Consider the following 130,552-nt stretch of genomic DNA (forward strand, 5'->3'; position numbering starts at 1 on the left):
ACGAATGCGTAAAGGAACCAAAGGGGTCACGCCGGCACCAGTGAGCGGAGGAACGCGGAACGAGTTCATCTACGCCTGAGGGAATGAATGAAGTGAACAAATGAATGAGTGCAGGCGCGCGTGAGTGAGTGAGGGGCGTGAATAAAGGAAGGAGTCAATGCGTGTGCGTGTGAGAGGGAAAAATGGATTCAGGTGAAAATCAGTCCGCCTGAGCCTTTGCATTCCTGTTCCCTCTGGGTCTGCAGCGCCCCAGAGCTGGAGATAAGGGCTATCAGTGCCTCCTTGGTGACGGTGGATTTACATCAGGCCACCAACACCCAGAGCCAACAGGTGACTGGTCTGGGAGGCCCTTGGGCCCACCAGCCATTCCTGGGGAACTGCGTCCGTGGGCGGGGAGGCCCTCACTGGACTTCAGGGTGTAGCAGAGGGCGGGGGGCCGTGGCGGCCAGCCGGGAACGGTTTTCCGGAGAAGTCCAGGCTGTGTCACGGACCGTCCTGCTGTTCACATGTTGGCCAGGAGTTCGAGGCAACCACCCAGACCTGGACAGACCGAGGTCTGCAGGTCAGGTGTTGGTCCAGGCCCCCCTCCAGCTCGGGGGGACCCGGGGAAAAACTCAGATGAGATGCAGCGCCCATGTCGTCGAATGGGGGGGGAGAGGGACCGGGGCGGTGGGTGCCCCGGGGTGCTGCCCTGGAGGGCCGGCCGTCTGGGACACTCCCCTGGGGTGGACAGAAGAAAGCGGCAGGGTCAGGTGGGCTGCAGAAGGAAGGGGGGACAGCCCGAGAGGGATCGGGGAACCCCTCAGGGAAGAGGCAGAAAAAAACAGCAGTCATTTCAGAGACTCTTTGATCTCCGAGTTGTCACTGTCCTGCCTGCTCCAGTGTCCAGGGGACAACCAGCAGAGGAGCCTGACATTCCTGCTGAACGGGACACGAGACCGGGGCTTCCCACTCTGCTGGTGTGCCGGGGTCCCCGGGGGAAGGACAGGAGAGGAGTGTCCTCCCCACGAAAACCAGCCACTTCAAGACCATCCGAGCAAACACCACCCACATAATTTCAAAAGACCAGCGAGATCTTTGTATTATTGAGAAGATGAATTTGAAAGTGAAGAAGAAGGAGAAGATAGATAGATAGATAGATAGATAGATAGATAGATAGATAATGATGGGTAGAGAGCTGATAGGGAATGGGTGAATGGACGGAGGAAGGGTTGCATAAACAGATCGATGATGGATGCATGAATGGCCAGACCAATACGGAGAAAGAGAGAGAAATGGAGAGGACAAAACCCCCTCCCGCTGGGTCAGCATCTCCCAGTCTCACGCCCTGGAGGTCTCTCTGATGCTGGGTGTCTCGGGCCCCGGAGGGTGTGGAGCAGCCTCCCTGGCCCCCACCCACCAGATGCCAGGAGCGAGACCTCTCTCCCAGTTGCAACAACCTTAAATGTCTCCAGACACGGCCCGGTGGCCTCTGGGGACACAATCACGCTACATTGGGAAACCGTCCTGTAGCAAGAGAGAGCCTGGGTAGGAGCCAGCTGGGGCTGCACGCAGGAGAGGCGGGAGGGGAGAAGTGGGAGCAGTCCACCTTCCACTGCAGACAGCGGCTCCTGCAAGGTCTGTCTCAGACGACTGCATGGAACCGTCAAAGGGGACATCCAGAGAACACCATCAGGGCTGCCTGCTCATGGTGGCTGCTGGCCAGATGGGCAGAGGGCCGCCTCCCGCCTCCTGCCTCCCTCCAGCCAGCTCCCTCTGCACCACTTGGCAGACACATCTCCTTCTCCAAGCTGAGCAGCAAGCAGCAGCCTCTGGGCTCTTCATGCCGGTCACATCTCACCAGGAGCAGAAGTCAGGTCACGGCGGGCACATCCTGGGGGCTCGCCTCTCAGAAGAGCTGAAGTCTTTGCCATGACACTTGGCTGTGTCAGCAGTGTCTCTGGTCTCCACCTGCGAATGGAAGGATGGATGGATGTTGGACAGAAGCATGAACAGATGGATAGATGGATGGGTGGGTGGATGGATGGGTGGATGGGCGGATGGATGGATAAATGGATGGATGGGTGGGTGGATGGATGGATGGAAAGATGAACACATGGACAGACAGATGAATAGATCGATGGACGGGTAGATGGATAGATGATTCACAGACACATGGGTAGATGGATAGGCAAGCGGACAGACAGTCCCTCATGTGAAGACAGAGTTTGTCGCCCTCAGCAGTGCTGATATTTGCCGCTGGGTGACTGTGTGGAACGGTTCCGAGGTCTCCAGCAGCCAGGTGCCGGGAGCACCCCTCCCCCACGTGTTGACAGGGGGGTCTCCGAACCACAGACGTCGGCTGAGGAAAAAAGTGCTTTCTGAGCCCGGAGAGGATGGTACGGTGAGCGGCCGCACTCTGGGCTGGGGACAAATGGCCTGTCCTCGCTGGCTGGGGAGGAACATGTCCGCTGAAACGCCCTGCTGAGACCCAGGCAGCCACGCAGCCTGTGGCATCCGCGGCAGAACCAGCCCCCTGCGGTTTCCCGGTAACCAGAAGCTCTCAGGACATCTGGGTTTCCAGGGAACCCCAACATTCTCTCCAGAGAACAGGCCATGACACCAGGCGGCTTATGGGGTTGAAGAAGGGAAGCTGTGTCCCTTGTCCCCCACCCATGTCCTCGCCTCCCACACACCCCAGCTGCTCTGGCCGGCCGGTCACCCCAAGCTGCGTGGGGCTCTGAGCCCTCCCCCACCTCCTGTTTTCCGAGGGAGCCCAGGGTCAGCTATGAAGTGGGTCCATCCTGTTCCCCTCAGACATCCTGACAAAGGCACCTGTCCGTCCCCCACCCCCCGAAATGCGGAAACCAGGCCTGGGGGCTGGCACCGTGGGTCATCCACTCTCCCTGGCGCAGACTCACGCTGGAGAAGCCCTGTTTGGATGGCGGACATTTGGGCAAGGCGAGCAGGGGGCGGCGGACCTGGGACACAAGAGACAGTGGGAAGCAGACAGCAGCCAGCGCGGACGGTTGGTGAACGCAGCACAACGTGTAAGCAGGCGGTTCCGGGGGGGCGACCAGAGACCTCTGTCCCCCCAACACAAGAATCACAGACACACAGGGTCTCCTTCACCCCCCAGCCGCCCCACCTGCCCACTCCAAACCCGTGCTCAGAAAGGAGAGCATAAGGCAGTTCACCACAGGGCACCCCTGGACGAAGGGTGGGCCCATTTATACACGGAGCAAGCGTCCTGCTGGGGGCGTTGCGAGGTTCTTCAGTGTCCTGGTGTCCAGGAGGCATGGACAAAGGCCGCCTGGTGAACTCCACCAGGCATGTGGTAAGCAGAGGGCACCGCTTCTCTGGGTTCCGGACAAACTGCCAAGTGAGTCCTCTTCGTCCTACAGGTCCATTCAGAGCTAGTGGGTTCACAGGCCAGAAATGATACTGTTGGATAAGACCTGTCTGGGGACGCATCTCAGACCCGAATCCACAAATGAGACCTCAGCTAATTTGGTTGTATACGGTAAATTTCGGGGACAAACGCCCTGTGAATTAACTCGAAAGACAAGCAGAGGAGGAGACAAAAGGTGTCTGATAAATGGTTACCCATACATGTGGGCTTGATTGACCATTTAGAGTCGTATTGGAGACATCCATAAAAATGAACCTCATGACATTATCTAAACCGCTATATTCGTGAGCAACTTGATTACGAGAATAAGCAAAGGGTTTCTAGCACATGCTATCAGTTCCCATTCGGCCTCCGTGTTTCTCCTGCGCATTTCTGACAGGCGTACGATTTCCCCCCAGGATTCATGGGTTCTCACCTGATCAATTTTCGCCTGGGGCTCTACAGTCCCTTGTATATTCATGAGGAGTGAGAGCTCACTCAGCTGGTGACTTGTGGAAGGGACTCTGTAGTTTTAAAAGAAGACATCCAAGGGGAAATAATCCCAATCTGGCCTCTGGAGATTGGGAGGTGGGCTGTGATGGCTGGAGCAACAGCAGCCATTATTTTACCATGAGTGATCTATGCCCTGGGAAGAGCAAGGTCACAGGACGCTGAGGACCCACCCACTGGAAGACACTTGTGAGCCCTTAAATGACCTCACCCCAGACACCCCAATCTCTAGTAGGTCTCCTTTGTGTAAATACACAGGCTGTCTTCAGTGTTCAAATCCCACCTCAATCCAGGACACCAGACATGCAGTTCTGTTGTAAGGTATCTCTACATGCTTATTAGCTTTGTTTTCTTGTTACCGTAAATTATGTTATAAAAGGAACCTCAGTGATTTCCCTGTGGAAACTGTGAGCACAGCACTAAACCATCATAACTGACCATTTTCATTCCATGTCTCCACCGTGATTGTTTTGAGTGATTGAGAGACACAGACTTATAATAACAATTGTTGCCTTTTGGGGTTTTTGTCATGTTTATTGAGCTTATTGGGGTGACGCTGGTTAATATCATCACATGGGTTTCATCAGTACAATTGTATAATACGCTCCCGTATATTGTATTATGTGTTCACCACCCCAAGTCTAGTCTCCTTCCATCACCATTTTTACCCCCTTTTACCATCGTCTGCCTCAGTGATTGGTTTTCAGTTATTTTTCAAACACCTCTTGCTTCCAACTCTCTCTTTGGAGACCGAGCCCCCAGACCCACACTGGAAGCCCCCACATTTGGGACTTTTAGGGGTGTTCTGTGTGTCTCGCTCACTGCCAGGAGCTCATCACTGGTTCTCGTATTCACGGCCAAGTCTACAAGTCCTGTGAACACTCATCTTGATGGAACCCAGCTGCACCGATCGACCCAAATCTCCCCTGTTCCCCTCCCCGATGTAGCTCTCAAATACAAGCCAATAGGAGTTTTTTATGCAGAAGGACGTAAGGTTTCCGACTGCAGCCCAAAGAAAAAAGGTGTAGAACAAGCAAAGCCGACGTGGCGGCTTCAGCACCGCTGCCCCCAGCCCGTGAGAAAGACTAGAAACTGCACAAAAAGCCTCAGCACCTGAGCACCGCTATGCACATCCCACAGTGTCCAACAGGGACTGCATCCACCCGGTGTCCCAGGACCACGCACCCTGCGACTCGGAGAATCAGAGGCGGTTTTCCCACAAATGAGTTTGCACTTGAGAATCGCCCCCCTGCAACTCACGCTCTCTGCAGGTGATAAAGAAATGCTGGGTCCTGGGCAGCGGGCTTCTGCCCTACACGCTGTGGGTCCCTCCTGCCCGCCTCACCTGAGGGGCAAAGCGCCCAGGGTGTCTGGCTTTCCCGAGGGACACAGCACCGGTCGAATTCCTACCATCGCCTGTCGGAAACCCCCGTTCTCCCAAAAACCCGTCACAACCCTGCCCAAGACCCTGAGCCATTTTGCAGACACCGCGTTTCACGGCCAAGCCCCCAGGCACGAACATGAGGCGTGTTTCTGCAGCAGGAGGAGGTAGTGTGAAGAGCTCAGTGCAAACAGGAACAGCTCTGTGTCCAAGACGGGGGCGGGGGGGGGGGCGCGTTGGCTCCACCCGGTCCAGCAGTCGGGTTTATTGGGGAAGCAGCCCAGGACAGCCAGCGAGAGGGGGCGCTGGTTTCTCAGCAGCTCATCCTTGCGCAGCAGGAGAGGAGTCAAGTTCAAGGAAGCCAAGGACGAAGGAGACTTTCCACAGGAGAGGGGGGCGCGGGTCCCGTCTAGACGGAGGTTTCCCCAGGGCACGTCCAGGTCCTCAGACGTTCTCCGGTGCTGCGGGGCAAGACGGCGACAGACATTTCTCAGCTGGGACAGGAAAGCTCTCTCCCTTGTCCCCCATTTGCTCTTCGTGAAGGGTCGGTGAACACCCTAGATACATCGCATAACTCTACGCCCTTCGTTCAAGCGAATTATATGCGCAAATTGCCATCGTTTCTATTTTATTTCCTTCCCGGTTTTAGGAAAACTGTATGTGAACAGGTGTCAGACCTGCACGGCGAAGTTTGAATTATTACGGTCACTAGTACTATTGTTATTTTGGTATCGCACTCAATACTCTTTTTCCCTCCGTGACGGAGTTTGTTGCTATGCCATTCACATAATGTGTCTGAGGCGAATAGCTCCCTCCCTTCACCCCATTCCAGCCCTGTCCTCAGGGGGCCCCCCGAGCTCTGGGACATAGCCATCCAATCGAACGTGCAGAGCTCTGCCCTGCCGAGGCAGCTGCTGAGAAAGCCAGGCCTTTTCACTCAATTCTGTTTTCCCCTGCCTCGCCCTTTGGAGGTTGGGCATCATGGAGACCCAGGCTGGCCCTGCGGGGATGGGTCACTACCTCCCATCCACCAGCAGGGGGAAGCGACACACCGGTTTTAGGGTTTTGAAATTGCACAAATTGTAAGGGGGGAAAAAAAACGAGGCCATCAGGATAGGTTTCTGCTGGTAGCGTCCCCCAACAAGCCCCAGACAGCTTCACCCATGGGTGGTCTCAGAACCAAACATTCAGAGACCTCAAGTTCAACGCTGAGCTGTTCATTGTGCAATAGAACTTCCTTCACCCTGTGCCCCTCTCTTAGAGGGGCACCTCCAGAGCCCTCGGTGACCAGCAGCTGGCTATCCAGGGGCGCTTCTCCAAACCAGGGAGCCTGGACCACTCCTGGCTGGTGTGACTCATTGGACTGAGTCCTGCAAACCAAAGGGTCACAGGTTCGATTCCCAGGCAGGGCACATGCCTGGGTTGTGGGCCAGGTGTCCAGTAGGGGGCGCATGAGAGGCAACCACACATTCCTGTTTGTCTCCTCTTTCTCCCTTTCCTTCTGTCTAATAAATATATATATATAAATCTTTTTTTAAAAAAAAGGATTGAGCATTTTCTGTGAGAACACACACATTGGTTTCTCTCACCCAATTGCTCTGGGTTCGTGACTAGAAAGTTCCGACTAGAAATCCCTTCACGAGGCAAGAGCTGCTGAGCTAGAAATAACGGCGCTCGCTAAAGACGCCAGAGAGTATATTTATCAGGCTTGAAAAACGGGGTGGGGGCGGGGGGAGAAATGGGAGTGGACCTTACCGTTGGTTCGGAAGCAATTTCTCCTCCGGTTGCGCTGGAAGTAGGTGGCCGCGGCGCCCACCAGCGTGACCACCACCACGGAGACGATGGGAGACACAATTTTCGCCACCATGTTGCCTGCAGGGGTCAAGAGCGGCACCGCGCAGTGAGAAAAGGCGGCCGCGGAAACGCCGTTCGTTTTAAATCCCTGCGCATCCCAGCTTTTCTCACACCCACGGAAGAAAAAGAGCCATTCAGAGCAGGGAACTTCACCAGGGGACTCTTCTTCGCCACCCGTGGAGCTAATAATTATGGGGTACCCACTGAGGACCCCCAAGACTGCACGCGCAAGGCGTCCTTACTATGTCTCTTAAAAACGTGTTTGACCGGACTTGTACGTTTGGGGACGTCGGATGTTAACTCGCCAAAGAGCAAAATTTCACCCAAAGGGGAGCAGGCCACTCGGCACCCCCCAAAGCCCTGCTGGGGCTCTGGACTGCAGACCGCTAGGCCTGGAAATCTCATTTCATGCAAGGCTCCGGACTCCTGCACAGAGAGCCGAGGTGGGGGGTGCCTTGGAGACACAGGCAGAAGCCCCCCACGTGGCCATCTCCGTTCCCCTCGTTTGAAAATAATACTATAAACAAAGCCCCTTTGCAAAGAAGCCGGAGCCACCAGCCACAAGGAGCTGCCTCACACGTCGAATGCCTCCAACCTGTGGGTGTTGAAACAGGACAAAGTGACCTGTGCACGGGGCCGAAAGCCTCCCTGTGTCCAACAGAGCTGTGTGCCAAGGGGACAGGAAAGCCAGTGACCACTGGACAGATGAGCCCAGGACTGAGCATGAAACTCACTGTGGAGAGGCAGCGTCACGATGCCATGTCAGCTGCGCCCACGGCCACGCCTCCCTGCTGTGGGTGTCCCTGTCCCCTCCCCTCTCTCATAGGTGCCACCCCTGTGTCTGCTCCTCCTGGGGACCCTGCGTGGGCTCCTGCCTGAGTCAGCGCTTCCTCAGTAGCTGTTATTGATCTCAATAAACGTGGCCACCTCTCACTTACAAAGGCCCTTTAATGTTAGGGGAACAGCCTCTAAAGTAACCACACTCGTGGCACCTCTGACTGGGTCAAGCCCCTGGTGTGTCGTAGGTGACAGATGAATGGCCACTGCAGGATCGAGGCTCCCAGGCTGCCTGGAGCCCAGGGACCTGTCCCTCAATCGATAACCACACCACAGCCACCTCTGGTGGCTCGGTCTCCCCCTCCCTGCGTCCGCACCCTCTGCAACATGATCTGGTACCACTGCCCAACCGAGAGGTGGCAGCCAGGCCTCGTGCACGCAATGGGGACTTCGGCCAGCATAACACAGACATGTAGCTGTGTTGCCTCAAAGTGCAGACACGCTTCCCTCAGCCCTCCTCAAGAACGAGCATGACCTGGTCCGTCGGAGGGACGGATTTTAGCCCAACACCCCGAGTCCTGTAATCCTGCCCCTAACAAATGGTTGTATTTTAAGCCACTACATTTTTGGGACCTTTTGTTACACAGCGGAGCTCACTGATACATGTTTTGGGATTTGTTGTTACACAGCAGAGCTCACTGATACATGTTTTGGGACCTTTTGTTACATACCAGAGCTCACCAATACACATTTTGGGATTATTTTTTTGTTGTTGTACATCAGAACTCACCGATACATGTTTTCCTGTCCGCTGTTCCATACAGAACAACCACGTGAGCACGAATCACCAAATAACCCTAAAAGCTGACCTCTCCTCTCCATCTCTGCTGCCCATCACCTAGCTCACCAGCACCTCCCATCTGGGAACCGCATGACTCTTGTCATCGGTCTCCCTGACACTTAGCCCTGTGTGGTCCATGCTTCCCAGGGGGGAGCCAGCTGTATCCCATCAGCACGCTGGCCATTCTCCAGGTCCGTGTGCCCATCACACTCCACACCCTGGCCACAGACACTCCTGGTGTGCCAGGAGGGGAGCCAGCCTGGCCTCGCTCACCATGGTCCCTAACATCTTCCTGTGCTGTCCTGTCATGGCCGCCGCTGACTCATCCATTAGACCGAAGCTTCAATATAGTTTTTGCCAAGAGTTCTTACCCCCACCCACCCCAACGAGGCACAGGACTGGCCCTCCGTGCTGCTACAGGCCTGGACACATCTCATCCGACCACGGGTCCGACCTGGATTTCTCTCTTAGGCACTGGGCTCCCCCCTTCTACCTTAAGGACCTTTCTAAGAACACCAAGTACCCAACCAAGAAGGATCCAGAGACTCCATGCCCATCTCGACTTCCAGTTGCAAATTCACTTTGGTCCCTTTTCCCCTTTATGAGGGACATGTCACCGCCGCCACCTCTGTGGACAGACAGCTTTCTCCTCATCTTCCAAGGAAATGTCTCGTGGCTCAGGGCCTGGGACCCATCTCCTAGCTGCCCGTGACAGACATCACCTGTGTCCTCAGTGCCTTCGTCTTGGACCTTCAGGGGGGCTGGCTGAGCACTTGGAGGGGACCACAAGGCAGAATGACCACAGCTCCCCAAGAAAGCCCATCTCTGCTCTCACAGTGACAGGGCACCTTGCACCGTGACCACTAATCTCTATCTTTGCCTCTCTGAGCTCCACACGCGTGACCCCACGCTGAAGATTTTGCACAGGAGTTTCCTGACAAAGAAAGCCACCCGGCGCTTATGAGCGTCCCCGGGTTGGGACAGAGACGCACGCCCACACTGGCCCTTCACCCATGGGTGGGCGACGCTGGGTGCTTATGAAACATCGGGGGGGGGGGCACCGATGTATTACCTTGAGGGTTGCCATAGGTATTGTAGCTGTCACCACCTGCAACGGGAAAAGCACAGGGTCACGCGTGCATTCGGCAGCCGTGCACGGGGGCCCCGCGCGGCCGGCACCAAGCAGAGGCTGGGGGCTGCCGCGGTGAGCAAGCAGGCAAGAGTGAACGCTCTCACAGGGCTGCCTGTTCCCCGGGAAAGGTGACATGCAGCAGGGACGCAGAACACAGGTGCTCCATGTCACGGTGACAACAAGGGGCAGAGACGACAGCTCTCGGTCCAGGGGTCAGGGGTGTGTGCACATGAGCACAGATGTCCAACATACACAAGCACATGCCCACATGCCCACATGAGCACATGCTCGAAGACACACGTGGATGTGTTTGGCACAAACACACATGCATGACCCCATGTGCTGCACCCGTGAACATATATGCATCCCCATGCATGTGCGTGGACGTGCAAAAGCCACGTGCATGTGTGTTGTGCACAATACATATGTGTGCAAATCTATGCTCACACACCTGTACACAACACACAAGCTCACGTGTGAGCATGCAGCCCAAGCATGTTGTTTATGTCCCTTCAAGAAACTACGGCCTCATCCCATGCAAACCATCTTGGCCAGCGGTGGGGACAGGCGGGGACACCGATGGCAGAGCCGGGCGGTGGGTTAGGCGGCAGGCAGGACACCCGGCGCGAGCAAGCTTCCCACCAGGGCCCAGGCGGGTGTTAGCGCCGCAGAGGCAGCAGCTCCCCGGCACCGCGCAGAAGAGAGACCTCCGTTACCATAGTTATATCCGCCCGAGTTGGGTCGAGAGCGCCCACCTCCTGCAGGGAGACAGAGGCGGCGTGAAGAGGAAGACAATGCCCAGGAAGGCTGCCCGCCAGCCGGCCAGCAAGGCAGCCCCAGGAGAAAGCCAGAAGCCCTGAGGCCAGACGCCCGGAAAGGCCACCCCAACTTGGAAGGGAAAGGACCGTCCCGCCGGTGGGCTGGCCTCTGAGCAGACAGAGGCAGCCTGAGATGGACCCCAAATGAGAGTGCATCCTCAAGACCACGGCCAGGTCCCCCGTGAGGGGGTCGTGACTGAGTTGTCTGCCCACTGGCTGGGGGATCAGTTAGAAGAAAAGCCTCGCAGGGTGGTTGGGGCGAGGCCAGGGCGGAAACACTTTCTGAGTCGCCGCCACAGCCGGTCACAACAAAGACAGGGCGTCACACTTTTCCTCGTGCCTGGAGACTGACATGGCAGGCAGGCCTTGAGGATTCTGACAACAGGCACCATGCTCATTTCACTGGTCTTCAACTGGGATTGTCTGTCTGGTGATTTGGAAATGTCACCGGGAATTTAATGTGCTGTCCATTGGAAGTGCCCGCCGGGTGCTCTGGGGCTGAGCCGTGCCCATCTCCAAAACTGGTAGGCTGGGGCCGTAACCCCAGAAACTCAGAAGATGTGTGAATTTGCAGATGGGTCTCTCCAGAGCTAATGATGGTAAAATGGGGTCCCTAGGGTGGCCCCGACCCCACAGGACTGGGGTCCTTGTAAGAAGAGGAGATGGGGACTCAGACACACCCAGAGGGACGCCCGTGTGAGGACGCAGCGGGAAGATGACGGTCCACACACCCAGGAGAGAGGCCTCAGGAGGGGCCAGCCCTGGCCACCCCTGGGTCTCAGCCTCCAGCCTCCAAGACGGGGAGGGACAGATGTCTGTTCTTCAAGCTGCCCCAGGTGGGCAGCCTGACGTCACCAAGAGAGTTCCTGGTAGAGAAACCGGGCCATTAAAAGCCAACTCCTCAGAAAAGGAGAGAGACATTGTCTGACCTCACCAGGCAGGACAGACTCAGGACACGCCCTCCCGGGCTGCACAGCCCTGACCCCTCCAGTGCCCTGCAGGAGGACAGAACCCAGCCAACGGTCGGGCCACCTGCTGGGAACAGTCGGGTGACTCAGTGCGCTGGGTGCTAACCAGACCAGTGACTCCCAGCTGCACGCAGCTCAGGCCCCCAAAACAGCCCCCGGGACTGCAGGATCACCGGATGAGCACACCTTGGGCCCCGCAGTAGGTGGCCCCCCAAAAAAACCTCACTGTGTCATGAGAGACCAGACTCGTTTTCTGGAAAAACACTCAGAAATGGAGGACTGTGGGCCCCCCGCGGGGGGAGCCATTTCTCTCCAGTCTATGAATGTGATCAAAGAACGCGGGCATAGAGCTGATCTAATCAAAGACCCAGGAACACGAAGGTGCTGTACCTGAGCGGAGGCGGACCCTTCAGAGAGCGCACACCTGGAGTTAAACGCGGGTATCGCTCAGCTCAACCGTGACCTTTCCTCCACCTGGTAGCGGCAGAATCTTGAGCTCGGGGCCACCTCGATGGTGGCAAATGTCGAGCCCGTCAAGTGTATATTATTTGGGCATCACCCTTGCGTTTCTTTTGTAAAATCTCACCATGATTTCCAATAAAGACTAATGTGACCCAAATCCAAAACGTGCTTGCATGGGTTGTAAAATCTTTATAGGAATATGGGCGTGCACCCGAAACAGTTCCTCGATAACTTTAAGATGTTAAAAATGCTTGACAAATGGAAAACAGCAAGTAATAATAATAATAATAGCCCTGACTGGTGCGGCTCAGTGGATTGAGTGCCAGGCTGTGAACCACAGGGTTGCCAGTTCCATTCCCAGTCAGGGCATATGCCTGAGAGGTGGGCCAGGTCCCCAGTAGGGGGCGCATGAGAGGCAGCCACACATGGATGTTTCCCTCTCTTCCTCCCTCCCTTCCTCTCTAAAAATAAATAAAAATTTAAAAAACATATAAAATATCTACCTAAAAAATAATAATACTTTAAAATTCATCGATAGATTGATAGGTGGGTGAAGGGTGTCAAAAGGTACACACTTGGAATTATAAAAGAAATAAGACCCAGGGTGTAATGTACAGAGTGGTAACTATAGTTCATTCCATATTATATTATATTAAGTATATATTATGTTAATATTATATTAGCTATCATGATATTATATTATATGTTATCATAATTCTTCATTATGCATTTCAAAGTTGGTAAAAGAATAGATCATAAGAGTTCTCACCACACATGAAAGGTTGTAACTACATGAGGTGTTGGATATTAACTGGACTTATTGTGCTGATCATTTTGCACTCTACACAAATATCGAATCATGGTGTCCTACAGTTGAAACTAAAGAATGTGTATGTCCATTCTGTAGGTGTAGGAAGGTCAGCCGTGACGTTTTCCTTTCCCAGCTGTGGCCTTTCGCGGCCATTCTTGCCCTGGGGAACCAAGAGCGTCGGGCGCACTGCGCGCTCCCACCCCAAGCCGTGCGCACAGGCGCACAAGCCCTGGTCCACCGCTTCAGTGCCCGGCGCCCTCGGACCTGGGCGTCTTCCCCCGCCCTATGGTGTCCCTTCGTGCGTTGGAGCACAGGAGCTGCCTCACATGGAACCCTCCGGGTCCTGCCTGCCCTCTCTCCATGCTTCTCCACCTGGACACGGGAGTGTGGGCGGCCCGAGCTCAGGCGCAGGAGGAGCAGCGAGCGGGTCAGAGTCCCCGCAGAGAAGGCTGAGAAGACGCGCCCAGCAGGGACAGACCCAGATGGAAGGTGGGGACCCCAGCTGGGAGCCCTGCATATCCTCCCCCATGCCCCGTCTTGCGCCCTGCACCCCGCGCGCCCCACCCGGGCCTCCGCGCCGAGCGCACCGTGTGATCCGTAGCCATCGTGACCCGGGCGGTAGCCGCCTCCGCCGCCGCCTCCGTAGCCATCGTGACCCCCGGAGGGGTAGTAGCCACCGCCTCCGCCTCCGCCACCTCCTGTAGAGAGAAGGTGGTGTGGGGGGCGATTTCAGCAGGTGTCCTCAGTGATGGGTGGGAATGAAGGCACCCCCAAGAGTCACCACAGAGGGGCCGGGAGCACCGGTATTGGGGGACTTTCCAAGGGGGTTGTGTGTATACATAATATGCATACTAATGTAAAAGGATATATATTCATATAAAGACGTGTGTAATGACAGATACATACAGTAATATTTGCACAGATCAATATATGTACATGGATATACATCAAGGAGAATGACTATATATGAATACACAGGGTCCCACAGAAATAACACTTGCCTGAGTGTGTTTGGTAGGGTAAGAATAGGCGTGTAATAATTTACAGTTTCAATTCGAACATGTCACCTACAGTGTCATAGGGGGTGTTTGGGGGTGATATTGTCATGTTCCAGAATGACATGCCTATGATTTTGTCAGAAAAGATTTCATAATAAAAAAGGGCATTATTTGCACCAGACCCTGTGAATTATTATGCATGCATGCAAGCCGCATGTTCCACGCGATGACACTCATCGCATGTGTTCACATGTATGTAACTTGTATGTGTGTGGTTACTCATGCTATTGTGCATGTTTATAATGTGTGCACACATGCATATAAAACAAAGATGTGTGTGCTCATACCTATGTGGCCCAGATACATGTGTGTACGTGCATGTGTGTGCATAAAGCATGTTCTTACGTGCTTGCCCACATACTTATATCAGGGCTTCATAAGGGTACACCCACATAGGTAGAGATGTGGAGAGAGTAGATCCCAAATGCTCACCACACAGAAACCATCGGTCACTCTGTGAGGTGACAGAGGTGTCCGTGGAGCCTACAGGGTGCCACGCAGCACCCCAACCGCGCCCCGGGCCCCGGTCACCCGGAGAAGCTGCACAAACCTGCGGGCGGCCTGGGCCTGGGCCTGGGCGGGTAGCGGCCGTCGTCCCCGTCACCGAAGGAACCTGAGGGAAGAAAGACACCGCCATTGTCAAAACTCCCTGCAGACTGCACCCCCAGGACCCAGGTTCGTGGGAGGGTCATGCGGGCGGGTGATGGGGCCCTGTGGGGGCCTGTTCCTGAGCCCCACACTGAGGGTGGGAGCTTGGTTCCTGGAGATGAACGGGGTTCTGACCGAGGCCTGCAGGACGGGGCGGCGGTGGCCCGTGGAGCAGGTGGCTATGGCACCCACACACATCCACCCTCACCCTACATAATGACTGCGACTTGTCCATGGTTATGGAGGTTCCCACTTGTGGGGGTTCGCCAGCATTTCATGAGAAATACAGCAGGGGCTCGGGCCGCGGGACCCCCCCCAAGGGCGTGTGCAGGGAGAGAAGCAAAACTCAACAGAACACCTGTTGGGTGGACAGAGTGGGCATTGTGCTCAGTGGAATTATAAGTCAGACAGAGGAACACAAGCACCATACGATCTCAAGTGCACGGGGAATCCCAATAACAAAATGAATGAGCAAACAGAGCAAAAGCAGACTCCGAGACAGAGAGAACAGACCGAGGGGCTGCTGGATCGGAGAGGGGCTGGGGTTGGGGGGTGAGTGAGAAGCGGGGGGGGATTGAGAAGCCCAGTGGGCAGTGACAGAGGAGTCACAGGACGGAGAGGATAAGCCAGGCCGGAGACCCGGTAAGATTGCCATAACTCTGTGTGGTGCCAAACCAAAGGGTCACCAGTTCGATTCCCAGTCAGGGCACATGGCTGGGTTGCGGGCCAGGTCCCCAGTAGGGGGCGCCAGAGAGGCAACCACACATGGATGTTTCTCTCCCTCTCTTCCTCCCTCCCCTCCCTTCTCCAAAAATAAATAAATGAACTTTTTTTTTTAAAATTTGCCTTCCTTAATAAGAACACGAAGCATCTTTGGAGCTCGGTGCATTTTTTCAGTCAGTTAACGCCAAAGAAAATAAGATGTGTTTGCTGCTGGTATACCGCCAGGTCTGGTGGGGAGCAGGTGGGACCCCTAACAGAAGCACACTTAGGTATTATTTCAAAGCAATGGGCTTTTCACCGTCTCAGAGAGAACCCAAGATGGCATGTTGTGTCCAACACATGTGCCCCAGTAATTGCCCCCTCTTACCTCCACCCTCGGGATAGCCAGGCTGTGGGCGAGGCGGTGGTGGCTTGGGTCTTGGGTAGATATCTGTTGGAAAACAGCACAGTGACTTTAGGGGAGTAATGACATAGTCCAGCAACGAACAATATGAGGAGGCCCTTCCCTGCCAAAACCAGAATTATTTTCTGGACGGCGGGCCCCTTGTAGTCCAGGCTCCCCCCACTGGGTGAGTGTCCTAGGGGCCCATCTGTGTCTGTGCGCCAGCTGGTGTTGCGGTGAGAGGCTGGGTTTGGCTACAGTAGATTTTTTTTTTTTTTTTTGGTGAAGATTCTCTCAACGCATTTGCCCATTTCATGATGGCGCGTTTATGAGTTCACCTGCTCACACCGCGCTGAGTGGTCAGCAGTTTCTGACCAAAGGTGAGTCTTTACCTGCACGGAGCCTGCCTCGTCTTTCTGCATCTATGATAACCTACCAGACAAATATATCTTTGCAACAACAAAACAAATTCTCTCTCTCTTCCTGGACCCCCTCAAATCAGAGGCACCGCACCAGGGGGAGACCCCAAATTTCCCACTGTTCCTTGTTCTCGTGTTCACTGTTCATGGTTTCTCATCTGACTTTCTCTGTCATCCCAGAGATGTCCTCGTTTTCCTTTCTCCCGCCTCCGTAATCGATCACCGAGGGATTTCACCGAACCCACCTTTGTATCCTGTACGGATGCCAATCTGTAAAATTAGGTGCCGATTTCCCAAGCATTTTCTCCATCCCTTGAGATTTTGAGCCCAAGTGACACGCAACCCCTTGGGGACGGACCCCTCGCAAGGCCAGAGGAACTTCCGTCCATCCAAACGCCCCCACCAGCTTGCAGGGAGGTTCACAAAGGCGCACACTGCTCCGCCCAGGGGATTTTTTGCTATTTACAGTTGGTGAATTGCTGTAAAAATCACTGACAGCCTGGCCTATGTCCCTCTGCCCTTTTTTATTTTATTTTTCTTCTAAAGAATCTACCAAGTGTCTGCCAAGTGTTTGCAACAAGCCCGAAGCTGGGGACCAGGGCACTAAAGCACACGACGCAGGGCAGGGCTCATTGAAGAAAAAGCCACATTTCCAAGGGCTCAGACAAGCTACAAAAAGGGTGAACTGTCTAGTGAGAAATCCATCCCAATAACACCAGTGTCCTCTGAATGCACCGCGCTCCCCAGCACCTGAGGGAAATAAAATAATCGGCGTCGATTCGACCTCCTGGTTCCCTTTTGGTGAAGAGAGAGGACCCGCCCCCGGGAGATCCAGGACGGACTTGGTTTCGGAAGTGGCCCCAGGAGAACCCCTACGGAGGTCCAGGCCAGGTCCACGGAGCCCCGTGCCGAAAGGACTCTGAACGCTGAGCATCCTTACTTCCACTGTCCGGGTTTCCGGGCTGCGGGGGGTACGGGGGTTTCGGCTTGGGATAGATGTCTGCAAGGGAGAAGATATTGCGTTTGTTACAAGACAAGACAGATCCCCGGTCGCCAGAAGCAGTCTGTAGAACCAGGACGTGCTGGTGGCCATAGATGTTATGTTCTGTTTGCCTTTGCCGGTCACGGGTGATACATTACCATCGACCAGCTGGAAATCACGCAGCTCCTGGCATGCGAGGCTCAACCCTGAACCTTCAGGAAAAAGCACAACCGCACATACATCCAAAACTCTATTTTTTTAGAATCTAATTGTCATGGCAAGATATCGGAGCGGCTGCCTTCCATGAAGGTAACTCGGAACTCCAAAACGAAATACAAGAAAAAGACGCCTGGAATTCGTGCATTGGCATCCTAATGCCACCTGGCCCGGTAATAACACCGAATACTCTGCTTTTAACCGTATTCCCCACCTGTGAACTCACTGACTTCTTACTCCTTCTGGCAGGGCCAGCTTCAATGAATAAGGCAAAACGTCCAACTTAAAAAAACAGAACCAGATGAAACACTCAGCTGAGAAGAAGTTGTATTTCCTTCTGTTTGCAATGACAGTTTTATTTCCAACATACTCACACCTGCCCCCCGGCCCCTGGTCTTCCCCAGAGAAGGGAGCTGAAAAGGCACCGTGTTATCAACAGTCGGCTTGTTTTGGGATCTCACGCAAGCAAACCTGCGTTTCCCTATGTTTCTCCCCAAAGACAATCCCCCTCTGGCGCGCCTTTGTCTTACCAGAAGGTTTTAAGGTTTCTTTTCACCTGCGGGCATTTAATCACAGGCAAGCGTTCGCCTCCGAGTATTTCGTGAGGCTGAGTCTGGGTCATGTGCTTCCCACCAGAATGGCGAGCGGCCAGCCCTTGTTGGGGACATGGACTAGCCAGCTTCTTGGCATTTGTGGTGTCTCAGACGGACAAAGACTTAACACCATCCAACGCCCCTGTCCACTCCCTCTGAGCTGATGGACGGCTACGTTTGTCCCCTCTGTGGCTGTTTGAATGTCCGTAGCTGCATCGGACATCTCAATATCTGTTACAGCAATTAAACTCCATGTGTATATGTTTATGTTTCCAACATTTCTTGGCTCTCCTTCGTCTTGTATAGGGCGTGAGAAGCACTTACGTTCTATGAAAAGACTTTTTAAAAACATTTCTGTTAGAGCCCTGGCTACTGAGGCTCAGTGGATTGAACGCCAGCCTGAGAAGCAAAGGGTCGCCAGTTCAATTCCCAGTCAGGGCACACACCTGGGTTGCAGGGCAGGTCCCCACTAGGGGGCGCACAAGAGGCAACCAAACATTTGTGTTTCTCTCCCACTCTTTCTCCCTCCCTTCCCCTCTCTCTACAAATGAATGAATTAAATCTATCTTTTAAATTTCTTTTGGGAAATGCATTGGATTGGCAGCTCTGAGGTGAGTTAATACCTCTATAATGTTGATTCTCTCCACCCTCGGGCGAGGTCGATGTCTATTTAGTCAAGTGTTCTCAAAAGTGTTGCATAAATTTTATACATTTTTCCATCCTGGTCCCATGTCCTTTGTGTAGGTGTTTTTATAGGCCTTTCAGACTTTGTGGCTATTGCCCATGCGATCTTTTTTAGATGCGATCTCTTTTACAGTTACATTTCAAACAGGCTTCTCCAGCTGCGCCCAAATGTGGCCGATGTTTGCATAGCCGACTTACGGGAAGCAACATTGTTGAACTCTGTTCCTAGTCCTGCCCCTGTGTTTGTAGCTCTTCTCCAGGATGAACACGAGTTAATAACAGCAATACTAAAACCAATAATAACAAAAACAACAGGAGTGCTTGAGTCAAACCACACCCACCACCTCAGACACACTCCATGCAAAACTATAGGAGGCACTGTCTGAAAAAAAAAATCAGTAATAAGATGGTATTCTTAAGACAGCCCCCAAGGCAGGCAGCATTACATTTATTTGTCTTCAATTCCTCTTCTCAAAGTTTAAAAGTAGCACTGGGAAGGACCCAGCAGTCCCATTTCTGCTTGTTTATGGGAAAGAAACAAAGTCACCCATTTGAAAAGCTATACCCACCCGTGTGTCCATTCATTGCTGCGTTATTTGCAAAAGCCAGGATGTGGAAGCAAACCAATTGCCCGTCAGGAGACAAGTGCATAAAGAAATTAGAGCTTGGAGACCATGCATTTGACAATCGTGCCCCTGAAACCTGTATAATTATGTGAATCAGTGTCCCCCCGCCCCCTCAAAAAAATTCCATGAAAAGAGTGACCATGGCCATAAAATAAATAGATTTTTAAAAGAAGCTGTGGTACATCTGTGCAATGGTGTACTACACAGCCGTATCACCTGTGACTCCTCACCAGAGTGGCAGCTGCTATTTCTTTCACAAAAGCGCATGAGGAGTGTAGGTTTATTCCGTGCAAAGTCAGGGGCCCAGAGAGACAGGACCCCTATTGAAAGTTTCCTGGCAGGAAATGCCAATTCTGGATGTTTTATAGAAACGGAAGCCTATGGGACTGGTCCTTCTGTGTCTGGCTTATAGCCATCTGCATAAGGTTCTCACGGTCCATCCACATTGTAGCCTGGGCCCGAGGTTTGCACCTTTTTCAGGGCTGCGTAATATTCCACTGTGTGATTGTGTTCATCTCTTTACTCACTGATGGGGAGCTAGGTTGTCCCTATTTGGGGGCTATGGTACATAATGCCGCTACGGACTCATCCTCAGACATTTTGGTCAGAGTCCCTGCTTCATACCTGGAGGTGAAATTGCTGCTACCCAGAGTAACTCTGGGTGGAAACGGTTAAAGAACTCCTAACCTGTTTTGTGCGGTGGCTGCCCTATTCCGCATTCCCGCCAGCCATCCAGACAGGTTCCGGTTTGTTTACCTGCTTCCCTTGCAAGAATGCAGAGACGTCTCTCACCAGCACTGTTCACAGGCCAGTCCCCCCGTGACTAGGGCGTGCTTCTCACACCTCGTGGCCGGCCATCAATTACACCCCCGGGCACACAGCACACCGCACCTCTGCCAACATCCTCACGCAGCCCTTCCAACACACCCACTCGAGGGCGGGGTCTCTGGTCCACCCAGCCAGTCATCTCTCACCTGAGTATGGCTTCTTTGTGGGCTCTGGAAATAGAGAGAGAGAACACACTCCATGACCATCAGGACGGACACACGGCTCGCGTGTAATAAACGAACAAGGGAAGGTGCTCCGAGTGTAGGGAACTGAACAGAAACTTCACAGGGGAAAAAAGACCAAAGAAGACACCCCCCCAAACCAGGCACGCCTGTCTTAGCCGCAGCCGCCAGGGGGTGAGAGCTGCAAGGGGGAGTCCCCTCTGTGTGTTAGAAACTATGTTTTAGCAAAGCCCAGCAGCAGGCGAGGGGGTGGGACTTCAAACACATGCAGGAGAATTCGCTCAGCCAAGAGGATGGGGGGCAGGAGGGTGGCGCCCTAGGACCACAAGCAGGAGCAAGGGGTGGTAGATCTGGCCACAGAGGTGGAAAAGGCAAAAATAAAACAGGAATCCAGCTTCCCAGCTTCCAGAAGGACACTTCTCCTCTCACTTTGTTTTGTGCAAACGTTTATTCACTCAACAAACACTGGCCCCTGGACGTCAGTCACTGAGACCCCCAGAGTCTTGGAAGGCACTGGGGGGGCTTCGTGCTCAGTGCTGGTGGGTGTGCACACCACGTGGACAGTGCTCGGGCTGCAGCGCATGGCCCCCTGGCTGCGGGAGCCCGGCTGCGCCGTGCGGTGCATAAACGGGAACAGCCAGAAAAACAGGTTTGGGCAAGTCGCTCAAAGGAACCAGACACCAGGGCTGAAGTCTCTGTAAGCAGACGGAACTGCGTGCTTGGAATCCTTCTGTGCACGCGGCATCCTGTGTTCAAAGTCCATCCGCGTCGCAGCCTGAGTCAGAGCCTCGCTCCTGTTCCTGGCTGCGTAATATTCCATGGTGTGGATTCTGTGTATCTGTCTATCAGCTCAGGGAGACTCGTGTTGTTTCCACCTGTGGCTACAGCGCATGAGGCTGCAAACGTGCCTCTCACAGCTTTTGTTTGAGTCCCTTCGGTGGTACGGCTCTGAGCCCATGTCCTCACCCTTGTTCTTCTCTGTCCATCTGATCACTCCCTGCTGGCCACACAGCCTGAACTTCACGGGACATCACTGAACTGCTCTCTTTCCTCAAACCTTCCCCACTCCGCAACCCAGGCTGCATCACCCGGCCCCTCTGGGCTCCAGGAGTCTCAACATCACGGTGCCTGTTGACATTTGTCTGTTGTCTTGATTCTAACCCCAGGCCTCTGGGGCTTGCCAGTAAAGGCCTTGCTCGGTGAGCAGGGAAAATCGGGGTGGTGGTGGGAAGGTTCACGTGTTTCCGCCCTCATCGTGTTTCAGCCGGGGGTCTGGTCGGTCGCCACCCCCCTCTTTCATTTCCCGCAACTGTTTATAGGGGCCGAGTGACCGCGGGAGGCCCCCGAGGCCAGAAGCAGGCAAGCAGGTCTCTTTTTGTTTCGTTTTTAAAGAAAACCGCGTTCCTGCCTGCTTGTGAGTCCACCCTTTCCTCGGGTCAAACACGTCCACCGGCAAGCTGGACGCTGGTCAGGGCCACGGAGGCAGCCAAGGCGTCGTTTTAAATTCCAGGCTTAGTTTTCCAGTTGGGTAAAGAGGAGCTGTGAGAGGGGATGTATGTAACTGCCTTGAACTTGTGCAAAATCTAGGGAGGGGAGAGCAGATGACGGGGGTGCAGAAGTGATGGAGACAACAAAGCAACGTTTCAACGCTCCGCGGACGCCGGTTCTGATTCAGGACAGGTCCTGGCCCTCGGTGGACAGTCCGCAAGGACAGAGGCGCCTCGCTCGGACGACCCCGGTGAAGCCGCTTTGGCCGAGAGCCTGAGGGGGTTGTCCGAAGCAGCCTCCAGAAGAGAAGGGAGCTGGTGGGCATTCTCGGGGTGATTGGCTGAGACTCGTACCAGACTTTTCTCACCCACCAAACAGGAGCATGGTAAATTCGCATCGTTTAAAAGACTAAATAGCTGAAATGAAATGTCGCTTGAAGAACAGACAAGAAAGCCCTCTGGGAGGAAGGAGGGGGAGGCCGGTTTGGTGCATCGGTCAGGGGCTGGATGCACAGGGTGTCGGGCAGCAAGGCCCAAGCCGCAGAGTTTCAGAGAAGCGGAGGCACCAGCGGGAGACCGGAGCACGGCCGGGCGAAGCAGCGGAGTCCAGCCCCAAAGAGGCATCGGCAGGACCTGGCCATTGATCTCGATCTCGTGGGAACTGCGGGGGCATCGCTGCCTGGGGATTCCAAAGCCCCCACCCGACCTCACAGAGGGGCTGGGGTTACACCCACGTACCAGCGTTGTCGTCGAGAGCATCGGCCAAGTCGAAGTCGCCTTGCCCTGTGGGGAACACGCAGGGTGTCAGTCACACAGGGAGGAGGGTGGCCAGGCTCCCTACTTCCTTCCTCAGGAGCCACAGACCCCCTCTCCTCGGAGCACAGCTCAGCCCCACTGAGAGTTCAGCAGGTGCACAAAGTCCCCTGACCCTCCAGGTCCCAGGCCTTGTGCAGACCTATGCGGTATCTTTCCCAACAGGCTGGGGCCCCCCTCACAGAAATATAATTCCATCACTGTCTTTTTTGTTAAATTTTGTTTGGTTAAGCATTTACTTCTAGAGAGAGGGGAAGGGAGGGAGAAAGAGAGGGAAAGAAAGATCAATGTGTGCTAGCCTCTTGAGCGCCCCCTCCTGGACACCTGGCCTGCAACCCAGGCATGTGCCGTGACTGGGAATCAAACCGGCGACCCTTAGCTTCTCAGGCCGGCACTCAATCCACTGAGCCACACCAGCCAGGGCTGTATGACTGCTTAAAACAGAGGAGAAACGTGGTCTCAGCTGCCCTGTTGCGGGAAGACATGTGCGAAGCTATGGATGAAACACAGCCAGCCAGCCACGCGGATGCTTTGGGCCAGCAAAGCTGGAAGTCTTCCTGCAGGAGGCAACAATGTCAGCTGTTGTAAAGGTGCTGCTGAAGCCACCAGGAGAGTCTCTGGCCCCATGTTTAGCTCACGGGAAATGGGGTACAGCCGGCTGGGACTACAGGCAGGGATGTCTTCCTTTATGGCTAAGACAGGACGGAGTTGGACCCGAGGCTCACGCCCCAGGCCCTCCTCCCAGTGAGCGAGGGCTCCCAAATTCGGCTTACGCGTGTGGCTTTTCGACTGGCAGAAAATGACCCCAGAGAGGCACAAAAGCACGCGCCGACTTCCTAACTGGCCCGAGTCTGAGAAGTCCGGAGGGTCCACAGTCGGGTGGGAAATGAGGGGGCACCCGTGATAGGTTTGGGGTAGCTTTTCGGGCGAAATGTTCTGGAATCGGGTGGCGCTGGTGGTTGCCAACATTGTGAATTGATCTTAAAATCATGAGCGCGGTGACCTTCGTGCGTGTGGATTTGAATCTCAATCGAAAATATGTGTATTTTTCACTGATGTTTTTAAAGACAGAAGAAGGGGGTGGAGAGAGAGAGAGAGTGAGAGAAACATCGATTTGTCATTCCACTTGATTGCTCCATCGATTGGTTGCTTCTCTCTGCACCCTGACCGGGGATCGAACCCACCACCTTGGCTTTTAAGGACGATGCTCCAGCCGAGTGAGATAACCAGCCGGGGCTTCCCTGTGTACATTTGTCGCCAGTCGAGGGTCTCAGACCACACAGGCCCCTTTTCCTGCCACCCGCCTCCCCCATCCCACAGGCCCCCCGAGGTACAGAACCCAGGTCTGAGAGTCTTGGAGACCCCGACCGGTCGGAATCCCTCTTTGGCCGACAACCTTTTCAAACGCGGCTTTGCCGGGATGCAGCCTGCAGGTCACCGGTCCACGCTTGGCCAGGGAACAGGTCCGCGGCTTCGAGCCCCGGCACCGTGCTGCGTGACCGCCACGTCTCTGGGTTCCCGAGTACCCTCCTCGCCCCAGAAGGAGCCCCGTCCTCACGAACCATCAGCCCAGCCCCTCCCCCGGCCCCTGACCACCACCGACCCCCCTCTGTGTCCCCGCGAATTCGCCTGCTAGGAACGTTTCACACACACGGAATCACACACCATGTGACCTCGTGGGTCTGGCATCTGTCACCAAGCATCATGGCTTCTCCGACCTGTGTGACATTGTAGACGGTGTCCCCTAAGGAATCCTCCAAGCACACAGGGCAGGGCTTCTGCCTGCCCGCCGGACGCTGGTGTTGCTGCAATGGCTCGCCCGCCCCAGCCTGGGACTCTGCATTTCCCGGAGCACCAGGGAGGCATCAGAATTCGCCCCTGGACAACCTTAGTCGCACCCAAAGCCTGGAAGGAGGGGCGCGGGGGCTCCTGGAAGCTCCCTGCCTTGTGTACGCCCTGGGGAAGCTCTGCTGGGCCCACCCTGGGGTCCACTCAGCTTCTGCCCCTGCCCCAGCTGGGGTGCCGCGTGCGACGGCTCTGGGGTCCCCGCTGAGTGTCCTCTGAGCCCTGAGTGGGCGCAGCCCCAGACACGAGCCCTCTGAGTGAGGTCTGGGCCCCGGCATCAGAGGGCAGGGAAAACCGAGGCCAGTACGTCCCACCGGCAGGGCTGGGAGGCCGGCTGACACAATGACAGCCCAGTCCCAGAGGGCCTTCTGTCCCTCTGGGGGTCCCCGCAGACGCCCCTCTGCCCTGTGGTATCTGATCTGCTGCAGGGAACCACCCGGCTGCTCCAGGACAGAAGACTGTGTGTGCCTGGGACCCCTGCCTTCAGGGGCAGCCCCGGGGCGTGGCTGACCCTCCGTCTGCCCGTCCAGCTCCAAGGGGCCAATCCCTGGGCGAGGCCCCCAGCCAGCCCAGCCCGACTGACAGCATTCTCATCGCTCCCCACCGCCTTCTGCGGGCTTCCAAAGCGGCTCGGCCGGCCGGGCCGGTGATGGACGGACGCCGAACCATCCTCTGCAGCCCATGGGCCCGCCACACCCTGGCTCCCAGGGCGGCCAGCGCCTTTCGGGCCTCGGCCCCTCTCCAAAGTGCCCTTTGCTGCACGGTCGGAGGTACCAGTGCGTTGCAGCAAAGGGACGTTTGGAGAGGGAGGTCCGTGCCTCTGTGGGGGGTCCTGGGACCCCTAACCACACAGCCTGCGGGTACACACAGCCCTCCCTATGTCTCCATCTCAGTTGCCTGCGTGGACTTGGAGGAGCTTGGGATGCCTCCGGGCGGGGCAGGGGGGCAGGGAACAGGGCGAAGGAGGACCCCGGAGGGAGCTGCGCCTGGCGTGTGGGAGCGCTCCCGTGCACTGAGGCCTGTGTGAGCATGACTCACGCGTGTGGGGCGGGTGGCGGTTCCACCTACCTCATTGCGTAAGCCAGGCCACTGCAGCCGGCATGAAGCTGACCCGTGGGGTTCTGCCGGCCGGCAGGTCAAGGGTTTGCCAGATCCCGCCAGTGACAGGGTGGGGGCGGGGGTCCCCGGCCTCAGTCACAGGGGCACTGACTCAGAAACTCTCATTCATTACGCAGATTTTCCACTCAGGGCATGAGACTGGACATGGAACATAACATCTGCTTCTCATTTTTTTTCTGGTTTTTGTTTGTACTTTTTTGCTGACTCGCTCCACGGTGAATCCAAGGCACATGGGCCTCGGCTCTGGAAGCAGCCTCGGGTGCGGGGATGACAGAACATTTTTACCGCAGAAAGAAGCTGGGGTGATTTCTCACCAGCAGTTATTTAGGATATGATACCAGTACAGCCTTTCTTGGCCAGGAGACACATTCGAACTCCCTCGTAACTAACTGGCTGGCTGCTTGCATGCAAAACAACACCGGCTATCACCCTAAAAACATCCGAGTGGATGTTCCTGTCTAGAAAGGGCATCTCCCAGCAGCCCGGGAGGGGGCCTTGTGCTAAATATTCTAGAGGCTTGTGGCTCCTTTGCAGTTACAGAAAGGCCCAAGGGTTATTGCAGAGAACAGCTCCAGGGTGATCGCATCTGTTAAAGAAACCAACCAACCAACCGGAAACCATGGTGGTCTTTCAATTGGGACAGGCTGCGGGTGAGGCTTGCAGGGGGCGCGGCTGTGGGGAGGAGGTTGGGGGGACACACCGGACCCTCTCGGTCCCGGCAGCAACGCTGGTCGTGGGGGGTTTTGAGAGAAAACTGTCTGTCATGATGAGAACTCGGACGAATTCTCTCGTTTGCTTGACTTGTGTTCACACCCCTCCGTGAGCAGACTCGGGATGTTACAAAGCTCAGCACAGCGCTGTTCTTCCAATAATAATAAAATGATCATAATAATAAGCATTCAAGACGGAGGTCTGTCTGAAACAGGGACACACAGGCCCGACCAACCAGCAGAAGCTCCCTCCCAGCTCCCGGGACGCCCTGAAGGAGTGGCTCCGGGTCTGAAGGGGGCAGACGGCCCCCTGGGCCACCTCTGAGGAAGGAGAGAGAGAAAACACAAACTCCGTTACCAGTCCGAGGCCTGGCACCGGTGCCCACCGCCCACGGCAGAATTCACGCCCCGCCGGCCTGCAGTCCCGTGCCCCGGGCTCACCACACTCCTGGGCACACGGACAGGCTCTCCCGGTTTGCCGTTGCTTCCATGACACCTGTCTTCTCTGACAACTGTCTTGTGGTTTTCTTTCTTCCCCCGTCCCCCAGAGTTCAACCTTTTTTTTTTTATTGAACAGGTTACAAAAGAGATTTCCACAGTTCCCCGTCCTCGTCCTTAAAGAGGCTTTTAGTTCTTTGCCCCAAAAAGGCGGCTGCATTGAAACGCAACCTTCGGGCTCAGGCGCCAAGGACGCATATGCCCCGTGGGCTGAAATCACCGTGACTTGACTGTGTCCGCAGAACACACCAGGGCTCCCCCGGAAACACATCGCGACTGTTTGGACCCAAATCTTCAGATTCCCTTTTGAGTCCGACCCCATCATTCCAAGAAAAAAATAAAATAAAATAAATGCCCAGCACGCATTCAGAGCAGCTTCTTGCCGGCACGGCATGACTCACAGCACCGAGAAAATCAGGCCTCTATCTGCCTAGGTGCACGGTCCCCGGGGTCGGAGAATGTGAGCGGGAGGCCAGCGGCGGACCCGGTGCCCGGCCGCTACTGCGGCCCCACTAAATCCCCCCACCCCACACAGAACGGAGCAGCCCTGGGACTAAATCCCCTCCGGCCCGGACTCCCCTGTGAGATTCCCTGCACCAGGCGTGTGTTCACAACCAGGGCTGCCCCCCACTGCCCAGCCCCCCGGGGGTTCATTCTTCCTTCTCACCCTCAGCAACCCCCTCCCGGTAGGTGGGCAGCTCCCCAGAAGGCCGACCAAGTCGTCCCAGGTCCTTGGGGGTCACGACGGCCTTGTCGGGACATTTCACATCTAAACCCTCTGCACCAGCAGGCCCTCCAGGAAGATAAAGATCCGCTCACAGAGGACTGAGAAGCGGTCACTCTTCCTAAAAGGCAGGACATCTCTCGTGAAAGGGAGACAGGAGAGAATTGCCGCTGAGTGTCCCCGTGAAATGCCACCTCCCTAAAGGGCCTGGGCCCAGGGGTCCCTCGGTCCTGGAAGCTGGAGGCCGAGACCCAGGGGTGGGCCGGGCTGGCTCCCCCGGAGGCCTCTCTCCTGGGCGTGTGGACGGCCATCCTCCCCCTGTGTCCTCCTCACACGGGCGCCCCTCTGGGTGTGTCTGTGTCCCCATCTCCTCTTCTTACAAGGACCCTAGTCCTGTGGGGTCAGGGCCACCGTAGTGACCTCATTTTACCTTCACCGCCTCCTTATAAGCCTTATCTCCACACACAGCCCCAACCCGAAGTCCTTGGGGTTAAGATATCAGCCTATGAGTGTGGGTGGCGGCTTAACCCATGACAGAATTCAAGAGGCGGTCACCCGAGCCCCCAAGGAAGAGTGTTAGACACCCAGGTGGAGTGGGGGGGCAGCGTTGCGGCACCCCGGGGGGCTGGGAGGAGAAGGGGGAGCCGTTTGGAGACAGGCTGCCTCCACAACAGGGTCCCATCCGCCTCAGGGCTTCTCAGCCTTGGCGCCTCTCCAAGGCTCAACCACCCACCTGACCTGCCAATCGTGCCGGCAGGCGGCCGCCTGCAGATTCCGGCTGAGCAGGTCCGGGTGAGGCCTCCCGCCTGTCTTCCCAGCTCCCAGGGTGTGGGCGCGGGTGCTCTGGGCCCCCACTGTGGAAGCACATGGTGGGAACCGGAATACTATCCCGCTGACCGAGCCACCCAGGGTGCAGGAGGCCCTCATACCCCAAAGAACCAGAGCGTGGCGGGGAAGACCCCCAGACTGCTTCTCCCCCCCGGGGGGAGGGGAGGCAGCCTTGAGTGCACCCCGGGGACCTGCCTGGATGGGGCCCACCGATGTTCGGTCAGTGCTGCTCGGGTTCCTTCGGAGCACCCCGACACATAACCCCCGGACACACGGGCAGAGGGGACTCCCACTCCCGGCCGAGACTGTGAGTAGCTCTCAAGTGTGGGGCTTGACCAGGGAAGCACCTTCGCTCTCTTGCAAAAAAAACCCCGTGCAGGTAGGACTTGGGTGGACAGCATGAGGAAGCACAGTGAGAAGGTAGAAAAATCCAGCCTGGGTGGTTGGCTCAGCCGGTTGGAGCACTGTCCTGTGAACCAAAAGGCTGCAGGTTGGATTCCCGGTCAGGGCGCATAGAGGAAGCAGCTAATGGATGTTTCTCTCTCACATTGCTATTTATCTCCCTCCCTTCTTTTGTCTCAAATCTATAAACATTTAAAAAGGGGGGAACACAGCAACTTGGGAGACCTGGCCTGGCAGGACCCTCAGGTTTTTTTCCACGGTGAATGCGTGTGAAGTACCCGCCAAGTCTGCCCAGCTTTACGGTGAAGGCGTGGCCACCTTAAGGAATCCCTGTTTGATGTGTCATAAAGCACGAGACCCACTTTGCATTCTGGGGGCGCCCCTGCCCGTGGGGCACGGGAAGCCCACGGGTGTCGTGGCAACACAGGCTGCGAGGTTGCAACTCAGGCACGTGCCCGTCTCGGGTTGGGTGTCCAGATGCCCCGCTCTGGGCGCGTCCCAAAGCTGCCTCTCACTTCTGCTTCTGTAAATTCAGGGATTAGCCTTTGCCCACAGAGACGTGCCTGCGAGGGGGGTCTGTGCCCCGGCCGGTCACACCCCTTCTTGCCCCCTCTCTCTCTAAACAACCGAGTCCTTACCCCTCAACACAGGGAACACGGGATAAACAGGAAATGGCCCAATCCCTCGGGCGTCTGCAGGCCGTGTTTCAATTCCTAAGCAGCCACACTCTCCCAAGCTTCCCCGGACGCCTTTCCCGGTATTAAAATCATAAAAGAACAGCAAGAAAAGGAAGCTCAGGGAAGGGCTGTTCAAATCCTACGCAACTCCTTGAGCTCCTAAACTCGCTCGCCACCGTCCCCAGCCCTCTGGCATCCTGTGAGACACTCGGCCTGCTCATGGGTGTGGCGTTCGGGGGGGTAAACAACTCAGAAGATTCCAATTTACAACCAGCAGCCGCAACACTGGTAAACACCTTCAGCGTGGGAGCAGACCGACTTTCAATCCAACCCTGTCTCCACCAGCCGTGTGCTGCAAAACCAAGCTGTGTTCCGACTGCATTTTTTTCTTTTTGCCTCACAGTAAACCATCAGCGCTGAGGTGTTCAAATCAGCCCAGCGAGACTCAGAAACCCCAACATATACTCCTGAAGGGGTCTCGCAGGAAGCCCCCCCTTTGCAAAGACGAGGCACACACCCTCCTCTAAAGCAGAAAACAGGCGTTTGCTTCCAAAAGCCCCGGGGACATCAGCCTACACCCTGCATTTTTTCCACTTTCAGTTTCTGCCGCCGCTTGCAGCTGTGGTCCCGGTCCCCTGCCAGCTGCCACTCTCGGGTCCCCTTTGGAATGTCCTCAGCCACTTAAAGCCCTTCCTCTTGCTCCTTTATGAGAAGTTTTTAAAGCGACCGGCAGGCACCCACACCCACACATCTCTCTGGGCACGACGTGTCTCTTACCTTGGGCGTGGGCCAGCACGCACAGGGCGGTGACCCAGAAGAGTCCCCACCGGGTTTCCATGGCTTGCCTCTGGGGGAAGGACCCCGAGGTGCCCCCGCCGCCGCCAAGGGACTTGTGAAGTCACAGCCCCCGGCCGCCGCCGCAGGCCGGTGCCGCTGACTTCTGCTTGCCCAGTGAGGAAGGAAGAGACGGAGAATTTCCTCAAACGGAAGGATGAAGATGAAGCCGGCTAGAATCCCGAGGCCAGCATCACAGGGGCTCGGCTCTCACTCAGAAGCCAAAGCCCGGACCAGGGCCCCGCGGGACGAGAGGGAGCAAGCATGCGCCACCTCTCTCGTGGGGCCTCCCCGGGCGGCGATGGCCCACCCTCGGGGTGATGCAGACACAGGCGGTTCCCCACGCTTCCAGGGGCCCGCCCTCCGGTTGGCTCGGCTGTCTGTGGGCGTGCAAGAGGGCGTGTTGCCACCGGGAGCTCCTTGTGCACCAGCCACGAGCCTTCCCAGCATCCTGCCTGGCGGTGACACCCATGCCTCTCCTGGGTCCTCGCAAGAACACCACCCAGGCCAAGCGTGCCTCTCGCCTTCCGGAAAGGACAAGACGCTGACCCTTCGGAACGTGGTCACCCTGTTCCCGGGGCCCATCCCCTCGGGGATCTGGGGAGATGCCCGCACCCAGCTCCACTTTCAACCCAAGGGCTGCCGGAATCTGGACTCCAGCCTTCAGCCTGGCTGTGCCGGTGCAGGTGGGTCACCCGGAGTCGGCTCTCGAAATGCATTGCTACTGGGTGAAAAGGGCAGCACGGTGGCCGAGAAAGGGACGAAGGGATGAAGCCACCAGCCTAGGGACACCTGGAGCCCCCAAAGCTGGTGCAGAGAGAGAGTGGAGATGACCAAGGGGTTCCAGCTTCGTGCCGGGAAGACTGGGGCCACTCAGACGGGGAGCGTGAAGGCCAGAGTGCGGTCCGGCACTTGGCACCAGAGCCCGGTCCAGCGACTTACGGGGACACCTGTTTCCCGATTTCAGGACCATTGTCCACATTGAAAACACCCCAGTTCCTTTAGTCAGTAACTGTGTGGCGAATACTGATTTCCATGAGGAGCGAAGGTTGCAGGTGCTATGAAGCTCGCTCCCAGGGGCCCGTGGCCCCAGGGAGCGCCACTGTGCTGTTTGGGGTGGCTGTGTCCACTCTACAAAGGTATGGCGCAGTCCTAACCCCCAGAACCGCAGAATCGGACGTTATTTGCAAATAGGCATTGACTGAAAGATCTGGGAGGAGGTCGTCCGGGGTCAGGGTGGCCCTGCATCCAGTGACAGTGTCCTGAGAAGGGACAGAAGAGGAGACGCAGACTCGGAGGAGAAGCCACGTGGAGACGGAGGCAGAGACCGGAGGGACACGGCCACCAGCCCAGAGACGCCTGGAGTCCCCAGGAGCTGGAAGAGGCGGGAAGGCCCCTCCCTGCAGCCTGTGGAGGGAGCACGGCCCTGGGACCCCTGGGGTCTCCAGGACGGGGACAGGATATTACGCACATTTGTGGTCTGAAACTACCTGCTTTGTGGCGATCCGTTACTATGGCAGCGAGAGCCTAACAGAGCTCTTTTTTAACATTATTATTTTGAAACGACGATAACAAAAAAACCCACAATGACATCAAGAGACCAAACACATTTCTCTTCTATCCCAGAAGTAAGTGTCCCCCCCCCCCGCGGCCCCCACAATGCCAAGACACAAATGCTGCGGCGTGTTCATCAGTGCGATTGCACAGAATTACACGCACACGAACTATTATAAGGTGTTTTTTTCCCCTGCGAACAAGAGCACCGTAAGGACAAAGCCATGTATTTTGACACAGGCCGGAGCCGGACTGAGCTCCTTTCCGAAGCATCTGCGCCTTCTCCCCAACGCGCTGGTCTGAGTGAAGATCATAGTCCGTGTCTTTCCCCGGGATTGGGTCCCCCGACCCGGCGTGTCCCCACAGAGCCGGAGGACGACCAGGAACAGAAGGGGGAGCCCTGAGCACTGTGCCAAGAGACCAATACTGTCCTCTCCGTACCTCCTGACCACGCCAACCACTCGCTGCGGGGAAGGTGACCTGAGCGGTGATTGGAAGTCAAGACCTGGTCTAGCCCGCGCAACACAGCCACGGCTCCACCGGACTTTGCAAAATTCTTTGCTTTGTGGTTTCATCCAGGCTTCGTGCCACGAAAAAAAGGCGAAAGCACTGAGCATGCGTGATCGACATACGTACACTTCATGTATGTAGCAGGCACATCACCAACGTCTTCCTTTGTCACTCTCCCGGGAGAAGCCACCCAGCCCAGGGACTGAATCCGCATTTCTTTCTTTCCTTACGTATCTGATTGATCTTGGGCCTAAATTGACCCAAATACGCTCATCAATTCACCTCTCCAAAGTCCCCACCTCAAAGCCGCGGGGAAGAACAGAGAGCCAGCCTTTGCCAAAGGCTTTGAAGCCCTCTGAGAAAGGGGGTCAGTGCCCAGGAAAACAGGAAAAATAACTCTCAGTTTGGAAAGAGTTTCTCACTCCCCAGAAAAGCCGGGTGGAGGCCAAAGAGAGCCGAAAGCAGAAGTGACTCACCAGGGCTTGTGAGTCTTTTGGCACCTTGAACGGCTGCTATACCGTATTTCTCCCTGTATAATGAACCTCTTCCTGGAGTTATTCATATTCATGAAACGTACAATTATTTCTCTGCCCATCACACACAGGATTATTATACCTTGGGTATGTCATCATTATACCCATGTGCAAGGCTCGTCCTTACTTTTTCCTTCAAAAATTTGGGCAAAAGGGGGCGCGTTATTCACGGCAAAATATGGCACGAAGCACTTTGTACCAGCAGGGAGAATGTGGGTTATTCAGAGAGAGGTTTGGGAATAATGGGATCATCCCACACAGGGTGCGGTGCAGAGAACTGTACACACAGAGGAATCCCTTCTTCACTGCCTCTGCAAATATGAATGCCTAGGGCATCAAATATCTTCATGGAAAAAAATAATAAAATTGTGAGAAATACGAGTTTTTAAAAAATGTCAGTTTGTTTATTTTGTTTTTTTAGATTCCACCTATAAGTGAGATGATATGGCATTTGCTTTCTCTGGCTCATTTTCCCTGAGCATAACGCCCTCTAGGGGCAGCCCTGCCGTTGCAGATGGGAAGGTTTTATTCTTTTTTATGGCTGAGTAATATTCCTTTGTATGTGTGTCTATATATTTATACACTCACACTGCTTTTTATTCACTTGTGTGTGTATATATAAATATATAATTTCATACTACATATGCATCCATATGTTATATCATAATAATCAATAAATATATAATTTCATGCTATATAATTATTGGCAGATCATTTATCTATTAGTTTAATGCAATAGTATTTATATATACACACACATCCTCCACAGCTTTTTTTATGCAATTCTCTATGGTGTATACTCAAAACTCATACCCGATAATTTGGAATGTAAACTGTCATCAAAAAGTGAAATTAAATAATACAGAGGAAAGGAAAATGTCTCCATGTTTCAAATAGAATTATATTCCGAAAGGGCACATGACAAACTACAATGTATACCCAATGCTCATGTTCCATAAAGAAACATATTTTTATGTAAAATAATAATGTCAGGATGACTGATGATTTTTCTCAGTGTGACAGTTAACTAATTTCCCGACATAAAGATACTAAAAACCAGATTGGGGAAAATACCCGTTCAAAACCCCAAAGGCTAAGGAAAAAGCGAAAAAGCATATTCACTCCCTAGTTCACAGTCTCGTGGCACTACCCTTCATATGTAAAGAGTTCCGACACATCAATAACAAAAGGACCAATGACACAGATACAAATGGGCAAAGGGCCTATTCAGAGAACTTCCCTGGAAAAAGAACGGCCAATGGATTCTGTGTCTCACTCCCGACCAGACAAATGCCATGTAAAATAATCCATCTGACACTGTGCGTCAACAAACAGATGAGCAACGGTCAGAAAATTTGCCAACCTCTGAGGACACAGATCTGCATATCATTGGGGCTACTAAGAATTGCCATAACCCTTACGGGGCACGACTGTGAGGTGCGGATAAAAACAAAACACCCACACACCCTTTTGCTTAACAAACACAGAGGGAGGCATTTCTGGGGCGCAGGCATTTACTAGCAAAGGTCTGAATGCATTTGTAGCATTTCCTTGGTAGTAAAAACTTGACCACAGTTCACAGGGGGTTGGCTACGGACATTGTGACCCAGACTTGTAACAAAACTTGTACTATGCGACTCTCACTCGTTCATGCTCAAATACATATTTTACCCTGATTTCAGAACTTACTGCTCTGTGATTTCCTTGTGGACAGCACCAAGGGGTGAAACAAAGCATACATTTTTTTTTTTTTGCCAAACTATTTAATGATGCAATGAACCACTTAATTAGAAATGCAATTTTCCAGAAAATCCATGTTTGATAAAGTCATGGGTGTTTTTCCATAATGTGAAATTACAATGACTCAAGAACAATGTACATACACGCTCCATAAAAAGTAAGCCTGGCTGACATGTTTATTAAATGTACAGATTTATTTATGAGTCATAATTCCACATACCGTAATTTGCCATGTGTAATGCACACCCACATTTTGGGCCCAAACTTTCAGGGGGGAAAAATAGCACATTCGTTTCAACCTTCTAATTCCATTTTTTATTGATTTATATTTACAAGCAAAACCAATGATCCTATCTGGGGTATTTTTTTGCACATGGATCTTGTTATTGCTTTTTGGAGTTACACTTTAAACACATAAACGTAAATAAAGGATTAAAAACATTTACGTAGGTATGGAACTGGTACCACCCATGTCTAATTTGCATCCTTATTTTCCCCTCGAAAATTTGGGCAAGAACAGTGTGTATTATATATGGCAAAATAGGAGTACTGTTAAAAAAATAGCCACCCTTCCACTATTACCTTCTGTCCAAGAGACACGCATGGCCACAGCATATCATTAATATCCTTACAAAAGTCAATGTTATTCAGAGCAACAAAAATACACATTTTTAAGTATCATTTACAAAGCCCATCGGTGCGCACAGTGGGACCGCGAAGGCCATCAGTGGCCGATCGGGAAGGAAGGCGCATGTTCTTCGCCGCCTTTATAACACAAGCGGTTCCCGAAACTTAGCGAAGGGTCTTGGGCTCATCAGCTAAACTCAGCACTTGGTGACCAGTCGGCCCTGCCTCTTGCTGACTGAGAGAACATACATGTGATTCACATGTTACCCCCCCCGGCACCCAGAAGAAGGTCACGTCCCCTGACTGCACACACACCTGAACCCAGGGCACCCAGCAGGTACCTGCCTGGCTGTGGCAGATCCGCAGGGGGTCTCGATCATTTTTTTACCCTTCTTTTTATAGAGGCAGAAAAGCGACTAAAATCCCCAATGAGCCGGATGTCAGTCTTGAGAAGGAAAGTCTTGGAGGTTTTGGAGCAGGAAGGGAAGCGGAATCTGAGGGAAAAATCGGGGGTTGGGGGGGGCGCAGGGCTTCCTCAGTAGGAGGGCGGATGCCTCGGGAGCCCACCCCACAAGCTCCTGGGGGCAGATTCTACAAGTCCCCATGTGGGGAAGTTCCAGGCGCAAAGGTGGCCCAGCCTTTTCCCCAGATCCGGCTGCGGACAGTGGCCACCCACCACATGCAAAAACACCAAACCTTCGAACAGGGGCCGAGGTGCGTGAGGCTCGGCTTTGAGGACAAGCAGTGGCCTTGAGGGTTCAGGGAGATATTCCAATTGTTCGGTGGACAAAAACACGCCAAGGACGTCCACACCTTTTAGAATGTCGGGGCTCCTGTACTTCAGGGGGTGAACAGGAGACAGCAGGCAAAGTCCTCTCCACGCAGTTATACAAAGAGCGCGCCCACGCCAGGCCTGGCGGGGCGTGCATGGCCGTACACCGGGAAATTTTTCCTGCCGTGGAAACGTCATCGTTTACAGCGAGGAAGAAGCACGTGCTTTTGCTTCACCCCACAGCGTCGGGAATTGGACAAAGGGATCTCTCTGGCACCAAGCGGTTTTGCCCCTAACTTAGAATGAGTTCTCTGGCGCCAAAGCAACTCAGAACATTTCGTAAAGATGGTGCCACCACTTCACATACTGCTGGCCTTTGCCCACCTGGGAGAAGGGGCGTATCTCAGTGCCAGGAAGCACCTGCTTGCGGGGGAATACCTGAATGCAGGGGATACCTTTTGAATATCTAATAGAGGAGTATCTGGTGGAGTACCTGAGGCGAGACAGGACGCAAAATACCTGAATGCAGGGGAGTACCTGGATGCAGGGAGTACCTCAGTGCAAGAAGGTATCGGAGTGCAGAGGGAATATCTGAATGCAGAGGAGTATCTGTGTGGAGTACCTGCAGGCAGGGGGAGCATCTCAATGCAGGGGAGACTCTCAATGCCGGGGACTATCTCGATGCCAGGGAGTATCTGCATGCAGAGGGATATGTGAAGGCGGAGTAGTATGTGCATGTAGGGGAGTATCTGAGAACAGGGCAAAGAGAAAACCCCTGCAATTCTGAGCAAGGAGTTGGGCCGATCCTTTGTCTTACCGCCCCAGCTGTAACTCGCCGTGGGACCCGGCCCACTCAGTCCCGGAGCCTCGCTGCAGAGTCACCCCACGGCAAAAGCATTTCAGGAAAAAGTACATGGTTTCTCACGCCCTTTTATTCGCCTGCTGTAAGAAGTATCCCAAGACACGGAATTTCGAGGAAGCGCTCGGAAGGGTCCTCCCACGGTGGGAAAAGGCCTGAGCGGAGGAAGTTTCCGATGTGCCCGGCATGCGTCCATGGCTCGGGGTTTCTGGAACCGGAATGACGGGGACTTTGCCAGGGACAGTCTGCCGCATCCCGTGGGGACCCTGGAGGGCCCTGGACACGGCGCAGGAAACGTTCCGCTGGATGCTGGACTCCTGGTTGGTCACCGGCATCTACGCCGGACGGCGACAGGCAAATCACTTCTGAGGATTTAACCTGAGGATCCAAGGTGGGCAGGGGCAGGGGGGAGGCGAGGCCGGCGCAGGGGGGGCCACCTAGGCGGGGCTGGGGGCAGGGGGGCTGGTGCAGGAGACCCCTCCCCGCTGCACTGTGGAGGTGCCGCATTGAAGTCCCCCCGTCCTGCTGTGACCGCCAAGCTGTGTGCGCTGGTCACCTTCTACTTCTCCACAATCGTCTGTTGAACTGTCGAGGACAAAGAGACAAGAAAGGACAATGTCACCTAGCATTCCAATCCCCCCCGCCCTGCCCGTGCGTATCTGCTCCTTCCAACTTTGAGACGTTGGTGAAGGCTTTATCCTTTCCATGCAAGATAAAGGGGCTCAGAGACGCTCAAGACGGCACAATCAGTTCTCCCGGGCTAGCAACAAGTATCAATCAACTCTGTAGCTGGACACCGGCGTGATACAATTGTAGCCAGAAACCATAAACACTTCGGGAGAAGGAGGAAGGAAGAGAGAGAAGACGTGTGGAAATGGAGAGTTCTCTCAGACAGCAGAAAGCCCTACAACCTCCCCAATTCAGACTAAATAACTGTCTGGTGAGGGTCCTTGGGGGGTTTTGCTTCTCTTTCTTTGGTTATTTTACAGTGATTTGCAGCTGCACTTCTCTGAGACCTCTCTTGCATTTTCCCCGGTTAGAAATAGCACTAAAAGTAAACACAAACTTCCTGCAAGTGTCTATTTTTTAGAAGTCAAAACACTTTAAAATTTCATTCGACACAATTGTCATTTATCAAGCATCTTCTAGTTGCACGCATACTTTCTTTCTCTTTGCCATTTTCAAAAGGGGTCCCAATCTCAAAAACATCTGCCTTTTGCCCCGAGAGGTTCCCATAATTTTATCAATTTCCTCTTGACCCTACTCGGCCCCTGGAGAGAGAACATTTCGTCCAAGCGCCCCTGGGAAAATGATCACACGGGGATTTGAAATGGTCTGCAGACTGAAAGCCCAGGGAAGTTTCAACGTCACCTCCGGAACATGTCCCCTCAGAAGGAAGGAGACAGAGAAAAGGGCGCAGTCTGTGTCACACAGGGGATTAGAAAGGGGACAAGACGGCAGGAAAGGCACCATGACGCCCTGGGCCAGCGGAGGGCCGGCCCCCCCTTCTCACCGAGCGGTTCCATGTTGGTAGTTCGACTGGTCTGCATGTTGATGTCCCCTTGGTCGGCTGCAAAGGAGAACACAACAGCCCCGGGGTGAATAGTCAGAGAAGACCCCAATACCGACACCAACCTCAGGCTGAGTGGGCCTCCCCCCCTCCCCCAACCCCAGCGGGAGGCCAGGGCTCAGGGGGACTGCCTGCCCACTCCTGACTTTTTTTTTAAAAGGGCACAGTCCTTTATTTCCACAATGATCAGGACAACGTATTTTGTTGATACTAAAAGTATCTCTGTACTATGAGACGGTGCATATGTATCCCACAGAATTAGGGAAAGAGGAAAAGTTACAGAGAAGAAAAGGCCACTGACCGTAACATTCGGACACAGATCCTTGTAGTTTCTTTTCTAGGCATGTGTTTATTTTTTTTTACAAAGAAAAATAGACACGCTGCATTTTGTACCCTGCTTCCTTAACCTGATGTTTCTAATAGTTGCGTATTATTCTATGATAGGGAACTGTCATCATTTGTGAACACATTGCTTTCCTTCATTTTGGGCGTTTGGATGGGTCCTAACAGCTTGTCGTAGGAATATTGGCAACATGAAGATCTTTACAAATAAAGCTTTTGTGAGAACGAATGTTTCCCTAAGGGACCTTTCTGAAATGGGGATTGTTGCCTAGAAGGCCGGGAGCCTTTGTTTGTTTTTACTCTTTACTAGGAAACATTGTCAACACAGACGCAGAAAGAATGTTTAAAGCAACTGCTATTTCAACCGCCTAGATTTTGTGGTTTGTTCCATTTTTGCCACATTGTCTTCATGTATTTTTAAAATCGTTTTTTAAAAGGCTTAAACATCAGAGCTGTATTACAGTGTCCCACACATAACAAAACAAATCCCAACTCCTTAATATCGTGTTTGACTGCCATCTACTTTTTTTTTATTTGCAAAATTTTGCAAACACACAGCAACACATCCACGACCTGCCCCCAGCATGGTCCCCAAGGTGCGTGGCCTCAGGCAACCAAGGGACAGCACGCCAGACCTGCAAGAACGAGACGTACGCATTTCTTTTCTGCCCAGGAAGAGGCAAGCCGGCACTTTTCCCATGGGAAAAGGGACCCGGACAAGGGCATCGGGGCCATGAGACCCTGTGACCTGTGCACAAATCCGTAACCTCAGGACAGCGGCGTCATCGGCTCTGAGAACACCTTACTTGCCCACAGACACGTAACTTTCCATCCAAGTCCCAGAAAAACTCGTCACGGTGTGTAGGAAATGATTCTCGGACACAGAGCCAACCACCAGTGACCCCCATCCCAGAGAGCCAACGTCTGCCGTTCAAATAAGAAGGAAACAGACCCAAAACAGAGGGACACCGGGGGCCACAGGGGTCATGGTGTCGGCCAGCTCATTGCCAGCACCAGCCACGTTTGAGAGCACGCTCTGGATCTGACATCGTTCGTGTTTAAAATCTGTTTATTGAACTCACTGGGGTAACGGGCGTTAATGGGATTACAGCAATTTCAGGGGTATACTTCTACAATACGGCATCTGTATATTGGACTGTGTGTTCCCCTCCCGAGGCCGAGTCTGCTTCCATCACCATTTATCCCCCTTCCCCCGCTCTGCCTCCCCCCACCCCCTCCCTCTGGTCATCGCCACACTGTTGTCTGTGTCTACGAGTTTATCGCTATTTTTTTGCTTCATCTTTTTCACCTGGCCCCGTAACCCCCTCCCCTCTGAATGTATGCATTCCCCCTCCATATGTATGAATCTGTGTTTTATTTCTCACTTGATTTTACTCCTTACAGAAGGGACATCACACGGCACTTGTCTTTCTGTGACTGGCTTATGCCACTGAACATAATGCTCTCCAGGTGTATCCCGGGCAAAGGGTAGGATTCCTTTCATTTTTTTAGGGCTGCGTAGTATTCCACTGTGCAAAGGTCCCACTGCTTCTTCATCCACTCATCTACGGATGGGCTTTAATTGCACAGCACGCCACGGGTGTCCACCAAACTAAAATGTGAGTGACTAAACAGCCCAGAGATTCTAACGGGACGGTCAAGGGCCACCTCAAATCTGGACACATTTGAGAGAACAAAAGAAAAGGCCCATGTGATCTATGCAGCAAGAGCAAAAGCCATTGTGGGTGAATGTTATTTGTAGCGCGTGGAACCACTGCTCCCTGCGCTGCCTCTGAGTAAACACTAGGGGGCAGGATGGCGGAAGGACTCGGGCGCCACCAGCCCCGCCACTGGGTGGAGGCAACTTCTGAAGGAGGGTGTTTAGGGGCCGCACCCTGTTGATAAAGGAGCTGGAGGCTTCCCGAGGTCTCCACCCTCCAGGAAGCCAGAGATAAACCTTTGTCCCTAGACTCAGCCCCTTTCAGGGATGAAGCCACCAGGGGGCACCCCTGACTAGGGTCACAATGAGTCTCCAGCACCAGGGACATTGAGCAAGACCCCCAGACTCTGAGCTGCGGGGACGACATTCAGTGGAGCTCGTGTGACCATTCTGGAAGGGAGGCGGCACCGGGCAGAAGCTTTGTGCTTGGAACATGAGACCCCCCAGACGCCAAGCCCCAAAGAGGAGAGCAGATGGCAGGGGACCCACCCTCCACCACACCCGCTGTGGCCCTCAGAACTGCAAGGGCCAAACACACGAGTGAAAAGAAGCCCAAGCCATTCTTGTGCTTCTGCAGGGACTGTGGGTGGGGGTGGTGGGTGGCGGTCACGGCAACAGCAGCCAGCATGGGGACGACACCTCTCTAATTTATGAGCATGCCCACCACGTGTGGGGACCTGGGGACCACGGACCAGCATGGCTCCACCTTCAGGCGACATGTCAGACTGACTCCTTGGGGACCCACAGAGAGTCGATACTGTGCTGAGTGGGGCACAGGCTTCACGTCACCGGAACCGGGAGACCACGCACGCATCTTGCAAACATCAGGAAGGCTGTCAGGGTTACGCAGGGGACTGCTGGAGGTGACCAGACCCACGCGGGAGCCCACGGGGTCCACATGGTAGGGTTCTGACCCGAACGCCCCATCAACAACCCCCACCCTAACCCCAAAACCTCAACCCCAAGTCACCAGCAAGGCTCGCTGGACCCTCACCCCAGAGGCAAACAAGAAAGGTCATTTTGACGCCCGGGAAGCAGAGAGCGGAGAGTGAAGAAGGAACAAATACTCAGGGATGCTTACGGGGGCACACACGGACGCAGAAATTCTGTGAGGCCAGCAATAGTCTGCCTTAAAAATGACAAACCTGTGACACTGTCAGGGTGACCCCTAAACCTGTGGACGTCCCCTCCCCCACCATGGAGACACCCCGACATCCTGGACAAGCTGATTACAGAGAGAGGGTCAGGGACTGCTTGGCGGGAACGGAGGGGTAAATACACCCTGGGAGAAGTCTACAGGCTGGGAATCCGAGCGTCCGAATCGCATCTGTGGTGTGAGAGGTCAGACCCAGGGACCCCGGTCACCATGCAGGGAGCATGGTGGCTGTCCGCTGCCCTCTGGCCAAATGCACTGCCAAAGACGCCCGTGGCGACGAACTCGGTTTGTGCGTGGACGTCATGGACCGCACTTCTTTCTGTGGGGTTTCACCGGAAAAGGGAACACGGCCACAGATCTTCACTTCCTCAAGTGACCAGCGCAAGAATACAAGATGCTTCCGTGTACGACAAAGGGGCAAAGCGAGGGACACCCCGGGACGGCAGGGAGTGTGGGAGCAGGTGACCGCCGAGACATTCGCTAGCGGGGAGGGGAGGAGGCTCGGAGCGCTTTGGCTGTGCATCTCAGGAGACAGACACCCTGATCAGACAGGACGGGGTCTGGAGGCCCTTCCGGGGGGTGCTACTCCACCCTACATCTTCGGTTCATCTGAAAGGGAAGGTTGGGGAAGAGAGAAAAGAGTAGTAAACTTTCTGAGAGGTTGGCAATGCCCCAGAGCGCAGGCACGAGGTGTTAGAAGGGCAAAGGAGTGTTACAAACATGGGGGTTAGGGTTGGGCTTAGGGTTGGGGCTTGGCTCAGAGGTAAAGCGAGAGGGGGCTGAAGACCGAACAGCTACAGGACGTAGAATCGGAGTGGAGACCAAAATTAAGGAGCAGGAAGGAGAGGGAGGAAGGAGGAGAGGATTTGATGGAAGCATTGGAGGGATGATGCATGGATGGATAGATGGATGGAAAAATTGGTAGATGGATGGATGGTTAGATGGGTGGATGGATAGATGGATGGATGGGTGGGTGGATGGGTGGGTGGGTGGGTGGGTGGATGGGTGGATGGTAGATGGTGGATGGATGGATGGATGATGGATGGATGGATGGATGAAAAAATTGGTAGATGGATAGATGGATGGATGGGTGGGTGGATTGGTGGATGGATGGATGGATACATGGATGGATGGGTAGATGGATGGATAGATGGATACATGGATGGATGGGTAGATGGATGGATGGATGGATACATGGATGGATGGGTAGACGGATGGATGATAGATGAATGGATGGATGGATGGATGGATGGACAAATGGATGGTAGATGGATGAGTGATGAATGGATAAATGAGAGATCAATGGATATATGGATGGATGTATAAATACATGGATGAATGGACAGATGGATGGTAGATGGATGGATGATGATGGATGGATATAAGGAAACAGGAATTGAAGAATGGATGAATAAGACTGATGTGAAGATGGGAGGGAAGGAAGGAAGGAAGGAAGGAAGGAAGGAAGGAAGGAAGGAAGGAAGGAAGGAAGGAAGGAAGGAAGGAAGAGAGGCTAGTCGCTCATTTCACCAAAGCCTCAAGAGACCACTACCAAGCAGATGCTGGACGAAGCTGGTGGACGTGTCCCGAGCAGCAAGAACCAGCCGCAGACACAGGGCACAGCATCACTCCCACGCAGTGACAGCAGCCAAGCGCTGGGCTCTGTCAGTGAATGTCAGGAGCCCGGTCAGCAGGCGCTGGGCCCAGCTCCTTGAAGCCAACATGCCAAGCCACAAAGACACACAGCAACCACGCGCCCGAATCTGAGACAGCGTCAGCAGCGCCCCGTGGAAACCAGATCAGAGTTTTAGGTCTGTGATTTCGAGCCTTTATGAATCAGGAACAGATCTACCAACTTTCGCTGGCTGGAGATACACATAGGTTTTCGTACTTGAGCTTAACCCCTGTGACCGAAAGGCTCCCAAGCAGACTTTGGCCAAGATGGACAGGATTTGATCAACATGTCTCCATGCTGATGTAGGAAGCTCTGCTCCCACCCACATGCCCAAGACTCATCTTGACGCAAACTCAGCAGACACTATGGACCTCAACACAGCGACCAGGTCCTGGAAAATTGTTCTCTGTATAAAGTAACGGTCTCCCCAAAGCCCTGGCTTGTTCAAGGACCAGGGCTTGCAGTACCAACATCCTCCATAGGGAATCTCCAAGGTCATGATCACCCAGGGGTGTGTTCTCCAAATGGCCAGCACAGAATTAAAACCCACAAAGCAGTCTTACACACAGCCGACAAATCCTACGATTGTCCCATGCCTGGCACCTTGATTCCACATTTTAATTCTCTCTCTGTCCATAAAACCACGTCCCTGATAATAAATACTAAATTGGTTGTATAAGTTGAGTGTAAAAGTCTAAATGTCTACTCAGGAAATCAAGAGACATAGTCACTCTTCCATATTGGGTGGGGGGTGTCTAGGAGAAGAGCACCTAATTTTGTTTGTGTGAACGGCGCACATTCTGTGGCTGAAGGCAAGAGCGGTCATGACTGAAACCACAAGGCCCAGCCAACTTCTCTCCCTCCCCTTTGCCTCTTGTTTTCTGCATCTTTACTCCAGCTCCAGCTCATGAGTCTCACACAAACTGCAAAGAAGTAAGTACTGAAGTTGCCCCCCGATGTCCATCTAGCCTCGGAAGAACAAAAGACTATCGAGAACATTTTCTGGGGAAATAAATTTAGCCCACTTTCTGAGTGCCCTAAGGGGACTCCTAAACGGCCCTGAGCCAATTCTTCAGAAAAGACGCTTTCGTTTTTGCAAAATTACAAGGGCAACTATTTCTCCCCGAGGAGCTGTCTGTTTTCAAGACCATCCACCCCGCCAAAACAATGGACAAAATGCTTCCATCGAACCCAATACCAGGGATGAGATGGGTGGGACAGACGACAGCGGGTTTTCCCAACGTCCGAATCCCATTTCCACACAGTGGAATATGCCAGGTAACAGAAATGCTTCGTAACCCCAGGATCTACCTGGGTTTCAGCTGAAGATTTCGGAAATTCTTGCCACGCCTGCTTCCCTGGTGAGCCCGCCTGACCCTCTGCTGGCTGGACAGCATGCTCTGAGGTGAGCATCACCAGAGAGGAAGGAGTATGCAATTGATAAAGAAACAGGCCCTGGCTGGTGTGGCTCAGTGGATTGAGTGCCAGCCTGCGGATCAAAGGGTCGCAGGTTCAATTCCCAGTCAGGGCGCATGCCTGAGTTGAGGGCCAGGTCCCCAGTAGGGGGCGTGTAAGAGGCAACCAATACATGGATGTTTCTCTCCCTCCCTTCCCCTCTCTGCGAAATAAATCCATAAATAAAGCCTTCAGAAAAGAAAAATAAACACAAGTTCACTTCCACTGAACTACTATTCCTTTCACCTCCCTGCTGTTTCCAGAAGTTGCAAGAGCAAGAGGTATTTTCTTTTGTTTTCCCCCCTCTCAGTTATAATCGTTAAGCCTTTTAAAAAAAAATTTAATCCAAGGACAAGCTTCGTGATGTTTAGAGAGAGGGGAAGGAAGGGAGAGAGAGAGAGAGATGGAGAGAAATATTGATGTGAGAGAGATGGACTGATCAGTGGCCTCTCACAGGTGCCCCACCTGGGGACCAAACCCACAACCCAGGCATGTGTCCTGACCGGGAATCAAACCCGTCACCTTTCGGGTTGACGCTCCAACCAACTGAGCCACACCAACCGGAGCTAAAATTGTTGGTGTTTATTAGGAATCTCATGGATTCAGTAGGATCGATGATTGCCATTAAGTCAACCAACCGTGAGTCCTTGGGCACCCCAGAGAGAAGGTACCCAGTCATAGGTAGAAAATAGAAGGCAATCAAAGACCCTTCTGTGCCAGAAAGGGGATATCAAACCAGCAGCTGCCTTTATGTCTCTGAGTTCAAAAGCTGGGTAGAATTCGAATTTCAGGCTCTACATACAGTGTGTGGACATAAACTTCTACTCTGATGGGAGAAAAAGAGTGGACTTTGTCTGTATAATCCAGCTTTGTGTGCTTCAGCGTGCGGTGGAAATGTGGTGGAAATTCTCCTCCAGGTTCATGACATCAACGGCTGGACATGAACAAGGAATTAGGTCACAGGAAGCATGAGAAGTTCGGACACCAGCAGGCCCCTTCCACAGAGGAGAAGGCTTGAGCCCATGAGACCCCCTCCCCAAAACCACATCACAGCCCACCCCCTGTGAGTCCTGCAAAAAAACAAGCAAAAACCTAGAAAGAGACGTCAGGACACACCTGAATGTCAGCTGTGTTTGGAACAGAACTTTCAGGCACAGGGACCAACCTGAAGTAATGCAGGTTTGCGCAGAAGGCATGAACACACCCAATCCTGCCCCTCACCCTTGCTCACCTTACATCCCACCTGAGGCCCTTCCCAGGACCTGCTGGTACCGGGTTCTTAGCAGAAAGGGAGCCACTCAGTCCATTAGGTCCGGAAGAAATATGGTACCCCCTTGGGGATGACAGCGACGTTAACTAAAGATGACTGCATCCTAAGAGCTAACAGTTCTCTGATAGTCGCTCGGTGCCGAGACACCTGCCAAGACGTTCACGTGCAATCTCACTGACCCCCCCAGGGAAATTCTCTGGAGAAAGGACTGTCACCTGTCCCTCTCCAGATGGAAAACCAAGCTCTGGGTTGGTTAGTCACATGTACACGTTGACACCCCTCAACACAGTGCATGCTGGGATCAGACACCACCTGGTTCCCGTATTCTACCAAGGTGACGAGTCATCAGCCACCTTCCTCACATGCAGTCTCGGGTGAGGACCGCGTCTGAGTGTTTTGCTTTGTTTTAGAGAAAGAACGGCTTTCATGGTAGCAGCAGGCAAGACGAGAGGAAGCAGGCATGGCAGTCTTACCGTTTTCTTTGAAGCACAACTTCTTTTTCTGGTAGGCAATAAAGCTGGAAATGGCCCCGGCCACGGCCACCACCACAGCCCCTATGATGCCAGGGACCACGCCCTGGGGTTCGCCTGAGGGAAGAACGCAGGACACTGTTATGGGAGCACAGTCACAAAAGGACGGTGAGGGGGGTTCAAGCTGGCCGTTCGGGCCATTTTTAAACACCCAAAGCCAACCTGTCAGAAACCAGGTGTACCTACCTTCTCCCTCCCCATCATGCCTCTGGTTTCCTTCGCCACCGCCTCCGCCACCACCTCCGCCACCGCCCCCGCCTGGTCAAGAGAAGGACAAACTAGTTGACCAATGACATCCCACAGATTTTTGGTGAAGAACTCACCCCAAGGAGCAGGTCCTGTGACCTTGAGGTGTGAAGGGACCTTAACAGAAGAGGGCGTGGCAGGGACGGGACATTGAATAGCAGGGAGTCGCTTTCCATCGTCAGGAGGCTGTCCCTGCTCTGTTGAGGGTATCACCTGTCTCACTCACTTTTCCCAAAGAGAATAAAAATTCACTCAGACCATCCTTGCATGGTGGGCTTGAGGACAGCCACTGTCTAGTGAGTCCTGAAGGTCTCTCAGGAATTCTGTCCCCTTATAGTGGGCCCAGGGACAATCCAGGCCAAGGTCCAAGACCCCACCTGAGTCCCTGCCCCTTGTGATTGTGGGGGTGGAAATTCAAGACATATTTCTGAGGACTCCCAGGATGCAGAAAATACATTCAGGTAATTGTCTATAAATATAGCAAATGCATATAAGCACATTCTAATAATTATAAACAGATGATGTCATTCCTTACTGGTTGGTTGATAACTCTGTATACTGTTTGAACCCTATTATGACCTAAGATTTCAAGGACAGAAGCAGAAAATAACTTTTCTAACTGCAGTGGGGGTGATGAGGGTACTTGGGGAAGGTGACATCACTCTGTGTCTGGTGCCATGATTTCAACATTCGTTGGCGACATGAGAGAACCCATGAGAAACCTGAGCTAGTTACAGAAGACACCAGTGAGTGACTGGGTCACGCCTGGGAAGTTCCCACTGAGCTCCATCCCGCTGAAGGAGGAAAGGCCCCCTGACCATCAACAGAACAGCCAGGCACCAGCTTCTACCAGGAAGGATGTAGGGTCTACACCTGTGATACGTTCAGAAAGACAGGACCCAGGGTTCAGCCTTCCGACCCTTAGTAACTCTGCAGAACAGCTGAGCCACAGGTGATGAGCGAAAATACAGAAGAAGAAACTAACTCTACCTCCACCGGACGTGAAGTCGACCAGGTCAGAATCGGATAACCCACCTAGGAGAGAAAAACAGGGTCACTGGTCAGACGGGAATGGCTGGCGGGGTCTCGATGTCTTGGGCTGAAGGGGACACACCAAGAAAACCCACCAAAGGGGCCCCACCAGGGTACAGCGTCACGGAAGCTGTCTTTCAAAGATGCAATGACAACTGTATTCCATCTCGGTGGTGAAATTCCTAAAACCAGTCTTGGCCAAAACTCTGCTCAGAAACCAGAAAAAGAACACCCGAAGAAGTGAAAAGTGGGTCCTCATGTTTTTTGATGGCTATAAACTGAGCAGTCGGAAAGGGCTTGATCTCAAGCAGGTCCATTGCCGTTGTGGCTGGCGGTTTTCACGCTCTCCATCCTGGGTTCTTCCCAGGTCTTCACTCTGGACTCCGATGGGAGACTCACTGGCCAAAAAGTCCCTATGGTGTTTATCCATTAAATAAAAGATGCATTTTCCATGTTCTCCAATAACTTGACTGACTTGGATGTTTTGAGTAGATCGGCTTCTCCCGCGTGGCACAATGTTGGTTGTTTGCAACGACTGTCTCGATTGAATCCCTGTGAACCTCACCTGACCTACCCGACTGTGGAGTACCGTCCAGCGAGAAATCGTCCACACGAAACCTCACAAATCGCTTCTGACACGTTTCATCCATCACAGCACCTTCTGCATGCACTACACAAACCTTTTTTTTTTTGCATTTCAGTTTTTACCTTTCTTGAAATAATAAACCCTAACACGCCAAAAATGTTGCGTGTCTTCTTCCATCTTCAGCATTCGAATGGCTGCCCCCAAATTCACCGGTTTTTACGGTCTTTTTTAAATGCACCCTGATGTGACAGCTGTCACAATACAACCTAACAAAGTGGTTTCGAATGAAGTCGAAGACAACTAAGCCCGACTAGAGCCAATGGAAGCCAACTAGAGCTTCCTAGAGTCAAACGAAAAAAAAAAAAAAACGAAGGAAGTTTTTGGTCAGCCCAGTATTTCTGACAACAACCTGGTAGCAACATGAGGCACCAAGCAATGTTGCTGAATAGCCTCTTTGGAGCCCCTAAGCATCAGGGTGTGAGACATGCAAGGAAGGGACCCCCCAGCCCAGCCAGGCCACCCCAGACGAGGTGACCCCACTAGAGCCAAACTCATCTCAGCCGCGCCCAGCACAGACTGATGAAACACCACAACTTTTAAAAATCTTCAAGCCTCTGCATGTAGGAATGATTTCTTAGCCCGCGATACCTAGGAGACACCCACCAAATGTAATGCATCGGCTTCACAAAATCTATCGTGACGCACCGGAGTTTAACTCGTGAATTCAAACGTATACATTCTACAAGAACATCCTTCCGCATATAAGTCATCGCATTCGTGGGTTCAAACAAAAAAATAACCCTCTTTGCTGACCACACGCACGTGCTAACACATAGTATTATTATTACTCCTTTTTAGGAAGTAAAAGGGAATAGGAATGGAAAGACACTTCTGTAAATGAGTATCGGTCTTTCCAAACATATTTCTTTAGATATGAGCGAAAGTCAGGCGTAACAAATGTCTGCCGTTCCAGATGGGAAACTTGTCTTGGGCTTTCTAGCCAAGGCACAATTGCACAAACACACAAGTAAGTTGTAGAAAGAAAAGGGAAACATTTTACCTAAGTCATTGGGCAGTGTGAAAGTGTTAGAAAAACTAAGAAACGAGAGAGAAAGTATTCAAAGGGAAAAGGCTGTTCGTCATTAAGTATCTAGTTTAAAAAATCTGCAAGGCAGAAATCAACAGAAAAACAGTGCACATAACGCTTATTCACAGAAATAAATTAAAAACTGGGAGAAAGTGTGGCTCCGTTGGTTGGGCGTCGTCCAGCAAACCCAAAGGTCGCCGGTTCAATTCTCAGTCAGGGCACGTGCCTGGGTTGTGGGCCAGGCCCGTGGCTGGGGGTGTGTGAGAGGCAGCCGAGATACATGTGTCTCACACTGATGTTTCTCTCCCTCTTTTTCTCCTTCCCTTCCTCTCTTTCTAAAAATGAATAAATAAAATCTAAAAAAAAAAGCCCCTACAGGAGGAGTTCACACATACTGACCTCAACGGCTAGACTTCTCGAATCTTTTTTAACAAAAAAAGTTTTAATTGCATGACGATGGCTTAAATTTGCTTTTGTAACTCACAATTCCAAAATCTCAGAAGAAACAAAATAGAACATTTTCAAATTTGGAGATTAGTTATAATAGCATAGAGCTGCCATTAAAAAGTTACATGATGAAAACTATGAAAGGGTATGGAAAAATGTTTCTAGATTATTATTAATGAGCAAAAACTATTTTATGGCCCAGAATAAATAAAAGATGAACATTTTTACTTAATTTGTTTTATCTAATTCACAAGTAAAATACTGAGGAGAATAACCATCCCAACGTTAACAGTGGTAGCTGAACAGTGTTTGTTTTTTCTGTGTTAAAAATGTTAACAAATATATAAAGAAAAAAAAACTCGAAACCAGAAACTTGGATAGGCATTCCACTCAAAAAACTGGTGCTAGCCCAGTTACTCAGAGTATATAGTGATGTGCCAAAAAAGGCAAAAAGGATGAAAAAATCCAGCCGACATTTTTTCTTGTATCGATTCTGTATATTTAAAATGTTGCTGGAAATTTACACAGTGGAATTCTACTCGGTCATAAAAAAAAAAAAAGAAGAAAATTTTACCCTTTGGAACACTATGGATGGATCTGGAGAGCATCGTGTTGAGAGAATAAGCCAATGAGAGAAAGACAAATACCGTCTGATTTTACTCATACATGGAGTCTGTTGAGCAAACTGAAATAACAAGCAAAACAGAGACAGACTCACAGACGGAGAGCAGATGACAGCTAGTGGGGAGAGGGGGAGCTGGGAGTGGAGGGACTGAGCAAGAAGGAAAAAGGACTCACGGACATGGACAACAGGCTGGTGATTGCTGGGGGAAGGGGTGTAGGAGAGAACTGAATGGTAATGGGAAAAAATAATGAAGATTAAACGGAAAAAAAACACACCAACCTTGCATGCTGTTCTCTAAAGTGCCCATAAAAGCTTGGAAGCAAAACAGCTGCCCCATAAAAATCACATGCAAACCCAAAATATCTTTCTCAAGCCTGCTTTCACTATGGGGGGAAAACTGGAATTCCCCTGCACAGAACAACCACGGTCAGCCTGCTTATCCCAGTGATGGGGCAGTGATGTCCAGTGATGTGCAGTGATCACTAGTGATGGGGACAAGGCTGTACCCTAGCAACCACCCAGGGCACCGGTGGAGAGATCTGGGGGTCTTACCAGAAGTTCCAGGGTGGTTGGGGTTTGGATTCGGTTTTGGTTTCGGTGGATCGGGAGGCACGGGGTCATCTGTCGGTAAAAGAGAAGAATTGCAGTCATGAGCAGTTTTCGGCAAAGACAACAAAGCATCATCCATTTGCTCGCAGACAGTCTACTCAGCGCGCCCTCAGCCCGCCCCTTGCTGATTTCCTTCCATCGTCTTCCAGCGACAGTAGTTCCATTCACGTGAATCCAATAGAAGCTATGTGCAGCTGTTGGGACCAGCTGCTCTATTTGTGGGTCCCCAGTGCCAAATGAAGATGCTGGGTCCCCAGGCCATGCCATCAGTATCAATAATTTCAATATGGCAGCAACAAGAGGGTGCAGCCATGGATGGGGTCCCGTTGGAGGGAAGGCCAGTCAGCTTGCCTTGTATTTCCACAAACACAGAGTTTCCAAAGTAAAAGTGAGCACAAAGGTAAACTCCATAGCAAATAGCACCACGCTCATTCCCTAGGTTTTCCTGGTTTAAAAAAAAACAACAAAACCCTCTATGTATCCTTGTAAAATGATGAAGCTCTTTGAACTCACACCCCTTTGGTGATAATAAGCAAGTCAGCCATGAAGCAGAGTGATGAAAGTTACTCACTGTGTCCTCCCCCAGCGACCGCATCTTCTAAACTGAAGTCATCCCCTAAAGAAGGGACGGTAGTCGTTAATACCCAAGTTGTGGGGCAAAAAGCAAAGACAAAGGCATCTTTTAGAGAATGGCGTCCCCATCTCCCTTCTTCCTACTGGTCCGACTACCTCTCTGAGCAGGATGGCAATGGGGAACCCATTTTCCTCAACCAATTTCCACGTGGTTCAGCTCTCAGATGAAGAGTACACGATACAACAAAAACAGAAGTAATTTATCCATCACCAGCACCCCACGGACCGAGGTGGATTTCCAACGCCACCTCCAGAACACTCCGTCTGGTTCATTTCCCATTCTCCGGCCATTCCCCCACAGACGGCCAGCAACTTCTGCAAGGAGGTGGGTTCGCCAAGACACAGGGACAGAAATGGGTGGCCAGATTTGTGTGACAAGCTCCCTCAACAATGGTGGTCCTGACCCAGGTACCCTTGATGAATCGGCATGATGATTCTGGAGAGTTCCCCAGGGCGCCTTCTCGGTTTTAAGACCTGTTTTCCAATTCCAGTTCTTGTCTAGACACACATGTCCACCCCACACAACACACTGGACGACTGTGAAGCACGAGGTGGATGTTACGTGTTGCCTACCGCTCACAGTGGTGCAAATTCACTTATTCAACCGCAATTTATCCTGCAAGGTGTATGAAGCGTCCCAACGCCTGGGTGTGAACAAAGACCTGTGCCAACCCTTCACTCAAGAGATAACCTTCTACAAGCAAGCCCCCTAATTAAGCAGATATATTATTCCTGAAAATAAAAACTCAGAAGAGTCGTACAACTTGAGGCATCGATTTTACTCCGAGTGGCTAACCACCACCGAATTAGAGCGTTGACCAACTTCAGTATTTGTCCCTAATTTCTGCATTGTATTTGAAAGCATCAGTGAGCATGAAGGCATAGACGCTGAAGTCCTGGCAGCTGCGGTGTGAATTTTCTCATGGGGTCTACAGGAGTCTCAGCCCCTAAAATTATTTCTCCCAAGAGCCAGACACCTAGAAACACTTAATGTTCCAATGACCCAAGACTACCTCACTGAAGAGCACCCATTCTCTCCTCCAGAAATCATTGGGCATCATAAACAATTCAAATCTTAACCAGACCATACACAGAGCCCCCAAATTCTGAGTAGTTCCTGTTTGTCCATGGGTCATCCAGTTCTTGGGGAAATCAGGGTTCAAGACAATGACCTGCCCACTCTCTTGGCTCACAAAGAACATCGGCTTCTTACCCGAAGCGGGTTTTTTGGGGGGTGGTGTGGGCTTCTTCTCAGTGTCTGAAAAAAAAAAAAAAAGACATTTCTGTAAGTAAAACTTGTAGCTCAGAAACAAAGTCAACTCCCTAGAATGCCCCATTAAAAAAAAAAGAGTCAATCATGTTTTTTTTTTTAATTTTTCCCCAACATTTACCTTTTATTAAGTCAATAAATAAGAATGAGAAATCCAAAACATTGAAACTGGAGATCAGGAAGGAGACTTAAGACCCTGTACACATGCCTCATCATCTCCTTTATCGTTCCCGATAACGCCTTTGCCCACACAAATACGCCGTGGAAAATGGCAACTGCTTCCTCTTTTAAAAAATACTATCGGGACAATTCATCCCCCAATTTCAAATGCCCGAAGACACTCTTCCGAGGACTTCACAAAAGCAAGGCAACCTGGGCTGAAAAAATGAAAACATCGGGGGACTTTGTAAGGTTTTAAAAAATGTTTTATGTATTGATTTGCAAGAGAGAGAGAGACAGAGAGACTTTGCTTTGTGGTAGCTGTTACTGATGCGTCACTGGTTGGTTCCTGCATGCGACCTGACTGGGGAATCGAACCCACAACCTTGGTGTATCGGGACGATGCTCTAACAGCTGAATGATGAAGCTAGGGCTAGACTGGTGCACGCTAACCCACAGAATTTTAAGGGACATCATTTTTGTTACTGCGATTCTTCACACCAAATTAAAATGCGCTTGAAAATAAAATTCCCGGAGAGAGGCTGAGCATGCTTTCAGCACGGTGTGTCCTGACAGGAAGTCCTAGCTCCTCAGGGCCCCTCCCCAGTCTGGTCCCCTGGGAAACAAAGGACAGCAAGCTGTGGTCACCGGGACCATGAAGTGTGCCACCGCTTGTCTTCCAGAAGCGTGACTTCCCCAGGAGTGAGAGTCTCCTACGGCTGCTTGGCAAGTGCCTGCCTTGCTGAGTTTGGGTCCAGCCTTTTGCCTTGGGCCACAGGGGGGTGGCCGATGACTATCGATTCGATCGAGGGATGACAAAGATTACGGTCCATGAACACAGGTCCTTAGGAACTCCCTGCCCTCCTTAAGGAGAATGAGCTGCGGGCACAGAGGTGCAGACATCCAGGGGCAGAAGGACGCAGGGGTGGGACGCGTGCCCAAGACAGCACCCCCTGCTCTGTGCACATCGTGTCCCCGGGCTCTTGCCACCACCGTCCCATATCACTCGCAGCCCTGGCTGGTGTGGCTCAGCAGATGGAGTGCCCGCCTGTGAACCAAAGGGTCGCCGGATCGATTCCCAGTCAGGGCACATGCCTGGGCCGCAGGCCAGGTCCCCAGTAGGGGGCGCAGGAGAGACGGCCACACATGGATATTTGTTCCCCTCTCTTTCTCCCTCCCTTCTCCCCTCTCTAAAAATAAATAAATAAAATCTTTAAAAAAAAATCACTCACCGTCCAGGGCATCCAATAAGTTGAAATCGTCTAAGAGAAAAAGAGTCCGGTTAGAATTCAGGGAAATCTGAGGAAACTGGGAAATTAAGAAAATGATACACAGAAAGGGGCTGGGCAGGGCACTGCCTGGGGCGTTTGGGGGCTCTGGAAGACACACCAATGTGCTGTGATCTGTCTCCTTCCTCTGCACACTCACTTCCACGCCCACAACCAATAGGCCCCTTTGTACTGAAAACAACCAACAAGGGTAGAATTTAGCAGAAAAGGAAAAGGGCAGAACGCGGTCATTTTGCCTGTGCCTGGTTCTATCACGAAGGCTGTGCCTTTGAAATGGCGGGGGAGGGTTGCCAAGCCCTGGACACCGAGAGTCTGTGGGCACGCTGTCCCACAGACAGGCACCCACGCATCCGGAATTCGGAGGAAGGGGTGGAGTGTCCAGCTCTGGGTGTCCAGCAAGGGGAGGACACCTTGACGTCCAATCGTCCTCGAACGTGTCAAGCCGGCAACCCACCCCCTTGAGGTCCCAGGCGGCCAGGCAGATCGGGGACCTGCCTGTGACACCACAAGCCGGGGGTCCCTCGGTGGAAGCCCAGGTGCCCCTGGTCTCCAGCCCGCCCCCCACAGCTGTCCGAGCCATGCACACAGACAGTGAGTCACCCCGGGCGAGGCCCCTGGCCCCGGGGTGCGGGGCTGAGTCACCCTGGCGAAGCACACAGGGGAACCCAGATGAGTCCCCGAGACCCTGGTATTTGGGCTTCCTGGTGGGGGCGGGGGTGGCACCCTGTCACCAGGGACGAAGCTACAGTGGGACTCCCCCAAATTCCATCACGAGGGCGGGCTACTTCAGCGGTGCAGGGAAACCCTCGCAACGGGGACTTCTCAAAATGGTACAACTTGTCTACACAGCAGGTCTGAGTAAATGCAGACAGAGCACAAATCCTGGCAGCAAAAACAGAATGGAAATAAAATACCTATAAAGTACCACAGTGTATAACTCACACACAGGGGATGGATAAGGAATAGAGAGAAACACACAGAACTAAAATTGAAATAAATTAAAGAAATACCACTAGGACAGATAAGAATAGAGCTCCAATAATAAATTATAAAAATTAAAAATTCTGACACACAGAACTAAAATTGAAATAAATTAAAGAAATACCACTAGGACAGATAAGAATAGAGCTCCAATAATAAATTATAAAAATTAAAAATTCTGCCATTTACATATAGAATGTGTGTGTATAAATTACATAAATCTATAATGGAAATAAATTAGAATAGAAATAAAACCTATGCACAATCATCAATTACAGTGATTACCAAGTGTATAACTTGTTTATATATAAGATGTATGTGTAAATATAAAACCAATATATAAATATGTAAAAGTTATATGTAAAAATAAACAGATAAAAGTATAATGGTAGAAGCAAAATATGAACATTTATAACAATAAATGATATGTAATTGTAAATTACGCAATTTAGAACGTATCCACAGAACTTGTAAATCCTATAAATAAATGTCTAAATTAAAACAAATTAATTTGAGAGATAAACTTAGAACAGAAATAAATGTCCATGTACAATAATAAGTCGTAGATAGGACAAGTGATATACCTTGCAAACAGAACGTATTCATTATACAAGAAACAGAGGTAAAGATAAACTAGAGACGATTTGCAGAAATAAAATCAGACGAGCAGGAGAACTCAGGCGGCCGGAGTGTGCCTCCGCCTTTCAGGTTCCCTCTTGAAGAGCAAGAAAAGCGTGATACAGACATAATAACAGCTCGCGGAGGCCACGGTGCATTTTCCCACGGCCGGCTACGTTCCTGAAACTTTCTGGATGAGACAGTTGAACCCCACGGCGCTGCCATCAGGGTGGGGGAGAAGGGAACTTCACCTGACTCCCACGCCCTACCCTGGTGTCCAGGCCACGGCCCCCACCACGCCCTGCACCATGCAGGGCAGCCACACCTACTCCCAGCTTCTGCAGCCCCGCCCCCCACCCCCATCTCTCCGAGCCTCACTAAGAACTTCGGTGGCACAACAGCCCACAAAGCCACCAGGACAAGAGGCAGGGGCCAAGCATGCATCCCACGCCTGTGTCTGCTCACCCCAGGCCAAGGTTTTCCGGAACAAAGGCGAACCCCTGAAATCCCGGCATCCAGGTGTGCGCAGGGCGGGTGAAGCAGGGTAGCCTGCGTATAGAAAATTCTAGTACCAAGCGCAGGCTGTGAGCACAGAGGACGGGTACAGATGGAGCTTGAAGTCCTCAAGGGAGCAGGGAAGCAAGGTGCAGAGATCAGGGCCGCTGGCTAAATTTTAGTTTCTTTTATTTTAAACCCTTTAAAACACCCTGCTTTTTCCGGACAGCTTCTGACAGGTGTTTTTCTAGGTCCACACACGTGATACCATATTCTGGCTCAGTCTCACGGTCTCACACGCGGGTCTGGGAAGCCGGGCACCAAGATGAATTCGTGCCGGGAATGAATGTCCTAGCAGAAAAAAACGCAGTCGACAGCTGGATCAAGTTCAAGCTCACAATGCATTAAAGGCCGAGAGTGTCCTGAATGGCTGATCCCACAGGGACTGGCGGCCCCGTGCGGAGGCGTGTGTGTGGCCACAATAACCAGACTGGCCATCCCCGGGCGTCCAGAACATTCCCTGCTGGCCCAGCATGAAAAAGAATGAACCCCAGGGACACAGCGAGTTTTCAATGCGACTCTGTGTTTTTCCGCTGTGAAGCCCCACGCAGTGGCAGACCTAGCCTGGGTCTAAGGTGACTGCAGGTGAAGGGGGCCAGCCAGTTCCCTCCTCATGGAGGCGTGAGCACCAGGGTGCACGCAGGGTCGGGCAGGGGCCTGCAGGTCAGTCTACGACAGACTTGATGTTAAGAGGCCAACTTGCCCACTCGTCCTGGGGAAGCTGCCCCCGCTGGTCTGGGGAGCCGTCCTCAGGGACGCACTTCGAGGTTCCCAGGGAGGCAGGGACCACCCAGGACCCTGCTGAGTCCAGGCTCTGCTGCTCGGAACTGAATCCTCACAGTGCCTGTGGTGTCCGATAGATGTCACCGTGCGGCGATAGGCAATTTATCATTGTCCCCAGCATCTTGGGAATGAGTGGTGAGGCCGTCGGAGTCACAGCGTTTGGGCATCTCCACCTTTCCTGAGTCTTCGCTTGCATCCTCCACTTGGTCATACATGTCAAACCATTCCTCTCATGCCAGAAAAACTCTTACTGATGCCTCAAAGCCCTGAGAAAATGACCCGTCCTGCGGGAAACCTCTGTCATTCCTCACGGACGCAGGGGAGCCTGGATAAGTACGTGGATGGATGGGTATGTGGAAGAATGTGGAGGGAGGGAGGGAGGGAGGGAGGGAGGAAGGGGTGGAGGATGGATACATGGAGGGGTAGATGCATGGATGGATGTGTGAGTGGGCGGGTCGACGGACTGACAGCTGCGTGGATGGACTGATGGGTAGATGGGTGGCGATCCCACCATCTACCACCCATAAGAAGCTGCAGAGGCCTCGGTGATGGTTCTTAGATACGTTCGCTACCAGGACTGAGAAAGTTCTCTTGGGCACCAAGCTGAACTTCCCTAAACGTGGGACACTGTCTTCCCCCACCAAACCATATTCCTGGCAGAGGGAGGGTACTATGCTCTGTCCCCAAAGCTGGGTGTCCAGAAGCCACCGAAGGCTCACTGAGCAGGTCTGCACTTGGGACCATCACTTGGGCATCAGAAGAGAGAGAGAGAGAGCAGGATGGAGGGCGTCACAGCAATGCACAGGGCACAAAGCAGCATCTCCTCTGGGTGCTGGCGAGTTGGTCTACTGCACCTGGTTTCCCTGGAAACCTGTCTATTTCTTCTGATGCATTACAAAAAATTATTATTGCCCTGGCTGGTGTAGCTCAGTGGATTGAGCACAGGCCTGTGAAGCAAAGGGTCACTGGTTCGACTCCCAGTCAGGGCACACGCCTGGGTTGCGGGCCACGCCCCCAGTAGGGGGCGCATGAGAGACAACCACACATGGATGTTTCTCTCCCTCTCATTCTCCTTCCCATCCCCTCTCTCTAAAAATAAATAAATAAAATATTATAAAAAATGATCCAGCATTCTGAGAGGGAGTCTCCAGGACCCCTGAAAGTGCCGCCAAGACCCAGGGAAGGAAGAAGATTTGCCGGCTTAACGTCGCGAGAGGGGGAGCAGCGAAAAAAAGGAGCAAGGGCTGAGAAAGGTTCAGGAGATGATGCCAGTGGTATCTGCTAACAGACTGGATGTAACACCAAGGAGCTGGCAACACTGACTGGCGACTCTTCAGTTTGAGAGTCTTGGCAAAGGGCTGTGCCATGAAAAACAGGGATGAAGGAGGAGCTGCAGGAGAGGGAGAAAATAATCAGAAGCTCCAGGTGTGAGGGACTAGGAGACAGCATCGGCGCAACCGGCTGGACCGAATCTATCAGCGGTTACCTAAGCCTACCATGCAGACAGATTTGGGGTGGGACCTCACAGGAGCTCTGTCTAGGGAAGCAAAATACAGGGTACAGTCTGCACCCCAGCACAGGCTATGTTTCCCTGTGTTCTTCCCATCTCCTAATCTCTTCCCCAGCTCCAGCCGGCTCCTTCTCTCCCTGGAATGCAGAACACGGCCTGCATTGCCCAGTGATACGCTCATAGTGAGCTATGATGAGGTCTAAGGGGTTGTGGTCTCGGGGCACTGAGGGGATGCACACCCACAGCAGGAAACCACCTGAGAGGGGCAGCTGCTGCCACTTCTCCGGACAGATGGGTGATTGATAGATTCTAGGTAGAGAGCAAGAGAGAGAGAGGAAGAAAAAGCAATGGATAAAAGATACCTGGATGGATGGATGAGTAGATGGATGGGTGGATGGATGGATGGATGGATGGATGGATGGATGGGTGGGTGGATGGATGGGTGGATAGATGGATGATGGATGGATGGATGGATGGATGGATGGATGGATGGATGGGTGGATGGATGGATGGATGATGGATGGGTGGATTAGTGAATGGATGGATGGATGATGGTGGATGGGTGGATGGATGGTGGATGGGTGGGTGATGGATGGATGGATGGTGGGTGGATGGATGGATGGATGGTGGATGGATGGATGGATGGATGGATGGATGTATGGATGGATGGGTGGATGGATGGATGGATGGTGGATGGATGGATAGATGGATGGGTGGATGGATGGTGGGTGGATGGATGGATGGATGGTGGATGGATGGATAGATGGATGGATGGTGGATGGATGGATGGATGGATGGAGGGGTAGATGGATGGATGGATGGCTGGGTGGATAGGTGAATGAGTATATAGATGGATAAAGAGCTCCATCTGTATATCTCTATGTTCTATCTAGCCTCTACCATTTAGCTATCATCTACCACGTATATCTATCCATCCATCCACCTATAATCTATAATATCTATCCCTCCATCCATCCATCCACACATCTCTCCAACTACGCATCCATCCATCCATCCATCCATCCATCCACACATACATATATACATCATCTATGACATTATATACATCATCTATGACATCCGTCCATCCATCTGTCCGCCATCTATCATGCCCAGTGTGTGCCACCTCCCTCCAGCCATGCCGTGGTCCTTAAGGAACTTCCTCAGCAGGGAGGGACCCCCTCTTCGTCACCCAGGCACCAGCCACCCATCCCCACAAGGCCCCTGTCCCTAGTGTCCTTGCCCTCACTGAGACCCAGCCCAACCTCCCCTTCCCTATCTGCATGCACCGCTCTGTGCCACCCCCGACCGGCGCTGTCCCCCATCCCTTCATGGGGGGGAAGCTCATGTTCTGCTGTGTATTCAGCAAACACACCACTTTCATTCACGTCTTGGACTGAACCCACGCCCCTCTGGACGGGAAGAAGCAGAAGGGGACCGTGGCCACCCTCTGGCTTCTTGCCATATTTAGAAAATCGGCATGCCTGCGAGAGCACCTGCCCCCCCAGACAACAGGAGCGATTTACACTTCGTGCACGGGTAACTCGGGCACGTTGCGGTCCCATGGAAACGCTCGCCTTTTCTGGTCTGCACCTCTCTCTGATCCGACACCACAGGGCAGCCCCCGGCCAGCCCTGGGGTCCCCGAGCGACACTGAAGAACCTCCAACTCTGACTGCATTGTGTTGGGCAGCTCCAGCCCTTCAGAGAGACAGCCCTTCAACAAATGAAAACAAAGACTGTTTTTTTTTTCAAAAGCACCCTTGGCGCGATTGCTCTGCTCTTTGACAAGTTGCCACGCAACTGCAATGTGAAGGTGGTTCCCCGAAACTGAGGGGGTTCTACCCAAAACAGCAAGACACGGCCTCAGGTTATGTTTCCTGTCAGGGTTCAGGGGCGCCCAGAGGAAGTGGGAATCCAGCCCCACCGATGCTGGCTGGGCAGGGGTGCGTGAAACACGCTGGCTGACGTCCCCCGCCCCCCCCCCCGTGTTTACTTTTCTTCCTTCACGCTGCTGACCCCACACCACACCGATGGCCCCGCAGTGGGCCTCACCTTGCTGTCTGAGAATCCCTGGTGGGAGGGCTTGTCTCTGCCTCTGGGGTGAGGAAAGAGGAAGTCTCTAGCTTCCTGTTTAGGACATTTTTTTAAAAAAAAAATAGAATGACTAGCAAGAGAACACATGAGGGAAGGCGGCAAGTATGAGTCATTCTAAGAGAGAGCTGAAACACACCCAAGTGTTACGCTCCCAAATCTGGTCAAGAGAAAAAAAAAAGCAGACAGAGAGTAAGAACAGGAATTTCAAGAAGGGGCAGCCCAGGGCAGGACTATCTGCAGAAGTGAGAGATAATCAGGTAACTACAAGGAGGAATTTGATTAGTTAGCGCCTTTTCCGACAACAGGTGGGCAGAGAGCAAGAGAACCGCCCGGCAGCTGGTCGACCGGTAGTCTGTCTGCCGGACAACGAGACCACGTGCAGAACCAGTGTTGTGGCGGCACCAACCGGGCCCATGACGCAGGCATCTTGGGCAGCCTGGTGATTTTTCCAAAAGGAGCAAATGAAAACAAAATATTCTCAGAAAGGTGTGTGTGTGTGTTAGAGGCATCTCAGGACAGCTTAAGGGCAAAATGCCGGTTGATACTACGAGTCCCTGTGGAAAATCAAGAAAACGTGTGGTCTTGCATCCTGGTTCCTTCCAGAATTTCTTTCTCTGCATGTACTTCTCGCAATGGCGGCAGGCGCCTCTGTGACAATGCACAGCACTGCCTTGCACCCTTCGTCTTTCTAAAAGCCAGCAAGGAAGAGGTCTCGCTGTTCCTTGGCGATCTTGCTGGCCTGGGATGTACCTGGTAGCCTGTTGCTCCTTCTTGGAGGCTTAGGAAGTCCCCATGTCTGCAGGAAATATTTTCCAAAGCATTCTGTCCCCATCACAAAAAAAAAGTTTTGGGAGGTTCCTCTGTGTGCACACACACACTCCGTGATTCACCCCAGGGTTTGGCAAGGGGCGCTGGTCACAGGACAGTGCGTCTATGGAACTGCTGGAGACAGTCCCCCAGTGTGAGGACGGAAGGGGACCTTCTCGGGGACGCGGCATTGCACGGGGCGCTCCTCAACTCTCTGGGCGCCCAAGCCGGTCCTCGAACCAGGTGACCCTGTTCCCTAAACCACACCGTTGTGAGGGGAGGTGTGAGTGCCCAGGAAGTCTCCCGTGGAGGGAGAAGGACACCTACGTCGCCTTCCACGCAACCGGCCACGACCTCTGTGCTGTCTTCTCTCCTCAGTGACTGTCTGCCACCTGCGCCCGGGGCCAATGCTCCCTTGGGAGCTCCCCCCAAAAAGTGCTCCCTTTTCAACAAAGTAGTTTAATCTCCTGAGAGACAAACAGAGTGTCTGGAAGCATCAGAAACACAGGATGCGGGCAGGGGGTCAGGGAAGAGCCATTAAACTGTATCAGGGCCCAGCAAGCGGGTGGGACCATGGCCGGCTTTTCTCTGGGAGGAAGGCAGAAGCAAGCACCCTCGGGGGCGAGGCCAGGGTCCGGGGAATGCAAGCCCCCACGGAAGCCTATTCTTGTTGGGTGGGGACGGCGGGGAACCCCCCAGACTGGCCTTGGGACATCGGCTCAGGTGGGCGTTGCAGCTTCCAAACAGGGGGCACACAGAGCTGACTTTGGGATGGAGGGTGTGTGCGGACTCGAGTCACAGCCCCGATGAACAGCGGGCGACAGCCTGTGGCACAAACACCAGAGTCCCTCGCCCTGGGCCCTGGAGGGTGCTGAGCGGAATCCCTGGCCTCCACCCGGCAGATACCAGGGCCACACCCTTCCCAGTCATGACAACCAAAAATGTCTCCACCTGGGGTTGAAGGCACCTCTTTGCCCTTCTGTGCTCTGTCTTGTCCCTCCCCACAGGGACGTCGAGGCCACCTGGGAACTCAGGGCCCTGGGGCCCAAGGACTCTGAAATCAGACCAATGTCACTAGCCCTACAATCGAGATCCGTCCTTGGCCTCACAGGACTTTAACCGCCAGAGCGGACACCGAGGCACCAGCGTATTTCTGTGACAAACTGTGTCTCCAGTGCACCAGCCACAAAAGAGACTTTGCTGATAAAACCCATGCGCACCTTCAGGACAGCCTGTTCCTACCCCCATCCCCAGGATGGGACTTCTGAAGGAGGTCAGTGGCTACTAAACCTCCAATTTCTCTGCATTTTGGGGTCCCAGGCTGGCCAGGCTGGCTCGTGTCCCCCCCTCATCGGAAATCAGGGAATTCTTGGCTCACGGTGCTGGGGGTTGGGTTTGGTTTTGTTTTTGTTTTGTTTTTTCTTTCCCCTAAACACTTTCAAAATGACTTACTTGGGGGCTGCCCTGACCCGACGCCACCACAGACTGACCACAACACCACAGCCACAGAGCCGGTCACTGTCGCCACGGAGACCACTTCACCCCCACCTTGGGGCTTGTCCCATTCTCCTGTCTGGATATTTGTCCCTGGCCCCCCCTCCATAGATGGCCCATGCTGGGGTTACCAGAACATCCCCCCCTCACCCATTTCCCTGGAGGCCGCACACAGTAGGTGCTCAGGAAAAAACACAAAATCTCTCAGGAAACGATAAACAAGTGGCAGAAACTGGATCAGTGAGAAAGTTGGGGAGGTAGGAGCTGGTATAGTTTGATCAAATGCAACATGCAAGGGAAAAAAAACTTATAAAGAAACGGAGGACAAGCAGGGATATTCCAGAAGGCACCAGAGAGGCAGGAGGGAGTCTCTGCCCACACCGCCCCCCACCCCCACCCTCCATGGCCCCATAGATCAGGGTAGCTTGCTCCCAAGTCGAGGCAGGCCTCCTCCGTCTTCTCGGTCCCATTTCTGGTTCCAAATACACATGCGGCGCCCACCAGACCGGCCTAGAAACTCCACTGCCCGCCTCCCCGGCCGCCTGGCAGTGTGGCCGCACTGGCCAGCACAATAACGCAGCGTTCGGGACAAAATACGCAGCGCGCGCCGGGGGCGGACCGCAGCCGGACCTTGCGTTCCGCGGGGGCGGGGGAGGGGCGGGCTAGCCCTCCTCTCCCGTGTTTTCAAGGCAGAAACCAAAGCCCACGCCAGGAAGCGGCCGGGCGAACCGCGTGGGATCGTGGGGCCGGGCTCCCGAGAAGTTCCCTGCTCTGGAAACTTTTTTTCTGAACCATCTCGCGTGGCACCCTATCCGCTGAGAACACGTTTCTTGTCTTCGCACGGCCTGTCCTCTCGCGCTGCCGTCCCCGAGGCCTGGACACTTGGCCGGCGTTTGGGCTCCTCCAACGCCCAGAGCTGGTCTAACGCTTCCCTTCCCTCCCCTCCCCCCTGGGTGTCTGGCTCCCCGGCAGCGTCCAAATTTAGGCCCGGGACACAGGGCGTGGCTCGGAGCTCCCACCGCGCCCCAGAACAAAGGAGTGCGCTCGGGAGCCCAGCCCGGGTGGGGGCGCACAGGCGGGTCCCGGAACAAACTTTGCCCCTCGGGTGGGGGAGGCCAATGTCACCGGTCCTTCCAGACCCCGGCGACTTTTCACAGGTGGTGGTGAAAAACAAAAACAACCAAAGCTGACGTTTCCCCTCTGGACTGAGCCCAAAATGGTCCGGGGGAAAAAAGTTGCAGGAATCAGCGCTGGCTGCCTCCCCTGGGGCGTTGGCCACCCGTGAGCAGCACGCACCACACACCCCGCCCCGCGGGGAGACTCCAGGTGGGCCCGGGGCAGCCCGCCCCTGCGCCCCCTCCCACACCGGGGCCCCGCGCCCTGCCCCCGCCGCACGCTCACCCTGGGGAGACACCGGAGCGCTCAGCAGTCCCAGCAGCAGCAGCAGCACGAGGACAGCCCGGCGCGCCATGGTGCGCCCGGTGCGGTGCAGGCAGGATCCCTGAAGTGGCGCTGGCGGACGGAGGCTGCACTGCAACCCCCTCCCCCACACACTCCCACCCCGGGGCGGAGCCCGCGCCGGACGAGGGGGAAAAGGGGGCGCGGCGCTATCACCCCGCCCCAACCCGAGCTCGCCCCGCCTGTGACCACCCGGCCCTGCTGCCCAGAAGCAGCCCGGGGTGGAGCGCGCGGAGCTGACGGCGGACGGCCCGGCCCCCACTGGGGGGCCTAGGCCCGGGAAAAGAGCCCCGTTCCCACTGGGGAGAGGATGGGGATGCCCCCACCCGCCCGTGACGGGACCCCAGGGCCGCACGGAAGGCAACAAATAAACCCCACTTCTTCCTCCGTTTACTGCGGATGCCACGGCGCGGTGCCTCTAAGGAGCCCAGTGAAACCCCCTCCCTTGTGTGGAGACTGTGGGGACCCTCCTTGTCTCCACAACCCCTTCCAGGTCGTCACAGGACCACCCCCAAGAGAGATTCCTTAGGAAAATAAAGCGGGGGCGCCCTGCTCCCCGAAGTCCAGGCTGGACTCACGGAGGCCACAGCAGCGGTGGGGGCTTTGGGGCGGCAGGGCCGGTCGGTGGTCTATTCCTCCGCCTGACCCAGGGCTGCCATTCCAGGGGCCTGCAGTTCCCGAAAACCTCCCCAGGCCAGGTCAGGGGTGGGGCGGGGAGAGCCAAGACAAGGGTCCCCTGTCCCCTCCGAGGCGGCCAGCCCCCTTCTCCGGGGTCTCTGGAGACATTCAGAGGCCCCGGGCTGCCCTTTCCCAGTGCCAGGCTTACAGTGTATTTCTTTAACGAAGACGTTAGCTTCAAATTCTTTCCGCCTGGCCTCCAGGGCCTGGGTAAAGGATTCCTGAGTCACAGTGCGGCAGGCGACCGAGGGCTCGTGAGCGCCGCTGTCCGCTCCTCCCGGGGTGAGTCCAGGCCCCGGCTCCTTCCTGGCCATGCCCCAGGACCCTGTCTGCTGCCGCCGGCTCTGCACGCCAGGCCCGGGCGGTGGGGGGACCGGGTGGGGGGATCACAGACGGCCATGCGCCAGGGCCCACCGTGCGTCTGGGTGATTGCTCACCTCACACTCTGACAACTCTTTGCAGCCGGGCTGCGGTTTCCTTCACCAACAGAATCCCAAGGACAGACAGGCTATATTTCCTTTCCAGGGAGAAAGAAACCTAACAAAACACGCAGCCTTTAAAGTGTGACTTCTTGTCATAAGCCTGGGTTGACCCCCTGTCTCATGTTCAGGTGCCCTGAACCTTCTTTACATTTTTTTCTCTAACCCTCCACCATGGACACTTGAAAGAGTGTCAATTAGTTCTTTCCATTCCCTCCCCCCGCCACACACACACACACACACACACACACAGTCTTGGGGCCAATGGAGGGCGGATCTCAGAGCTCTTATGGTAGAAAAAGAGGGGGTGTTGGAGCTGCGGCAGCCTTTTTGGCACCTTGAGGTCAGTCGGCCTCAGAATGAAGCCTGGATGATTAAAACACAAGAAAACATGTGCTTCCTGCACAAACGCAGAGATTCTTTCCTGGGAAATGTCCAGTTCACTCCTACCATCTTCAAAGGAAATTCCTACCTGCAGGAATCCCAGACCTCTTCACCGTGGTGGAAGCCCGTCTCTCTTTTCACCCTTGTAATATTCCAGGAAGTTCTGGAGTCTGGGTGCATCTTATCACTGAGGGGCTGGGTCACCAGCCGTGATAAATACGCCCGGTCCTCCTCTGAATGCCAGGCATGCGGGCTCTCACTTACGTGGTTACGGACAGGCCTTTTGAAGATTTCTCCTGATTCATTCAGCTGCCTGGGGGTGATCACAGTCGAGGGCTACCTTGCTTGTCTCCGAATTAAAACGCCCACAACAGTCCGCAGACGCTTGGGTGGCAGGAAGCTTTATCTTCCAGGATGGCAATGAAATTGGGTGGAAGGCGCCCCTTGGGTTGCATCCAAATGGCATGGGAGGCCGTGAGCTGGACCGGGACTGGGAGTACCTGCGGGCTGTGCGTGGTGCTGGCCGAGCCTCGGGGCACGGCCAGGTTCTGGCCTTTTCTGGCAGGCTCCACGGGCCCTCTCGTACCTTTGTTTCAGAGTAACTCTCGGTCGCTCCCAGCCTCCGATGGGCCCCTGCCTGTCTCCTGAATGTGTGATGACTAATCCCCCTGACTCTGGTCTATTTGTAGCCTGTGCTCCAAGCCAGTTGTATGTGTGTGTTTGCACATGTTCTCTCTACATTTACATGCATGCCAGTATCCATCCATCCACCTGTCTCCTAGTGCATTCATCCACCCATCTGACTGCCATCCGTCCGTCCGTCCATTCACTCGTCCACCTATTTATTCATCTGTTTATCCATTTATCCATCCACTCATCTATTAATCCATCCACCATCCATCCATCTGTCCATCCATACATTCACTCATCCATCCACTCATCCATCTATTTATCCATCTATTTATTCATCCACTGATCTATTTATCCATCGTCCATCCATCATCCGTCCATCTACCCACCCATCCATTCACTCATCCATCTATTTATCCATCTATTTATTCATCCACCGATCTATTTATCCATCCAACCATCCATCTGTTGTGCATGTGAGACTATAACTTGCCCATCTCACATCCCACAACCAGGGCCTTTGATTGTATTTATGTTGGCAATATGCCAGCTCTAAGATTATTGGCTCACTCTCCCTTAGAATTAAAAAGAGAAGAAAAAAAGAGGTTCTGTGGGATAAAATTAATGTCAGCAGAAATTGTTAGGGAACGCTTCTGAAAAATTATTTCTTTAAGAGGTACAGCAATGGCTGGGAAGGGCCACTTGGAGCCTTCTCTGCTTCATCTTGTGGCTGCCTGGAAGACGGAGGTGATGTCTGGAGCCCCAGCAGCTAGACTGGGGCAGGCGGTAACCTAGACGATGAGAGGCACTTTTGAAGAATGACAGAACATAGAAAAGGACACGTGATGGCTAGTGACCCTGCAGAATGGCTGTGCCCATCCTGCACTTCTTTCATGGAAACAAGGATAAGCTTTTCTCTTACCTTTTGTGCAAGTCAGGTTGGCTTCAGTCTCATTTAAACCACTCTTGTTTCCGGTCTTTGTTACCAGAGGTTGGGCCCAATTTATGATAGAGAGTAAATGGGGGGGGCCCTTGTGCTGACCAAAGCAGCCTAGACATATCTTGCCAACACTTATGGTACCCACTGTACAATCTATGTAAGAGAATGTCCTAAAGTATTAGAATGGATGGAGGGTGAGTGGGTGGATGGGTGGGTGGGTGGATGGGTGGATGGATGGATGGATGGGTGGATGGATGGATGGGTGGGTGGATGGCTGGATGGGTGGGTGGATGGATGGGTGGATGGCTGGATGGATGGACAGGTGGATGGATGGATGGGTGGATGGGTGGATGGTGGATGGATTGATGGATGGATGGATGGGTGGATGGACGGGTGGATGAATGGTGGATGGATGAATAGATGGATGGATGGATAGATGGATGGGTAGATGGACAGGTGGGTGGATGGGAGAATGGAAAGAATAGATGGACGGATCGATTAGCGAATCAGTGGATTTGGTGGAGGGATGGATGGATGGACAAACAAACAAGGGAATTATGTGCCTGACATCTGTGTACTCTTTCATAACTAACTAGTAGTCACACACTGGGAAACAAGAATGAAGCAGGAATACTGAATTCGCTAGCCCACTGCTGGGGTCACAGAGGTCTTGAGCGGTGGGCTGGGATTAGCAGCAAGAGTTCTCAGCTCCGGAATCGAAGCCGCTTGCACCTCGCAGCCCCCGAGCTGCCCAACACCACTGGCATTTTCCCCACAGCGGTCACGGCGGCCAGAGATAAAGGGCCATTTGTCTCTTGGAGTTCCCATATTGGGAACTTCATGGTTTCTGCCCATCAGTGGTCTGACCCATTTTAAAAACAGTAACTTCATTAATTTAGCAAGAACCCGAGGCAAGCCGTGTGTGTGTGTGTGTGTGTGTGTGTGTGTGTGTGTGTGTGTGTTCCTCTCTTCAGCACAGCCTGGGCTGGGTCTTCTGCAGAAATCAAGAGAAGCGGGGAAGCAGCTTCATCTATGAACAACTCCTCCGTTGAGGAAGCTGCAGCGTGTGGTTTCTGTGGCTTAGAATCGAGAGGCAGCTCCCCAGAACCCCGCCTTTCAGTCATAAATCCTGTTTGTGTCTAAGCCGGCTTTAGCCGGTCAGCCACCTTCTCTGTTAGGACTGTGTGGATTGGTGGCACCGTGCCCCGGCCCTGGGGCGGGGGACCAGGGTGGGCCGGGGTGGTCACAGTGATGGGGTGAAGGCGTCCCCGAGAGGCAGGACGTCTGTCAATGTCTGTGAGTCTCAGGGTGCGGACACATCTGACTCTGGGCACTTTCCCCGAGTCAGCCCCTGGCTTGGAAGTCACCCCCCACCCCAGACACAGGGCCCTTTCGATGCATAATTCCAGAACCCAAGGCCTTGACGTGAGCTCATCCAGATAATAAATGCCTCCCTCTCTTGTCCTCTGTCCCTATCCATCGGCCACACACACTGAGTCTACAGTTGATGCTTGAGCCACGTTGGAGTTGGAGGCACCCACTCTCGTGCAGCCAAAGATGTGCACAACACTTTGGCTTCCCCCCCAAATTTAACTGCTCATCACCTGCTGTTCACAGCCTGCCTGACCGACCTCGTAACAGTCTACAGACACGATTTTCTACAGAACGTGCACCGTACTCTGCGTTCTTCCAACAAAATGAACTAGGGAGAAGCCAGTGTTGGGAAGAAAATTACAAGGAAGAGAAAATCTATATATACGTATTTTATGTATTTCTGGCATACCTACATTTTTACTTCATTTTCACCACTGCTAGCATGTTTGTCCTATGTGTTTCCTTACAAATCTCCCCAACATTTCCCAATAGACTTCATTAAAAAATCATCCATGTAGGACGGGACCTGGGTAGTCCCATCCATTGCTCCTGGAGGTCCGCCTGCGCCTGGGTAGGCACCAAACTGGCAGGTGAGGGAAGCCACCCCATACGTCACCTCTCCAATGGCTCCGCGTCCCAGCCGCTCTGTGTCTAATGAGCTGCCCCCAAAACTGAGTGTTCAGGTCGGACTTGCGTGTGCTTGTGTGGGGGCCGAAATCTCAGCAGACTTGTGCATTTGCACGGGTAGTTGTTAGGACTGCCCCATTGGCTCAGACGACGAGAAAATAGATGATTTATGGAATTAGAACATCCACTGTTATTGCTTTTGGTGGGGGGGAGGGTAGAACTCAGCAAAGCAGGCTGCCTGGGCTTGATTTCTGTCCTGGTGGGGACGCTGGCTGGTTACAGCCAGCGGGACAACTGTCGGTTAAACACCGTTAGGGTAGCAGTAAATCATTTACTACAGCTGGTGGTTTTCTGTGATACAAGTCCACAGGAAATAGCACCCCTGTCTCTCCATTACGGTTTTCTCTGATGCTTCCTTGGCTAGGGGAGCACCGAGACCACACTCCCCTCTGTGGTCGCAGCCCCTGAACCAGAACGGGGGGGCGCTGAGACCTTCGGCCTTCACACCTGTGCCAGCCCCGCTCACCCAGGTCTCCTGGATACAGCATTACCTGTAATCCCCACCAACTCATCACCACAGAGCTGCAGCTCCAACGAACCTCACTAGGCAGGCTGCCTCCACAGGAGATCATAGATCAGGCAGGTAAGGAACAATACACAATTATTTCTCGACGTTTGGAGGCTGAAGTCCACGATCTAGGTGCCGGCAGATTCGGCGTCTGTTGAGGATGCTGGTCCTCCAACAAGACTGACAGCTTCCTTCTGGGTCTTCTTCACCCAGTGGAAGGAGCCAGGGAGCTCTCTGGGGTCTGGTTTATAAAGGCCACTAATCGCACTGTAGGGAAGGGTCCGACCCATTGCTCCAGTCCCCAACAGAAAGAGTCACTGAGTGTGTTACCACGGTCCCCCGCTCTGATGATCTCACCAGAGTGCAGCCAGAGCGTACGCGAGGTCAGCCTGATGCCTCTGGGCACGGCTGATGCCCACGCTGAGAGACTAGACACCAGCCACAAGGGAGCAGACAGTTCAGCAATGCAAAGCGGATTCGTTTTGCAAATCTAGGCGATCCCCTGATCTAGTGAGTGTCCGAAATGCTGAGGGGAAGCCGTCTGCCTGCTGTCCCTGCCTCTGTCCACGTTTTCTCCGGCTCAGGGTCTTTGTGGGGGCTGCAGGGCATGTTAGGAACATGGGGCGCACCCCTCGGGGTGGGGGCGCGGTGCGTTTCTGCCCAGGGTCGGCACGGGGTGCATGGCGGCTCTCTGGCTTATCACAGGGGCAGTGCCACGGGCCCGCCCCCCTTCCGTCTGCAGCAGGATTGACATCGGCCCGGGCCAATGGAATGCCGCAGAGGTGTGGCCTACAGGTTGCAGCTGCAGAGTGGCTGGAGCACCTGCCCCTGAACCAGCTCCCTGAGCTGAAGCCGGAAAAGCCACCTTCCAGCCCCCGGGGGCCGACCGCTGACTCACCAACCGACACCAGAAGGCCCCCCCCCCTTCATGGGCCCCAACCGAAACAGCCACGCCACGGAATGGAGAGCACAATCCACAGTTGTGAAGTTCTTCTTTTCTACTTTATTCCTCCTACTTAGCCAAGAAAAAGAAAACAAATCTAGACACACATCATTTAGAATAGACAGAGGGATTACTGAGCGAAACATTTTGGAACAACTGGAAGTATCTCCAAGTACGATTGTAAAACACAGAAAGTAAAAATCCGGCCGCGTTGGTGTCTTTAAGCCCTTTTCCCTGAAACCACTCCATTAAAAATTCGTTTGTGATAACACCAGCTTCGGTTGGTATGTGATGTTTCTCTTTGAACATGTAAAAAGGTTTTTTTTCCGATGGTGGTTTCCTTTCAATACTATTTTGAGCGAGTTTCAAGGGTGCAGCGTTGTAGCTACCCACTCGTGGATGTTGCAAAGTGATCTCCTGGTGGTTCCAGCACTCAGGAGGCCGCACAGCCGACTGCTACAGAATTACCGACCATATCCCCTTGGGCTGCCCTTGCCATCCCCGTGAGAACTCTGTGACTGCCGCGTTGGCCTCCTGCAACCACGCGCTCATCCTTTTAAGACGCCGAGTCGCGGAGAGGTTCCCGGTGCCGAGAGAGCCGAGAAACAGTGGCCTCCAGCTGTCGGCGGCTCCAACATCACACAAATCTTTACCGAGAATTCACAGGAACCTGCACACGCCCCTCGGCACCTGGGGAGCTCCAGCTAAAGTCATCCTGAAGCGGTTTGCGATGCCTTTGGCTTCGAAGCGGGGGGAGGTATCCAAGACTTCCAATGCATTGTCATATGGCATGTCTCTGGCTTTGATTTTTACACCCAAGCATCTGCTGGAGGTCCAAGTCCCACGGGCTGGTCTGGGGTTGATAGGTTCTCCTGGGATTCGAGGCGTCTTCCCCCAGTGGGTCCACAGGGGTCACGTATGAGCGAAAATCTCCCGGCTGCACTCGCCGAGGGGCGGACTCCTTGGAACCACGTTCTAAGATTCTTGAGAAAGCGAAGGCTTGACGTGACTCTGGGTCACCGGGGGCGTCCCCACAGAAAGACGGCTGTGCTGAGATCATGGCCTCTAATGGATCCCCTCAAAAGAGGCTGCGGGATGTCATTGGTTGGACCATCATCTGCAACATCCTTTCCGCTGCTTGGGTTCTTTACCCTTCGGGTGGACTGAACTAGAAGACAGAGGATACATTGTATGTGCTCTTGGAGCCGTTAAGGACGTGATTGACACTCTGTTATTAAAGCCAGGGAGTGTTTTGATGCAGGTAGGTTGTCGTATCGATACATTGTATGTGCTCTTGGAGCCGTTAAGGACATGATTGACACTCTGTTATTAAAGCCAGGAAGTGTTTAGATGAGGTGGTCGTATCCCATTGCAAATGGAAGGCACGCCTTCCGCTCTGGGGCCAGGACCTCACACCTGCACACCCTGCTTGTTCGTCCTTTTGACCCGTAAATGAGTAACCGGGGATCCCGTCCCTCTGTCCAAGTGTGCATGTGTGTGTTTACACACCCTTGGGTTTATTCCCGTCTCCTCCTGGACTCTAGTCAATGATTAAGCCCGTCTTCAACAAACACTCGACACAACCGAGGCATCTCCCGCCACAGAGAATCCCATTAAATCAGTTCCTGATTGAACACGGGGCCCTCTTTTCTTCTCGTGGTTACAGACACATTATTTCGAGATTAGGTGTTGAAATGGACCCTCCAATATACCCGTTTCCACGATGATTCTACAGATTGTGAGTCATAAATCTTCGGTATGTTGAGACCATTCCCGAGTCAGAGAAAGTGGCAGAGGATGTGAGGTCAGGCGGTGCCGACGCCCCCAGGGGCCCCTGAGCCAGCTTCACCTCCTGGGGGCAGGTAGCACGATTGCCACAGGACAACACCACACCCAGGACCGCGCCCGCACCGGCGTGGCTCAGTGGGGTGAGCATCGTCCTGCAAAGAGCCAAGTCACTGGTTCGATTCCCAGGCAGGGCACAGGCCTGGGCTGCGGGCCAGGTCTTCGGTGTGTGAGAGGCAAGTGATCACTGTTTCTCTCCCTCTTTCTCCCTCCCTTCCCTTGTCTCTAAAAATAAACAGGTAAGATCTTTAAAAAGAAACTATTAAAAAAAAAAAAGCAACCCAGGACATCTGTATTGCTCATTCTTGCATATGAGACCGCAGACTCCAATGAAGTGAAGACTTTTACCAATCCGTTTAACTTTATTTTTTTAAAATTTTTATCGTTTTTAATTTATTGACCAGAGAGAGAGAGAGAGACATTGATTTGTTGTTCCATTTTTTCATGCACCACTGGCTGATTCTTGCATGCGCCTGGAGCGAGGATCAAACCCACAACCTCGGCGCATCAGGACGATGCTCTAACCAACTGAGCTACCCAGCCAGGGCCATTCAGCCCACTCTCAGTGAACACATTTCCGCCACGCGTTGCCCTAATGAATCCCCAGCGCACAGAGCATTCCAGAGTGCTGTCTCATTAGGCCCTGGGAGAAATAGCAACACAGGTGCCCCGTGTTCCTGGCTGCAAACGCCCCACCCGCCTGCACTGCCCAGCCTTTGGGGGCTCGTGTGGCTGAACGCACATGGGGGGGGGACCCTTGAGGGAGGACAAGGGCTTGTGCTGTTCTGAATCAGCGTGGGGCTGCTTTGTTTTGAAGCAGGGCTGCCAAATCGGGGCGAAGGGGACACCGTCAGTCACCAAGGGTCTTCCAACATTAGGGGAGACTTTCCGGAGGAGGCAAGAGGCTTCGGAAGAGAAGGGGCCTGCCCAGTGGGCAGGGCGGGTGCGACTCCACCCGGAGTCTTGTGGGTGAGGACCCGCGATGAAGGAAGCGCAGGGGAGACCTTAGAGGGTGCGCAGGGGCCCCCCAGAAATGGGGAGACAGGACTGGCACCGCTTGGGCCGGCTCCTGCAGCAGGGAGTCCCGAGCTGCACTGGCCCTAGGGCACAGGAGCTGTGCCCTCAGACAAGAGGGGTGTCGGCAGCCTCAGGACCCCAGGCTGAGGCTCGGCTCATCCTCGGAGGCCCCCTAGAACCTTGTGGAAGCCACAGGAGCCCCCCTGGCTGGAGGCCAAACCTCAGCTCCTGCTTCTGGGCAAGCCCACATCCACCACCCCCTTTTTGATCTGTCAGAGAACCTGAATTGTCTGTGTATGTGTGTGTGGGGGGGAAGCCCCAGAGAAGCGGGCCTTGGTTCCCCATCGGCCCAGGCCCTCCCCCACGCCCTGCGGGAAGCCCCAGTGCCCATGAGTCACTGAGAGAGCGCGCAGCCCTGCCCACTTCCAAATCCCGTGTCTGTCTGTCTGTCTTTCCGGCGGCCCCGCCCAAGGCCCGGGCTGCAGGCAGGCCCCAAAACACGCAAGTCCCCTCTCCACTCACCAGGACAGTCAGCCGTTCTCGGGGACACGCCCAGCTCTCCAGTGTTTTTCTGCAGACACGGCGCTGGAATGACCAGAGTTCACGGGGCAGGGGAGGGGCCCGTCCCCTAGAACCGCCCTGAGCGAACCCCCTCGAGGCCGGCCCGGAGGCACTGCTGGGTGCGCCCCGCCCGACCCACTGAGAACTGAGGAGTCAGCAGACGAATTCACAGAAGGACACCGGGCCCACCCAACCGCCCCAGAGGCGGCCCTGCCCCAGCGCGCAGGTTTGTTGTCGCCGTCTCCATGGAGACGCCTGGCTGCGAAACTGGCCTCTGTCCCCGCTGCAGAGGTCCCTGCGGGCCCTTATCTATCTGCCTGGGGGCGGGTGTGCGGGGGAAACCAAAACAAACCAAAAATATATATAGTAATAACGATAACAAAACTGAAAGTTTTAGGTCGGGCAGCCAACTGTGTTTGGACTCGTTGCCAAAACCTTGATTTGTGAACTTTATTGAGTTTACCAGGGTGACGGTGGGTGATAATATTGCCCAGGTTTCCGGCGTCCAATTCTACAACGCATCGTCCGCACACGGTATTGTGTGCCCGCCACCCCAAGTCACGTCTCCTTTCATCCCCATTTATCGCCCTTCACCCTCCTCTTCCTCCCCCGCCCCCTCCCCTCTGGTCCTCAGCAATCGTTGGTCTGAGTCTCCGAGGTTTTTCTTTTTGCCTGACCCCTCCCCCTTTTCTCCCAGCCCCCCCATCCCCCTCCCTGGTCCAGCGGTAGGCCTGATCTCTCAGTCGGAGTGGCTGTCTTTCTCTGTTTTGTTACTTGCCTTTTTCTGACTGCCTCATTTCACCGAGTGAATTTTTATCTTAAAAGCTGTTTCCCTCCTCAGTGGATGTTTTTGAAAGACCTACTACGGACCCAGAGCAGGGAAGGACACAGGGCCTGTGGGTGGCCACAGCCGGCCACCCGGAGGGGAGATTCAGTGCCTCCGTAGGGTCCCACGGGGCTGTCCCTCTGCCCCCAGCCACCAACAATACTTGGTCCTGTTCCTGAGGGCACATTCCTGGAATGTTTGGATGAGACGCCTTCCAGATGTGTTTTCCTGCTTGTCTCAGACCCGAGTTACCCGAGTGTCTGGCAGCTCTGCCTGACACTCAGTCTGACATCATGTTCAATGCCATCCGAAACTGAACAATGAAACTACTAAACAGGAAACTCAGCCCCGGCCGGGAAGCTCAGTGGGTTGGAGCACCATCTTGTCCACCAAAAAGTTGTGGGTTCGATCCCCAGTCCGACTGCATATGAGAGAAAATCAGTGGCTGTTTCTCTCTCACAATGATGTCTCTCTCTCCTTCCCCTTCCTCTCTCTCTCTCTCTAAAATCAATAAATATATCCTTGGGTGACGATGTAACAAAAATAAAAACAAATAGAAAAAAACGTCAGATCATTGTCCAAGACCCGAGGCCTGTGATGTGGCCCGAACCCCCCCCCCCCCCCCCCCCGGCTGGTTAAGTGTTACCGAAGAGAAAGAGCCAAACACTGAACGCCGATCACCGCGCTGGACAAACTTGGCCATTTTATTCACAGTGGCTTCACGCACGAGAATGCGGAGCTACGGTCCCCAAAGCCTCTCTCTGTGGTGCTGTGCAGGTGACAGATGACAGAGAAGCACAAGGCACCGTGGGCCAGGGGCTGGGACGGGTGACCCACGCAGGTTCTCTGAGTGGTCCCCCAGCTGGGTTTCAGCACCCCCCCTGGGGTATGGGCAGCTAAGCTATCTCTTTCTGGGGTGTCAGGAGACTCCCCCCCTTTGTGAATTTAGAACCCCGTCACACTAAAGAGAGGGAGCACGCTCACTTTTACACACTGCCCCACGTAGAGGATACTTTACGATACAAACCTGCAACTCCAGGAGGATCATACAAAACTACGGTGACCATTGGCGGACGTTCCCCAGGGGACCAGTTCTGTGGTTTATCGCGCCCCTGTCCTCAAAGTACCGTCTCAGGTCAGATACAGGGGCGTGACCAGCAAGGGCGGACTTGTCTCCCCTGCACGTGCCCACGCTCACGAGGTGCGGGGAAAGACCTGGAGCGCAGGGTCATAAAACACTCAAACGCTCCCCCCAGAAGTGCGTGTTGGCGCAAACACCCCCAAGACCCAGAAGGCACGGCACAGGCAAGCGCCATGAAATCACCAGGGAAACGGCTGCGTTTCCTTACGTTTGAACCCCCGCCTTCCCGGACGCGCTGACCGTGCGGGAGGAAGTCGCGGCTGCCCCTGCGTGGTGAAAGCGAGGCGGCGATCCTGTGCGGCCGCGGAAGGACTCTGACCACCGAGGCCTCGAGGACCCAGACCTGGACGCGCCTCCGCACCGCGGCGCATCGGGAGGGAGCGCGGATCCCCTAGGTGCGAAGCACCGTCTTGGTGCAGCGAGCTGTTTGGCCACAGCGACAGTGAGATTAGGGGGCCCCGGCGGGTCGGAGCTGTTAGTCCGGCTGGACTTTGCTCGCTTCTTTCTTGCTGGACAGCATTCTGTGCACCTCCAAGGCAGGCTTCAGAAGCAATCAAAGAGCTAGTAGCGATGGGGGTCGCCAGTGGTCTCCAGAAACACAACCAACTCCGGCAAAAGTGATACAGGTGCCAGGACCACCTGCAGGCCTTTTCGATGCTGGGAGTGATTATGAACAATGTTTGCAAACGTGGTCCAAGCAGATTGCTTATGTTACCTGCACAGTGACCCTGTTACCGGTCAACCCAACACCCTAAGCTGTGGGGCGTGAGTGAGACCAACCCAGAACCCAGAACCCAGAGAGGCAGGGAAGCTCCCAGCTGCCCGGTCTCTAAACTTGTCAGCCTTAAAAGGTGGTCTCCTCTTCCATCCCCTCCCCCCGGGGCAGGGGGTCCACGCTGAGCCCAGGAAGACATCCGTCCTGCAGCCGGCCACCCACCGCATTGCCTGGGGCATCAGGACAGGCCGGCCTGGTCTCCGTAAGATGCTCCTGTGGCCAGAGCCACCACCACGGAAAATCTTGGCAGGTGATTCCAGAACAACTAAGGGAAAAAAGTTCAGGTGGCATCCAGGTGTGTGGATCTGTCCAATCACAAGGTCGTAGAGTTTGTGGGAGATGGTACCTGTCGAAAGAAAAGCCGCCAATTCTTTACTGCTTCAAACCAGAAAAGGGCTCTGTGGGTGGAAGGGGCCAGACCCATAAACGGGCATTTACACACATCAGAATTGCTTCTCGACTCGGTTTAAATTCCCACAGCATTCAACTCATTACCTAAAGGGTTCTGCTCAGCAGCATTTTGCGCCTTCAGCTGTGGTGTGCAACCACGCCTCTGCCTGGCTCCAGAACATTCTCCTCACCCCAGAAGGAAACCTGGCCCCAGGAGCACTCACCCGCCCCTGGCAAGCATCACCCACCTCTCTGCCCCTGTGGGTTGGCCTTCTCTGGACGGTTCAGACACACAGAGTCCACACCATGGGACCGTGAGCGTCTGGCATCTCTCACGCAGCCTCCTGTGTTCGAGGCCCGTCCACGCTGCAGCCTGAGTCAGAGCCTCACTCCTGTTCCTGGCTGCATAATATTCCACTGTTTGCCTGGACCCAATTCCGTGTACCCATTTATCCATCCATGGGCATGTGAGTTGTCTCCCCCTTTTGGCTGTTCGGGGCAGCATTTCTATGAACATTTGTACACAAGTTTTTGTTTGAAACCCCTCTGTAAATGCCATTGCCTACACACACCTAAGCGTGAAACTGCTAAACCACGGTGTAATTATGTGTGGATCTCTTTCAGCGGTCACCACCTGGTGTCCTCAGGGCTGCACCAGCGAGGAAGGACGGCTGCAATCTCTCCCCCTTCCTCGTCAGTGGTCCTGACACCCCTCCCTTTTCAAAAATGACCAGCATGCTGGTGACATGTGGGGCCTTCACAGTTGCTCACCGCTGAGGTCCTCGGCGTCTGAGGGTGCAGAAAACCAAAACCCAAGTTTTTCTCTCTATTTCTGTGTCACATTATGAGAACTCAAAATATTGCACTGTGGACCGATGGTCAAGACGATTCTTTAAAAAAAATTTTTTTGTTTACTTTTAGAGAGAGGGGAAGGGAAGGAGACAGGGAGAGAAACATCAGTGTGTGGTTGCCTCTCATGCGCCCCCTACTGGGGACCTGGCCTGCAACCCAGGCATGTGCCCTGACTGGGAATCGAACCGGAGACCTGTTCCCTCAGGTTGGAGCTCAATCCGCTGAACCCCACCAGCCAGGGTAATACGATATTTTTTAATCCTTATCCGAGTATATGTTTATTGATTTTAGAGAGTGAGACAGACAGACAGAACCTTTGATGTAGGAGAGAAACATCCTTCTGTGCACACCCTGACTGGGGCTCGAACCTGCAACCTTTCCAAGTGCAGGACGACGCTCCAACCGACTGAGCCACCAGGCCAGGGTGCAAGCCGACTTTCCTTGCTAACTTTATGCCTTTGGGTCACCCGAACCCCAAACTCCTTGGAGGGAACTTGGCCACTCTGGGACCCAGCGTCCACACAAGGCCCCCGAGGAAAGGCTGTTGTGAACCCAACATAAAAGACCGCACCCTCGGCCCCTCCTGCTTCCTCACTCCCCGGCAGCGACGGGGGCAGGTGAGGAGCAGACACACCCATGACAGACCGGCCCTGACACGGATCACGACGGCCGATTTCTGCAACCAGGTCTTCGGGAAATCCTGGTCCCCTCCGATCCCAGCGTTCCCATTACACCCCTTTCCACGGTGGGTACTGTCAGGGCAAACAACACACTCGCTGCCCCCAAAGAGCTGAGTGGTGTCGACGTGTCCTCTCCTCTCTTCCTTCAGGTGCGGTGACACTGGGGGACAAAGGCGCCCCTGTCCCCCAGGAATGGGGAGAGGCCCGCAGGCTCCAAGAGAACAGGGGCATGCATATTCAGTTTTCCGGGGCAGGAAAGGGGCACCCAACCTTCCAACCTCCCCGGGGCCACATTTCGTGGATTGCAGCTCAGCCTCCCCGCCAGCCACCCCCCACCCACATCATCTGGCTGTTGAACTCAGGGGCAAATGCCCGGCTTCAGCAGACACCAGACCCCGGGGCCCCTGCCTGGAAGTGGGCATGTCTCCGGCCCCCCCGTGGGCAAGGGGTGTCCCCACATGCACCGGCTTCTTCTGGTGGCAGCTTCTGCGGGAGCTCCCACCCCACAAATGCCTTCCCTCACCCGCGCCATCCTGCCCCTGGGGCCCAGCAGGCCACCCTGACACAGAGACGCTTGTTCGGAGCTGGCTGAGTGGGTGCCATCTCCTACACCGGGGCCCCAGGGAGGGCGCAGCTGACTTCAGGACATTTTTTCCCAAAAGTCACAGCAATTTCTTCTTCTTTTTCCGTCCACGGGTACATTCCGTGCGTCCCACGGGGCACCCGCCCACGGGAGCCGTTGGCTTCTCCTGGAGCCCCTGGGAGGCTGTGCCCAGGGTGAGGGTCCTGAGACGTCCTGCTGCTTCCGAGGTGGACGCCCGGGCTGTGGTGGGGGCCACGCGGGGGTCGGAGGGGATCCCCGGACAGCGGTGACAGCTGAGGGGGCGTCTGGAGAAGGAAGAGGCCTTAGTGGCTCACACAGGGGATGGCAGGGAGGGTTGGGTGTGACCGTGGCCTGTGCAAAGGGCCTGGGGCAGAGGGGACTGAGGGTGTGTGATGAGTACGTGACCAGAGCCCACACGCACTCCCCAGTCGTGAACCCTTTGTCCCCAGGAACCAGCGTGGTTTTATTTTTGTAAATTGATTTCAGACAGTGCAAAGGGGAAAGAGAGAGAGAGAGAGACATCGGTCGGTTGTTCCACTTACTGATGCATCATCAGTAGCTTCCTGTCTGTGCCCTGACCGGGAATCGAACCCATAACCTTTGTGTATTGCGGCGATGCTCCAACAGACTCATCTACCCGGCCAGTCCCGTGTTCGCCTTTCATTCCACGGTCTCCCCCCTGCCTGCCCCCCCCCCCCCCCGTCCTGCCCGTACCTGCCGCCTAACTCTCTGGCCTTGCCTCGGACTCTCACATTCCTGAAGGTCCCTGTCAGGTTCCCTTTGCTAATGTTTGGGCTTTGAGTGCAACGTTGATTTTCTGACCACAAACACAGCGTGACCTCAGGATGGACAACCACGGACACCAAGGGACCTCAGCCACACGCACCACCTCCTGGGTGATGCAGCGGGCACCCTTCTCTCTGAGGGCGGACTCTTCTGTTGCTGTGAGTTGCTGAGACAGGCCCGGTGGTAGACAGGCCTTCCCCTCCACGTGGGGGTGGCGCCCCCTCTCGGCCGGACGCTCCCGGTTGGTGCCCCAAATCTGCTCGGTGCCCCCTGCATGGGCCCCGGTGGAGCCACCCGCTTCCTGGACCACCTGTTCCAGCAACTTGGTTTCCGAGGACTCGGCCGCCGAGGGGACACCTTCTCCCAGGTCTGGGCCCCATCAGCTCTTCCCACCCCGTGGGGCGGCCCAAACGGTGGTCCCCCAACCTGCTCAGCTCCTCGTCTTGGGAGCCTGGAGAGGGGTTCCCTTAAACCACACCAGGGGCTCCGCAGGTGGAATTCGGACAAGGGTCTTCCGAAGCGAATCCTGCACGTTGTCTGAAATCAGAAGCTCTCTTCCAAGAGACCCGCGAGGGGGGTTGGGAGAGGGTCCCCAACACCCGTCCCTCTGGGAAGTGCCTCATGGGGAATTGGAGGCCACTGAGAACAAATAGGCTCCAGAAGAACTTTCACCCGTGTCTTGAAGAAGTTCACCTGGGCCAGTGCTGGGGTCTTTAGTGAGACCAGAGCCTGGATGGCAGGCCCCTCCCCTGGAGTAAGTTACGCCTGGCAGGTTGACTCTGAGGTGTGTCCAATGGCCATGCTTTTCATCTCTCAGTTTCCCGACTTCTGTTCACACCCATCAAGGAGAAGGACTGATGGGAACGTTACAAGACACAGCCCAGGGCTGCTGTTCCAATAATAACAGTCGTAATGATCGTAATAACAGCTGTTCAAGAGCGAGGCTTGCATCCTAGCTGCTAACACACCACAGACCAGCACAGGGCCCGTCCCAGCTCCCGGGAGCCCTGAGTTTCGGTGACTTTGGCTCCAAAGGATCCAGGGAGCCCCAGACCAACTCTGAGGAAAAGGGCATTGGTATGCAGTTCAGGGTCACTTGACGGGACCGTGGGAGACACGTGGACGTCCTTATTCCAAGAGGCAGCCCGGGCGCCTTCCAACGTGCAGAGGAAAGAGCGCTTCCACAGATGAAGGCAGGGAGGCAGAGGAGACAGCGGGGAAGTTAGCACGAGGCGAGCAGCTCCAGGGACCTCCTCAGAGCCCTGTGCCCCACCCCCAAAAGAGGGGTGTGCGTGGGCCGACCACCGTGCTCCAGTGTTCCCGACAGATGGCCTCAGGAGCCCCTGCCTGTCTTTAACTTCATTCAGAACAGTTTTGTGAGATTGGATGAGAGCTGCTGTTGGGTCACCGTGCATTTTTTTCAGTTCATGCAATTTTATTGAAGAAAAATAAATTGCTAGCAGAGCTATTAGTTGATCCCTCATCCACCGACAATTTGATTGGAAGATAGATTAACTTTTTCTTGCGTTTTATTTTTTTGGGGGGGGATCGGCGTGCATTTGTTTAAAAACTCACCAACTGGGTGCATTTTTGTGCGGCCCATTTAATACCGAAGATGCAAGAAAAGACACAACACTGTCAGCCTATTGTGCTCTATTATTCTAAGAAAGGTAAAAACGCAGCTGAGATGCAGAAAAGCATTTGTGCAGTGTGTGGAGAAGGTGCCGTGGGCGATTAAATGTGTGAAATATGGTTTGCGAAGTTTCGTGGTGGAGATTTCTCACTGGACGGTGCTCCACGGTCGGGTAGGTCAGCTGAGGTCGACAGAGCCAATAGAGACGTCATTGAGAATAATCAATATTCTACCAGGTAGCAGAGAGATGACAGACTCAAACTACCCCAATCAATAAATCCACTGGTGAAGAGAAAAAAAAAAACGCGACTTTTATTTTACAGGAAAAAAAGCTGAACAGACTTTTTGGCCAACCCAAGATTTGCACATCGAAGGTTCGCAGCAGCCAAAAGCCCGGGAGACGGGGTGTCCACAATTCCCTGTAATAATGAGGCCAATGCTGGCCTGGGAGGGGCCGTGTCTCACTTGTGACATCTCATCTTCCCACAGACTGAGACACCAGGCACCCCACTGTGCCCCCGCCCAACAGACCGCTTCACTGTAAGTGTTTACAAATGAACAAAAATCAGAGCAGGTCTCACGGTAGCTACAAGATCCTAAGGGGTGAAAAAAAATCCTTCTTCAGCTGATAAAAAAAGAAAGGGTTTTACGGAACTGATCTGGTTGCTGATTAAATGACAGGCACACAGGGCAGTGATTTATTCATCCCCTCTCTGCCGGGGGACAGACCGGCAGGAGCCACCGAGGCGGTGCTCTGAGGAGACACAATGGGGTCACCCTCGGGCAGCGAAGATGTGATCCCAGCATCAACTTCACGGAGGCTGTGCAGCCGGGACTTTATCAGCACGGCGCAGGGCTAATCACCCCAGCAAGCAGGGCGTGTACCCCGGGAGCAGCTCAGAGTACCGGTAGCATATGCCCTGACAGTTGGACGCTCCGCACCGAACGTCTGTTCTGTATTTCCTTTTAATGAATCGACTAATCAGATGTCTCAGGGACCCAAGTTCCGCCCAGGCTGATAAGCAAACACACACACACACACACACACACACACGCAGAAAGAAGTAGACCACTTGCATGTGATACAGAGGGAATTTTTTTTTCTCTCCGAAAGCAGCCCGACGTAGCAATAGGTGAATCTTATTAAGGGGATTGGGAAGGAGAGTTCGGAAGGGGTAGTAAATTAATATCCGAAGAAAGGCGCGCTAACCGCAGCTCTCTAAAGTGACCCAAGATCACAGCACAGAGCACGTAACTCACCCCGGCCAGTTACCTTGGTTGGATGGAGCCCTGTCTTGTGCACCAAAAGGTTGTGGGTTCGATTCTCAGTCAGGGCATGACTGAGAAAGAATCTCTCTCTCTCTCTCTCTCTCTCTCTCTCTGTCTGTCTCTCAGATCCACAGACACATCCTCATGTAAGAATAAAAATGCAACCCAGCTCTGGCTCTGAGGGAGATTTTGAGACATGCACAAGAGCAGTGGTTGTGTTGGCTGCCAACTCAAGGGCTCAGGGAAGGATTCAATGCAACCCGACTAAAAGGGGAGGACTCACACCTCCCGGTGTGAGTGTGCGTTGTTCACTTCTTCTCTGCACACCACAAAGGCTCTGCTCCATGGTGGGGAGGGCGCCAGAAGCCCTTGGCCCTGAAGGACCAGGTTCAGCTCTTCCTCCTACACAACCGGCCTTGGGGCGTGGGGGCTTCGCTGGTGCGTTGCCCTACGTCCCTCTCAGCGTGCCTGCTGCTGTGGTCTGTCACCTCCTTGCCAAGATTCCTCCTGACACGTGTCCGTGTGAACACTCCGTGGAGACCCGCGCACTGGTGGACTTCCTTCGGGAACGTCACAAAAGTCACAGAATTCCAAACGTTGCTGGTCGTTGCAGTCATCTCGGCCGGGAGATGAGAACTGGATGGACTTTCGAGGCCATGTTCCTTCTCTGAGGGGGAGGTGTTTGCCAGGCCTCTGGGCTTGGGGACAGGTACCACCCCAAGGGACTTCCCAAGGCCTGCCATTTACTTCCCTCGGAGCATGCTAGCCACGCTCTATTCCCATTCTATCTGCATTTTATCGACTGATCTACCTGCTTCCTACCCATTCCTCCATCATTCACCTGTGTATCTGTCTCCCTGTGTGTCTACCCACCCACCCATCTATGGATCTGTCCATCTATCCATCCATCCCACTGCCCATCCATCCACCTCTCCCCTCCTCTCTCCATCCACCCACCAACTCATCAATGCATTTATCTACCTACCTACTTATTCATCTATGTATCACTTGTCTATTTATCTATCCATTCATCTCTCCATACACTATCTATCTATCTGTCTTTATACCTGCCTTCATCTACTTAGATATCCCACCACTTGTCTACACTTATTAATTTCTTGACCACAAATAACACAGGTATGGCTCACTCGTACCTTTTCTGGGATCGGATCCTTGGTTGTTCCCAGCAGGTGGTGATCAGGAAGAGAAACAGGGTCTGGAGCCCTGATGAGGAAGGACTTGTCTGCTTAGAGGACAGACTCCAGGGCCTGCCCAGTGGGCCACGTGAGTCGCAGAACCAGAAGCAGTGGGGGGAGGAACCCCCCCGTAGCCGAGGCAGAAGGGGGTCAGCAGGGGATTAGAAGGAGACTTCCGATCACGTCCATGCGTGTGTGGTCTTTTGCTCAACCTTCGTCACACCTTCTTACCCTTGAACAGTGACAGCCAAAATTTCAGGCGGGGCCGGCGGAATGAGTCAGCTCTATGCGTGAGCCAGGCTGGGCCCCCTGCCCTGCTCTGGGGAGGAGACTGAGCCATTCAAAACTCTCTGTGCCCCGCCGGTGACTCCGAGTATGAAATGTTAGCATTTAGGGAATCATTTCGTTGAATAATTTACAAAGAAAATGAAGTCAGTAGCCAGCCGTCTTTGCCTGCGGCAAGCAGAGCCACTGTCCCTTCCGTAGTCACCAATCAGTAACTGGCGCTTTTAACAGAATGGAAATCACCACCGTATTTTTACAGGGCTAATGAGGCGTCACGCGTTGCTTTATGTTTTTTAATATAAAAGGGGAGTATTTAGGAGAAATAGAACTACATGAAGCATCAGCTTCCCTTTCTATTCTGCAAGCAGCAAAGCGTCCCATTCTTTGGGAGCTCTGACTAATCAAACGCCGAAAACCATCTTCATGCACAGATTTAGCTGCTGAGAACGTTTGGATGGACTGGGAGAAGGTGGAGGGTAGGTGGCTACCTTGCACGTCGCACCAGGGCATTGTCTGCTGGTCGTAAGAGACTGAACTACTGATGCAGGCAGCTGGCCACATCAGCATGAGTGACAAATGTCAAACTCTATTATGTTTTCCAATGCCACCTTTCTGTGGCTTGCTGTTGGTGTTATAAGAAAATAACGATAATGATCTCTCGCCTCTTGGAAATGGATCCAAGCCGCCAGCCCCAAGGACTTGCCTTGCACATCAGATGTGTCCGAACTGGGGGCTTTGAAACAGGACAAAGTGATCTGTGCACAGGGCTGCCAGGCCCCCTGCGTCCCACAGAGCTGTGTGCAAAGGGGACGGGGTGACGACTGGACGGATGAGCCCAGGACTGAGCATGAAACACACTGTGGAGAATCAGCGTCACGGTGCCATGTCAGCTGCACCCACAGCCACGCCTCCCTGCTGTGGGTGTCCCTGTCCCCTCCCCTCTCTCATAGGTGCCACCCCTGTGTCTGCTCCTCACGGGGACCCTGCGTGGGCTCCTGCCTGAGTCAGCGCTTCCCCAGTAGCTGTTCTTATTAATCGCTAATACACCTCTCACTTTGAAAGCCTTTCATTTTTAGGTAAACAAGTCCTGATGTCCTCAGGGGTGACCTTAGCAGGCCATGTCCACGGCAGGTGACCAAGGCAGCTCCCTGCTGTGTGCTAAAGACAAGACGGGCTCCTTCTGATATTTTCACAGAAAAGAACTGAAAAAAAATATATACAAACCTCAGCTGAGGATGAGGCTCCCAGAAGCCAACCAAAGAAACCACCACAAAAAAAAAAATGATGTATTTTTGCTGACCCCCGATGTTCACACAGAATAGTGTTGACTGTAAATGGCCATTGAAATGCTTTGTAAAAACGCCAGGAAAACAGTGCAATAAATCTCCACTTTGGGGCATGTTTCCGTTGCCAGAGTTTTCTCTGGGGCAGCTCAGACGGCACCAGGCTGATGACGACAGAATCCTGAGCATTTCGCCCCCAGAACGCAGAGGGTGGATGCGCGTGGACCCCACGCAGACCCACGTGGTGTCTTTAGATTTGGGGGCCCATCTTCTGCGCAGCTTCAGAAAGCGGGGGACCGGCTGCCTGCCAAGCTCCCTGTGACCATGTACGTGAAGAAAACCCCTATCGTGGGTCCCCCGTGACTACTATTGCTTCCGGCGGCCGACCCTTTTCAATACCTTTCTGTCTAAACCAATGTCAGGACTGCCTGCAAGGAGCCCGGTTTATCCCTGAGTTGATCACTCCTCCGGCTTTGCTCTGAGGATGAGCGGGGGCGAACTAGCGGGTGCAACACAGGGCCCCCACCCTGCGCCATAGAAGGAGGGGTGGGGTGAGCTGACAGGACAGCCGGGGGGGCCTCCCCGCCTCCAGGGAGCATGCAGCCAGCACTGGGGGCTTTCTGGCAGCGTGGGACCCCCATGTCGCACACCTGCTAAGCCACCTGCTTGTGGACGAGGTGAGTTTACCAGTCATTTTCTGCTACGGAAAGGAGGAAGCTTCACCCAGTGCCCTGGGCTGATGGGGCTGATGTAAGGAGCAAAGCCCCCCGCACCGGCTGGTTGAAAACTAGAGGGACTTGTGTTCTCTCCGTGCTGGAGAGCAGCCGTCTGAGGTGCACCTGCCCCCCAGGCATGGAAAGGGAGGCATCAGCCATGCCTGCATGCTGCCCCTCTCTGCAGGGGACCACCCTTTCCACCTTCCTTCCTGCACTGCTGTCCTCTGAAACCGCGGACCAGGATGTCCCTGGGGACCCTGCTCAGGGTCACCGCTCGCCCTGCAAACCTGGACCTCCTCACACTCACTCACAGATGCACCGCCATCGCTGCGGCAGGCAGAAGCATCCCCTCTCCCTCTCCACCAGACCCGGAGCTCAGGGACGAGAAGGCACACATCAGAGCCAAAGCCGCCTGCGCCGGCAAGAACGCCACGCTTTCTCTCGGTGCCACGGATGGATGAACCGGGAGTGGCGTTTGCCCACAAGAAACGAGGCGCGTCCGGAAGTCTGCCCCTTGGCACCCGCCCGTGCGCCCTCAAGTTTCGCTTCCCCTCAGGGCCGCCTGGCCTGCAGCGCCCGAGTCTGTGCACTCTTCACGGGTGGTTTCCTGCTGTCCCTGAGCACATGGCCCATGTCAGGGACAGCCTGCGCCATGACAGGCTGCATAAGCACCCGGCCGGGCCTGCCCTGCAACGGGGAGACCAGGCGGAGCGTCCGGGAGTTTGCTATGCACAGCGGTGGCGGTGGCGGAGTAACACCTTCCTGGCTGCGGCACCTGTTTTTCACTCCTGGGACCCAGCCGACCTCCCACCTCCCACACACCCACCTCCTGCGTCTGAAACCTGGTTGCAGGGTTTGCTTCCGAGAGAAAGGGAATTATGACACCTGGCTTCCAGATCCGGTCTGCAAGGTGGTCGGTCCCTACGGAGAGGTACAAAGCCTCCTGGCCAGGTGCTCAGTGGGTTAGAGCGTCGACCTGATGCCCCAAGGTTGTGGGTTTGATGCCCGATCAGGCACATGCAAGAGTGAGCCAATAATGCATCAGTAAATCGAACAACGAATCGATGTTTCCTTCTCTCTCTAAAATATCAATGAAAAGTTTTTTTTTAAAGAGTCACCATGCTCCTTGTCAATAAACTTCAGTCACCAGTGCCACACTCTAAATGCCACTTTGTCACTCTAATTGTGAGCCTCCCTCAATCCCTCATCCCCACACTCCTTTCTGTTCCCCCCCTGAACTCGCCTCCTGAGGAATAAATCAGCCGTCCTCTCCGATCCTGAGGGGGCAACATGGCTTTCCCCCCAAGGCGAGGCTTGGTTTTGAGACGTCACAGTTGTTCATGGTCTCTACCATTTTTTCTGCAGTAAACACAGACAGTCTCATTGCCCTTGCCCAAGGGTGCTGGGGACCAGAGGCGGGCGTGGCGGTTGGGATTCTCTGAGAAAGAAGTCGTAGATCACCAAAAGTCTTGGAGGATCTCCCCAGGAGAACTTGAACGTTGCAAACTTCCTTTCGTGTCCAAAGGACCCCATACACCCTGGGCTCTGTTGCCTGTGGCCTGTTCGTCCCCCTGCAGGTGAGCACACAGGTGTGCCCGGTCTGTGACTTCCCCCGGCCAGGTGAGGTGGCGTAGGCAGCCGAGGATTCAGGCAGAAGTGAGGCCCAAGGTCCAGCTCTGGGAACATGGCTGTTACTCATGGTCTAAAGCAGGGGCTGCTGAGCATCCAAAAAAAAAGCACACTGAGCCCTGACCCGGTGGCTCCATGGGTTTGGCCTCAGCCTGCAAAGTGAAAGGTCACCAGTTCAATTCCCGGTCAGGGCGCATACCTGGGCTGCAGGTTCAATTCCCAGTTGGAGCACAAATGAGAAGCAGCCTGTCAGTGTTTGTCTCCCTCTCTTTCCCCTTCCCTTCCCCTTTCTCTACAAAGAAAATAAAACAAAAATAAAGGAGACCCACTGACCTGAATGTATGGCTTGGCTTTGCTCATGTAAGTCATGATGCAGAAAAGCCAAGATTACTCACAGAATCTTAGAAAAGACCCTTCACACCCACGCCAATGGCACCAATGGGCGAGTCGGTAAGGACAGCGCGGTCCCTGCATAGTACTCCAGAAAACGACTCAGCCTCGGAAGAGCCAGAACTCCTGCCATTCCTGCAAACACCCACAGACCTGCAAACCATGCAAAGCGAGACGAGCCAGGCAGAATTTAAGACAAATCCTGAACGACCTCCCTCACACGTGGGGGAGGAGAGAATGGCCATGTTAGTCAAAAGGCACAAAATGTCAGTCATCCAAGGTAGAGAAATTGTGGAGATGTGCTGTGGACGTACTTCCGAGAGGTAACGATACTGTGTGAAGGAGCAGGGCTAAGAAGGCAGGTCTTAAGAGTTCTCCCAAAAGAAACAAGGAAAGGAAGGAAGGAAGGACAGAAAATGAAAACCGTGGGAGGTGACTGATATGTTCATTAGCTTGCGCTCCTGTCAGGAGACACATCAAAACATCATGTTGTGTGTGCCTTCACTGTATATGACCCTTACTTGTCAACCACAGCTGAATAAAGCTGAAGGGGGGCAAAGGGAACCCCCAAACCAGTAGCGGCCTTCACTGTGATAAATGAGGAACCGGGCATCACCGTATGAGTAGAATGACATCCGGTCCCCAAGCACTGTGACGGACCCATTGTGAGGCCGACGCAGCAAAGTCAGGGACACAGGCCTGATCAGAGATCTGAATGGCTTGCACATGGCTTTACGGACACACCTGTGAATATGCAGGAATTGGCCCGTTTGTAAGTGTCCCAGCCAGTGGGCATTAGCATATTTGCAGCAACCCTGTGCCCACTGACCCATGAGTCCCCTCTCCCTCCCCCAGCCCCTGATAACTGCTGACCCCTCTCCGCCCCTGTGGATTGGCCTGTTCTGGACATTTCACACACATGGAATCCACACCGCAGGGCCGTGTGTGTGTGTGTGTGTGTGTGTGTGTGTGGCATCTCTCACGGGGCATCGTGTGCTCAAGGCCCCTCCACGCTGCAGCCTGAGTCAGAGCCTCACTCCTGTTCCTGGCTGCGTAATATTCCACTGCACACCTGAACCCCCTTCTGTGTATCCATCCATCAACCCCAGACATGTGCTCTGCTGCACTGCATTTGGGGGCAAACAGATGTTTTCACGTCTGTCTAGTCTAACCCCTGGGAATGGACTTCCCGGGTCCTACGGTGGTGTCTGCTTAATCTTGGGAGGAAGCACCGCTTTGTCACGCATCTGCCCCCCCGTCATGTTGATCTAACCAGGCAGACCCGGCTCCCACTGGGACCTGAGGTCTTGGCTGTCCTTGGGGTCCCCAATCTGCGCCCCAGAGTCCCGTACGAATTTGGGTCACGCTCTGTTTCCAGGTGGCTGGGGAACTGGTCCATTTCACACCGCACACAGACAGAAATCACGCCCCCCCACGCCCTCCACCCACGAGGAGCGCCCTGTGAAGTCCTGGGGGTGTGGGTAGCAGCTCCCAGTGCAGGGAACGAGAACCTGAGCACCGTCCTCCCTGAAGGGACCCTCGGAGCCAGCGGGCCGTGCACCAGAATTTCTGCCACCTTCTCCTGGTACCGACCCATCAGCACCAGGACCTGGGTCTCCCTCCCTCTGCCCCTCTCCACCTCTTCCTGCCTCCCGGCCCCTCCAGGCCCTCTTTTCCCCCTTGAGAACCCGCCGTTTTCACCCCAAAGTCCGCCTGATCGTAGAAGCTTCACTGCAAACTATTCTGCAGAGAGCAACCTACAAAACCCACCTGAACGAGGTGGGCCAGAGGAGGACAGGTGGCCCCAGGGCACAGCATCCCTCCTGCGGGTTCACGGGTGAGCCCCCTGCCCCGCTGGGGCTTCTCACGGCCCCCCACCGAGGCCCCCGGTTGACGATGGAAGGCTGCCGGCCGGCAGCCGACGCGGGCCGCAGACGCGCCGGGTCGCCGGTAGGTGGCGCAGTCAGACAAGGGAATCCAGTGCAGCATCCTCACCCCAGGTTGCTGCCCCGCCCTCCCCAACGGAAACCCAGTCTGGGCGCTTCCTCAGGTAGGCACCTGGGTACCGACCCGCAGCAGCGCCTGCGCAGCAGACCTTGGTGCCCCCCCCGCCCCGCCCCCAGGAATCCCAGCCACGGTGGGGTCCACCCTGGGTTTCTGGGAGGCTGTGCGCAGCGGGCCCGGGGCAAAGAATTCAGATCGGACGCTGTGCGTCACGGAGACTGTGTTCAAAACCCCAGGTTGCAATCCTGAGTTTTCGGACGCCCGGCGTGGGCTCCCGATGGCAGCTCTGGACTTGCAGGGTTACGGGCTGGTTTCCAAAACCCCGCTTCTGTTTGGCCCCTACCTGACACCTTTTTGGAAACCGAGCATCATTCTTTACTAACAGGGAACCGCCTCCAACACGGTCTCCCCGAGGAATTCCGGGGTTCACACTGCCCCTTTGTCTGGCTGCTCCCAGAGCCCTCGTTGGAAAAGGGGGCCCCGCTGTGCCCCCCTCAAAGGGCTTTATGGGAAATGTTTTAACAGGGCACACAGCACCAAAGAGGAGTGGATTCATCCATCGTGCCTGCACCCCCAAATTCCACGGTCCCCCCTTTTCTCAAAGGGCAACACCTCCACCGGCCCTTCCAGGCAGACTCCTGACCACCTGGGGCCTCCTTTACCAGTGGACAGAATGTTTTCAAAGAACAGAAAATCGCTTCTTAGCAAAGCAGTGGACAAAAACCCCCAAGTTCCTCTTGGGTTCTCAGGGTTTTTTCTGTCCATAGAAGGACACTGGGTCCTTAGCTTGTCACACACGCGGGTCCCTTTCACTTCCCGTTCCCCGCCAGCTGGCCCTGGGGCTCCCACATGCCCCAGCCCCCATTCTTCCAGCTTTCCTGTGATTCCAGCATGCGGGAGGACCACCCGGAGGAACGAGACCCCTTGCAGACTGAGATGTGTCCTTTTGCCCCCAGGACTCGGAAGGAGACTGTCAATTTTCCCGTGTATGGGGACCCTTCAGCCAGGGCAACATCAGATGTGGGTGAAGTGTGTTCTTCACCCCCCCCATATCTCCCCAGACATGACCTTACACAGCAAGCATGGAAATTAGTACAGCTTCCACATTCTGTCCAGAGTATCCTACTAAATGTCACGGCTTATTATGGGCAGCTTATGACAGTTTTATTAGGAAGCATGACTTCTGAGACCCCGCCTGGCGTCCCCACCTCAACTGGGCGTTCTGGCGAATCGCCCAAATGCCTCTGCGTGTCCCAGGAACGTAGGCAGGTGGACCCACAAGTTTATTAAAGGCGAGCATTTAAAGAACCCTCCACGGCCAAACGCCGAGAACCAGATGTCAATTTAACTTCAAATCTTCATTAGAACGAATGCATGGCAAGCAGTTCTTTTCCCCCAGCGTTGCTGACGCCTGGATTCGCTTTCTGTGCGGAGCAAATGACAATGAGAACAAAATCGAAAAAAGAAAGACATGCCAGCCCAGGCTGAGTGGCTTGGGGCCGTTAGAACATCGTCCCCCAAACTGAAAGGTCGTGAGTTCAATCCCTGGTCAGGGCACATAGCTAGGCTCTGGGTTCGATCCTCAGTCAGGTTATGGACAAGAAGGCAACTGATCACTATTTCTCCCTCTCCCTCTCTCTGTCTACCTTCCTCTCTGAAAGCAATAAAAAAAAAGTCCTCAGGTAAGGGTTATAAAAAAAAAAAGAAACAAAGACTTACCAGGGTAGAAAATGTAGGAGATACACATGCTATCCTAAGGCTACCGCCACAGAAATAACCGTGGTTGTCCGTCCCTGTCTGAATGCATTCATCATTCTGAAGCCGACGTACAGAGGCCGCTGTCTGTTATTGTAAAAGTAAAATGTCCATTTCCCTGTACTTCCTATACATCTGGCGGTAGCTCACACTGGCTGGAATAAACGGGAAGAAAACTGCACTGCCGTCTGGAGGTGCCAGCCTGGACGAGCGCCGCTGTCTGCAAAACACCTTTCCCGACTCCGAAGGGACCGCAGGGACTCATTTCCTGGAAGGAGACGGTTATCTCCAGGGTTCAAAAGCCATTTCCCGGTGAACATATGCCTTTCCGAGAGGCGCAAGGGCTTGCCAGCCCCCCCCTCAAATAAGAGTCATGCCAGTCCTCGCATTTCAACTCGCAGACGAAACCAGAGTGTGAGCGTATTCAGAACCTGCACATAAAAGCGTAGCCGTTTTCTACCCGGCTGCCCTGAACCAGCTTGGATTTGAACAAGGAACAAAAAGGCACATCCCCCAGATAACAAAGCTCAGAGGCAAAATAAAAGTAAATAAAAATAAAACAAGCCAGGAACCTCTCCTGTGTATAACGCACATCACGTTTTTGGCCCAAACTTTCAGGGGGGAAAAACAATCTTTCATTCAATTTTTTTTTATTCATTGCTATTCAGAGACTTGGTTTTTTTGGTGTGCCATAAAGGAATTTTAGCATTGATCTTTCGACATCTTACGGTGCAAGGAATTTAATGGAACACGTAATTACAAAACACAAGAACACATACGAGGCATGTCAGGCATGACCCATGTATACACGTGAGTCCTTACTTGTCCCCCCAAAATTGGGGCAAACTACAGTATCTCTGAGCCTCGAGATTCCCTGACCATGCAAACATGTAGTTTCGGTTCATCAGGTTTTCCCCTGTCCTCATTTGCTTCATTTTTTTGCCCAAGTTGGCAGGTCTGCTTTTGCCTAAGTCAGCGCCTCGAGTCCACAGGGCCAAACAAGCTCCTCTTTACCAGCCTCGTGGTCAGGAAATCGACCCAGATGGAGAAGGAGCCCTCATTTCGGGGCCCCGACACTCAAACGCACTCAGAGACCCAGTGGGTGGCTGATACACCGAGTTGTAAGAATACAGACGTGAGTCCCGGAAGAGCAGACCCAGTCTTGGGAACCTCCGTGTGGGCTGACTCCCAGGGTTTCACTGCCCCGCCCTCCGCCGCTCTCCGGGGGACCACACGGGCAAGCTGCGTGTGGACCAAAATGTATCTTTTTCTGCCCCCAAAGTGGAGCAGAGGCAATTAGAATTGAATTACTCCAGGCAATTGAGTCCAGCCAGACACAGGCAGCATCCAAAAATCTTCTATATAAAACGCTGGACCCGTGCCAGCGCTCTCCAAGGACCCGGGACACATTTGGGAAAATGCGCGCGGTTCTTCAGCGCGCCAGCCTGCACGGACGTCGGGGCCGGCCTGGGGTGCGGGCCCATCTCCGGTCAGCCTGTGGCCCCGAAGAAATCTTGTCCCTTCTCGTCTCAGTCACGGAGAAGGGGAGGGCCTTCCTGGCCCTTGTCTGCCTGCCCCTCCAAGCCATGAGTCCCCCTCTCTGAGTGTCTAAATGCCACTGGAATCGCCCCGGGCAGCTTCGGTCAGTGGCAGGCATGTCCTTGGGTCAGGCGTGTGGGAGCACAATATGCCTTGTTTGCCATCCACCAGAACCGGAGCAAGTGAGCTGGCTGCCCAGCGTCTTCGAATTTCCGCTGCAGAGTGCGTCCCTCTTCCCAGGGCGCTGGCCACTCTCCCAGCCCTGGACAGAAGGTGGACCTCACAGGTGGACACCCTGGCCTGTGCCCCTCGCCGACGGACACACTTGCTGTGCACACACCGGAACCCACGTGATTGTTAGAGACCCTCACTGCAGCCTCTCGGCGGACCTTCAGACCTTCTGCCAAGACCTGGTTTGGAAGCCCAGTGCCGAAGCCACACAAGGAGGGCATGTCCATTTACCTGTGCCGACATTCTGACCTTCAAATGACCCTGCAGGGTCTGACCTGGGCCTTCGGGTTACGTGATGTCCAGAGGAGAAACACAAAGCCTTCGGTGCAGGGTACGCGAATTAAAAGGAGGAAGCCTTCATTCCTAGCTTGAGGGGCACTGGGAGACCCCACCCTGCCCAACACCCCCCACTCACAGACTCACCAACTTTGAAAGAGAGTTTTGCAGGCGGCTGGTGCGGTTTTGACTGAGGGAGCAGCCCTTTGCCATGTCCCCAGTCCCCAGGGGCGGCCAATTCACGGCAAGCGTGCCTTTCTGTAGGACCTGGCGGAGGAACTCACCGGTGGAAAAAACAATACACCAAACGAGGAAAATGAGGTGTGCGTCCCCAACCGCAGGGTCACACAGCGAGGGCGACCGTGGCGATGATTCCGCAGTCTGACATGAAAAGTGTGCACCCGGGGGGACCCTCCAGGTGAGCGGTGAGGTCTGGAGTGTAGGTAGGGAATGGGGGCCGGTCTGGGACAGGCGGTGAGTTTGAAGGCGTGGATGGAGGCCAAGGTTCGCAGTTCCCCCTTCTAACCACCCCAAGGCCCTCTGGGTGTTCAATCCCATCAAACACGCCCACAAGGTGTGGACAGGGGCCAACCGGAGGCGCCAAAGCCTCTGGAGACGGTGGTGTGAGCCCAGTGAAGGGAGCTCTAACTTCTTTCCTTCCAAACGCCCTCCATTCGGCCGGGAGGGAACGGGCTGCCCCCCCTCCCCCCAGCCCGCGTCTCCCTTCACACCTGGATGCTCCCTGGCCCTCCGAGCTCCATTAGGCTGCTCTGATAGAGTCCCCGGCAAGATCGAGTTTAATGGAGCAGCGCAGGTCGCTCTGTCTTTGCCCCTTCGCGCACCCTTGAGAATCGGGAGCTCCGTGTCTGCCTGAGTGTCCTTGGTGAGGCCGCCTCTCCCCCTGGGGACATGAGGAAGCCCCCGCAGGCCGCGTCCTGTGGGCTGGGCTGTGTCACCTCCCCTGACAAGCCTGTCCTTCACCCCCTGTTCTGAGTGTTCCTTTCCCAGACAGCAGACGCAGGTAACAGACGTCTCCACTCCTGCCCTCTCGGTTCCTGGGCACCCCTGGGGTGGGGTGGGGGTCCCTTCTGGCCTCACCGCCTGTCCACACGGGGCGTGTGGGGCTGGACTGCTGAGTCCTGCCTCCTGCGTGACCGGCCCAGGCCCCCACGGTCACGGCACCCACGCGGCACCCTGTGCCCTCGTTCAGCTGCCTTCCGAGAAGACGTCGTTTCCCACAGACAGGTCAGGCCCGCTGTGTGCCTGGCTCTGAAGGTCAAGGGTGCCGATGTCTGTCCGACAGCTCAGAAGCTCTCTGACACCTGCCTCTCCCTGCGGCCAGAGGCCCCAGGGACCAGGGACAGGGTCCCTGCCTCCATTTCTGCTGTTCCCACAGTGCACACAGGAGGACTTGTCGGAGGGAGGATCCGGGCGAGCTAGGCCCGAACCCCAGAACCCCAGAACCCCCAGGGCCCGTGGGTCTGTCTGTGCCTGGGTCAGAGTCCGGTTCCTGGTGCCAGTCCCCGTGCCCTGGTCCCCCAACAAACTCCGTCCTGGACAGTCTGCAGGCGGACCCGGCTTCCTTTCCCGGGAGCCTGGCGCTGGCGCTTGGGGCCTCCTTCCGCCTCCCTCGTCCTGCCGGTCACCCCACGAGCCCTCAGCTCTGCACAGAAGGAAGGCGCTTGGCCTGAGGAAAGTCTACAAAGCTTCCGGGGCTGCGGGATGCAAAATCCATCCGCTCATCCACAGGTCCCGGCCCGGAGGATGGGAGACACGTGTCTCGGGGGAGCATGGGCGGGCGTCCTTTCGGCTGGAAGGACCTATTCTAGAGGTCCACCGCCTCGGGTCCATTCGTCTCTGTGCCACAAAACGGGGAGCCCCGCTCCCCTTACGTAAGTCCTCATTGTGGGCACCCTGGGCCCGAAGCTCTCTTGCACCGCGTCCACCTCCAATTCCTCTCCTGCTACATGGATGCGCCGCACAAACCCTGCCCGGCTTCAGCTGCACCCAGGAAGGAGGAGGAAGGAGAAAGGGGCCGCCTGTCTCCACCAGCCCCGCTATTTCCCCCACCCCTTCTCCATCCATTCCCCTGTAATTACATCCAGCGCACCAGCCGCGGGGTGAGGGGTAGCGGCTCCGAAATCAGGGAGGAAAAGACAAGAGACTCCGGAGAGGAGGGGACCTGAAGGAGAGAGAGGGACAAGGGGGGCAACCAAGGTGGGGATGCGGTGAGGGGCCAGGGAGGGCGCACAGGCGGGAGGGGCGACGCGGAGCGGGGCGCAGGGGGGCGCAGGGGGCGTGGCGCAGCTTCTCCCACCCCGCCCCCCCGCGCGGTCTGCGGAGGGAACCCCCCTCCGCGTTCCGCAGCCCCTCCCGCGCTCGTCCCCGCGCCTCCCTCCCGCGCCCTGCGCCCCCCGCCGCCCGCGGACGGCTGCGCGCTGCTCCCCGCGGGGCCAGGCTTCCACCTGTCACCGCGCGCCCGCCGTCTCGCCGCAGCCGCCGCCACCGCCGCCGCCGCCACCGCCGCCGCCCAAGTTTGCGGGGACTTGCCGGGCGCGCCGCCTCCTCGCTGCCCGCCCGCGCCCGCGTCCTCGCCCATGGCCGCCGCCCCCGCCCGCCCGCCGCCCGCGCCCCCCGCGCCGCGCGCCCAGCCCCGCGGCCGCCGGGCCCGGTGAGCTCAGGCCGAGCGCCGGCGCCTGTCCCCGGCACGGAGCACTGCGGATGCCGCGCGGGGCCGGCGCGGGGCTCCGGGCGCGCTCGGGGGTCGTGAGCGCCGCGCCCCGTGCCCCCGCGCGCCCCCCGCCCTCCCGCGCGCCCCGCCGGGGCCATGCAGTCGCTCATCTCGCCGGTGACCAAGGCGATCCTGGTGGCCCTGTTCATCTTCGCCATCCTGCTCATCCTCTACGTGATCCTCTGGTACATCTGCCGCGATGTGGACTGCGACCACGGCATCTGAACGCCCAGGGCCCCGGGGCCCGCCGCGCTGAGGGCGCCCCCGCGCCGGGCATGGGGGCTGCGCCGCCCGCCCGCGCCCCCCGCCCCTGGCCCCGCTGCGCGCCCGCCGCCGCTGCCACCTGGCCTTGACCTTCAGGGACGGACGGGGGAGCGGGTGAGTGCACTCCTGCGGCCGCCCTGCGGGGCCACGGTGGGGAACTACAACTTCGCGGAGGGCGCGCGATCCGGGCGCCGGACCGTCCCCGGGGTGGGCGCTGCGCCCTGTATTCCCCACCGGGGCGCCGGAGGTGGAGAGCGGTGGCAGGTGGGTGTCGAGGGGGCCGGGAGCCGGCCTGCTGGGCCGCTGCCGAGCAGTCCCGCCAGGCGCCGTGGGTAGCAGGGCGCAAAGCGTTCCCGCCTTCGGTCGCCACCTGCGCGGTGGCCCCAGGCCGAGTGGGACCGAGCCCCGGGGTGCCCAGTGCTTACCGCGCGCTGCCCGGTCCCCAGATCTTTGCCCGCGAGCTGGGGGTGGGACCCTTCTCGCCGATGTTCCCCCTCCCGAAGCCCCACACCGGTGTACTAGGTGCGCGCGTTTGAGGGGACACAGGGGCACCCACCGCAAAGGGACTTGTCTGGCGAGCAGGAGAAAGGAGGTCTGAAGGCTCCTGCGCCCTGCTCCCCAGCCCAGGCGCCCCCCCAGGGATGCTAACCGTGGGAGAAGGGGGCTTTCTCTCAGGTTCCTTGACCCCCCTGCCCCACAAGAGACACACAGAGAGACAAGAATCCAGCTCTGCCGCCCTCCCACCCAGCGTGGCGGTTAAGTTTGTGAATAAAATCCGGGCAGCGAGGAAAAATGCCCTCCCCCGAACGTGTCTCCGAAAAGGAGCCTGTGCAGGAACCGCTGCCCAGTTGGGTGTCCGCCGTGACCACTGTCCTCCCAGCAGGCGGGGACCTGGGGGTCCCCTGCTGTGCCCCCCCCGGGGGAGTCCACATCTGATCATGCCTAGCCCTGCTTTGGGACAGCTCAGTCCTTGCATTTCTCTCTCTCTCTCTCTCTCTCTGTCTCTCTCTCTTGAGCTCTTTCGCCTCCAGCCACCGCAGGGTTAAGGAAGCTGGGGCATCAGAGCCTCCTGGGTGCTCCCCCCCCACACCCCGGAATAGTCGGTCACTCCAGGGGCTGATACTGTCTGATGCGGGGTGATTAGCTGTGGCGGGCGGGTGCGCGTGCGGTGCCTCTGCCGTGGCCATGCCGGGGCTGAGCCGGCCAGAGCTTCTGCAGTGTCTCAGGCACGTCTCCAGGATCTGGTGCGGGAGGAAGAGGGCCGGAGACACCGGAGACCCAGTCGGGAAGACGAGCAGCGCTGTCTGAGCGCGTAAAGACAGCTCCTTGGAGCCCCCCACCCTCCGACCCCCGTAGACCGGAAGGATATGTTTTCTGAGGGGACCGTGGGGAACTGGCCACGTACCTGCTGTCCCCAAACGGAATGGGCATCGCAGCCCACCCTGCCCTGCCAGGGCTACAAGGATCAGACTCTCCCAACTCATTCCTGCAAAACATCCCCCGTGACAAGAAGAACAGCCGGGTCTGTAGGTGTCCAAAGCCCGGCACTCCGAGGGGACAGGTGCAGTGAGCTCAGACAAGCGGGAGACAGGCCGTGCTGGTCACATTCTGAACCGTGCCTGCCTGCCACAGTGTCCCCACAGGGGAGAAAACAGTCCCCAGAGCTTCTCACATCTGCACTGTACACATAGCCCGGGACCCAGGACCCCAAATTTAACCCGGTGTGTTTTCCGTGAGTTGCTTGGGGAGGAGGAGGAGGAGAAAGGGGCCCCCACTGTGAAGTGCCTGATTCTCGGGGAGCCCTGGGGAGATGTGGCGGAGTGAGCTTGGAAGCCTGCGTGGCACGTCTGGGAGGGACAGTGAAGGGACACCATGCAGGCGAGCCCGAGGCCCCCTTTCACTGTGGCGAGTCTTCCCTGTGTGTCCCCTGCTCAGGGTCCCTCAGATGTGCTTCTCTCTCCAGCAGTTTCGGTCCCCACAAAGCAAGGTTTCCCCGACACCCCAAAGAACGACCTGGAAACTCCAGCCTGGTGTCCAGTGCTGCTCCGATGCTCTTCACGGTCATTGCCACGTCCGCCCGAGGCTCGCCGAGAAGTCACAACCCATGCAGGGTCTCGGCATTCACAAGACAAGGCGTGCACACAGCCCGCAGAGAAAGGACGTCTTCTGCCGGACGGTCGTCCCCAAAGGGCAGACACTCCAGTCACCCAGGGAGATGGGGACCCTTCAGACAAACTCACAGGACACTTCCTCAAGTTCACACAGCCCCGCGTTGTCTAGTTCGGCACTGTGCTGGGAAGAGGTCGGAGTCTCGTTCCGGCCCCAATGTAGGCGCCAAAACTCAAGCCAGGATCCGTGGCCTCTTGGGCAAGGTCACGGAGCCAGTGAGGGGACAACCGTCCCTGGTGGTTGGCAGTGTCCCTGGACCTTCCAACTGGAGACAGAGCCGTGTCTCCAAGATGGGAGACCTTGCGCAGCTGCTAGGAAATTCATGCCGGGTTCCCCTGCCTGCCCATCTCCGCACCCGCAGATACATCAGCTCCCCAGGGTGCGTGCCGTTCACTCACGGCCACTATTTGGGCCATTTCATCTCTCGGGAAAAGGGGCCATTTCTCAGCACCGAAACCGTGTCCCCCGCCGAGAAGCATGTCTGGGGGCATCCAGGTAAAAAGAAAAATCCCGGCCGGCTGGGAGGCGCGTGAGGAGGCAGACATATCTGTCTGCTCACCTGCCTGGTTGCCTGTGGGGAGACCGCAGGGTGCGGAGGAGCTGGGATTTCTGCCAGCGCCGCCGCGTTCTTCCCCATAAATAACCGGTGCCTGCCGGCTGGCTGCCTTTCCCCCGGCCCGGCGTCGACCCGCCGCGGTTTTATTTACGCTGCGTTTCTCCCGCCGACGGCTGGCGGCGAGGTGTGTGATGATTACCCCAATTACACAGAGCGGAGGAGAAGCCAGGCTGAGACGGGAACGGGAAGGTTACGTAACTCACAGAACCAGGGAAGAAACCAGGTCCGTGTCTGTGTGTGTGTGTCTCCAAGCTCACAACGCTGGCTTTCCCGTTCCAAGTTTTAGATTGCGTTGCTCCTGTCCTCTGTCCATGAGGGCTGGGAATACTACTTCCCTTAAGACTTTAAAAACACGTCTTGTATGTTCAACAGTAAGCGTTTTTAGGGATTACGGAGCAACTGCCTCGCATTTATTTCTAGGTGCTGCCTGCACAGGTTTTACTATTTTTTAAAATCTGAGTGGACGGCTCAGTGGGTTGCAGCATCACCCTGTGCACCCAAAGGTTGCGGTTTGGTCCCCGGTCAGGGCACAGTGGGGTCGAGGACGGAGGCGACCCAGCCATGTTTCTCTCTCTCTCTCTCTCTGCCCCTTCCTCTCTCTCCAAACTCAATAAACACATCCCCGGGTGAAGATTTAAACAAAAAAAATCAGAACCTCTTGCTTTCTGAATACCGACGAACAGCTGTGAACATTGGAAAGAAAAAAACAAGTGGACGCCGGAGGGTGTTCTGGGTGTTGGGCATTGTGTTCCAGGGTGAGACAAATACGGCCTTTATCCAGTGACCCTCGTGGACTCTGTGTCTCTGAAACCGGGAACATGTTGGTCCCCTGATTGGTCCCCTGAGGAGGACGGGGAGGGGTGAGGCTGCCGATGTCACGGGGCCAGGCTTCTAGAACTTTGCACGGACGCAGGGCCGGCCTGGCACTGCTGCTGGCCTGGCCGGTTGCTTTTGCTCAGGAGAGACGTGTGGGCTCACGTTTGGGGGGCACAGCAGGCAGGCAAGAAGAAAGTGGGGGGTTCAGGGCTCCGTACTCCACGATGGGTCCACGTAGCCCCCCAGCCTGACGTCCCTGATAAACACGGACACGTTTGTGTCCCTCGTGAACTGCGGGAGGCAAAAAGAAGGCGGGAAATCTCCTTGCTGTTTCTGAAGGCATTCGCAGTTTGTGTTTTCCAAAAAAAGGAGGCAGAGTCCTGGCTGGTGTGGCTCAGGTGGTGGAAGTGTTGCTCAACCTGCTGAAAGGTCAGATGTTCAAATCCCGCTCAGGGCACATGCCCGGGTTTCGGGGTTGATCCCTGCTCATTTTTTCCCTCCCTCTCTCTGTCCTCCTGTCTTTAAAACTGGATGAACAAGTGCTCGAATGAGACTTTAAGTAGGAAATAAAAAAGCAAGCAGAGAAAGCAGGCAAAAGTGGCATCCTCCCTGGTTATTTCCTCCCTGTCTCGGGCTCAACGCCGCCTTCACAGGGGGTCTGGGCCTGGAAGGAAGGGGCCCGGGCTGGGGGACGAGCCCCAGACAAGCTGGAGGGTCCCAGACAGGAAGATCGGCGGCTGCCCTGCTGTCCCCAACCCAGCACTGCAGACCTGGCCCCCCCGGGGGGCTGCGGGAGCGAGAGGGACACAGCCCACCACCGGAGGAATAGAGTCACGGCATCTCCCAGAAGGTCACATTCCCCAGAGCTCCATGCACGTCCAACGAAACCACGCAGGAGCGGCTGGGAGCCGTGACCTTGGCGTCCTTCACCACGGACGCTGGACTGCAGCTGCTCCCGGGGGCCCCTGGGCGCCCCGCAGGGGTCCCACCCTGCCCCTGGCCCGCACACCTGCCTCCCCTCAGAGCCGCCGCCGCCTCCTCTTTCCAGCAACGCCTGGCCCTGCTCTCGGGGCCCTGCCCTCTGGAAAATACGCGGCCCCGTCGGGGAATGACCGCAAAAGCGAGTTTTGTAGCCATTCAAGTGCTCGGGACAACGAGAGCGGAGACAATGGCAGCAGACATTTCCAGAAGAGTTCCCGGAACAGGGAGGCACCCCCGAGTGGCCCTTGGCACCTGCAGGTGGGCTTGGGGTGGGGGACGGGTCATGTGCTTCATAACTTCGCCTGCATGCCCCCCCCCCCCCGCAAGGAGGTCTTTGAGGACTCGGCGTCAGGGACCACACATCCGTGCCTCATCTGCACTGGGGTTACCTGGTTTCGTGTGTCCCTGACAAACCCCGGGACGGCTTCCCGTGGTGGCAGGGAAACTCGGGGTCTCTGAGGCTGGGCGGCGGTGAGGGCCAGCTTGCCGGGGTCAGCTGCGGCTGCCCGCAACCCGTCTCGGTCCCTCTCTCGTCTGTCCACGCTGACCATCGTCCTCACCTTCCCTCTCTGAGAGTCCTTGGCGGACTGAGCTGCCCATGGACCTGGGGGCTTTGCACAAACACCGGGAGGGACCCCAGGACAAAGGGGGAAGCGTGTCCTTGACGTCCACGCGTCCTGGACCTGGTTCTGCCTCTGCACGGCTGCCCTGTGACCCTGTCCTGAGCTGTGCACACAAGGACAATGGAAACGAAATCATTTATGTCCCCTGAACACCTGCGCTCTCATTTTTCTCTCCCCACTATTTATTTTTTCATGTTTCAACGTGATGTTGCATTCGTTTCGGGGGCACAGCATGGTGGTTGGACCATCGTATGCTTTACAAAGGGAGGGGTCCCCCGACATTTCCAGCACCCACCTGACGCCACCCAGACTTATGACAAAATTGCTGACTCCATTCTCTGGGTGTCCCCTTCACTTGACATCCTGTGACTGTCTTGTAACTGCCAGTCAGCGCTGCTTCTCCCCCCACCTTTTCCACCCTCCCCTCTGGCAGCCGTGTATCCCTCCCCGTGTGTCCGAGTCTGTTTTGGTTCCATTGGTTCTTTGACTGTGTCAATTAGAGTCCACCCACGAGCGACATCGTTTGGCACTTGTCCTCCGTGCCTGGCTTATTTTGTGTAGCAGAACGCCCTCCAGACCCATCTCCACTGTCACGAATGCTAAGGTTTCCTTTCGTGGCCAAGGAGAATTCCGTCGCATAAGGGCACCGTGCTTTTTTTTATCTACTTGCCCGCTGATAGGCATTTGGGCTGCTCCCAAATCCGAGCCGTGGTCAGTAAGGCTGCAAGGAACAGAGGCATGCCTGTTCGCTTCCGAATTAGTGTTTTGGGATTTTTCCGGACGTGCTCCCAGAAACGAAATCGGGGGCTGCCCCCGTCTGCAGTCCCCCCAACAGTACACGAGGGTCCCCTTCTCTCCACGTCCTCGCCAGCACGTGCCGTTGGCTGGTTTGTTTACCACGGCCATTCTGACCGGTGTGGAGTGGTACCTCACTGTGGTTTTCCTTTGCATCTCTCGGATGGCTAGCGATGCTGAGCACCCTCCCACATGTCTCTGGTCCCTCTCTGTGTCCTCCTGGGAGAAGTGTCTGTTCGGGTCCTTCGCCCATTTCTTCACCGGATCGTTTGTTCTTGGCGTTCTAAGCAGATTCCCGCCTCTTTTCTCCGTGGGTCGAGGACAACATTCTCCAGTGTTGGGCCCTCAGCGGATGGTCCCCCAAAACTGTCCGACTTTTACAGTAGGTTGGCTTCGCACTACGATTTCGGGAAGCAGAGTGCCGCCTAGTTGAGACCTGACAGTAAGTCACTGCTTTCTTCGGTCTTGCTGATTATTATCTCTTACTGCTTTACTTGGGAAGCTTACGCATTTTCTGCCGGTTCCACGGTGCCTGGCATGTTTCATGGCAGCTAAAATTCTATTGTGAAGAAGAGGAGTTAGAGACCTGAGCCTCTACTCTCTCTGTGGCTGCTTTATTTTCTATTCGCTCTTCTTTTTTCATTGTTAAGTGTGTGTATCTTTGTGTGTTTCCAGGGTGCAGAGCCCCCCGGGTTGGTGGTGGGGTGGGAGGGCTCTCTCGTTGCAAAGGAAGAAGTTTAGGAAATAAGGATTCTAGCGCTGGAATAAAACATGCCCCCAGCCTGTGCTTCGCCACTTTGGTTATTATTTTAGTCCAAGATACTATAAAGGGAGGCTGGTTCTTGTCACAGCCGAGTGACCTGTTTTGGGACCTACATTTGTCCCCGGTCCCCCGGTGCAGGGAAGTCAGGAAGCTGCGTTTGCAGCCCGTGGTGTTTTCACTGGGGGAGCAGACAAAACGAGGGAGGCCAACGGTGACCTCTGACATCGCCCCGAGAACACCCTTGAACCGTTGGGTTGGAGCGGGGTGACCTCTGGGTGTGGTGCGGAGCACCTCCTGGCTTCTGTGGCTCCTGGTGTGGGGGCGTCAGGGAGTGAGTTGTGGGGTCCCAGGGGTGGACCGAAGCACCGTGATTTCGGGGAAGACGGACCGCGCCCCCCTCACCCCCCGGGATTTCTCTGTCCTCTTGTACCGGCAGGTTCAGTGCCCGGCGAGGGAAGCACAGCAAGAGCACGCTGTTGGTTGGAGCTCTGTCCCTCCCCGTCCACGCTGCCACCCAGGGCTGGGGAGTAGCCACCCCAGGGTGCCCAGCACGGCCGAGACCTGGGACTCGGCCCTCGCTCCCTCACTGTCTCCACGCCGCACCCCTGCGCCCCACCCCTGTGTGCGCCCCTCAGGACCGGCCTGCGGACTGCACCTCCCCACCCGCCACGGGAGGGGCACCCACATGCTCAGGGCCTCGGACACACGGAGGCCACCTGACCCAGGGCTCAGCCGCCGCCGGTGCACCGGACGCCCCACGTTGGGCTTCCAGCGGGACGGTTCCTGAGGGGAGAAGGAAGGGCGGGGGCACACGGGGATTCTGCTGTGTCCACGTCACAGACCTGGAAAGGGACCCCGAGAAGCACGTCAGGACCGCGGTCCGCCAGCCCCGGGGCTGAGCCTGGGCGGCCCTGCTGCTCCAGGTTGTGGCCCCCACCACACACTGGGGGGCCGTGCCTGCGATGACTTCGCCGTGCAGGAAACCTGGGCTCCAGGGCCGGCCAGGAAGGGCCCCCTTTGTTGCTCGCAGGCGGAGGCCTTGCCTTCGGTGGGTGAGCAAGGCAACGTCCAGGAGGCACAAACAGAGCCCAGCGTGTTCCCAAGAGGCGCAGCTGTGCCGGCAGCATTTTGTCCAGAGTCCAGAACGAACTGGGAGCCGTCCTGGCACCTGTGTGTCTCCCGAGAGCCAGTCCCCGATTGGCCACGTCTCCGGGAGCCCTAGGCCGTCAGTCTCGTAGGGATGGGGGGCCTCGTCCGCAGCTTGTCCCCAGCTCACCTGCTCTCTCTGCTTCTCTTCTCCGCACGCCCTTTAGGGTCGCCGAAGGGACAGAGAGCTCTGGCCGCTGAGGGAGCCCCGGGTCCGCCTGCTCTCCAGGTGCAAGCCAAGATGCTGCGATGTCACCGCGCGGCGGCCGCGGGGAGGCGACCCCTTCTGCCCACACTGAGGGGCACAGGATGGGGCGACCCTCCGGAGGAGCAAGGCCACCCCCGACTCTCATCTTGCAAAGCCATCACCAGGTGGCCGGGACTCACAGGCCGAGTCCCCCGCGGGGCCATGCTGGTTTCTGTCACGTCCACCCACCCTGGCGGTCCCCTCCCGCCGTCCCCGCCCGCCCGCCCGGCCCTGCGTGTTGTCACGTGTTCATCAGCCTGTTCTTGTGGTTTGTCCTCATTCGTGGGTTCAGACGCCCGGGCACGGTGTCGCTGCTGTCCGTGGCTGGCCGAGGCCAGGGCACCAGGCAGGAGAGAGCGGCCTGAGCATCGCCCCCGACAGCCCACACCCGGGACTTCCAGAGCCCCCCACATGCTCTGGGGGAGACCCGCAGGGACCCGCCCTGGCGTTGGTATCAGCCTGTCGCTGCCAGAAGACCCCTTGTTCCGACATCGATGAGCAACTGTGCCCGATGGGGGCTGGGAGCTGCGTCCCAGGAAGCAGAGTGGGCTGGGGAAAGTTCTAGAAACACACCCGGCACGAGGACTGTCTGAACTGGAAGCCACGCCTCGGGCGCTCTCTAGATCACGGGGGACGGTGGCATGACTGCCCAGGACCCTTGGGCCGGGTTTCGTGACCTCTGTTGAAAATCCCAGGGGGTTGGGGATTTGGGACCCCCTGCGGAGGGGATCTGGGCCTGTGGGGTGGGGGTGGGGGCGTGAACGTCTCGGTGAGTGTGTGCCCGTGCTCTGTAGCTCCCTGCCCCCGCCCGCCGCCCCATCCCATTTTGTACACGTTCCCGAGCCCGGCTGTCCTTCTGTCCCGCAGGCCTGTCTGTCCCCTTCCATGGCTTCTGCCTCTCCGCCCGAGAGAGGCCCTCCAGTCGGAGCTGACACATTACGGCTATTCCAGAAAATAAAATATTTTTGAAACCGCCCGGCTCCGGAGTGGGTCTCTGTTCGTGGGGGGTGGGAACCAAACCCCGTGAGCAGAGGCCTCGGGAGACGCGGGGAGATGAGCGTGTGGGAGCAGGCAAGGGCAAGGCCGAGAGGGGCCCCCAGAGGCGGCCGGCGTAGCCCGGGGTCTGTGCGTCCCGTAGCAGGTGCTGTCCACGGGGTGGGGGCGTGGTGTTTGTACGAGAACAGCAACACGTGAGAAGCAGTGGCAAAGGTCGATGATGGGTTTCACACCAGTGCTGTTCTTCTCCCGCACCAGGGGCGTCCCCACCTCACAGCAGGACCGGGGGCGGACGTTGGGCCCCCCCACACACACCGGAGCCCTCTCCACCTCCTGGCCCCTGGCCTCGGGTCTCCCGGGCACCTGCCCCCACTTCGGGCTGCCCCACTGCACTGAGGCAGGTCCCAGAAGGCGCAGGGAACCCTGTGGACCGAGCCCAGAACAGGGGTGAGGGGCTGAGGCTCCAAGTTAAAAAGCGCATATTTAAAATACACAATTTAATCGGATAACACAAAAATATCCATGGTGCTGATAAGGCGCTTATTTTAATATTGATCGTGAGCAGGCAGACCGGGGTCTGGGGTTAAGGGGTGGCTTTGGTATTTACCTCCCGACAAGCTCAATCTCTGGGGGGGGGGCTGCAGGACCCTCTGGAAAGCAGGCCGCAGCATCTTGGGGTGCTCTGGGTCGTCAGAGGGACGGGGCTTAGTGGGGACACGGGTGTTGCTCAGGGCCAGGAGCGCACGCCGTGGCGGGGAAGTACCCCGAGGTGACCAGCCCCTGCCCCGTTTTGGGGGTGCATGTCATTGAGACCCCTAGCAGGCAGGAGTCCCCTGTGTGTCCCCAACGACCAAGGACCACGTTACAGAGCAAACGCCGCTGCTTTCCAAGGCCCTCAGTGGGGAGGGTGCAGGGTTCCCCCAGCACAGAAGCCCGGCGAAGACCCCCGTCTACAGTCCTGTCCCCCTGAGTCCAGGTTTGGGCGGCTCATCTCTGAGCCACCAGGGGCCGCCCTGCTCGAACACGGAAGGTACCAGGGACTGGACACCGGTGGCTGAGGCCATTGCGATCCATTCTTGGTAGATGCACACTGTACATCCTCCACCCGTACGTACCACGCACGCCGTCCTGATGAATGTTTCCGACTCACCAGGGAACCCAGCGAGGAACAAGCACAGGTACATGGGCCTGGAGCGGGACCCTGTGGAAGGAAGAGGCAGGCTGTCTCAGTGACGGCACTGGCTAACGAGATCCGTGACTACCTACGCTCTCCTAGGGGACCTTACGTTTAAAACCCAAAAGACCTTGGAAGTTGGCTAACGCGAGACCTAGCAAAAGGAGCCTTCCTCTCTCTGAATCCAAAAGGCCTGGTTGGAGGTCGGAGGCTGATGTCTTGGGGGGGCTGGATCAGCTGGGAATGTGTGAGAGGCTCACGAGAACCCGGCACGTGGATGGAAAAGGAACACCCTTCTACCTACACAGACTCATGCACGGTGACCAGGGCCTTGAGGAAATCCACCCGCATCCCCCGCTGTCCCAGTGAACCCTGTCTCGTTTGGGGGACCCCCACATCCACGGGGCTGCAAGCCACTCAGTGGTCTTGCCACAGGCTTCAGAAATGACCAAAGAATGGTCAATTTAAAAAATACTGTTAAGGTGATTCTTTAAAAAAAATGTTTGAAGGTGATTCTCGTTAAGCCCTTGGTGCCCAGGTGGCCGGACTGGAGGAACTGGCTTCCCATCAAAGGTATGTGGTACCTTTCCACCCTGGCCAACGTGCTTCCGTTGGTTTGAGAATCACCCGGGGCACAGAGCGGTTGCAGTTTCGAACCCCAGTTGGGACTCATGTGGGAGGCATGGGTGGATGTTTCTCACGCCACTCTCTCTCTTTCTTTCTCTCTGTCTCAAAGCAATGAAAAATTATCCTTGGGTGAAGACAAAAAAAGATGGGTACCTCTTGAAAAAACTTTGTATTGTGGGAAGACCCAAGATAACACCGGCTAACATGCTTCTCATTTCCTGGCAGGTGAAACTGTAGAAAACTCCAGGTCCGGGAAGAGAGTCGACAAGGCGCTGATCTGTCATAGATGCAGCCACCCCAAAAATGTAATAGTCAGAGGGTGGGTGTCGCTCACCGAATCCCTGTCACCGCAGGGAGTCCTGGAGGGAAGAAGGTCAGTGGCTGTGCGTAGACCGAGGGGCTGATGGCCGTGAGGTGTGTAGCCCAGGTGGGCACAGGGGCCACGCAGCCAGGACTCAAACCGCAGGGTGTCCACCTGTGGGGGGCAGGTGTTAGCGCCCATGGCGTCGCCACGGGCTCCTTGGTCTGTTTTACTCCTCCGTCTGAGTGCACAGGGTCACCATTCCTTTGGTCATTGGTACGGCCTTATTCACCTTCCCTGTTTGGATAGACACATGTCTGTGATGTGTTTTATTATTATTGGTTAATCCTCACCCACAGGTGTGTTTATTGATTTTAGAGCGAGAGGAAGGGATGGAGGGGAGAGAGAGAGACATCACTGTGACAGACGGACACCCCAGCCGGCTGCCTCCCCGAGGTTTCAGTTCACGAGACGTCACTCAACCAACCGAGCCACCCACCCGGGGTGTGACATGGTCTTTTCGTCCCAGAGGGCCGTGGGCTCCAGATTCTCCTGCTGGAAGACATGGTCACCCCAAATCGGGCTCATTTTGTTTGACACCGGCAGCTCATGGACAGTTCTCGGTTGCAAAATGCCTGACCTCATTTCGGGGCCCCTGGAGGAATGTCCCCACATGCACCGGGTGGGGACACACAGAACGGCCATCTCTCAATGATGACATCATATACAGAGCTCTCGGGGGTCCCCCGGACCCTATATTTCACACCAGGTTCTCGTGAGCGTCTCATGAGGCAGGCGGGATGCATTTCTCCGCCGGAGGGTTATTATGGTGCAGGGGTGGACAGGCAGAATCGCAAGCTCGGGACTGCACAGGTGGTACCCAGAGCTGCGGACCAGAGTGCCTGCCCATGACCTCGACCTCGGGCCACCCATCCTGTCCTCTGGGACCAGCAGGCTTCCTGGAGGATGGGAAGGAAGCGGTCATGAGCTGGCGAGTTGAGAATCTTCCGTTCATCTACCCCTCTCACTCCAGACTCTCTCTCCATCCACCCACCTACACATTCACCCACCTATTCATTCATTTAGTAGCCCACCCATTAACATATTCATGCACTCATCTATTTACATATGAGTGGATTCATTCACCTACCCATTAATGTATCTATCTATCCATCCATCCATCCACTATTCATTCATTCATCCTTCCATCAATGCATTCATCCATTATCTATGTTTTCATCTAGACATTCATACATCCACCCGTTAACTGATGTATTCGTTAATCCACCTGTTAATGGGCCCATCCATTCATCCATCCATGTATCCATCCATCCACCCGTTCACCCATGAATCTGTTTATCCTGAATCCATGCACTTACATATCCGTTTATCCATTCGTCATCCATCCATCCACTCGCTGCCCCCATCTATCCACTGGACTGTTTCTTTACCAGCCACCCGCTATTTTCTGAGACCAAATGTTTGCCCTGATGGACCTTCAGACCTACTTTCCTTCCTGGAACAGCCCAAGCAACCGGTATTCACTCAATAAATGAACAGTCAAGAACGAATGCATTGCCTTTGTCACGATCATTCCACAGATATATGACAAGGCTGTTCTTAGTTTCACCAAGAAATCAACCCAAGGGACAGAAATAATTAGATCACGAAGAGTCTCCACGACTTTACAGAGGAGACATTAAACACCAAGCACGAGTAATTGTAACCCTGATGAAATGTTCTGGTGCATAACCAGCACCAGGCAGAGGGTTATATTCTCCTGATGGTTCTGGACATTGGAGATGGCAGGTTGCTAGCTCATAAATTCATCTGAGCCCAGTTCTCAACAACCGAAACACATTTCCCTCTACACACTTGGGAAATGGGGAGAAAGGCTCATAGTCACCCGCTGACGACCATTTCAGCTGGGCAGCCGGGTTGAGAAATATTATAAACATTGCCTGGAAAATCTCACTCTGTCTTTCTTTGAGATATATATATATAAAGGGCATCTTATATGACAACATCGCTTTTTTTTAAGAATCAACAGCATCATAAATCTTTGACGAGGGTTAACCAAGTAAGTTTCAAGACACACGCTACACCTCCCGTAAGCAGGGGAAACATCAGTGTTGGCCAGAATCATCTGTTTTGAGAAAGAATACCAGAATTCTATCGCCATTTCTGTCCTTGGTCTTTTTTGTCTTTTAAGACGCATCTCCAGACCCCCCAAGTTTCCCTAAGGCTGGGGGGGGTGCAGCGCTACCCTCAGTACTTAACTGTCTCAGGCAGGGAGTTTGTCGAGGTCCCAGAAAACACGCCGTTTTCCCAAAATGACTTTGACGATGTCCACAGGAGAGGGTGCGCCCGACTCCCCGCTCCTTGGAATTGTAGGTAGATCCCAGCGAGCGGTACAACTAGAAAGTTAATTATCGGAGGTTCAACCCTCGGCTGCCGTCTGCAACATTCAGAGCCTGTCTTGCGTTTCCAAAGGTACCGTCTCAGAAAGACAGAGGCGCGGTGGGATTTGCATTCTCCGGCGTCCTTTTGGGAAATTCTGACGGCTCAGAGGAGAAGAGAAAGTGATGGAAGGAGACGTGTGTTCCAGGAAGCATTCCTGGGAGTTGGGTGTGGATTACAGGGAAGCCCCTGAACCTTTTGAATCTATTGCCCGGTTAGTTGAATGGTTCCCAACGGTGTGTGAGTGAACAGCACAGTTTTTCTGGGGGGTCATTGAAGTGACACACGTGTTAGTCACCGGTTCTGGGCGGACCAAGGAGCAGAGTCCTTCCGGAACAGCCCTGCACATAAATGGCAGGTGGACGCCTCTCCTTTCTTTGTGGAGGGCTTTTTCCTGAGCTGCCCTTCTGGGAAGTTATAAAGATGCGTCTCTAGACTAGAGAGAAGATTTTGTTGGAGGAAAAAGGAAGGCATTGTCTAAGGAAAAACGCCACTCTGAATTCACACGTGCTTTTAGCACGTGAAAACATTTGCATGTACAACCTACCATAATCTTATGATATTATATCACAGGACAATATAATAATGTTCTATTTTATATATATATCTGACCCTTGAAGAACACGGTTTGAACTGCACAGCTCCACAAAAACATGTATTTTTTCAGTAAATACTAGAAATGCATTTTGTCTTTTCTATGATTTTCTCAACAGCACATGCTCTTGTCTAGCCTACGTTATTGTGGGAACACAGTATATAATACCCATCGCCTGCAAAATAAGGCTTGGTTGAGTGATTATGTGATATATGTAACACTATCCGGTCAACAGCAGGCTATTCGTAGTGACATTCTAGGGAGTTGACAGTAGTATGTGGATTTTTTTACTGCGTGCGGAGCTGAGACCCATAACCCCCACCTTGCTTAAGGGTCAGCTGCATACATTTAAATATGATTATAATATAAATATTACATATGTGCATATAAATGCATATGCATAGGTACTTCTATATAATGTAAATCTTATATATCTATACAAATGTATAGAAAATATATACATAAGTGTATGTATTTGCATGTAATGTATACATATAAATGCATACACTTATATGCATATATATAAAGGTATATACATACACATAAAATGTATATAAATGCATGCATATATGTGTATATTATGCTATATGCATTATATAATACACATATACATTATATGCACACATATGTATATACAGTATATAGACATGTTTGCATTTGTGTGTAATATAAATTTTACGAGTACACATATATTATTTATTTGTATATATTGTATAAACCTTATGATATAGGTATGCATAAATATGTATACAGGCACCAGCACAAAAAAAACACTCCTTTGTAATGACAAAATCTTGTACTATGAGATCAGAGGTGTCCACTCTGTCACAGAACACCCCCCTCCAGCACACCCTAGGACGTTTTAGGTGACGTGTTCGAATGAAAACTTGAATTACGGCACCCGAATTACGACCCTACGGACCACAGTCAAGCAGCCGTCCTCCGCCCGACCCTGTATGTCACCGTAAACATGCATTTGTGTATATGAAGTGTAAACCTTCCACTTTATTGAGGCCGCCTGCCACATCACTCGTGCCTCAGGCCAAAGCTTGGTGCCCTAGTGCTCAGGGTCCCTGGAATCCTATGTGACTGAAGTGTCGGTAAATGACCCCAGCGAGAGCTCTGTGGCACCGCCCTCTGGGAAATGCGGACGATGAGACCACAAGGGCCGCCCCCTGGGGAGGCGGAGTTGCCCGGAGCACAGCAGCCCTCGGGCCAGGGAGGGTCCGCCCAGTGCCGCAGAAACACGCACAAACCCCGAGGTTGTGGGTGCCGTCGGGAAGCTGCCCGTCACACCCTGTCTCTACGGGGTGTCCACACGTCCCAGCCGTCCAGTCGCCCACGTTCCCGCCAGCCAAAAATGAGCGCCAGCATTCGGAGCAAAGGGACCGTTTGGGTTCCCGAGGAACGTCTGCAAAGGAGGACGGCAGACACGTGATGGGAACATATTTAAGTGTGGCGAGACGGGGTGTCAGGTGTTCCGTGCGTGTTCCGAACCTTGGGGAGAAAATGGAGCAAAGCCACGCGCCAGACACGCAGCTCCGAGCCTGTGACAAAGCACTGAACATAGGGAAGCGGCTGCAAGTCCCCAGTCACAGGCCGAGTTGTCCCGCCGGCTGTGTACGACCTCTGCGTGAAGGCGCCCCCTGCAGGTTGCATGATTCCCCGGGCGAGGGTCCCAGTGGGGAGGGGGGGCAGAAGCGCCAATACACCCGTGTGCAGACGGCCGTTCAGCAGCGAAGGGGGAGCTCCCTCACCACAGAAACACGTGCAGGGAATGCAGTGCAGGTGGGCAGGTTAAAAAGGAGACAGAGGGGGAGAGGGAGAGGAGGATTGGGGGTAAAAAACCAACATGAAGTTCATCATCACCAAGACCTGGCTTTCAAAGAATCGATTGGACATACAGGTCAATGTCTAGGAGTGTGTGTCTGTCCTGCTTCTTTCTTCCTTCTGTTCATCACACTGCTCACAGGAGTCACAGTGCAGAGCGCCTGCCTGTCTGTCTGGCTGGCTCCCTTCCCTGGGCACGGTGCACCCACCTCGCCCTGAGTGAGATTCCGTTCTCTTTTATGGGGGGAGTGGAGAATCACTTGCTCCATCGTGAGATGGTCTAGCCACTCCAGTGTGCACCTGAGACACACAGAATAGAATAACGATCGTCAGCTGTCACTGAACCATGAACTTTTAAAAAGAAGTGTGTGTGTGTGTATATATATAATGAAGCAACACAGCTGCAAAATTGAGAAAAGCAGCCTGAGACAATTGTGCCCTTGTTCCCCACGGAGAGCCTGTATTTATGGTCTGTGGGTGTGAGACGCGGGGAGAACAATGGCTGGCTCTGCGGCAAAAGGAGGATCCAGGTTCCTCTGGGCGGCCGGTTAGATTTTCTTGAAGGCACAGCTGTTGGAACGATCCTCTGGTACCGCTGTTCGACTCCGATTAAACAGGCTGTAACTAATTCAACACTGTCACTCATAAGAAACAGCCCGGCTTGGAGGATGGATGCATATGAACAGCGGTCCTCCATCTACCACCCCAATTACATTTCCGAAGCTGTTATTAGCGACCAAACGCCGTGACTAATGGTGCTCAGGGGCCGGTCACACGAGAGACCCTGACAGGGGACTTGGGAGATGGGAAATCAGCAGGCAGTCGCTAACCACGGAGCTTTAGACGTTGTTCCTGAGCTTTGCTGTGTTTTCCCGGACCCTGAACTCTTTGGAGTCTATACCCGGAAAACCTACGCGTGTCACAAAGCAAACTTCTCGAGCCCTCTGCTCAGAGGACAAGGGCCAGCTTCGGGTGGCTTCTCTGGTCGAGCCAGCTGCTGGTCCAAAATCGCTCACCATACAAAGAGAAATAATACTAATAACTTGTTGTGGCACGACCCACGTCATCAGTGATGGGCAAATGAGGGTTCGAAGAACCACCAGCATTAGGAAAGTTTTATTCTGAAGTATTCTTGCAGGAGGTGAGATTTCAACGGGGTCCATAGACTAACAGGCATTTTCACATTTGCTAATGGTCCTGTTTTAAAGGTGACCTACCCACCATCCCTCATTTTCTCTCTTCGCTTGTGAACGGGAAGATTTACTATCTGGCTTTTTCAGAAAAACGGACTCCCCCTGTGTGCCATCCTGGAAAGTTTTCATTTCCCCGACCCCGTGTTGACCTTCTGTGACCCCCAATTGCCAGTGTGGGGAAAAACACCGTAGGACCGTCCCGCCTGTTGGAGTCCGTCTGAGAGTCAGAGCAGGAGAGAAGTGTGCCTGCAGCCGAATGAGGACGCAGCAGCCTCCCTGGGGTGGGCGAGGGGCCGGGTTGAGAGCATAGCAGGGCCGTGGTGCCTGATAAGTTGGGAAAGAAGCGCTCGGGGCTGGTGCTTGAACGCTGGACGGGGTCTCAGCCAACAGAGGAGGGACTGGGGAGACGGAGGGATACTGAGGAGCGGTGGCTTGTGACGTTTTGTGCAAGATGGATGAAGACCAGGCACGGCTGGGGGGTCAGCATGGAAGACGCATAAACAAAAAGGCGTCTTCGCCACGGTTTCCCAGGGAAGAGAAAAAGCAGGTGAGAGGGATGGATGGAATAAGGAACCGACTCGTGATTCCGGAGGCTGACAAGCCCACACTTCGCTGGCACAAGCTACGGAGTCAGCACAGCTGCTAGCGTGTGTTCTATTCTGAAGGCAGGGGACGCAGATGTCCCCTGGCTCTGGCAGCCAGGCAGACGGGGACACTGCTTCCCCTTCCCCTTCTGTTCCAGGTGGGCCCTCCACGGATTAGTCGAGGCCCACCCACACTGGGAAGAGCAATCTGCTGGGCCGAAGCCACCCATTCAGGTGCCGCTCTTGTGCACACACGGGCAGACAGGATGCTCGGCCGGGCGTTGGGGCTCCCTGGGACCCACTCAACTGGGCACAGGGGACCCACCATCTGTGAAGGAAAGAGAAGTGTTCAGGGGGAGACGCGCTTCGGTTTGGGGACTTGGGAGTGGCCGGGGAGCAGCATGGAGTTTTACGGATCATGGTTTGGCGGGAACGGAACAGTCCCGTCTGGCAGGGATCAGCTCCCTGCAAGGACGCCGCGGGCTCCTGGCTGTGGTCCCTCCTGCCCCTGTGTGTCATGGACTGTTGCGCCCCTCACCCGATGCTCCCTGTGTCTGCTGCTCAAATCCCAGAGCTGGACTCACGTCAGTGAGAGAGGGGCCCGGCCTGGGAGGTCACCCCACCCAAGCCCACTGTGTTGCAGCCAGCAGTGCAAGAGACCCGTTCAGGGCCGCCACGCAGAAGCCCAGTGAAGTCACCTGAGGGTCACACCTGCACACCCTTCCCCTTGACACACTCTCCCCTGCCCTGCCCCCCAAACTCTCCTTGGGGCCTCAGAACTCCAAGGAGCAACCCAACTAGGAGCAGGATCAGATCCCCTGCAATGGGCCCAGGCGCCCCTGGACGCCAGAGAACCCCGTGCTGCGGTCCTGTTCCCGGTGTGAAGGGTTAGCTGATGGGGCTGGATGCACGCAGGCCGAGCCGTGAGTGGGGGCTCTTCCCCGGATCCCTCAACACCTGCCGTGAACACCACATGCTGCGTGTGTGTGTGTGTGTGTGTGTGTGTGTGTGCCTGCAGGATTTTTCCACTTGCAAACTATGTCACCTCTTCTGTCTAACATTTTTTTTAAGCGATGCCAAAAAAATTTTTTAAAAAAAAGGAAGTCAACCCGTGAGTGTTAATGAGATGCCACATTCAATTTGTCTGCTCCAGAGACAGCTGCGTGTTCTGGGGCGCGGCGGGGGCGGGGGTGGGGCGCAGACTCATTCCACAAACATCCTCGTCGGTAACCGCAGGCCCCGGGCCTGCTGGCCACGGACACCGCGTCTCCCCAGCTGCGGAGCTGGCGAGGACACGGCTGAATCCTCCGCAGGGAGGCCCATCGAGATCAGACTCGTGTTAAAGGGACCCACGCGCAAACAGAAGGTGTGTTGAGCAGACTGTCTGCCTTGGGCCTTGCGACGGATGGGGGGACAGCCAGCGGCATGGGTCAGCGTCACCCAGACACCACTCTGCTCCAAAAGCGTTGTTTCCCTGGGGACGTGGAATCCAGTCAAGAAGACGACTTGGGGATCTCCAGGGCCACGTTCCCTAACACGGGGCACCCACGCTCCCCCCCAAATACCGCACGAGCCCTGCTCTTTACGTCCATAACGCACCGTGAAAAATTCCTGACACTGTTTTTGAAAGGGAGAGGGATGTTAGAACCTTAGCCACCAGCCGTGAATGGGGCCTTCAGGAGTCTCGGACACAGCTTCTGCAAATTCCCAGGGCAGGGGTGACGCGGGGCGTGGATGTCACAGGGCGGGGTGCCCCAGGGAGCCCGGCTGGAGGCCGTCCGCCCACCCTCCTGTCTTCCTGAGAGCCCTTTCTGCAGAGACGAGACGGGATTCCGTGACTGCCACGTTTCGGAGAGTCCATCGACAGCGTTGCTTTCAGAGCTCGTGATGTGAGAGAAGCACAGGAAACTTGCTCTCTCTCCCAGTAATTTATTATGATTTTTTAATGTCTCATTACACGCGGACATGGAGTCATCCTTTCGTTTCAGGGGTACAACACAGATTAGAGCTTTGTACAAGCTGTGAATTGCACCCCACTGACTCTAGGGCCTACCTGCCCCCCCCACACACACAAGTACTAAAGCATCTTCGTGTGTGACCCCTGTGCTGGACGTCACATCCCGTGACCGTTCTGGAACTGCCCGCCTGTGCTGCTCGGTCCCCGCACCTTTGCCACCCACCTCCCCACCCCCTTCCCTTCTGGCAGTAGTCAGTCCGTTCTCCGTATCTATGAGTCGGATTCTGTTTTCTTCGTTTATTTAGTTTGTTTTTCAGATGCCACATTCCGGTGACATCCTAGCACATTTGTTTTTTGGGAGCCTGACTTATTTTACTGAGCATCAAACCCTCTAGGTCCGTCCACGTGGCAAACGGTAGAATTTCATTCTGTTTAATGACCAAGAAGATATTCACAAGTAATGCATCTGATAAGGGGTGAATACCCAAAGCTTATAAAGACCTTGTAAAACTCAATACCACAAAAACAAACTCTCCAATTAAAAAACGGGCAGAGGACCTGAACAGACACTTCTCCAAATCTATAGATGAGCAACAGACGTAGGAAAAACTTTTCAGCACCACTGGCCATCAGAGGTGCAAGTTAAAACCACCAGGAGATACCTGTTCACGCCGGTCAGAACGGCCACCGTAAACAAATCAACCAACAAGGGGAGCTGGAGAGGATGTGGAGAGAAGGGGACCCTTGTGCAGTGTTGGCGGGAAGGCAGACGGGGGCAGCCCCTGTGGAAAACAGCGTAGAATTTTCTCAGAAAACGAAACACGGATCTGCCTTTTGACCCAGCGATCCCACTTCTGGGAGCACTGCGGAAGAACCCTGAACCACTCATTGGAAAGAACCCACGCACCCCTACGTTCACCGTGGTGTTATTTACAATCACCAAGATGTGTGAGCAACCTAGGTGCCCCTCCGTGGGTGAGCTGATGAAAAATAACGGGCAGGTGTATGCGCATTGGAATACTACGACTCGGCCTTAAAGGGGCGTGTCACTTCCCTCGGCCATGAGCTAACGAGGCAGCCGCCCCCAAAGAGGCAGGGCCCAGGCCACTCCGGACAGATGAGGAGGGTACCACGGTGGCCGAGGGGGCTGTGATCCCCGTCCCGCCCTCTCGTGTGGGCTTCTGGAGGGAGCCACCAATGAATTTCCTGACTGTGAAAGTAAACGAGAAACCCCACACCCCTGTGTCTTTGTGTGGATTCACGTCAAATATTTGTACTGGGGCAGGCTGAGTTCCCAATTCCAAGTGGTCTGCTCTTCCTTCTATCAAGAAAGAAAGAATGAGGGAAGAAGGAGAGAGGGAGGGAAGGAGGGAAGGAAGGAAGGAAGGAAGGAAGGAAGGAAGGAAGGAAGGAAGGAAGGAAGGAAGGAAGGAAGGAAGGAAGGAAGGAAGGAAAGAAGGAAGGAAGAAGAAAGAAAGAAAGAAAGAAAGAAAGAAAGAAAGAAAGAAAGAAAGAAAGAAAGAAAGAAAGAAAGAAAGAAAGAAAAGAAAAAAACAAAGAAAAGAGAGAGAAAGGAAGGAAGGGACAGAGAAAGAGAGGAAGAGAAACATGGATTGGTTGCCTCTCCTACAGACCTTGATTATAAACCGAACCTGAAGCCCAGGCCAGTGCCCTGACCAGGAATCGAACCAGTGACTCTTCTATGGGCAAGACAATGTCCAACCAACCGACCCACTGAGCCACCCCAGCCAGGGCAGGAATTACTTTTTATATATTAAAAAAAAAAAAAAAAGAGGAGGCAAATACAGAAATCCGTGGTATTTGGAGAACAGGCACGAACAGATCACATGAGAGGATTCTGCGTGTCGGGCTGATGCCGTGTCAAACCTTCTATCGTGAGGGTTGAGAAAGTGGAATTATTACTGGGCTCCACGGGCCAAGCTCTCGCAAAGCCCTGATAGGTAGCGGGCCCTGGGACGTCGTTCGGTCAGTAGAAAACGGGAGTTACAATTAGTTTCCCCAAGGCTGTGTCCTTCTGGGGAGCAGCTGACTTCTTTTTTCCTGACGTGTTTCGGACTCCGGTAGGTGCTTTCACGTCTGCCTCCCACCTGCGGTCAGTCCTGCGAACACCTGGGTTTCTGCACATCAACAGGCTTTTGGAAGAACGCTGACTTTCCCTCCACACGCCAGGACTAGCGTCGGGAATGAAAACACGCCAAGACCAGGGTCCGAGCCCTGGCCATGGGGGGGGGGGCTCCGTTGGGTGGGAGCGTTGTCCTGCCGCACATCCAAAGGTCGCAGGTTTGATTCCCAGTCACGGCACAAGCCTAGGTTGTGGGTTCAATCCCCGCTGTTTCTCTCTCTCTCTCTGCCTCTCTCTGTAAAATCAATAAAACATATTCTCAGGCGAGGCTAAAACAAATGAAAAGAAAACGAAGGCGTTGTGCAGAAAGTGCCACGGGATCTTGTGAACACTGACGAACAGAGGGCCCGCACGTGCCGTTCACAGGCGCAAAGCGGAACGCCCCGTTCTGATTCCAGCTGCCGGATGAAACCAGGCTCCCCAGCCCGACCGCGGGCCCACGCCGCAGGAACACACGTGTGAGCGGTAGCCGTTACGGGACAGCGGGTATCTCCCAAGGAGGGCATAAACTTGACAATAAGATGCTCTCGGCGCCATAGTCACTTCTAAATGACTGCACCCAGGAAGCACGGATAACTCAGCGTTCGGCAGCTTCTGAGCACAGAACCCCGTCTGGGAACGAGGACACCGGGGCAGCCAGCCGAGCGGGGGGCGCGGGGTCCCCGTCGAAATCCTCCACGGTGCGCTCGCTCTCTCTGGTCCTTTGGTGTGTCATTTTTTGAAGTGTTTACTCGTCCCATGACAGGTGACAGTTCACATTATTTTAGAGGAGTGTCAGGTGTACAGCATAGTAATTAGACAGACGTCTGTGTACCTTCCAAAATCCTCCTCCCCAATGTTTCTGGGACCCACCTGGCCCCGGACGGAGCTATTACAATATTCTTTTTAAAAAAGGTTTTATTTATTTATTTTTAGAGAGAAGGGAAGGGAGGGAGAAAGAGAGGGAGAGAAACATCCATGTGTGGTTGCCTCTCATGCGCCCCCACCTGGGGACCTGGGCCACAACCCAGGCCTGTGCCCTGCCTGGGAATCGAACCAGTGACCCTTTGATTCACAGGCTGGCACTCAATCCACTGAGCCACACCAGCCAGGGCCGTTATGACAATATTGTTGACTCTGTTGCTTGTGCTGGAGTTTACGCCCCTGTGACGGTTCTGTCACTGCCCATCTGTCCTTCTCAATCCCTTCACCTCTTGACCAGCCCAGCCCCCTCCCCCCGCAAAACTCCCACCCCTCTGGCACCCATCAGTCTGCTCCCTGAGTCTACAAGTCTGCCCCTATTTTATTTCCTTATTTATTTTGTTAATTACATGCCACAAGAAACTGAAATTGTATGGTATTTGTGCTTCCCCGTCTGACTCACTTCACGGAGCATCGTACTCTCTGGGTCCATGCAGGTCACAAGTGGTCGGATCTCATTCCTTTTTATGGCTGAGGAGCGTTGCTTGCACACACACAAAAGCACCATTTCTTCCTGCCCCGCTCCCCTGTTGACCGGCAGGCACATGGGCTGCCTCCCGATTTTGGTGCCTGTCGGTAACACCGCCATGAACATAGGCGTCGGGGCTCCCAGTGGCGACCAAAGCCGCGGATTCGATCACCCAACTCTAATGGAGGCAGAAGCCCCATGACGTGGAAAAGCAGACGGGTGACCCAAACTCTGGAGAAAAGTTAAAAAAAAAACAAACCTGACAAGACAGGAGCAGGGTGGATGGCGTGTGTGGACATTTCTGGCATGTGGGTGGCTTTGGGGTCAGCAGTGCCTAGCATGTGGCCTTGGGGCCCCTTCCCAGGTCCTGGACACCTGGGCCGAGTGGATCCTGGGACAACGGAGAGGCCGGAGGAACCGGGGACGGCGCCAGCCTCGTCTTCCTGATGTGCTTCTTCCCCTGGCGCTGCCGTATTGTCAGGACCGCCTGCCTCGCCTCCCCTGCTGGACACACACCTGCATCTGGTGCCAGAAGATGCCGGCCGCTTGGGGGACCCAGGAAGGACTCATGGAGGAATGTGCGCCCATTCACAGACCCTGTGGTGGTGGACACCACCCCCTTCTCTCCAGGTCTGGGTCTCCTTCACGGAAATTCTCTTGTGTCCTCAGCAAAGTCACGGAGCTGAGCCCCCTGTCCTGGTTCCTGCTCTAGGTCAGAGGGATGCTGACATCTGAGGTCCTCAGTATCCCCTTGTCCTGCTGCTGTCGCTCAGAGCTGCCGGCTTGCCCACAGCCAGGCCACCGGGGACCCCGAGGAGCCCCGACCTCCCGAGACCCCTTCTGTGGGGACCAGGTGTGAACATGACCTTCGACAAAACAGAACCAACGCTGCCCAGTGGGATGAGTCCGCGCCGTCATCTCCTGGTTGGGAGATGCGCCTCACTCAGGAAGATGTTCTCTTTCTAAACTGTAGGAGGGATTCAAGGCAGACTCGCCTTTTTTTTTTTTTTCCTTTTTTCTCCTTTTTCTTTAACAGAAGGAAATACACAACAAGCAGGAAGCGGCTTTCAGGATGTCAAAATATTTTTGTAACTTCCCCATGAGCAACAGAACCTTTAAAACATGTTCTCTGGAGCGCCTGGCTGCGCAGCGGGGTGACGTGCCAGGGTTTGCTGCCAAGGACGTGTCTCCGGCGTCCAGGAGGAAACGTCCCTTCCCCGTGCCCATCTCCGGGCCCAAAAATCCTTCGGGAATGAGCGAGAGCATCGGAAGACAGACGAATGCGTCTGGAGTGGTTCTTGGTCTCTGTAAACACACAGCCTTCCCCAACAGGAGGTTGAGACGCGCCCAAAACACAGGCAGACACCGAGTCTGGATTTGCAGCGTGAACCGGAAGGCAGAGGCGCGTGGAGACTACTAATCTGGCAGCCCAGTCTGTTCTGTAAGTCGGCCTTCGGCTGTGTCCATAAAAACGGTCAGGGCTGGAAATACCATGAATAATTTATCTGTGCGATTACGAGAAGAAAAAAAAAACCCGCGGGGTCTTGACACGCGAACCCTGGAGACCACGCTCCAATAACACACCCACTAATCAGAAGGGAAATTTCGTACGAAGGAGGACAGTTTATTTCACACACACACACACACACACACACACACACACACACACACGGAGAGAATCCAGAGACAGGACTTCTGTTCTCCCTCCACCAGCTCCCCGGTTTGCAAAGGGCACTGTCGTGTCTGCTCTTCAAGGTCGAATGGCAATTCTGTCCCAGTGACTTATTGATTTTCTTTCATTTGCCGGCCTCGTCCCACTTCTGCTTTGGTCCCAGCTACAAAACTTCCAGTGGCTTTTTAAAATAAATTAAGTGGGTTGGGGTGGCATTGGCTAAGGGGATTATTCTATAGGTTTGAAGAGTGCATTTGCATAATACATCATCTGTATATTACAGGGGGGGGCCAGCCCCCCAAGTTAAATCTTCTCATTCCCTGCGTCGTCATTCATCTGAGCCCCTTCACTCTCTTCATTGGTCTTCCCAGTCTGCTTTCCCCTCTGGTATGTCTCTACCCTTCTGGGGTCTGCATATGGGCGTTTGGTTGTTCTTCTTAGTGGTTCATTTGTCACTTTCAGTTTTATATCCCACGCATGAGTGCAATCGTATGAATCTTGATGTATTTTGCCCAGCACGCTATTGGGAAGAAGCCACCCACGCCCGTACAAGGAACAGCGGTTCATCGCTCCCGATGGCTGCCAAGTGTCCCACTGTGTGTATGTGCCATGGTCTTGTCTATCCGATTGTCCGCCAAGGGTCCCTTGGGCTGCTTCCAAGTCTTGTTTGTACCCACACACAAAAATGAACTCCGAACAGATCAAAGTCCTAAAGATCCAGGGATTTGAAAACCAGGATGGACTCCGGCCACCGGGCCCGTGGGAGACCCAGTCCCCAAGCTGTTCTGAGGGACGTGAATGTCTGTGGCTTCCGCTGCTCAGTCCACAGGTTGTATGGCAGGGGTTCGAGGTCACAAAGACCACCCTGCGCCAAGGAGGGGCGGGCGCAGGTGCAGGTGAGCAGAGGTTGGTTTACTCCTCTCAGAGCAGAGGGGACTGCCTCCTTTCCTCCGTTCTCCACGGAGGAGGAAGCCCCTGCCACCATGCACAGGGGCTCACGTCCCATCCTGAGCCCAGGACACGGGAGTCTGTCTACGAGGCAGTCATGCAAACCACAAACAGGAAGGAGTCCCGGGGGCTCTGGGAGGGGCCCGGATCCCGGGGCTGGGGGTGCCCCGTCTTCTAGCGCAGATCTCGGCCCAGCGAACACCGGCCTCTACGGGCCCCTACCTCCATGGAAAATCACTTAAAATTCGATTTCAGACTCTATTTGCATATGAATGAACATCATTCCCCCTGAGTTCTAGTCAGGACTTTTTCCTTTTCATTTTGAAAGAGACCGGAGGACGTTCCTGGGCCACCCAGAGGCCGCACAGCCCTCAGCACCGTGCCTCTGTGACTGGTGACTGATGGGTGAGCGGGCCCTGGGGGGAAAAAGTCGTAAGGGGAACATAACCGTGTGCAAACCCAGAAATACCAAGGCCGTAGAACGAGGGAAGTCACCCTGACCCAGACCGAAGCTTTCCGGAGACGAGGTGTTAATGTCCATTCGCCTTGATGTTCACACCCTGAGCAGCTGTGGCTGGTGCCCCGTCTCAGCCTCGGACTGTGAGGGTCTGTATCCTTTCTCTCCACCCTCCGTCATCGGGCCCAGCCCCCCCATTCTTCCAAGACTCTTCCAACCACCGCCTTGACCTCGGACCAGCTTCCACCTGGAGGCTGACCCCCCCAGTGTCTCCCCACCTTCATGCAAGGGTCAGAGTTTCACCCCTGCTTCTGCAGGGCCACCTTCTGGAATTTCCCAAGTGATAAGAGGCTCTCGCTTGTCTGTGGTGGGCCCTGGCGGTTCAGGGGTCCTTCGGGGTGGGGGGGTCGGTCAGGACCCAAACATCAGCCGTGTGATGAAAGGCTCTGAGATTTTGGGGGATGCCCGGCTGACTTCTGGGGCGAGGAGGGAAGGCTGGAGACCAATGCTGACCAACCCCAAGGGCCCCGGATCAATGGGTCGTTGTCCCACATAATGGCACCTTGATAATGACGCAGAAGCCTTGGCGGCTGCCCAGTTGGCACTGCCGTGTGGGTGCCGTCCTGTACCAGTGACAAGTAAGAAAAGAGATCATCCAAAGCACACGCCAGCTCTGTGCACCGGCCTCTATCGACACCATCCTATGGGTTCATCCCTTTCAACGTACTTTGCAACTAAACTTGTGCTAAAACCACAATCTACGTCTTTCTGAAGTTCTGTGAGTCCTTCCAGCGAATCGTGAAACCCGAGGGTGGTTTGGGGGCCCCCTGGGGAACTCGCACTGGGTGTCTGAATTTAGGGCGGCTCTGTGGGGACCATCCCCTCCGAGTCTGTCGTTTGGGGGACCCCCGTGGGACTCGCTCCCCAGTTCTTAGTGGCTCCCTGCTCTGGTTGCTGGATGTGCGGCAAAGGAAGGGAACAGCTGGGCATCGTGTGGGTTCAGCTGACTGGGATGAGCGCATAACCCTAGACAAAAATCCCACCTTTGTCTCTCTTCTCCGTTGTCCTAGCCTAAAGGCGTTGGCAAGTTCCCCACCCAATTTTTGGTCCCTCTTCCCCAATCGTGGGACAGGGAATCCCCATTAACACAGACACTCCCCACAGCCTGGAGCAAGGCTTACCTTTGGGGATGCAAGCTGGGCTGCACTGGGAGAAGGCATTTTGAAAAGGGAAACCCAACTGTGTTGGAAATCTCCCCATGGAATGGGGACCGGGATGGGTGAGGTTCCGGGGAGCGCGGGGAAGCACCCGCCAAACCCATCCCCACAGTCCTTGAGCCGCCACGTTTAGTGAAAACTGGCAACAGACCTTTACAGAAACGATCCCCATGTTCCCTTCGGCGACCAGTGGGGAAGAAAGTAGGACACTGGCTATATATAAATGCGTCAACAATGAGCAGCGGTGTGTGACTTGGCCGGCTCAGGAAAAACACCTTCTCTTCCAGCTTGGCGTCTGATGCCCCGTGGGCGCGGGGCAGGGGGGGGTTCAGCCTGGAGTGTTCAAGGAGAGAGCAACCGTGACTGCTGGGAGGCGCGAGGCTTCCAGGAGCGGCCAGAACGCCTTCCGCTTGCAGAGAGAGGGGTGCCTTCCTCTGAGGACGGGCAAACTGCTCTGCAAAACATGCACAGACGTCCCCGGGGCATGAGTGTGTGTTTGTGCACGTGTGTGTGTGAAGTGTGCTTTGTTTCGCCCCCTGGGAGGGGAGGCGGGAATACAGAGATGCCGTGTATGCTTTACACACCTTTCGTCGTGATCAGACGCAAGTGTGGTCAGTTCATAACATGTCAATGCCGGTGACATGAAGCCAGCCCGGGCACTTTGCAGTTTGGCAGCCCGAGACATCAATTCCTTTTCAGCCCCTGGGCCACCAGCACATCTGTTCCCAAGTACGTTTCAGCGAGGGGTCCAGAGGGGGACACTCTGGCTTCCTAAAGATGAATTCGGACAAAGTCTTGGGGGAAAGGCACGTCCACAAACCCTTCTGAAAATGATAAACATCATCTGAGTCCTCGGAAGGCCTGTGTGTGTGGGGGGGGAGGGACCAGTGGGCTGGGCTTGGCTCAGGTTGTCCTGGGGTGGCTGTGGCACCCTCAGTGAATGAGTGAGTGAATGAATGAGTGAATGAATGAGTGAATGAGTGAGTGAATGAATGAGTGAATGTGTGAGTGGATGAGTTAGTGAATGAGTGGATGAATGAATGAGCGAGTGTATGAGTGAGTGAACAAATGAATGAGTGAAGGAATGAATGAGTAGATGAATGAATGAGTGAGTGAACGAGTGAGTGCACAAATGAATGAATGAACGGATGAATGAGTGAATGAATGAATGAGTGGATGAATGAATGAGTGAACTCATGAGTGAGTGAACGACTGCGTGAACAAATGAATGAGTGAATGAAGGAATGAGTGAATGAATGAGTGGATGAGTGAGTGAATGAGTGGATGAGTGAGTGAACACATGAATGAGTGGATGAGTGAGTGAACACATGAATGAGTGCATGAATGAATGGATGAACGAAGAAATGAGTGAGTGAATGCATGAAAATTCAAAACGAGCAGTAATCCTTTGTATCACGTATCCCGGCATGGGAAGCGTCAGCTCCTCAAAAGGACGTCTGCCATCCGTGTTGTATTTGGAAGTTATGTTAAATAACTTCCGGTGAGGCTGCCTGTCCCTCCCCTGGGCCAGCCACCCGGGCAGCATCCACCCACGAACTCTGCCCGGGCCCCTGCGCGGTCCTCCACGCGGACCCGGCCTCCCCCATCTCTGCGCATCTCGGAACAACCCGAGAAGGGGGACCCACACTGGCTGTGGGTCACTGTCTCAACTTCGTAACCACCATCATGTAGATATTTTCAACCCGTTTTTTATTTCTCAGTTACAGTTGACGTTCCATACTGAACGGCCTGTTGTGATTTGGGGGCCACACTCCCTGTGCGGGACTTTACAGCCCTGTGGCAATTCTGTCCCCACCCAACTGCGCTTCTCAATCCCCCCATCTTTCCCCTCAGCCCCCCACCTCCCCGCTGTACGGCGAACCTCAGTCTGCTCCTGGTTTCTGTCCGTCAGTCTGTATCTCGTGTCTTTGTTTCTGTCATTCTTCAGAGCCCACAGACAAGTCAGGTGATTCCATACTTGTCTTTCCCCGAGTTATTCCGCTGACCACGATTCCCCACAGACCCGTTCTGCTCCTACCAATGGTAAGCGGCGGTCGACTTTTATGGCTGCTGTCGCTGACAATCGATCGGCCGATAAAGAGCTTCCCAGACAAGGAAAAGCTAAAGGAGTTTGTCACCACCAAACCAGCGCTAAATGAAAGGTTAAAAGGACTTCTTTAAGAAAAAAAGGAAACATAAGAAATATCAATAATAACGTCGAGATAAGTACATATCCATCAACAATTACTTTAAATGGAAACGGATTGAAGGCTATCATCACTATCAATTTTTTGGGAAAAGAATATGGCTCCAGGTGACTCAAAAAAAAAATACAGTGTGTCCTGGCTGGTGCGGCTCAGTGGACTGAGCACCAGCCTGCGAACCAAAGGGTCATAAGTTCGATTCCCAGTCAGGGCACACGCCTGGGTTGCAGGCCAGATCCCCAGTAGGGGGCGCATGAGAAGCAACCACACATAGATGTTTCACTCCTTTGCTCTCTCCCTCCCTTGCCCTCTCAAAAAATAAACAGAATCTTAACCCCCCCCCAAAAAGCAGTGTCTCCCAAACAGCACCTATTTTATAGCATTTCTACACTTCTGCAAAATACCATGTTTTGCCATATATAACACGCACCCACATTTCGTGTGAATTATCCGCAGGATTATTACCTGGTGCGGAATCATTACACTCACGTATAGTGCGCACCCTTGCTTTTTCCCTCAAAAATGTGAGCAAGAAAGGTGCGCACGGCAAAATACGGGGAGTCGGGAAGATGAAGGTTGGTGCCACCTGGATCTCTCACACCTGAAGGGGGATCGCCTGGTTTCTGCGTCTTTATCGGGGACACCCACCTAGTGGCCATGCCCTCCAGGCTCGTCTGAGTCAAGAGCAGGCTGAGCAGCGCAAAGACCCAGCAGAGAGCCGAGGCCGGGGTCCCTGGATGAGGGCGGCAGAGACATCTCATGTTCTTGCTCCTGTGCCCCTTGGACATCTCGGCAGCCTGCCTGTCTGAAGGCCTCCCACACCACACTGGAGTTGGGTGCCCACCCACGGACTATCGTCGGGGGAGGTCCAGGGACCACCGGGCCAGCTGATCCTCAGGAGAGAAATCACACACACGCATGTCGTCACCTGGAGACGCTGCCTCTGTCCCCCTGCTCCTGAGAAAGGGACAAAACGCATCTCCAAGACAGACTCTTCGAGCCGGACACCGCACCCACGCCCATCACCCGCCTGCTCTCAGAGGTCACGGCCATGAACGCGCAAGAAAAGAGGCCACCACGCCACCACGCTGACTGAGACAAGGCTGCGCTGTGTGCCGTGAAGCAATGGCAGAGCGTGACCCGCCTTCCCCAAGGTCCTGGGAGCGGGAAACGCCGGCCAAGAGCACGCCCACTGAGGAGAATTCGCCGTCACCTTGCTCCTTCACAGCCTGCCCTTGTCTGTTTGTTGAAGAGTAGGAGGCGGAAGGGACAGGGCCACCAGGACCCTGTCCCCACACACCCTCCTATTCCTTCTCCCGATTCCGTGCATGGCCATTACATGGAGAAATTGTGGGCTTCTCCGGCTCTTGGACTGTACTTGACGGTCCCCGCTGCCAAGTCCCCAAGAGCACCCTGCAGCTTCAGGGGGCTCCGAGACCCCCCTCAGGTTCCACGCCTCCCTGGGTGAGTGCAGACCGCTCTGTCGATCTGTGTGCTCCTGGTGCTGAGAATCGCAACAGCACAGACAGGTACGAGGACCTGGGGAAGGTGTCCACCCAGCGGGAGGACCTGAACTCCAGCCTGGCGGTCTCTCAAGAGTGGCACTCCGTGAGCCCCCCACGTCTCCACCCTCCCGCACCACAGTTCTTAGAAGTAAAAGGCTGACGACCCCCCAAGAAGTGAGTGTGGGTTTACTTTAGCAAGAGCGGGTAACATTCCTGGGCTGACGCTAAGAAGGGCTTTATCACAAGGTCACAAAATAAGGCCGTCTTCCCTCCTTCGAGCTGGGGACATCGGGGACACTGTCAAAGGCACAGTCCAAGCAGAGAGGGTGGGAGGTGGGGCAGGGGATTGTTGGGAAACCTCATTATCTCACCATTGGCCGGAGCGATGGGAATGTCTACGCAGGAAACGCCTTGAGGGTCACCACTGAGCGCACAGGTTGAGGACAGTGTTTAAGTCCAGCGCTGGGACCCACCGGAAATGACGCCAGCCTGTTCCTTACTTTGTCACTCTACACAGTCAGGGAGCTGAGCAAGGCTGGTACTCTCTGGCGACCTAAAGGTGGGGGGGGGGGGGCTCACTGCTTAAGCTTTGCATAAAAGGGAGGGTGAACCATTCAGTTCAATGTCAGGCAGTAGACACCACCCTGTGGCAGGAAGGGAAGGTGGTCAGGTTCCAGATGGGACACAGGGGACCCTGCCCAAAGCAGAGAGGGACCAGGAGTGAAGCGCCAGCGAGGACGTCAGCGCCACACCCTCTGAAGGGCCAGATTCTGCCGCCCACCTGTATGAGCCAAGAACGGGGCCTGTCCGGACCGCCCCTGTGGGTGGGTGGGCCTCCTATTTTTGACCTTGGGAACCTGAAGCAGCAAGCAGACTCAGGGGGAACGGCCTGTGCGAGCTTCTCACCCACCCGGCCACGAGGTCACACACTCGGGTTGCTGGGAGCTGCTCCGGGTGGGGTTACGTATTACAGGTGCGTTCGGAGTGAAGCACCGGCTTTGGC

At 54.6% G+C, this 130,552-nt stretch overlaps 2 protein-coding genes across 4 annotated transcripts; both read right to left on the bottom strand.

Moving 5' to 3' along the window:
- Window positions 1-5,606: 5,606 nt before the first annotated feature.
- Window positions 5,607-30,591, bottom strand: XG (Xg glycoprotein (Xg blood group)). 2 transcript variants are annotated; one of them, XM_037140416.2, is made up of 11 exons: window positions 30,146-30,577; window positions 22,491-22,535; window positions 20,230-20,253; window positions 17,095-17,154; window positions 15,721-15,783; window positions 14,533-14,595; window positions 13,512-13,622; window positions 10,582-10,623; window positions 9,806-9,841; window positions 7,017-7,133; window positions 5,607-5,722 (listed from the first exon to the last, which is right to left on the bottom strand). In XM_037140416.2, exons 1-11 carry the CDS (start codon window positions 30,204-30,206, stop codon window positions 5,706-5,708), a joined length of 639 nt encoding a protein of 212 aa, XP_036996311.2. In that variant the 5' UTR covers window positions 30,207-30,577; the 3' UTR covers window positions 5,607-5,705. The 2 variants fall into 2 exon arrangements, with proteins under 2 accessions (XP_036996311.2, XP_053529413.1); XM_053673438.1 differs by lacking the exon at window positions 10,582-10,623 and having other exon boundaries at window positions 30,146-30,591.
- A 6,261-nt stretch (window positions 30,592-36,852) lies between these two features.
- On the bottom strand, window positions 36,853-64,891 carry CD99 (CD99 molecule (Xg blood group)). Of its 2 annotated transcripts, XM_037140429.2 has the most exons (10): window positions 64,744-64,886; window positions 54,442-54,471; window positions 52,994-53,038; window positions 51,719-51,763; window positions 51,091-51,159; window positions 47,752-47,796; window positions 46,702-46,773; window positions 46,459-46,572; window positions 38,311-38,367; window positions 36,853-37,382 (listed from the first exon to the last, which is right to left on the bottom strand). In XM_037140429.2, exons 1-10 carry the CDS (start codon window positions 64,811-64,813, stop codon window positions 37,357-37,359), a joined length of 573 nt encoding a protein of 190 aa, XP_036996324.2. In that variant the 5' UTR covers window positions 64,814-64,886; the 3' UTR covers window positions 36,853-37,356. The 2 variants fall into 2 exon arrangements, with proteins under 2 accessions (XP_036996324.2, XP_053529404.1); XM_053673429.1 differs by lacking the exons at window positions 36,853-37,382; window positions 38,311-38,367 and adding an exon at window positions 39,933-42,194 and having other exon boundaries at window positions 64,744-64,891.
- Between the last annotated feature and the right edge of the window lie 65,661 nt (window positions 64,892-130,552).

The sequence above is a fragment of the Artibeus jamaicensis genome, unplaced genomic scaffold (assembly GCF_021234435.1).
Source record: "Artibeus jamaicensis isolate MK-2021 breed Jamaican fruit bat unplaced genomic scaffold, CSHL_Jam_final contig_859, whole genome shotgun sequence".
NCBI classification, from domain to species: domain Eukaryota; kingdom Metazoa; phylum Chordata; class Mammalia; order Chiroptera; family Phyllostomidae; genus Artibeus; species Artibeus jamaicensis.

Coding starts and splice junctions, on each gene's coding strand:
- XG (XM_037140416.2), bottom strand. CDS start 30,206: ATGGAAACCCGGTGGGGACTCTTCTGGGTCACCGCCCTGTGCGTGCTG. Junction 22,536..30,145: donor CGTGCTGGCCCACGCCCAAG/GTAAGAGACACG, acceptor TGTTCCCCACAG/GGCAAGGCGACTTCGACTTG. Junction 13,623..14,532: donor CAGGCCCAGGCCGCCCGCAG/GTTTGTGCAGCT, acceptor TTCTCTCTACAG/GAGGTGGCGGAGGCGGAGGC.
- CD99 (XM_037140429.2), bottom strand. CDS start 64,813: ATGGCGCGCCGGGCTGTCCTCGTGCTGCTGCTGCTGCTGGGACTGCTG. Junction 54,472..64,743: donor CGCTCCGGTGTCTCCCCAGG/GTGAGCGTGCGG, acceptor TTTTTCTCTTAG/ACGATTTCAACTTATTGGAT. Junction 51,764..52,993: donor CCCCAAAAAACCCGCTTCGG/GTAAGAAGCCGA, acceptor TCCCTTCTTTAG/GGGATGACTTCAGTTTAGAA.